This window comes from Patella vulgata, chromosome 3 (genome assembly GCF_932274485.2).
Source record: "Patella vulgata chromosome 3, xgPatVulg1.2, whole genome shotgun sequence".
NCBI classification, from domain to species: domain Eukaryota; kingdom Metazoa; phylum Mollusca; class Gastropoda; family Patellidae; genus Patella; species Patella vulgata.
The window spans coordinates 80,949,119-81,080,018 of NC_065881.2; the positions used below are offsets into that span (position 1 = coordinate 80,949,119).

At 36.7% G+C, this 130,900-nt stretch overlaps 4 protein-coding genes across 5 annotated transcripts; 3 read left to right on the top strand and 1 right to left on the bottom strand.

Moving 5' to 3' along the window:
• Positions 1 to 22,240: 22,240 nt before the first annotated feature.
• Positions 22,241 to 81,296, top strand: LOC126815091 (G-protein coupled receptor 183-A-like). The gene is made up of 4 exons (XM_056099329.1): positions 22,241 to 22,256; positions 61,012 to 61,119; positions 61,285 to 61,625; positions 81,282 to 81,296. The coding sequence occupies exons 1-4, from the start codon at positions 22,241 to 22,243 to the stop codon at positions 81,294 to 81,296; spliced, it is 480 nt and encodes a 159-aa protein (XP_055955304.1).
• Positions 78,294 to 86,574, bottom strand: LOC126816115 (elongation of very long chain fatty acids protein 4). 2 transcript variants are annotated; one of them, XM_050542323.1, is made up of 2 exons: positions 86,374 to 86,574; positions 78,294 to 83,749 (listed from the first exon to the last, which is right to left on the bottom strand). In XM_050542323.1, the coding sequence occupies exon 2, from the start codon at positions 83,660 to 83,662 to the stop codon at positions 82,796 to 82,798; it is 867 nt and encodes a 288-aa protein (XP_050398280.1). In that variant the 5' UTR covers positions 83,663 to 83,749; positions 86,374 to 86,574; the 3' UTR covers positions 78,294 to 82,795. The 2 variants fall into 2 exon arrangements, with proteins under 2 accessions (XP_050398280.1, XP_050398278.1); XM_050542321.1 differs by lacking the exon at positions 86,374 to 86,574 and adding an exon at positions 85,193 to 85,298.
• A 12,184-nt stretch (positions 86,575 to 98,758) lies between these two features.
• Positions 98,759 to 101,664, top strand: LOC130010491 (tripartite motif-containing protein 45-like). Its single transcript, XM_056099977.1, has one exon. The coding sequence runs from the start codon at positions 98,839 to 98,841 to the stop codon at positions 100,213 to 100,215; it is 1,377 nt and encodes a 458-aa protein (XP_055955952.1). The 5' UTR covers positions 98,759 to 98,838; the 3' UTR covers positions 100,216 to 101,664.
• A 20,326-nt stretch (positions 101,665 to 121,990) lies between these two features.
• LOC130010522 (tripartite motif-containing protein 45-like) lies at positions 121,991 to 124,522 on the top strand. Its single transcript, XM_056099626.1, has one exon. It carries the CDS (start codon positions 121,998 to 122,000, stop codon positions 123,348 to 123,350), a length of 1,353 nt encoding a protein of 450 aa, XP_055955601.1. The 5' UTR covers positions 121,991 to 121,997; the 3' UTR covers positions 123,351 to 124,522.
• Positions 124,523 to 130,900: the final 6,378 nt, after the last annotated feature.

The window sequence follows — 130,900 nt, forward strand, 5'->3', positions numbered from 1 at the left end:
AAATTGTTCCTCTGCTGATGCTGAAGTTTTCCATCGTGCCTCCAGCCGAGGAGGGAAAGCAATTTGTTTCACTGAATGAAATGGGGTTTAACGTCCTACTGTTCTGCTCCTATCCCACATAACAATATGATGTTAAATTTACGTTACATTTACGTAAAAATGGTCAGTCAGTTTACCATCATTTTGCTCATCTTTTTAACGATAATTTTACGTCAGGAAATGACGTTAATCTGACGTAAAGTTTACGTCATTTTTACGTTACATTTACGTCATTTTCTGACGTAAATCCAACGTAAAGTTTACGTCATTTTCTGACGTAAATCTAACGTAAATTTTGCGTAAAGTTTACGTCACTTATGTTAGATTTACGCCAGAAAATGACGTAAACTTTACGTTACATTTACGTCTGAAAATGACGTAAATATGACGTAAAAATGACGTAAACTCTACATTAGATTAACGTCATTTCCTGACGTTAAATTTTCGTTAAAAGGATGAGCAAAATGATGGAAATCTAACCGACCATTTTAACGTAAATCTAACATTAAATAAACATCATTTTCGGATGCAATTCTAATGTCAAATGAGCAATTAAAACCTTTAATATAATCTATTATTGGTGGTTGTAATTGTAAAATTCAGTCAACCAATAACCAAATCTTCTTTAACCATATGAAGTGCTCCTGGCGCAAACAATTATTGAACTGAAACTGAATCGTAGGCCCCATTTCTCTCTATAGGTATGTATTTCGGTGGTCAAACGGTTAACGCATGTTCGTTGCATCATAAGTTCCGTCATTAAATTGAGAGAGAGAGAGAGAAATCGGGTTTAACGTCCACTCAACACAAACTAGGTCATTTTGGGACTAACTTATGGTTTAATTTTATTTCAATAATTCGCATGCGCTTAGGGGTCTTTAGCAGTGGGTGGAAACCGGAGGACCCGGAGAAAACCCACGAGGTTGGACAGGCGACCCTACTCCTTGTCACATACAACCGGGGATTCGAAACCACGCCAGTTGACTCAATGACAGACTTTATAATACAGCGCGCACACGCTAACCATTCAGCCCCCCCCCCCCCATTGAATTAAGTAGCGTGGTTTCGATTCCCCACTTGTACATGACAAGTACTAGTAGGGTAGCCTGTTCAATCTCATTGGTTTTCTCCAGGTCATCCGTTTTTCTCACACTGCTAAAGATCCCTACGTGCAAATGAATTATTGAAATAAAACTAAACCACATGTTAGTCTCAAAATGACCTAGTGTGATTCGAGTGGAAGTTAATCCCCATTTCTCTCTATACATGTATTTTTCAATAACCATTCAGAATTCTAAATTTAATTGCAACCAAACGCCAAAAAACCAGCACAACTTACATAATTATTCAACAAAATATACTACAAGTATCTATACTTTATTCAAAAAATACATATATAATGTAATAAAATACAAAAATAGACATTTAAATTGCAGTAACAGTTTATCCACAGCATTAAGTTGGTGACAATTTAGGAAACGGTCTTCGAGAAAAACTTTGAAAATGTGGAAATACGCCAACACATTCAGCAGTATATCAGAAAGGAAAACTGTGACGTTGACCAAATTTGATATAAAAAAAACAAAACCCAACGGCCTCTATCACGTTTGCTAAAGGTTTTCGAACTAGGTGGGATAATACTGGAAAGGAAATTTGTGGAATACTGAATATCTATGCTTCACACCAACTTTGAAAAGCGAATAAATTATAGGGCAGTGTTCACAGGTTTTGCAGCCAATCGGGGGGGGGGGGGCAAAATTTGAAAAAGATACATTAACGATACATTCTGTAAGATTTAGATAAAGAGCTGACCATTCTTGCTATGATAGTTCAAAAATAAATAATATATAATGAAAATTTCATTCAAATTACTTCATTCTGAGCCAAGTTATCACAGTTTGTAGTTTCGACATGATGTGTGCATTGTGGTAATGAGGGCACAGGTATATTCGAGACGTGGCCTCACTTTCCCATTTTTAATTAAATTTTTAAATGGCAGGCCGTTCTAATCTAGTTAAAATCTTGAGTATCCAATGCCTTCATATTGCATACTTTTACACAATTTGCGTACAAAGAGCGGGCATTTTGTCAGGCAGTTTCATTTCGATTTTCCCGAAATTCGAATTCAACCTTCATTATGCGATTTTTCAAACAATCAGGAGCCATAATCGAGGAAGTTACTTTGGATATGCGCGATTATGAAAAGGAACCAAGATCTTAGTGTGTAATGGTTATATATACACATGGTTTTTTTTTAAATCGGATAAAAATTGTGATCTCTACCTACAGGGACCACATGCTAAAAACGGATGGACGTCTGGACGGACAGGGGCTACGACAATATACGTCCACATGAAAATGTGGGCGTATAAAAATTGTGACCTCTATAGGGACCACAAGCTAAAAACGGATGGACGTCCAGACAGGGGCTACGACAATAAACGTCCACATGAAAATGTGGGCGTATTAAAATTGTGACCTCTATAGGGTCCACAAGCTAAAAACGTGATTTTTCATACCATCAGGGGCCATAATCCATGAAGTTTCGGTTCTATACATGCCAATATCAAAAGCACAACCGTGATATACCAGATGTTATACACTATTTGCATACGAGGGTCGGCCATTTTGTCCGACAATTTTGGCAATAAACATTACGGTGTAACGGTGATATATTCGAATGTTGTTTTTAAATCGGATAATAATTGTGACCTCTAGTTTGGGTTATAAACATGCATTCAAGTTTCATCAAATTCAGATCAAAATTGTGACCTCGACAGGATATACCAGATGTTTAGACTAATTGTGTATGAGATTCGGCCATTTTGTCCGGCAATTTTCGTCCAATTTTCTCAAAAATCCAAATTAAAAACTATTACGCTGTAACGGTGATATATTTGAACTTTTTTCTTTAAATCAGATAATAATTGTGACCTCTCGAGGGACCTCAAGCTAAATACGTGATTTTTCATACAATCAGGGGCCATAAATCAGGAAATTACGATCCGATATGTGAAAATATTGACAGGAACCAAGATCTTTGGGCTATAAACTTACATTTCAAGTTTCATCAAAATCAGAAGAAAATATTTTGACCTCTAGATATACCTTGATATACCATATTTTTACACTATTTGAGTACGAGTGGTGGCCAAATTCGATCTCAACCATCCTTAGGGTGTAACGGTGATATATTCACAAGTTTATTTAATTCAGATAAAATTATAACCCCTATAGTGTCCACAAGCTAAAAACGCAATTTTTCGTACAATCAAGGGCCATAATTCAGGAAGTTACGGTCCGATATGCGAGAATATCGACAGGAACTGAGATCTTTGGGTTATAAACTTACATTTCAAGTTCAACAAAATTAGATCAAAATTGTGACCTCTATAGGGTCCACAAGCTAAAAACACGATTTTTCGTACAGTCAGGGACCATGCCAATATCGAAAGATGGGCTAATGAAGACGGGCGCCATACGCCATACTAAGTCTTGTGCTATGAGGGAAATTTTGCCCGGGCAGCGACACTATCGCCTACTCTTATATCGAATTCCAACTGTTAGGGGATCTAGTACAAGCATTCCAATATTTACACGGGACCTCGGTTTTTCGTCTAACCCAAAGGACTAGACAGCTGAATTTGTTTCACAGAGGATTGCGAAAGTCTTATAATACCTTATATAGATGCCCGCTCTCAACACGTAACTTCACATCACGCGGTGTCAGTTATCGGCTCAATGGCGCGTGCCTCTTACTCATTGTATATACCCATATACCCATTTACACTAAATAGGACATATTTTTTACCTACATACAGGACCGTAACTAGCTCAGAGCAACGTGTAGGGCGGGAATTGTTCTCGGGGGTGCTGTAAAATTGACGGACAATGTATATCTATGGTCGACAATTTTTTCACGGGGTGGGGGGGGGGGCCTTTGCATGGGGGGGGGGGGCTTTGCTAATGAGGCAGATGCTTAATGCGCTTAATATTTTGATGGGTACGCGGGTGTATGTCCTATCAGGGGACCCTGTGGCAAAATAGCTCCCTTAAAGGGCCAATCCCGATAATATTTTGGAGAATAACACTGCTTAATTTTGTGTTAAAATCCTCTACATTAGGGCCGAGCAACTAACTCAATATAATATGTGATACGTTTTCAAACAGAAAACCGGTGTCCCAAGCTGTATTATGTGGTGTCTGGATAAAACTAGACTTTTATTTTATAAATATAATGCTGTCCAACCTCGTGGGTTTTCTCCGGGTCCTCCGGTTTCCTCCCACTGCTAAAGACCTCTACGCGCAAGCTAATTATGTAAATAAAATTAAACCATATGTTAGTCCCGAAATGACCGAGTTTGTGTCGAGTGGACGTTAAACCCCATTTTTCTCTCTCTCTCTCTATAAATATAATGTGTCGGTGAAATTTACCTTTCGTTATCAAGTATAGCACATGGGTCGTTCACTTGATAAACTTCAAAAGGAACGGGAATCGATTATAAGGTCACCCATCGAAAAAATTGACCCAAAATCTTAAAAGGGTTACGTGCCCGGATAAGCAGTTTTGATGTTCATGTCCAAACGACTCAATGTTTTGATCTAAAATTTTGAGACGGGGTAAATACATCATTCCTCTATATTTTCGCGTTTAAATTTCATACGTACTCGGACTTTTATTTTTGAGACTCTGTTCAAATCGGGATAGTCCTTACTAATGAGACAGATGCTTAATGTGCTTATTGTTTTGACGGATACGCGGGTGTATGCTCTATCAGGGGACCCTGTGGCAAAATAGACCTCTGAAGGTTTTCGGTAAGGCTCACGACTTGCTAATGAGACGGATGCTTAATCTTTTGATGGATACGCGGGTGCATGCCCTAAATGTTGTGGGGGTGTAAATTGTAGGCCGGTTGGGGAGGTTCAGAAATTTCCGTAGTGCACAATGGCGGCTTTATATAAATGAGTATTTTGGGGAATAATAACCTTAACCCTAGCCGTTTTTAGGAGACTGAACTTGGTTCCAATTTACCCTTTACCCCTCTACCGGCCTACACTTACCCACACTGATCAGCAGTGAATATTGGCTAGGCCGCTACAATCACTGATAAGGACATCGATGAGACTTAATGAGTCACAAATATTAACTTTTTTCCTCCGACAAATTAAATTCTAAAATATTTTTTTTTTTATATATATATTAGAAAAATTAAAATGAGTAAAAGACTTCATTCTGCCCGAACCAGTCAGGTGTCTTATGTGAATAATGCACGCGCCATTGGGCCAATGATTGGCGCCGCGTGATGAGACGTCACATGTAGAAGGTTGTCATCTTTTACAGAGATTTCAGTAGACTTTCATAATCCTATGTGAAACAGATTAATTGGCTACCATTTAGTGCAAGTAGTCCACATATGTGCAGATACAATACCCCCCCCCCCCCCCATGGCACAGTATCGACCACCATCATAAAAGATTGGGCTAACATTTTTGGATATTGACAGGTGACTGGTTTGTATTGGAGGCATTGGAGGGTCATATATTATGAGAACCTAGCCCTCGCAGAGTTTTGTTTGACTAGAGCTAATCCCACTATTTCTCGGGCCATTGCTTCAGGAATATGAGCCCACTTGTATCAGCATATTATAGAACGAGATTAGTATAAGGCTTGGGAAGAAATACCACTTGATCTCTGTTCAGCGTTGATATATATTCTTATCTGGATAACTTCACATAGTTGACGTGTCTTTTTGTTACTGATATTCCTCTAAAATTGAAATAATGAGAATATTGCCTTTAAGGCTGATCAAAATTACCCCATAGCAAGATAAATTTTTATTTCCTGTATCAAAATGCAATTTTGTATATATAATTTGGATTACCAACATTTCCACAAAATTTCATAGACGTATTTCTCTAATAACATATTTTTTCTATAATTTACTATAAATCAAATTTCTTCATAATGGCTGTTCAGAAATGCTTTTTTACAGGTATTTCTACATGTTACCATGGTAACCGTTTTAATATGGGAAACTGAGACTAAACCGATTAGTCAAGAATAATTAAAGGGGAATTATGGGAGATCAGATAAAGAGCTGACAGTAATAGTTAAAATGTAGATAATGTAAAGGGAATTTGATGAAACTTTCAGGTTAAATTGATTAACTCTGAACATAATTTTTTTTTTTTAAACCATATTATTATTCAGGTTGACTGAATGGGATTGGGGAACAGGCTTAGCCTATGTAAAACCCCTCTCCCTAAATAATTTGTATATACATATGTATTATTAATACAAAAAGGGTGTATATACATAGTTAAAATGGCAAACACATACATATTATATAGATATAATAAAATGGGTGAAAATGTACAGTATATATAGTAGTTGATAATTATACATATGCAAGCACAGTAAGAATCTTTTAATAATAATCAGCATTAGAGAGACTATACCTACATAAAAGAGAAGATAAAATATTATTTGATCAGATGAGATTAGAATCTGTTTGATATATCTATATATTTATGGACCTGATTAAAAATATTAGAATTAACATCAAGACTGTAGGCTGTGGAGCCGAATAAATTTTATATTTTTAAAATCATGTTGTAATTTGTCTATGGTTTCTGTTCGTGCAATGGAATGTAAGGAACATCGCAAGAGGTAATGGACGGGATCTTCAAATATATGACCGCAGAGGCATGCGGGGCTGTCGGCAATATGTCGTAGGAATTTGTGACCCTGCAGGTCAGAGCATTGAAGTCGTAATTTACAATGGATTATTTGAGGTTTCCGATGACCGTTATAATAAAACAAAGGAACTTTGATATCAGATTTCGATAGATGATCGGAGAAAATTTTCAGAGATCTAGAATTCCTCGCAGGGGTACTGAGTTTATTCCACTCCCTTATACTGGCTTAAATGATTTAGCAAAAATTTCAGTACGACAGCGAATTTCTTTTAATTTGTCTTCGTTACGAAGGGAATATTTGTTTGCAGGTTCTAGATTTATGAGATTCTTAAGATAAGGAGGGGTTAGGTTATTGATGATTTTGTAAAGTAGTTTTAATTTATGTCGATTTTGTCTTTCTTTGAGTGGAATAAACCCAGTTTCTGCGTAGAGGGAAGCATGGCTAGTGCGTAGTGCGTCACGCTGAAGGTATCCAAGATTATTACATAAGTAGTCAGTGCACCCGTCCCAGATAACATCGGCATAGTCAAAGTGCGGCAGAATGAAGGAAGACTATAGGGTGTGTAGCGATTTTCTATTTAGACGATATTTCAAGGAGCGAAGACTGTTTTCTAATTTTGATACTTTGCTAATTATGCTATCAATGTGGCTGTTCCATTTACAATTGGGGAGGGGGGGTGGATGGCTGAATGGTTAGCGTGCGCGCGCTGTATCATACAGTCTGTCATTGAGTTGACTGGCGTGGTTTCGAATCCCCGGTTGTACGTGGCAAGGAGTTGGGTCGCCTGTCCAACCTCGTGGGTTTTCTCCGGGTCCCCCGATTTCCCCCCACTGCTAAAGACCCCTACGCGCAAGCGAATTATTGAAATAAAATTAAACCATATGTTAGTCCCGAAATGACCTAGTTTGTGTCGAGTGGACGTTAAACCCCATTTCTCTCTCGCTCTCTCTCCATTTACAATTGCTTTGAAAGATAAATCCGAGGTGTTTATGTTTAGTTACTTCCTTTATTCCTATTGAGTTCATTAGAAGGGGTGGTTTTACAATTCTGCGTTTAGTTGTGAAGGTCAAAGTTTCTGTCTTGAGGGGGTTATGTGTTAGTCCCAAAATGGCCAAGTTTGTGTCATGTGGACGTTAGACCCCCCTCCCGCTCTCTCTCTCTCTAGTCGTTCGGATGGGACGTGCACGTAAAAGATCCCCTGGCAGTTGGAATTTGATATAAGAGTAGGCCTTAGTGCCGCTGTCCGTGCAAAATTTCCCTCAAAGCACACTGTATGGCGTATGCCCGTCTTCATTAGCCCAGTTCGCAGCAGAATAGTAGGACGTTAAACCCCATTTCATTTCATTTGATAAATGGCTATATTTTAGTTAAAATAATAAACGAAGACAAGACTGTTGATGGTTGTTAATATTTCTCTATATTCTTTTGGTAAACAATAATCAACAAAAATCACAGCTGACAATTAATATAACAATTATTGGATTAATGCTTAATAGTAAATAAGCTCGAATGTGGATATGGGTATGGACATAAACTTATGTCCCCAAATATCCAAATACAGGTAAATAAGGTCTGTCGTTAGGCTTGCTACATACGTAATGTAATATGAATGTAAATAAACTGATTTACATCCAATCGTTTCCGTTTTTACTCTAATTTCAAAGCAGTTATGTTCAGCGAAATACGCCAGAAGTCTCAATCTCTCAATCGAAGGACAATCTCTAGCGTCTGGTTATTCCAGTCTACACCGATAGTATTTATTGCGTATGCTCTCAAGATAAGAATATGGGGTCACCGTTTGACATGACGTGGAATATGTCTAACCTCGTTCTTTGAGTCGCTTGTTACAAATTGTGCTGAAACGCATTATGGTACACGATTCGTGTACCAGTCGTAAAATGTTTATTTTGTCTTAAATATTGGATATCAGAAGCCCATCTTTTCCCAGTAAGATCACAACCCCAATGTTGATTAAAATTGACAAATAATTCTCGTTTTCATTGTCGAAGATTTTGGATGATACTGAGTTAGAGACTTAGCTACTTTAAGTCTGAGAATGCTTTGCGAACTCGGGGCCCTGTCATATTAGTTAATATATTATACGTTAAAAGTTTCCAAATATAAGTGGTCCGCATTACATTGCATGCTATTGATAGCATTTCTTCAATTATTACTGAAGTAGGTATTACCGTAAACAACCTTACATTGCATGCTATTGTTAGCATTTCCCCAATTACGATAGAGAGTTGGTATTACCGTAAACAACCTTAATCAATTTTTATAACTAGTTTACAGTAGTGGCTTGTCTCTGATTGTTTAAAATTTCCCTCATAGCACACTGTATGGCGTATGCCCGTCTTCGTTAGTTCAGTTCGGAGCAGAACAGTAGGACGTTAAAACCCATTTCATTTCATTTTGGTTATTATTAACCAAAAGAGAGAGAGAGAAATGGGGTTTAACGTCCACTCGACACAAACTAGGTCATTTCGGGACTAACATATGGTTTAATTTTATTTCAATAATTCGCTTGCGCGTATAGGGGTCTTTAGCAGTGGGAGGAAACCGGATATCATGTACTGATTGTCCAATTATATTCCAGATCTTATTATAGTCTTAATAAAGCCTTGAGTAGCCTATGAACTACCTTTGATGACTTTTTTACCACATATTGAAAGTGTTTATAAGATGACAGAATGTTCTGAATGTAATGAGATGTCTAACACATATCCTGGGGAGCAAATAAAACGACCCTGTTAATGATATAAAGAATATAAAGAATATAATAATACAAACAGCAACAAGGGCTTCATTTGGCACATAAAAAGTCTATTGCAGGAAGTAGTTGTAAGACAATGGTATTGGCAGATGTATCACACATCCGATAATTATGTTAGTTAGTAAGAGGTCACGTCAATATTATTAGATAATTATAACTTGTGAATCGCTGTTAATTACTAATAGCCGTCTTCATTATCCGGGTCGGAGCAGAACAGTAGAACGCTAAACCCAATTTCATTTCATTTAAATACTAATGAGGTTGTTGATTACATCTTGACCTGACAGGCTTACCAAAAGCCAAGCTTACAGAGAGAAGCGAGAGAGAGAGAGAGAGAGAGAGAGAGAGAGAGAGATGGGGTTTAACGTCCACTCGACACAAACTAGGTCATTTCGGGACTAACATATGGTTTAATTTTATTTCAATAATTCGCTTGCGCGTAGGGGTCTTTAGCAGGGGGAGGAAACCGGAGGACCCGGAGAAAACCCACGAGACGAGGTTGGACAGGCTACCCTACTCCTTGTCACGTACAACCGAGGATTCTAAACCACGCCAGTTGACTCAATGACAGGCTTTATGATACAGCGCGCACCTGCTAACCATTCGGCATTCACCACCACCCCACCCCTCCCAAAACAGAAGCAGGGTATCACAATGGAAGCAGACATGAATTAAGACGATGGCCGTAATGACTACAATCTACTATTGGTTCTTAGAATTTGAGATGTAATAACTTTTAATGTGTGATCCGACATTGTTAAAATAAAGAAGTCAAAATCGCAGCCATCTTTATCATTGGATCCTTTTATCCTGTGTTACATAGATGAAATGCCATTCTAATTGAGACGCAAAACAAACTGACAATGAAATACTGGGCTAAGATACAATATCTTGGGGACAGTTGTCCAACATTTAAGTGCACAAAATCACTAAGGAAAAACTTTAAAAGAAATGTTAAATCGGAGACTCAACCTTGTGGGCACAGAGCAAATGAGTTATTAAAAGATCTGTGATTCGATCACTTTCATATTACTGACAGGGTATTTTATTATTAAGTTCTATGGGTTTTACAGAATCCTAATTATGATAAGAAGACAGAAAATACGCAATTAGCTCAGATACTATTAAAGGAAGTTTTGAGCGGAAAATGGTCGTCTCATCAAAAACTATGCGCTAGGTGTCAGAATTTAATGTTAATACATCAAAAAGGTTACCAAATCGATGTTCCATCTTTTCAGCTGAATTAAAGACAGTATCCATAGCCCGTCATTTATCAAGAGATGTCATATTTGACTCTCTTAGCAGCATTGAGTCAATAATACATGCAAAAAAAATATCTAGACCAGAAATTGTTAGGAATAAACTATTGATTCCCCCCGAAATAAAAATAAAACCGAAGATTTCACATAGATATTATCCCATTTAGGTAGATCTAGTTGGAAATTAATTAATTACATCTGTCCTTAATACCATAGCCAGAGTGTAATGAGTTTTAAAACTGTCATAATAATACATTCTATAGCGCCAGAACTCCACGAAAATTGGGCTTGACAAAACGAAATGAAAATGAAATGAAGTGGGGTTTAATGTTCTGCCCCGACTGGGCTTGACAAAATATATCTACATAAATATTATTTAGTTCTCAGTTATAGTGCTGGAGCCCAGGGGGTCAACCTAGCTGAAAAGTGTACCAATGTTCTCCTATCTGATATCAATGCATGCATATCTTTTATCATCAGAATGTAAGCAAGCCGGGTATCTGGTGGTGGGCGTGGTACCCAAAATGCCATGTCCCCAACTAGGCTAGATTAGTTCAAAAGTGTACCAAATGAAAATCGTACACAGTGTACCGTACATCTTTAGGTATTACAAAAACACTATGACAGACATTTCTAGTGGTGGGGTACCCCTGACAGAACTATGTAATTACCAGACATTTGTAGTGGTGGAGTATCGCTGACAAGATTTATCTAATTTCCAGATCACAACTAGGCCAGATTAGCTGAAATCTATACCTCCTAAAACAGCTATGAAGTTGTTCAGTACCACAATAGGCATCATGAATGACCACTGCCAGACAGTTTGTGCGGTGGGTTACCCCTAAGCAGACACGCCCCAAAATGCCACGCACCCCAACTAGGGTAGATTTGCAGGCAATGTTCCCGTGTTCTAAAAATTTACATTTTTTGCAAGGATGTGTAGAATGAAATGAAATGAAATGGGGTTTAACGTCCTACTGTTCTGCTCCTATACTGGGCTAATGAAGACGGGCATACGCCATACAGTGTGCTATGAGGGAAATTTTGCCCGGGCAGCGGCACTATCGCCTACTCTTATATCGAATTCCAACTGCCAAGGGATCTTTTACGTGCATTCTAAATACACGGGACCTCGGTTTTTCGTATCATCCGAAAGACTAGACAGCTGTCCTTGTCAGGCCCTCCGTTCTGCATCACTGACAAGGGGAAACCACGTTGGAAAATCCAGATGAACTTTCTCGGCCAATGCAGGGATCGAACACCCGACCTCCAGGCTAGTAAGCCAGCGTCTTAACCACCTAGCCACCGTGGCTCCGTGTAGAATACTAATACCTATAACGTATGGAAGATGCAATAAACTGCCGTTGCAAGAAATTGATTTTTGGCAAAAAACGTTTTATGGGGCTAAAAATGCGTTTTTGAAAAAAAAAATTGTTCCTGCAACCGCAGTTTATAATCTCTTCCATGCGTGCTAGGTATTCGTATTCTACACATCCTGGAGAAAATTGGTACACGTTTCAGCTAGGTTGGCCCCATTGGGTATGCCATAAGTTAGAAATTCGTGCTTTTTGGCGATTGCGGATATTCCATAATTTAAGTGTACGGTTAAGTTTTTCACATAGCCAAGGAGATGTAACACAACTTTAAGAAAACCTTTGAATACGGACCCAGGTCTTTAACTTTGTGATTGCGCACTGGCAGTTAGCTGATATTAAGCCCAACGAACACTGTCAACTCAGATCATGCCATCATGGGTGGTAAACGAAAAACTCAAGATGAACTTTCTTCCACGTCTTGGTCTTGTATCACCATGGGCCTTCTGTCAGACGTGGAGAGCGGGCCATTGATTCCGGTCGCCACATCCTACGTACGACCCATGAATCTTTTCTTACTTCATATCTTAGTAGCCGTGTGATCGTCTAGAATTTGTCTCTAGCTGTCTTTACTTCTGCTTCACGTTGTGTATTTACTTCTTACTGTTTTCTTAAGATGTCTGTCTTCTCAGTAGTTATAACAATGCAACTGTTCGTTTTTACATTTTATATATCAAGCTGGATACATACAAGCATACAATAGATTACAATACTAAAGTCATTCTCAGACCCTAGTCAGACAGTCTGCCTTGAAAGTTTACTATGATTTCTTTTATAGGACTCATGGATATCATGCACAGAAAAGCCTGTTCATAGCCTTGAACCTGTGCAGTTTCTGATATGATTGGTTAACTTAAGCCAAATGACGAATTTAGTACATTTCCACTCACGTGTAATCTGGTAACATGTTGTTGACACACACAACCAGCTATGTTTTGGTTCTGTAACTCTTTTTATGTGTCAACCCGTCAATTATTCACCAAGTTGATTTAAGTACAATCAATTTGCGCCCTAAATAGACTCACACCATAGCTAATATACCGACAATAGAGAACAATTTGAAAAGAAACAAATATTGTTCAGACCATCTTATATCTATATTCCTTGTCTATAAATTTTAAAAAAATGTCACAACGACGATATTACTACAGTCTGATAATAGCAGATGATGTGTTTATAAGTGTTTTGTAATTTAAAATGTAATGATAATAAGTAAAATTTACAAAATGACTTTTTTTCTTCTTTTTTTTATACCTAATAAAATATGATATATAGAATGAAATTGAAAAATTGGCGGAAGAGACCGGAACCCTGCGTAAGCACTTTAAATTATGATATTTGCTTTTATTTTCTGCATTAAATGTCAAATATTCAATGTTGCTATGTTTTTAACGCGGATTAAGCCGTGAAATGAAATGAAATGGGGTTTTTAGCATCCTACTATTCTGATCCTGTGCTAATGAAGACGGGCATACGCCACGCAGTGTGCTATGAGGGATTAAGCCGTTAACATATTGTCAGAAAACTGGCTAAAGGATATATCACTGATCGACATTATGTCGAAACGTCACATTAACAGAATTAAGTCCATTATAGAAGGGAATAGAACATTTTATTCCTAAATTTCACGGAAATTTCCTGTTTAATGCTTAATATTCCATAGAAATGCATAAAACACGAAATTTGATGAAATAATTCACACTTTTAACATAATTTCTCAAAAAAAAGTCCATCGATTAACAGAAAAAAGGTGTTAAACTACGGAATTCGGTCATATTTACAGTGTACTCATATTACGGGTTGTATTAGAAATTTATTACTCATATGTCCACGGGCGTTATTAAAGCCGTTACACTGCCAGATGTGGCTTCATGTCAGTTGATGAAATCAGAGATAATCTCTATTTTCCATCAGTTTTGAGGGGGGTGTTTTTGGTTTTTTTTAATTAACTTATTCATTTTATATGTCACAATAAGTATACGTCCTATACAATTCCTCTACGTATATTTGTTATAAAAAAAAGAAAGCGGTTGAACATTAAAGATACATTATGTAAGATTTAGATAAAGGGCTAGCCATTCTTGCTATAATAGTTCGAAAATAAATAATATAAAATGAATAATTTGAAAATTTCATTCAAATTACCATATTGCGAGCGAAGATATTAGCCTTTGAAAGTTTGACAAGACGTGTGCTATATTAGTTCGAAAATAAATAATATAAAATGAATAATTTGAAAATTTCATTCAAATTACCATATTTCGAGCGAAGATATTAGCCTTTGAAGGTTGGACAAGACGTGTGCAAAAATATCAACCACCGCCCTGGTTATTCGAAGCTATGTCTCTCTCTTCTATTTTTAGCTTAAATCAAAATATGGCTGAACTGTTCTACTCTATTTAATATCGGAGAAATCCGATGCCATTGAGAGTTGATTATGGCCTTGATAAGTGAATTAATGTCTAATTAATAATTTAGAAAACATTTTTAGGCCTAAAGAAAGACCTGCAATAGGCAGATTTAGCTCTTGCATAATGTATGTTTAAATTATCTATTTCCCATCCGCTTGATTTGTTTTTAAGATAATTATCTTTTTTTTTTGTAAATCGCAATGTTGGAAATTTGTTTCACTCTTTTGGAGCAGCATAGGCGAATGCTCTTTTTAACTAGTTACAGTGCAAACCAACTCCTGTTCCAGGCCATATTTTATGGCATCTTAAGGCCGTCCCGGGACATATTGTATTGCATCTTAAGATTGTCCCAGGACATATTTTATGGTAATTTAAGGCTGTCCCAGGATGTATTTAGTGGCATCTTAGGATGATATCTGTTTATAATTGGAGGTCGTACAGTGTCATTCTTTAGGACCTTAAAATAGTAGAAAAGTATATACAATGACGACAATGTGATATATATTCAATTTTTAAAACATATATTGTAATCTCTAATCAATATGTTCTGTGAAATACGCGAACAGTCTAAGTTGAACAGCAGTCGCTTGCGTCTCCTAAGTCCACTCTAGACGTGTTTTTTTTTATTTTGTCGTTGGTGAATCGGCTATTTCTAATTGCTGTCGCATCGCCTTCATGTTTTTCTTTCGAATATTTCATTTCGAATAATTGATTTCTAATATTGTAAAAACTATAGAATCAGAGGGTTAGCCCCTTTATGTCCTATAGATAAGACATCTGTTTATAATTAAGGTTTACATCGAAGTTTATGTTCTTATATTACGTCATTTCAAACCAAAGCAGTTAATGAGTCTTTCTCTTATTTCTTTTTATTACTTCAGGGAATTGTAGGTTGGGTTATCTTGAAATATGTAAGGAAACCCCGTTCATATGAACAAACCTAACTTTAAATATGGACTTGATGTCATCCTTTACGTGAAATATTAAAGAAATATCTTAATTAAAGAGACTGAGGATTAAACTATGTCGTTGGACCACCTTAAGTCGTTAGCCCTTCAGAGCAGACTTTCACTCATATATAGAACATGGCGTATATCTGTCTTCATTAGCCACCGGAGAGCACAACAGTGATACATTAAACTTCGTCTCTTTCATTCTTAAGACAACTTCATTAACACGACCCTTTGGTACGGTAACTCGAGGTTTCACGGTTATTACCTTCATGTGACCACCTGTGAACAGGTAACTTAGTATCTACATGTGACCACCTGTCAACAGGTTACTTAGTATTATAAGGAAGGTGGAGTGCTCTAATTGAAATTAATGCTATAATACCCAGGTGAATGCTAATTAGGTGAGGACAATCTATTGATTCGTGCAGCACATAATTACATGTGTAGAGAGAGAGAAATGGGCTTTAACGTCCATTCGACACAAACTAGGTCATTTCGGGACTAACACATGGTTCAATTTTTTATTTCAATAATTGGCTTGCGCGTAGGGTCTTTATCAGTGAGAGGAAACCCTACTCCTTGTCACGTACAACCGTGACTCAATGACAGACCGTATGATACAGCGCGCACGTGCTCGTGCTAACCATTCAGCTATCTAATCCCCCAATTACATTTGTAATTCAGCTAATAGAACTGAATAGAACATGCCAGAATAAAGAACAGATAAGAATAGGTAAAGAAAGAAAGGGGTTTAATATAGGCTATTCAGATATAAGTCTGAATAAAAATATTGTTTATAGAAAATAATAAAACGAAAGAATGGAATTTTAAAATGTATTTAACTTGGATAATCTATGTATGTCGTGGGTTCGTTCTAAGGGGTTGTATGTAACCAGTTATTGGGTAGCCTTGATGGATTTCACCGGGTACTCTGCAAAATAACACAGTTACATATTAAACACTTCAAAACAGGAAGTCACGGTGGCTCAGTAAGACGTTGGCTCGCTAACCTACAGATTCGGTGTTCGATCCCAGCGTCTTACTCACTTAGCCATCGTGGCTACCATTTTTACAAAAAAACCTTGATAATGAAGATGCATTATGTAAGATTTGGATAAAGAGTTTGCCGTTCCTACTATAGTAGTTCAAATGATAGATAATGAAACATGAATATATTTCATTTAAATTACTTACTCAGTGAGTAAGACGTTGGCTCGTTAATCTAGTGGTTCTGTGTTCGTTCTCAGAATGAAAATGATGATTTTCAACCCAACACGGTTCGAGAAGCATCATGCAAGATTTAGATGAAAAGCTGATCGTTCCTGCTGTAGTAGTTCAAATGATAGATAATGAAAAAGTTTTCAGTGTTTGAACGTGTAGGGTAGATTATTTATTATCGTAGCAACGGCACTTGACCATCGAGACTAAATCTGGATTATCAATTTTAAATTAAATTATTATATTATGGCGATCGTGTTTCAATACATTTAAATCGTGGCCATTTAATGATCTAGAGAGTTGAGTATAGTCACGTCATGTTAATAAATGTCTAAATAATAGTTTATATAACATTTGGAACCAAAATAAAGTATTACATAATGCATCTTTAATGACAATCGTGATTTTCACACTTACCTCTTGACGAGGTCTTGATTACCTCGACAAAAACAAAATTTAGTAGAATTATTGAAGCATTCGACGAGATACGCTCGTATGACATGTCCTCCAGTTTCCTGAGAGATAAAAATATTTATTTGAAGACCAGAATTCCGTTGTTCAACAACTCGAATGTCATTGTCAAGTTCGTATTACTTCATAAATGGGAGAGATGAACGTAAATGGAATACACTGAATGCAAATGACAGATATTCATCAACAATTTTCTCGCACGGATTCTGTCTTTAACATTATCAAATAGCATCTCAAAATAAGACCAAAAGCAGAAAAACAAAGAACGCGATGGCTCTAGATTACATGTCGGACAGTAGTGGAACCTAGAAAGTAAGTGGAAGAAATGAGTCCGGTGATGACCCACAAATTAAAAACTGGTTTCATAATTAAAGAACACTTTTAAAGATAATCTGTATGGTTTCATGAATTGTTGTTATAGTTTTTCTGTATATATTGATCTTATAATTCTTGTATTACTGTATTAGCTTGATAACGTTGAAAGAATATTCTTCGAAACGTCGCCCAAATAAATAAGTAGCTTTTTTTCCATAAGTATGTGTTTTTGTGTATTACTTTTAAAGATGCATGATGTAAGAGCTAAATCTACCTATTGCAGATCTTTATTTTGGCAACTATTAATTTTACACAATAAACTCTCTAGACCATGAGATCGCAGAGATTTAAATGGATTAAAACGCCTAGGAGATTTTCAAAAATTAACGATTAAATGGATAATCGAGACTTACTCCCGTTTGTCCAGTACCATTTCCACGATAATACACAATCTTCGCTGCATCTTCGGACACTCATAACTTCGGTTAGGATAATGTAATATGAATGAAATTTTCAATATTTTCATTTTTTATTATCTATTTTGGAACTTTTTGTAGCTCGAACGGCCAGTCCTTTATCTTAATGTGACATAATGCATCTTTAATGACACTCTTTTATTGGACCCATATTGATATCACGCACAGATCAGGCCTTCATGACCCTGAATCAGTACAATTACTGATATGATTGGTTACTTAAGCCAAATGATGCAATTAATAAATTTCCAATCGCGTGTTAAACATGATATTCTGATTCCCACAGACACAAATTATAATTCCTTTTATGTGCAAATTCGTCACTCATTGTTTGAGTGCATTAGATACGACTTCTATAGAATGTGTTAACTAAATTATTTAATAAAGATATAATATAATGATATCATTACTTTAAAGAGAACAAATTCTACCAATAGTTTTACACTACATGCAGGAAGTCGCTGCTGCCCACCTTCATGTGTATGACATTACTTTCGAATAATATTTTTTCTTAAATTTAATTAGATTATATTGAAAGTCGCTATTGCAAAGCTTAATCTGTATCACATTATTTTGTAGATAATTGTCATAAATAATTTGTTTTAATGATATAAAAAAATTATCAGCACCTGTTGCTAAGTTTGTAACTCAATATCATCCAAAGTCTTCCACATTGAAAACACGAATTATTTGTCAATTTAAATCAACGTTGATTTGTGGTCTTACTCGAAGAGCGGGGCTTCTGATATCCAATATTCAAGACAAAATTATAAACATTTCGTGTACCATTCCACAAGTCATTTGAAACGGTGACGACATATTATTATCTGGAGACCATGCGCAATACATACTATCGATGTAGACTGGAATAATCACACGCTAGAGATTGCCATTCGATTGAGTCGAGAATTCTGGCGTATTTCGCTAGATTGAATATAAATCAGTTTATATACCTCCATATTAGATTATTATATGCGTTACGATCGATTTGTGTCAATTTCTAGGTCCCAAATATTAGCGACTAACCTTCTTTAACAATTCCCCATTCTATGTGCGTAAAGCCGCGTTCCGCAGCGGAAGCTCTGACCTTATGATTGGAAAACTAAGATATAGCCATTGAGACAGAATCCCACGTAAAATGTATGCCTACTTCTGTTATTGACGTTTTAAAGAAATGCACACGATAGATGTAAATTTCTATATGTCTACAAAAAAGGAAGTCATTAGTATTTTTTCTAGTGACATCAACGCCGGTATAATATGCAATTTTATAGTTGACATGTTTCAAATGAGTTCCCGGTTTTTAAAAGATATTGGGTGGGGGTGGGGATGGCCGAATTGTTAGCGCGTTCATTGAGTCACAACTGGCGTGGTTTCGATTCCCCGGTTGTTCGTGGATTTCCTGCGGGTTCCCACGATTCTATCCAACTGCTTAAGCGAATTATTGAAATAAAATTATAAAATTGAACCATATTGCCGAAATTACCTTGCTTTTGTCGAGTGAACGTTATACCCCTCTCTCTCTCTCTCTTTAAAAGATATATGATATTATTTTATGATATGATTTTTTATTTAATATTAAAGATACATTATGGGAGATTAGATAAAGAGCTGACAGTTCTCATTATAATAGTTAAAAACTAGATAATGTAAAGGGAATTTGCTGAAAATGTCAGTCAAATTTATCTACTCTGAACCGAGCATTTAGCGATTGAATTTTCGGCCTAGCCTCAATCATCATTACTAAAGTCGGTACGATATAAAACATAGTCTCGATTATCCAATACATGATTTAATCATGAATGAAAGTTGAGCAGCAAATCGGATCCTAATCAAGTAAATATCGCAGGCTAGCTATGACATCGAGAGTTGATTATGGTCTGGATATGTTAATTAATGTCTAATTAATAATTAAGCAAACATTTCAGCCTAAAGAAAGACGTGCAATAAGCAGAATTAGCTCTTGCATAATGTATGTTTAATCTAGCGTCCCATAGACCACTATGATCGGACGATGTTCATTTAAATTAAGTTTTTAACTGAATAATGATGTGTAAATGTACATCGAGTGACAGTTCTTCTTCTTCTTCTTCTACTTCTTCTCACTTAAGCTGTCTAATGTCAGCTTACTTACAGGTACTTACAGGTCCTCTTCTGAGTGCTGGCCTTTGGCCACTATACTCAGTTCTTCATTTTCATTTATTTGAAAGTCTCTTCCGATATCGAGGTTGGATTCATAATTATACAATAATTCTTGTTCATTCCAGAATTTATCCAGTCTATGTTCAAATATTTTCGTGTTTTTTGCCTTTATCACATTCTCTGGTAGACTATTCCAGATGTTGATTATACGGTTTGTAAAGTAGTGTTTACGAATATCTTTGTTTGACCTATGTTGGTAAAGTTTTTTACTGTGTCCTCTTGTTACTTTGTCATTTACTGGTACAAGTAGTGGGGGTGAGCTGTGTCATACTTCGTGGCGGTAGAGCTGTGTCATACTACTACATGATGTTTCTTTCTGAAGTGTATAGATAAGCAATGTGACTACATTTTTCCGACAAATACAAATGACGCTAATTAACACCAAATGACTTTAAATAACTTTCCACCACAATATACTAATATAGAGTGTAAATTATTATTGAAAGTTATAGGCAATTCAAATTATTATTGAAAGTTAAAGGCAATTCAAATTATTATTGAAATTGAAAGTTTTTGGCATTTCAGATTATTATTGAAAGTTACAGGCAATTCAAATTTACATAGTTTCTAATACATTTTTTTCCGTTAATACTTTTTAAATTATTTTAGTTTCTAATACTTTTTTTTCCGTTAATACTTTTTTAAATTATTTTAGTTTCTAATACATTTTTTTTCCGTTAATACTTTTTAAATTATTTTAGTTTCTAATACATTTTTTTCCGTTAATACTTTTTAAATTATTTTAGTTTCTAATACATTTTTTTCCGCTATTACTTGTTTAAATTATTGCGTTAATACTTTCTAAATTTACATTAGTTTCTAATATATTTTTTCAGTTAGAATTTTTTTATATTATTATCTCCTCGACAATTTTCCTAAGAAATAATGGATTTGTAGCATACTGATATTTTAAACTTTAAGGTTTTTGTTAAGTAATTATTTCAGTAGAGACAGTGTCATATTTATTACCAATGTAAATGCATTAAAAACAAATATTGCTAGTTTTTTTTAGTTTATGAAATCGATTGAAATGAGAGATTTAACGTCATACATTTTGCACGAAGCTGGGGTAATGAGGTTTAACGTCGTGCTGTTTTGTTCCGACTGGGCTTATGAAGATGGGTATACGTCATACAGTGTGCTATTAGGGAAATTTTTCCCGGACAGCGGCGCAACCGCTTACTCTTATATCGAATTCCAACTGCCCCTCGTTTACGTGCAAGCCATTGTGAGGCTAAAGTATGTGCACGTCATTATGAGGCTAATGTAGACCGTCAAAAGTAACGCAGTGTGCTATGAAGGAAATTTTACCCGGACTTTGGCGTATCCGACCTCCCCACTACTGTTAAAAACTTTGTTACACAAAGAGGCCCAACCGGACACCTAGACTTCGACATTAAGCTGGGCATAGTTGTTCTTTGGACAATTGCGCATCGAATGACGGGCTTGGATTTTTGATACTTCACAATTCCAAGTTGACGTCGCTGACGTCGGAGAATATTTAGGAGCTGACATTTTCAATAATTCGTGTTATCTACAAGAACATGCCACACGATAATATCAGCCTCACAGATGAGGCCAGTGACAAGTTATATAGGATGAGACAAGTGACAAGTGATATAGGATGAGACCAGTGACGAGTGATATAGGATGAGACAAGTGACAAGTGATATAGGATGAGACAAGTGACAAGTTATATAGGATGAGACAAGTGACAAGTGATATAGGATGAGACCAGTGACAAGTGATATAGGATGAGACCAGTGACAAGTGATATAGAATGAGACCACTGACAAGTGATATAGGATGAGACCAGTGACAAGTGACAAGTGATATAGGATGAGACCACTGACAAGTGATATAGAATGAGACCAGTGACAAGTGATATAGGATGAGACCAGTGACAAGTGATATAGGATGAGACCAGTGACAAGTGATATAGAATGAGACCAGTGACAAGTGATATAGGATGAGACCAGTGACAAGTGATATAGGATGAGACCTGCAACAAGTTATATAGGATGAGACCAGCAACAAGTTATATAGGATGAGACCAGTGACAAGTAATATTAATATAGTGTACACGAGACCTCCGTTTTTCGTGCCCATTCGAACTACAATACATTATACCGAGAACTGTCAACTCTATCTTTTGTGAAATTCAAAGGATTCTTTTAATGCCAACATTTTAGAATCCCAAATGCCTGGCATTACGAGTAGTAAATAAGGACGAAAGATGCCAGGGGCGTTATTATTATTATTATTATTATTATTATAGGATAGGCGTACCTGAATAAATGCTACCGATTAAAACGCAACTGTAACACAGTAAATTATTTGTAAAACATTGGTGTCACGCTTTGGTCAGCAGTCATAATCTTATAAATTTGATACTTAAAGTAGCTAAATCTCGAACTCAATATCATCCAAAGTCTTTGACATTGAAAACACGAATTATTTGTCAATTGAATCAACATTGATGTTGTGATCTTACCGGGAAAAGATGGGCATCTGATATCCAATATTTTAGACAAAATAAACATTTTACCATTGGTACACGAATCGTATACCATAATGGCATAATGCGTTTCGTTCGGCGCGATTTGTAACAAGGGACTCGAAGAACGAGGCTAGGCATATTCCACAAGTCATGTCAAACGATTACGCCGCCATATGCACAATAAACGAGGCTAGATATATTCCATAAGTCATGTCAAACGGTGAACTCATGTTCTTATCTGGAGAGCATGCGCAATAAATACCATCGGTGTAAACTAGGATAACCAGAGATTTCGCTGAACATAACTGTATAGAAATTATAGTAAGAACAGAAACGATTGGATGTAAATCAGTTGATATACATTCATCTTGCATTGTTATATGCGTTGTGATCCATTCGTTTAACATTGCCTTGGAATACCATTAACTTACAGGAAGTTACGTATATTCACGTGAAATCTAGTAGAGAAGTGACTAATTTAGACGTTCGATTTGAATATGGAAGCTGGTGTACAGGGGTTTAAGTCAATGAACTTAAGCAGCCCTGATCTGTTTATGTAGGTATATGACCTTGGTCCTTTGCCTACTGATTGTGTGAAATGTGTATAATTTCAGTGACAGAACATACACGATTGTATTGTATTCCTGCTAGCTAATGTTACAGTTTGATCACGACACACGGGATCGGATGTCTATGAGATTTTCTGAAAGCATGTCGTTAGATATTTTGTGATTCTAAGCAAATTATATCATCGATTATGCACCATTGAATTGTTTGCCAGCTAGCTGATGTAACATTTAAAGTAGCTAAGTCTCTAACTCAATATCATCCAAAATCTTCAACATTTAAAACGCGAATTATTTGTCAATTTAAATCAACATTGATGTTGTGATCTTACCGGTAAAAGATGGGCTTCTGATATCTAATATTTAAGACAAAATAAACATTTTACCATTGGTACATGAATCGTGTACCATAATACGTTTCAGCGCCATTTGTAACAAGGAACTCGGAAAACCAGGCTAAGCATATTCAACAAGTCATGTCAAACGATGACAACATATTCTTATCTGGAGAGCATGCGCAATAAATACTATCGGTGTAGACTGGAATAACCAGACACTAGAGATTTCAATTCGATTGAGACTTCTGGCGTATTTCGCCGAACATAACTGATTAGCAATTAGAGTAAAAACAGAAACTATTGAATGTAAATCAGTTTATAGACATTCATATTACATTATTATATGCGTTGCGACCCATTTGTATCAATTTCTAGATCCCAAATATTAGCGATTTAGCTCCTTTAAATCACAACATGACATATATTTTTTTTTTAAAAAAAGATCTGCTTGTATTTATGATTATGTGGGTTATATTTGTGAATAACAATTACAGAACTACAAGTCTTGTATGGCCGACAAGGACATACGCTCGTATCAAACCTATCAAATTGTCAACTGCGCTTAATAAAACGGTGATAAGCCTAGCTAATGCTATGTAACGACCTTTAGGGGAGAGGTCATATAGGTATAGTCTGTTCCTCAATCGTTTTTCAGAGAATAAAATATTCTTTATAAAAAGGGGGTCGCGGTGGCTAAGTGGGTAAGACGCTGGCTCGCTAGCCTGGAGTTGGGGTGTTCGATGATCCCTGCATTGGCCGAGAAAGTTCATCCAGATTTCCCGGCGTGATTCTCCCTTGTCAGTGATGCAGGACGGGGAGGGCCTGACAAGGACAGCTGTCTAGTCGTTCGGATGGGACGAAAAGAAAAACCGAGGTCCCGTATACACATTGGCTTGCACGTAGAAGATCCCTTGACGGTTGGAATTCGATATAAGAGTAGGCCGTAGTGCCGCTGTCCGGGCAAAATTTACCTCATAGCACACTGTATGGCTTATGCCCGTCTTCATTAGCCCAGTTCGGAGCAGAACAGTAGAACGTTAAAACCCCATTTCATTTCATTTCTTTATAAAAAAAATCCCTTTAAATTTTATTCAATGGTACATTTCCTATTTCTGTTAATTTTCAATCTCACAAAAATCCGTATTTTTAAAAATAATCAATAAAGAAGTCTCCGTGAAATGTTAAAACTGTCAGCAGTGTGGAATAAACTTGTTTATCAGTACAGATTGGCAGTTAAATTTCTACGACATATCTCCGAGGATCCATCATGCAGCTGTGGTCATCGCTTTGAAGATTCTGAACATTTTCTCCACTGGTGCCCACTGTATTCAGATGTACGAAAAAATACAATACATCTTTTACCATCACACCAGCAATCAGTTTAACCATTTCTTTTTGGCATAGAAAATCAGGCTGCATCTAATAACATCTTAAAAATAGTTCATGAATACTTCGATGTTACCAGACGCTTCAATATCTGATTCTATTTATAGAACCCTTTTATCATGTTATAAAACAGCACTTCCTCTTTTTTTCATTTCTTTTAAAATAGTATGTATACAAATTTTTTAATTTATATGATTTTCACCATTATGTTATAATATGTACATAGGAGATCTGTATATTATATGTTTTATATTCCTTGTATGAGGAGAGGGGTGATATAGGCTTTGCCTGTTCCCTGATCCCTTTTCATAAATTTCTGAAATAAAATATTGTTTACACAAAAAAAAATTGTCAGTTAAAGATGCATTATGTAAGAGATAAAGAGTTGACAGGTCTTGCTATACTAGTTACAAAATAGATAATGGAAAGGGAATATGTTGAAAATTCCAGTCAAACTACTTCATTCTGCGTGAGGTTAAAGCCGTTTAAAGAACAGTGTAGTCTCGATTATCATTGCTAACATTGTTACGATACTAGGCAAAGTCTCGATTATCCATTTTTAAATTAAATTATTAACTGGCAATGATTCATATAACATCTGGGGCCAAACGAAAGGTCTGCATTCGGGGGCTACGTGAGAGGGGTGCAATAACGAGCTTTGCGTCATGGTTTTGAGTTTTTGCGTCCCTTTGAGTTTTTGCGCCCCCTCGCAAATGGCAAAAATCACGCGGTTTCAACATCTAAACATAATGATCAACCCGTGTCAAACATATACCGTGGGTCAGATATGCTACAAATCGACTTTAACATGTTCCACACAGCCCGATATTACTAGACGGCACTGGGAGGTACCCCCCCCCCCCTTCCCTGCACACATATTTTGTTTTTGTTCGGTTGTTTTTTTGTTGGTTTTTTTTTTTGGGGGGGGGGGGGCAGATGGAATCTTGTTCCTCATGTAAAATCATATGTCACCATGCCCATGTCTGCATTAATCATATTTAGCTCTTAGACAATCTGTTTTCACTGATAATACTGATAACACATTGGCATGGTACAGCGCACAGAAATAGCCGTAAGCGATAACCGTCTATCATGAGTACGGATGACAATATAAGCTGTATATATGTATATATATATATATTTGACAATGATAATAATGTTACTATGACAATATGGCTTATTGTTTTAGCTTAATAATGCATTATGCAAGTTCTTCATCTGCCTATTGGGGGTCTTTGTGTTGGCCTGAAATGTTATGTGAATTATTAATTAGACATCTATTCAGATGACAAGTACATTACCAAATCCCTAGACTATCGAGTGGTTTTGATTTTAATAGATTGAACCACCATCGTCATTTAATAATTTAATTTAAAAATGGATAATGGAGATTCTGTTTATTATCATAACAATGGTAGCATGGGAAATCGAGGCTACGCTATTCTTATCAAAATTTCCAACATTCATAATGTTACATAATCACAGATTATCTGATGTTATAGACGCTTCCTGCCAACTTGACACCTGTTCGCTATCGACATCCTTGGAGTTCTTGGTCTATGTGATTATGTAAGGATTAGTTAACCTTACCTTGGTGGCATGTCTTATTTAAATTTAAACTTTCTTTGATGATAAGCAAATGTTAAACCTGATATGATACATGATACATCAGCCAGATGTCTAATAATATTCCTTTGTCTGGAAGGATTTATAAGCCCAGAGAAGAAACGAATCGAGAGAGAGGTCCGGACAGGACACGAGAGCGCAAGCCATGTGCGCCTAGGCACGGGACGAGACGGAATGAGGGAGAGCGTATTGGACTTGGCACATTTGTGCCAAGCTTGGGCATGGCTCCCTCAACACAGGCTAATTACGGAGTCTTAAGTATTGTACATTATATGTTAGAACAAGCAGAGAATAAAAACATTATAAGATGTTAAACTAGTCTTGTCATCCAGAACTTGATATAAATACCCATTACTGTCACAATAACTTATTCGCTCAGTAATGACTGAGAGTTTAAATATATTTCATTATCATTTTGCATTTGTAAACTATTATGGTGAAAACTTTCAACTCTTTATCTAAGTCTTACTTATAGGCGGGGCAAGTTAATCTCAAAAGTGGTGTGAAACCCAATCTGGTTAAAACACAGATCCTATTTCGTTTCGTTTTTATAGTTCAAAATTTCGTTTTACTTGTCTTTACTACACTTGGATCTAGAAGAGTTGTTATTTAACTCGTGTTCTGAATGGTGTCAGAGATAAGCAAATGAAACGGTCTGTCACGGAGAGCTTTAGACGTGTTTTGCACGGAACTGTGGGTAATCCACTAGCAACATCAATGCTGATTGGTTAATCAAATATCTGACATCATAGGGTCATAAGTCGGTCTTTTGCCCCTGACGTGACCTATCGCTGTCAGATCTTCATGTGGCCACAGATCACTAATTATTTCCCCATTAACTTTAATGTTAATTCTCGTCTCTAAGACCGGCTCTAACTTTTTCCCAAATTTTCGTTGGGTAGAACGTGCCCAAAAGCATGTATGAGGTTCACCATGAAAAACTTGAGATACACAAGTTGGAAGTAGAGACAAGTAAACATGCAATTTCCAGCCCTACATTTCAGCGCAACCAACCTCACAACTCTTGTATCCTTCCGCCTCAAAATCATGAATATTCACCAAAACCTGGCAGAAAATGTATTTTCAAACCCTTTTTTTCGATTCTACACCAAAAAGCCAACAAAAATCGCCATGCAAAAGGGGGAAAAAGGGAAAGGGAGAGAGAGACTAAAAATAACTTTGGCCCTTGTTTCGTAAGTATAAAAAAACGAAACGAAATATAGATCTGTATTTTAATCAGATTGTGTGAAACAAAACACAAATTACAAAAGAAACCAGTGCAATCATACTTATATTAGACAACATCATACCCAAATTCGCCAGAAGTCTGACAAGACGAAATGACGTAATTAACAGGAAGTTTATGAGAGTGATATCTCTAACTAGTGCGATTTAGTGGTGGGACAATAAAAAGATTAAAATCTTACAATACAAAGAGGTAATCGAGGCGAACGTTCCGAAAATAACAATTGTGACGCCACTCTGTTGTGGTTTTCTCCTCCCCTTCGCGAAATTTCTTTTGAAAAACTGACCGCAAAATTAAGTTGTCTATAGTATGTCCAGGACCGTAACTAGCCTCCCCCCCCCCCCCCGCCCCTGTGAAAAAATTGTCAACCATAGATATACATTGTCCGTTAATTTTACAGCATCCTTGAGAACACTTCCCGTCCCCTCGTTGCTCTGGGCTAGTTACGGCCCTGAGTTTGTCCTGATGTTTCTAGCTGATGCACAAATTTGATGTGTGACAATCTGATCGAAAAATAATTTTTGAACCCAATATTGAATTCAGTAACCCTGATAACGTTATTTTACAAGCAATATTCACAGCAAATTAAATGCAATTTTGGATTCTATTTTGATTGTCGTTTTAAATTTAGACCATCTTGACTAGGTCTTTGGAAGAAACGGAACTCAGGAACCTCAAAACCCTTACATAAGACATATTACAAGCCATATCCAAAGGAAACAAATGACGGTAAAATAAAATTCAGGCGTTTTGAATTTCTGCCGTCATGGATTTTCGAAATTGATTTTTGAGATCAGAATCGAACCCAGTGACATTGACAACCACATAAAAGACATGCTACATGTCATACCAATCAGGAAAAAATGACAGTAACTTAAAATCCGCCATGTTTTAGTCCATTTTGAATTGCTACCATGTTGGCTTTTCGGAATTTATCTTTAAATTCAAAGACATCCAAAACCATATAAAAGACGTAGTAAAGGTCATATCTTACGAGGTTTCAGCTGGTTATATTGAGAAAGTACTACTTTATTACGATAAATTAAAATTCCGCCATTTTGGATTTCATTTTCCTGGATTCTCTAAAACAATAGAAGACGATCAACTTAAAATCCGTCTTTTTGGATTCCAGTTTGGCTGCCATATTGAATTGCTTCCATGTTGGATTTTTGAAATTATCTTTAAATTAAGAGACATCGAAAACCATATAAAAGACACACAGTAAAAGTCACATCTTCCGAGATTCTTGCTGGTTATATCGGGAAAACAATTTTTCGGCACAGTTCGCCTACTTTATTAGTTACTAGCAGGATACCCGGCTTCGCTCGGGGGTCATAACTCCGAAACCGGAAGTGGTAGATTAACGCCACCTGGCCTATGTTACTCCCCGGTCCGAGCTACCCCTATACCCCAAATTTCAGACTCGGGGCAGACCAAGTGTAGCTGCCAACCCCGAACAGACAGACAGACAGACAAACGACAGTCACAAATATATAGATAGATTCTCCCAACTACTAAAACACACTGGTTACGTGATATCGCTCTCCGAAAGCTCCTGAAAGGGAGAGAGAGAAATGGGGTTTAACGTCCACTCGACACAAACTAGGTCATTTCGGGACTTACATATGGTTTAATTTTATTTCAATAATTCACTTGCGCATAGGTATCTTTAGCAGTGGGAGGAAACCGGAGGACCCGGAGAAAACCCACTAGGTTGGACAGGCGACCCTACTCCTTGTCACGTACAACCGGGGATTCGAAACCACGCCAGTCGACTCAATGACAGACTTTATGATACAGCGCACGCTAACCATTCAGCCATCCAACCCCCCGAAAGCTCCTGCAGATCGCCATACTGATCGAGTTATTATAATCACGTTATTTCGCCTCTGCCGAACTTGAGTATGATGTTGTCTGACATATGTATAATTGAATCAGAGACTGTATTGGTTTCTTTTGCAATTAGTTTTGGGTAAAATGTTATCCCCCCCCCCTCTCCGGTAAGCAGTATAATACCCGTATCATCACGGTTCGTAGAACTATCGAGAACTTTCAGCTCTTTATCTAAATCTTACTTAATTCACCTGTAATGTGAGGAGTTATACCCGTATCAACACAGTTCGCGTTACAACTAGTGGAATCACATCAATACCGATGGTAATATTGGCTATATATACTAAGCAGCAAAAGAAACGTCAGGGTGGTATGTTACTCTGAATAGACGCATTGCATAAAACTTTGTCTGAGCAATAAGGCTCCTTCCCAAACATAGAATTGAACCCAGGAAATGTTCTCAAAAACGCAACCTGACTTCTGAGATGATTATGTGTTCTCCATGATTATCGTGTAACTTATCATGCTGCACGTGCTGTTCACCGGGACCAGCCCTATAAAATGCACCCCCATACCTGGTTAAATCATTCACACTGCAGCGTCAGCAGCATGCCACGACTCACGACAGCTCAGAGGAACCAGGCGCTTGGCAGACTCATGGGGAGGTCCAAGCATAATGGTTTGGGGAGGAATCGGCCTGAACCAGAGAGTGGGTCCTGTGGTGTTCCAAAATCTTGGTCCAGGGAGAGGATGCGGCATCATAGCAGTGCGCTACATCGATCAAGCTCTCAGACCCCACGTCATACCACATTTCGCACGTCATCGAAACAACGTTTTCCAGCATGACAACGCCCGTGCCCACACTCGGGACTTTCTACACCAGAACGATGCCAACGTTATGCACTGGCAGCCCTTCGTCCGGATTTAAACCCGATTGAACATCTTTGGGATGAAATTCAGAGGAGACTTAATAACGTCGTACCGAGACCAAACACAGCCGATGGATTGCGCCAGGCTATCTGAGAGTGTGGTAACAGGTGCCACTGGTGTTCATCAATCGTCTGGTCCACTCCATGTACATACGCTGAGCTGCTGTTATTGGCACTCGCGGTGGACACATTAGATACTGTTGTATACACTGTGTACAGACTCTAAACCTTCTTATAATATCTTGGAATTGTAATGAATTAATCACTAATGTGTCAACATACTGTTAACAAAAAATTGCTTTGATCCATTTAGTAAAGATATTGGTTTTAGAGTAGAGTTAGAATCGATACCCGTATCATAATAGACCGTACTCAGCGCCACAATTTGTAGCAGTATACCAGCACTGATCGATGTATATTACAATCTTAAAGTTGTATACATTATAGATAATCAGTACCGGTGGGAAATAATTCTTTTCTGCACCCCTTACCATGCAAACACTGTCGATGGTGGTTTCCTGTGATGCTGAACTGGACAAATATAAGCATAATAATACCAAGGTTGTGAACACTCTACACTGTTAAAAATGGATGTAATTAAAAACTATAAGCAGTGTTAATTAAGTGTAAACTTTACACCACAGCTAGCGTTTTTTTAAATGTAATACCTTTCCAAGGGTATAACCAACTAGGAGAACTACGCCTAACAAATGTGGCCGATATTTATGACTACTGAACACCTGAATAGGTGTAATTGTGGGGTGTTTTTTGATAAGCTACACCACTACCAGTGTTATCAGGATAGGCGTACTTGTAGCCGCTAAAGGGTATTTGGGATGAGCTACCCCTCTACAAGCGTTTTATTGCATTTACACCAACAGGTATAATTATTTTAGGGAAACATTCCTCCGAATAAGGTGTCAATGTTACACCGTATCTTGCGTTACAAAAGTATTTGTGTACTCCAATTTCAGTGTTTTTTGTAAAAACTATATCTGTAACACTTTTGTAGAATGTTTGCTCTTGAAATTACTGATGGCATTATATTGTATTAATTATTATCCTTGGAGAGTTATTAGATTCACAAATATGTACTTAAATCAAGTTAGCCAATGAGTAGCATATTGTTACATAAAAAAGAGTCATAATGTGGTAAACATTCAATTCTAGGTTGATAACAGATATCTCATGGGAAGTTTCTCCGGTAAATTTCCACTTACCATATAAGGATGGGTTTCGACGTCATTTGACTCAATTAACCAATCTCTCTAATTATTTACATCATATTTGACCAATTAGATAATTGAAGGTCCAAAACCCAAAGCTACAAAACTATCATACTTGTGGAAATTCGTCAGACAGCAAACAGATTCTGGAATGGAAAGGATATAACAATTTCTAAAAGCTGCCTCGCCCATCGAGTTTGGCTGGCTAGTGTTTGAGAATGACTTTAGTATTGTAATTTATACTATGCTTGTATCTATGTATCCGTCTATGATATAAAAAATGTAAAAAAGAACTGTTGCATTGTTATTCCTGGTAAGACAAACGTCTTAACTGCGATAGACAAGAAGAAGTAAATACACAACATGAAGGGGAAGCAAAGCTGACAAGTGAAAATACTAGACGATCACAGGGCTACTAAGATATGTAGTAAGAAAAGATGCATGGGTCGTACGTAGGATGAGGCGACCGGATTTGATGGCCCGCTCTCCACGTCTGGCGGAAGACCTATGGTGCTACATAGAGTGTTTACTCATAACGAGTAAAGTATAGATTGTTTTAGCTTATATACACTAAAAGACGTGTAACTGTTCCAAACTATTACCGAGTACAATACCTTAATTAATAATTCTTAATTCAGACGAGTTGCTTAAATGAATTAACCACATTATTCAGCTATGTTGTAAGGATATGTGTATTGATTTTTCCTCATTATCGGGCCTTTTTCAGTTACGTCATTGTATAGTTATTGCATGCAATAACCTGTTAAGATAGGTTGACAGGCAATGAAATATACGCCCACAGCAGCTAAATCGTACGCGCAGTCGACAATGTTTGTCACATATTAATTTTTTGTAGGTCATAGGAAGATTTACCAGACACCGATATCAATTCCATACATATTGAACAAAGTCAAACAAGGGCCATAACTGTAGAAGTTATCAACAGAAATTGCTTAAATTCAATTGGCTTCTTCGTTTATTTACTAATCTCAAAAATGCACATAGTTCTAATATAGATCGGATAATGACTTTTGTCATTAGAGCGTTCACAGGGGGTTCAAGGGCTATAAGTCCAGACGTAAAGTAAACTGTTGAAATTCAATAGGTTTATTCGTTTTATTAATTTAAATAATGCATGTAAATTTAATATAGATCGGATGATAACTCAAGTCGTTAGAGCGTTCACTAGGCTCAATAAAGTGAAACAGGGAACATTAATCGCGAAGTTATTAACGGAAATTTCTGAAATTAAATAGTCTTCTTTGTCTCACTAATGTAAACAATATATATAAATTTCAAACTGGTCAGATATTAAATAATGTCTGTAGGGTGTTCACAAGAATTTGTGGACGACGGACGGCGGACAGAGGCGACGTCAAAATACGACCACACTTCCATGCCGGCGTGCGGCCAAATTATAAGAGGGGCAGGAGGGGGGGGGGGTGTAAACCCCCACCTCCTTACCCACTTAGCCTCACACTATGCTGGACCTGTATAATATTATAAACATTTTTATTTAACTTCAAAACGAAGGAGGAGTCAACAATGTAAAAAATAGTTCTTGTATGTGATAATGTCACATTAAGACATGCTCAGTACTGATTATAATATATCCTACGTACATATATATATTGGCGAATGATAATTATTAACCATTAGTATTGAGCAGCACACAGGAATGATCATAAAGATCGCTGTTTCAGCTTAATATTAGCAGTTACAATTGTAGTAGAGCCGCAGTACATCGGAGTTTTATTTCAGATGCTCTATCAGTTAATTGTTACATATGTATTATTGATAACCGGATCAGCGACAGGATATTAAATTGATCCGCGGCTTTTTAAAGATAAGATTGGAAGGCGGATACTTCTATATTAGACAATCGGCACATAAACCACAAACACGTGGTTGAAATTACAGGTTTCAAGTTACCGTTGTGCGACATCACAGATTCGTGTAGGGAATAGAAGTAGGGTGGTTGAAATTAACACGACGCGATCTGATATTCTTTGTATTTGTAGAGATTATATCTTGAGCTATCCGCACGCCATGGAGAGGAATTCTACTAGATGGTTGACTAATATGACTCAACCGGTCGTACCCCAGCCACCATTTTACCTACTCAGTATCACCACCATTTTCTATATTTTAATATTTTCTGTCGGAGTTTTTGGTAACTTTACCGTTATAACAGTGGTGTATAGATGTCGGACTATGAGGACGTTTTTTAATATTTTATTTCTCAACTTGTGCCTTGCTGATTTACTGGTACTCTTGATCACCGGGCCCACAGCGGTTATTGATATATACGCCAGAGAAGTTTGGTATTTGGGGAAAGTCATGTGTAAGTATTTATTTTAATTTTAAAAAAAATGTCAATTTACTTTCTGGGCGTGGTGGAAGCAGGTGGGTAGGGACGCCCACCCCCCACCCACTACATGGCAGTATATAAAAAAAATCCCGGTTCTATGAAACGTGTAAAATTTGCGCTTTTTGTTGGTTTGGGTGATGTAGTTTGTGATATTGAATGTCATAATCGGAATCCAAATAGGCGTCAGCGTATAGTCTTTTGGATGGGATGAAAACAAAGGTCCCGTGTACACATTGGCGTACACATAAAGAATCCTTGACCACTGTCTGGGCACAATTTCCCTCATAAAACACTATATAGCGTATGTCTATCCTCACTAACCCAGTCGCGCTCCCCCCATGGCGTTAAACCCCATTTCATTGTATTTCATTTTTTTCAAACTTTCGAGGAGGAGATCATAGACGCGACTGCTCCCCCCCCCCCCCACCCCCACCCCCCACCCCCCACACACACACACCAAACCAATCCTTTCAGACGGTTTTATTTGAAGTAGTTAAACGATAATCATTTGAATAGAAGTCGTATTTAAAACTAGATCTAGTAGAGGTTTTCTGGAAATGTAGTAAGCCGCCGGTCCGTTTTCAAAATTGAAAAGAAAAGTGATTCGTGACAATATTAACAGTTTTTCACATATAAATTAGATTCTAAAACAAATTTACATTTTTCGGATTGTTTAGCTCTTAACTGCCGATATTTCCTCAATTCTTTGTCCGTTAAAAATTATACCGGATTTGGTGGCTTTATTATTCCGGTGGTTCATAAGAATAGGGCGTTAAACTCTATTCCATTTCGTCACGAATGCCACAGCTCTGTGCTGGGTATGGCCGTCATCAGGGTCGACTTGATAACAAAATGGAAGAATGATAAACCCAGCTTTATTTAATTTAAAAAGAACAATGTAATTTATTAGTATACCATGAAATAGGTTTAACGTCCTACTGTTCTGCTCCGATGAACCACTCGGCCAACACCGGGTTCGAACCTGCGACCTCCAGACTAGCGAGCCTGCGTCTTACTCACTTAGCCGTCGTGGCTCCCATTAGTAAAACAAAGTTATATAACGAAATGAAATGAAATGGAGTTTAACGCCCTACTGTTCTGCTCCGAACTGGGCTAATGAAGACCCATACAGTGTGCTATGAGGGAAATTTTGCCCGGACAGCGGCACTACGGCTTACTCTTACATCGAATTCCAACTGTCAAGGGAAGTTTTACGTGTACGCCCCCGTCCTGCATTACTGACAAGGGGGTACCACGCCGGAAAATCTGGGTGAACTTTCTCGGCCAATGCAGGGATCGAACACCCGACCTCCATCCAAGCTAACCCACTTAGCCACCGTCCGTGACCCCATGTGATATATCAGTCATTGGCATATAACAGTGTGATTTATCATCATTATCTTTAAAGCGATATACAATAACAAACAGCTTTATGGATAATTTTCACTAGGTGTATTAACTGCAACGTTTCAATGAGGGTACTCTCACCGTTATTAAGCACCGTTGCTTGATAATGGTGAGAGTAACCTCATTGAAACGTTGCAATTAATAAACCTATTGAATGTTATCCATAAAGCTGTCTGTGATTTATCGAACCCGTACGAGAACTGTGGGTTAGTGCGTCACACTGTGAGAGGCGGGGGAGGGGGCGAATGGTTTAAAGCCTGGTTTCAGTCCTCCGCTTGTACGTGACAAGGAATAAGGTCTCCTGTCTAATCTCGTGGGCTTTTTCCCTCATCCTCCGGTTACCTCACACTGCTAAATACCCCTACGCGCAATTTAACCGTATGTTTGTACCGAAATGACCTAGTTAGTGCCGAGTGGACGTTAAGCTCTCTCTCTCTCCCTCTCTCTCTCTCTCTCGCATTATGGAACTGCGTAAAACTAATAGCTTTTATAAGTGAACTGTTCATCTATATCATTCAGTCATATAATATCACTGATAAATCAATAGAAACATTTTAATATTTTATTAAGTGTGTGTTCGTATTATTAGATTTACATTGTTTTAAAAAAAAAATAGAAAATAATATAATCAATGCTTTATTTCATCTTTTGGTCCACATTGTAACAATATCAAGATATGTAAGCCTCGCTCCACACTTTAATATTTTATGAGGTCTGTGTTCGTATTATCAAATTTACAGATTTACATTTCTTTTAAAAAAAAAATAGAATCTAATATAGTCAATGCTTTATGGACATCAATGAAAAAAATAAAAATGAAATCGGATTTAGCGTACTACTTTTCTGGTACGTGACAAGGACTAGGGTCGCCTGTTCAACCTTGTGGGTTTTCTCCGGGTCCTCCGGTTTCCTCCCACTGCTAAAGACCCCTACGCGCAAGCAAATTTTTGAAATAAAATTAAACAACATGTTAGTCCCGAAATGACCTAGTTTATGTCGAGTGGACGTTAAACCTCTCTCTCTCTCTCTCTCTCTCTCTCTCTCTCTCTCTCTCTCTCCTTTTCTGCACCCACCGGGATAATCTAGATGGACATACGCCAAATATCGGGGAAATTTTGCCCGGACAGCAATGTTTCCATCTACTCTTTGTCGAATTCCCAGTGGCAAGGGTTCTTTAATACCCAATGCGATGGACTAGATACGTGTCCTTGTCGGGCCCTCCATCCAGCACCGCCGACAAGAGAAACCCAAGAGAATATCACGAGAAATCTGATCAACCAAGAAATGGATCTAACCCGGGACCTCCTCGTTAGGATCTTGTTTTAGAGGGCACTCGAAAGTGAACAATTTTGGTTTTGGTCGTATTAAGGTATATTCTCCATTCGTCACACCTGTTTGAAAGCACCTTTAAAGGAGCTAAATCGCTAATATTTTGGACCCAGAAATTAGCACAAATGAGTCGCAACACATATATTAATGTAATATGAATTTATATGAACTGTTTTACATTCAATCGTGTCCGTTTTACTGTGAATTGTCATCAGTTATGTTCGGCGAAATACGCCAGAAGTCTCAACCGCAAGTCAGTTTCTAACGTCTGGTTATTCCAGTCAACACCGATATTATTTGTGCATGCTCTCCAAATAAGAATATGATATCACCGTTTGACATGACTTGTGGGATATGTCTAGCCTCATTTATTGGGCACTTTCTTACAAATGGCGCTGAAACGCACGATGGTACACGATTCGTGTACCAATGGTAAAATGTTTATTTTGTCTTAAATATTGGATATCAGAAGTTCATCTTTTCCAGGTAAGATCACAACACCAATGCTGATTTAAATTGCATAAAAATTCGTGTTTTCAATGTCGAAGATTTTGGATGATATTGAGTTGCGGACTTAGCTACTTTAAGTTAAAAGCTTTTCCATTGATTTTTGGTCTAGGGCTATCAAGGCTATATCATCGGCATATAACAACATTGACATATCATTGTCTCACTCCTATTTGAATACCACATTTTATTTTGTAACATCCCTTGACAAATCATTAATGTATACAGAAAATAAAGTTGGTGACATCAAGGGGGTGGGGGGTGGATGGCCGAATGGTTAGCACGTGTGCGCTGTATCATAAGGTCTGTCATTGAGTCAACTGGCGTGGTTTCGATTCCCCGGTTGTATGTGACAAGGAGTAAAGATGCCTAAAACATACGTTCGGATGATAAATCGCACAGATATCAATGATATACCTCTATAATTTGATACCTGTTTGGGTGACTGGATGGCCGAATAGTTAGCGCGTGCGTGTTTTATCATAAGGTGTGTCAATGAGTCAACTGGCGGGGTTTCGAATTACCGGTTGTGTGAAAAGGAGTAGGATCGCCTATCCAACTTCGTGGTTTTTCTCCGGGTCCTCCGACTTCCTCCCACTGCTAAAGACCCCTACGCGCAAGCGAATTATTCAAATAAAATTGAACCATGTGTTAGTCCCGAAATGACCTAGTTTGTGTGTGTGTGTGTGTGTGTGTGTGTGTGTGTCTCTCTCTCTCTCTCTCTCTCTCTCTCTCTCCTTTAGACATTAATAAACTTATCCAGGCCATAATCAACTCTCGATGTCATTGCTAACCTGCAATATTTACTGGATTTCAATTCAATCTGCTGCTCAACACTCATTGATGATTAAATCCAAAAATGGGTAATCGAGAACATGTTTTTTATCGTTCCGACTTTTGTAATGAAAAACGAGGCTAGGCCCAAAATTCAAAAGCAAATATCTCGGATAAGAGTCGATCAATTTGACTGAAATTTTCAGTAAATTTCCTTTATATTATCTAGTTTTAACTATTATAGTGAAAACTACCAGCTCTTTATCTAATCTCCCATCGTGCACCTTTAATATGATTTCATTTATTTTCGTAAGAACATAAAGAAGTTCGGCGACTGTTCGAGTTAATGTTGTGAACTGGTAGGAAAGTATCATGAGGATGTATTAGTTAATTAATGGTTCATGATTTATTCGGACATCCGTGTATGTCCTCATTAGCCATAAAATAGATCGCATGCTGAGTTTAAGAAGACTATAGGGATTGTGCATTCATTCGTTAAAAGATATTTCTGAAATAAAATGAAATGAAATAGGGTTTAACGTCCTACTGTTCTGCTCGAAACTGGACTAATGAAGAAGGGCATACGCCAAACATTGTGCTACGAGGGAAATTGTGCGCGGACAGCGGCACTAAGGCCTACTCTTATATCCAATTCCAACTGTCAAGGGATCTTTTACATGCACGCCAATGTGTACACGAGACCTCGGTTTTTCGTCTCCTGCATCACTGACAAGGGGAAACCACGCCGGAAAATCTGGATGAACTTTCTCGGCCAATGCAGAGATCGAACACCCGACCTCCAGGCTAGCGAGCCAACGTCTTACCCACTTAGCCACCGTGATCCCAAAAGATGTTTCTAGATTGTGTTATGTTTTTCAGTATATCGACTATATATTCATAAACCCCGGAGGTGAAAGATGGGGTTTTACGATTAAATCTATTTCTCAAGGCCACCTCAAAATTTGGTCAAAGGTTATGAGATGTAAACAAGGCTAGCACTAACCCCAACCCTAACATTGAACCTAGCCCTAACCCATACCCAAACCCTAACCCACAATCTTGTCAACAATCACGTGCCTTAACCTTATTTACATCTCAGCGACCTTGACGAAATCTTTAGGTGGCCTCAACAAATAGATCTAGGCGGGTTTAACTTCCAATCGACAAAACCAATGTCATTTCGGGACTAACAGATGGTCCAGATTTATTTCAATAATTCACTTGCGCGTAGGGATCATTACTAGTGGGGGGAACCGCAGAACCCGACAAAATTCCACGTACAAGGTTATAGGATCGAAACCAGGCCACATGATTCAAAACCTCACCCACCATTACACAGGGATAATATTTTAGAATTATTTGTGAAATGTTAGAACCGAGACTTTTTTGTTTTTGTTTTAGGTGCTATTTCTTCAACCATTAGGTTATTATTATTATTATTATTATTATTATCTGTAAGTCTTTGCTATAATATCTGGAAATCACTGCTATAATATCTGCTATAATATTTCTTCAAACCTTAGGTTATTATTATTATCTGGAAGGTGTTGCTATAATACCTGAAAGTCTCTGCTATTTTTAATATCTGCTATAATATTACTTCAAACCTTAGGTTATTATTATTATCTGGAAGTCTTTGCTATAAAACCTGTAAGTGTTTTGTTGGTTTTTCTGTTGTTTTTTGTTTTGTTTTGTTTTGGGTTTTTGTGTTGTTGTTTAAAATGGCGTTTGTTTACAGTAGATGTTATTATCAAAAGACAAATAATGGGCATTATTCAAAATTATTGCCAGCTCTAAAGTTTTTAAAAACTGTAGGAATTTGATCCCTTGACGGGCGGTTGGGATGGCCTAGTGGTCTAGAGTGCCGCCCATCGACCTCTTGATGGCTGGTCACCTCTGGCTTGCGGCTGTGGTTTCGATCCCTGGTGTGAGCGTATGTGGCTTGGAGATGGGGCGTCCTCTCAACCTCGTGGGTTTACTCCGGGTACTTCGGTTTTCTCCCACAGGAAAGACCCCTGGGCGTGCGCTTAGATTATAAAAAAAATAAGATTTGTCTGCGATATCACCTTCGGTGGAAGCGGACGTTACTAACTAAGAACAACGACCCCTTTGCAATTGGAATTCGGTGTAAGGGTAGGTCGTAGTGCCGCTGTCTGGGTAAAATTTACCACCATACCAACAGCCCTACTTTGAGTACTCCCTTTCGCAGAAGCCGGGAGGAATATTGGATACGTACATTAGGTACTGCCACCCCTTACGGATGCAATGACAATGAAGCTAGTATTGGAAATTTGTCTAGCCCTGCGTGTAGCAATGTTAATGTCATGACGTTATTCCCAAAGTTTCTTCGTCGAAAACGCAGTCATGGACATCGTCACTACACACCACCCAAGCTCAGCACGATTTCACTTGATGCCCTTTTGGAAACTATCCAAGAACCACTAGGGCCACACCATATACGTACTAAATTATATTCGTTTCCACTTACTATTTTGAAATTACTTAAATCTGAATGTTTGGATTCAAATTGCACTGATCATGCATCCACTGAATATAGGGTTGTATCCATTGTTCTTGACATTGCCCACCGTCGTTTGGACATTGCGACTGAGCCTGATGTGTCTAACAGCACCAACAGTTCATTTCTAAAACTGAAATTTGCTAATAAAGGCATTGATGCTATCGGGTTAAGCCAAATATTACACCATAAGCAAGTCACAGCACACATCCCTCCTTACTTCAAAACTGTTACTGTTCCTAGGATTTCTTATACGTATACTAAACCCATTGCATCCAAAATATTTAATTACAGAAACGCATTATCTAACATCAATGCAAAAGAATTATATGATGACCCTCTACCCTGTTCTTGCTCTACGTCGTCCTTCATTTACCAACCAGCTGGACATGTAGTCACTGGTGATTTAAACATAGTCCAGAATAATAAGTTACGTGAGATTTTGTCCAAAGGACCCAAATACCGGGAACCGCAACCATTTTCATGGGATCAAAATTTCAAACTTATTATGGATGCCGTAGAGGACTACGCCAGATCATGGGCCAAGAGGGAAGATGTTATCTCTGATACTCTCTCAGATTGGACTAAATCTATCAGTCGTTTACTTAAACGAAAAATTTATATGCAACGTTTGTTAGTTGATGATACTAGGCCTACTGTCTGATTCATCGTAAATTTTAAACGGATTTCTTCGATTATGAACAAACTACTTAACGTTGGTTATTATAAACTTACCTGTGTGTTTGTAATGAACTCCCGTTCGATAAAATCCATTGCACAACTAATTATCACAACGATGAAAACAAGTTCTCTCTTGAAAAATTGAAATATCACAAACTTTTCCCAGAGAAAAATACCAATATGGAAGATGGTTACGTCACTCTGCGGAAGATATCATTTCGTATTAGGGGTGACAGCATAGGAAATTCAAGTACAATTACGACAAGAATCCATGACCACTCGGACCAAAGATCACTCGGTTTAAGACCAGTCGGACCAAGTGATAGACCACTCAGCCCAAACAAATAGACTACTCGGACCATACAAAAAGACTATTCGGACCCAACAGAAAGACGACTCGGACCAATAATAAAATGTTGTTTTAATAAATTGATAATTGCGTTTGTTTTAATATAATTACTCGAACCAATAATAAAGTGTTATTTTAATAAATTGATAATTGTGTTTATTTTAATATGACTACTCGAACCAATAATAAAGTGTTATTTGAATAAATTGATAATTGTGTGTGTTTTAATATGACTACTCGAACTAATAATAACGTGTTGTTTGAATAAATTGATAATTGTATTCCAAATCGCAAAATATCGAGAACCACACTTGTAGTCACGTTTAAAAAGGGGCATATAAACGTCCGGTCTTCGTATTATTATGTGCTGTTTATATTAACGCATCAAGGGCGGATAACTTGAAAACGTGTCTCCACCCCCCCCCCCCCATATATAGTAACCCAGGGGTTAGTGGGGTAGAACGGAATGAAACCACTGGGGATACCGCGAATGTGGAAAAAGTAAAATTAGGCTATCAGACAAGAACAGTATACCCGTATATGTAGAAACTGTCAAAAGTCTGGACATACCGAGTCTCATTGCGAGAGTAAAGAAAAATTTGATTGATATTTTTTTTTGGCACCATTATTAATTAATTTTAAAACTAATCGTTGATTTATTTACGTACACAAAATTGAACCAAACAACTCTAAATATAAGAATTCCGTATAAGAATTTTTTGCTTCTTTGTATTGTGATTTAATAATAAATAAATAGCATATTGTCTAGCCTTATAATATAATTTAATTGGTCCGACTGGTCTTGTTTTGGTCCGACTGGTCTTAGTCCGAGTGGTCTGGATACCTACGACAATTGGCATTGAGTTTGAGCGTTCGCACACATAACTACCCGCATTCCTGTATTTAGTTACCGTCTTTTACATTCTAGTAAAATCTCTGCAAATTTTATAGCTTTACTTTTTGAAATATTTTGTTCTAATTATTTGATTAGCGACTCAGATGGGATTATTTACTTTTGAACACGCATGCCGCACAAACACAACTATACATTCGTTTTACGGGCTTTATCACACTTCGGTCAAAACTGTCGAATCGAGAATTAATGTTCCGCTTCTTACGGGGTCATACGGGCTTAGTAGCATTATATACCCACCCGGGCACCCAATACGGCAATAGACACGCTGAGGGCTGCCGCAACACGCTTAAAGATGTTACTGAAGCGGTTATTATTCGATCGAAAGAATGCGTATAAAATTAAAAATACACTCAGAGAATTCGGAGGTAAGCTTCATGATCCTTGTTAAATTATTTATAACATAAAGAAGATAGGATATTTATAGTTTATTCATGACTTTATTTTTACGAGTATCCGTGCAATCAGTGATATTTTAATTGTGAAGAAAATTTGATAGACTGGCGATCAGTGGTTTCCATATAAATCTCCTATGTAATTGCCTTCAATTGATATTTTTCGTCGCCCAAACCCATATACGATCAAAATGATCGCGCTGTCAAACTATCTTTCAATGTTAACCAACCCCCGCAACAGGTATATTGGATTCGACCAATACGAAACGAAGACATTGTTGACATCGACTCTGTCGAAATTACAAGTAAATTTTCAAATTTTTCAACAGAGAAATTGTTCTCATCGTTGTGATAATTAGTTGTGCAATGGATTTTATCGAACGGGAGTTCATTACAAACACACAGGTAAGTTTATAATAACCAAAGTTAAGTAGTTTGTTCATAATCGAAGAAATCCGTTTAAAATTTACGATGAATCAGACAGTAAATCTATTTTCAATAATGTTAGCATTGTTGAAAATCTCAACGCCTTACATGACAATTATGTCATTGTACCGGCTGACAAAGCGTCCAATAACTTAGTGTTTATATGTAAACGATATTATTATGACTGCCTATTCAAAGAACTTAATTTCGGGAAATCAATCGACAGTGCTACGTAGAAACGCTCTACGCTTAGTAAGGATGAAATTATATCCAATCACAGATCTGCACTCACTTCATTTGGTACTCCATGTGGAGATACCTATACAGATCTGCCCTTGTTATATTGGATACCTAAACTACATAAAAATCCCTACAAGCAACGTTTTATAGCAGGTTCATCCCGTTGTTCCACAAAACCACTTTCAAAAGTATTGACATCCATACTAACGGCAGTGAAAGAGGGTATTCAAAAATACTGCGACAAAATATACTCTCGTAGTGGTTTTAATCAAATGTGGATATTAAAAAATTCCAAAGAATTACTTGATGGTTTACAATCTAGATTACTTGCTTTAATCTCATCTATACAAACGTTTGACTTTTCTACTTTGTACACTAAAATTCCCCATAGTAAATTAAAAGCTCGGTTAAAAGACATTATTCACAGTGTCTTTTCATCTAAATCAGGAAATGTCAGATATCAATATTTAGTTGTTAATTACAATTCATCATATTTTGTCAAGAACCATAGTGATTCCAAAAATAAATTCACCGCCAACAAGATAATTCAGATTTTGGATTTTTTAATTGATAATATCTTTGTTGAATTTGGAGGGGAAATTTATCATCAAGTTGTAGGTATCCCCATGGGCACCAACTGTGCACCTTTGCTTGCTGATTTGTTTCTCTATTCCTACGAAGCCGATTACATACAGGCACTTGTAAAATAAACGATTAGTCAGGCATTTTAATTTCACTTATCGATATATCGATGATGTTCTATCACTGAATAATCCAAAATTTAGTGATTATGTAGAATTCATATATCCTGATGAGCTCGAAATAAAAAAGACTACTGACGGTGACAATTACGCTTCCTACTTGGATCTGCGTCTCGATTTTGACAATTGCCATAAACTGAGTGTTAAATTGTACGATAAACGTGATGACTTTGACTTTCCGATTGTTAACTTTCCATTTATTAGTAGTAACATTCCAATATCACCAGCTTCTAGAGTGTTTGTGTCTCAACTAATTCGTTACGCGAGAGCTTGTTCATTTTATTCTGATTTTTTAAGTAGATCGAGGCATTTGTCATCTAAGCTTCAACTACAGGGATACTTGCCAACTAAACTTATTAAAACCTTTAAAAAGTTTTATGGCCGTCATATTGATTTGATTGGTAAATATAACATGTCTCTCTCGGCTGTCATTCTAGATATATTTAATTGACGCGAATACTATCTCCCTGATAATGTCTGTCTCCTACATCGTTAACACTGTTCATCACGTGCATTTTGCATACCAATAGTTCATTGGCCAATCACGCTATTTTACCGAGATTTCGCCTAATAGTTTGGATGCAGCTATGGCGGGTGTGGCGCCAGGCAGGGTAAGCTTACTCTTCCGGACACCTGTTACCACTCTTAGTCGTGTATTTTGTACACGGTGAACAGTCCATATGCTGATTACACTATTTTGCCTTATTACACTATTTTGCCTGTACCGTTTTTTTAGGACTTCGAATTTTGTCTAATGGTTTGGATTGTTCGTACTTGGTTTTATTTTATTCCCACAAAGCACACTGCATGGCGTATGCCCGTCTTCATTAGCCCAGTCGGAGCAGAACAGTAGATGGTTAAACTCCATTTCATTTCTATTAGAATTTCTAAATTCATCTGCAAGTTCAACTCTTAGCATGATTAAAAGCTCATTAAATATGTGGTCAAGGAGCCAGTCGTTCTTGCTACAATTAGTTTAAAAATAGATAACAATAAAGAAACGAAATCTCGAATTTCCATTTTAACATTTAACGAAGGCATGACCTGGAGAGTTGATTATACGCATGTGGATAATGTTTAAAATAATAAATTATATAACAAATCCCTAAACCGTTCAATATCCCAGTCATCCGAGTTCGGGACTTGGCGTGTGAATATATGGCTAAATAATGATTCATATAACATTTGAAGCCAGAACAAGAGAAAGAGAGAAATGGGGTTTAATCTCCAGTCGACACAAACTAGGTCATTTCGAGACCAACATATGGTTCAATTTTATTTCAATAATTCGCTTGTGCGTAGGGGTCTTTAGCAGTGGGAGAAAACCCGGGGACCCGGAGAAAACCCACGAGGTTGGACAGGCGACCCTATTCCTTGTCATGTACAATCGGGAAATCGAAACCACTTCAGTTGACTCAATGACAGACCGTATGATACCGCGCGCACGTGCTAACCATTCGGCTATCCAACCCTCGTCTTACAATTGTCAGATCTAACTCTTACATAATGCGTCTTTAATGAAGACAAATTATTCTGGTTTGCCTTTACTTTATGTCGCTTTAATATTATTGATCCAGGTAAATCATGTCCGTGCCTTACTTAACCCCATTTGTAGTCAAAGTACAATGGAATTCAACCATTATACTGCTTCAGACATTATTATCAATATGGCTACCTTTTTGATATTTCCTGTCAACTAATCTCAGGGTATTGTATGGTTTATATCATATTTGTACCTAAGATGACTTACAATACCGGGGTGGCGTCCTTACTATGCTGATTCGGCGACGGAAAATGGTCTCAGAGCGCGTCAAGATCGCCATAAGCGTGGTAAAAGCGTTGTGGAAACGCCAGATATCGTGCTTTGGTCTCCATGATCGCCGAGTCGAAATAAACGCCAAAGTTCTGCGATCTGACCTGGAAAGCTGTGAGAAGACTTTGTAATGTTTTGGGGACATTTTCGCGCGTTGTGTTCACGTTTGCCCACGACCTTGTGCATTTTCTAGTCGCTTACGGTCGCTGCCCCTATCTGACGGTGGCTTAAATATACATTATGAGAGATTCGATAAAGAGTTGGCAGTTCTCACTATAATAGTTAAAAACTAGATAATGTAAAGGCAATTTGCTGAAAATATCATTCAAATTGATCCACTATGAACCGAGAACTAAGCGTTTGAAATTTCCGCCTAGCCTCGATCATCATTACTAAAGTCAATACGATAAATAGTATAGTCTCGATTATCCATTTAATCGTTAAATCGTGTAGGAAAGTTATGCAGTAAATCGGCTAGCGATGCCATCTAGAGTTGATTATGGTCTGGATAGGTTAACTTATGTCTAATTAATAATTTAGATAACATTTCAGGCCTAAAAAAAGAAAGATTTAGCTCTTGCTAAACATTATGTATGTTTAAGATGACTTACCATTTTGAGCCAAGTCATACGAGTAGAATTAATTGTATCGAACCCCTGTCTAGAAGTTATACTAACACCAGTAACCTAATTACTGATTAATGCCAACAGACAGAAACAATCATGATGTGTCTAGTTGATGGAATTCTAATTAACAGAAATACGAAGACGACCTAAATTAGATCTAAAAAAAATCAAAAGCCGTCTTTTCCAGCTTTAGGCTAAAGAACTCGAGTTGGTGTTTAGTTTTTTAAAGTCTGTAGATGTCATTTTACATTTTACGGTCAAAAGGCGTAGAGTGTGTGTGTGTGGGGGGGGGGGGGTGCGAACTGCAGCATCTATTTGAAGATTGGGTGGCTATTTCAAGGGGAGGGGGAATTAAATCAAAGAGAAGGGGCGGAGGGGCGACGACCCCCGGCATCTTATATCGAATTCCAACTGTCAAGGGATCTTTTTACGTGCACGTCAATGGCCAAAGGACTAGGGAAACCATGCCGTAAAATCCCGATGAACCTTCTCGGCAAACACCGGAGGCGAACCTGCGACCTCTAGTCTAGCGAGCCAACGTCTTACTCACTTAGCCACCGTGACTCCCCTATTTGAAGGGGGTGAGAGGCATTAAATCAAAGAGTGAAATTAAGAATACGTTTTTGGAATTTGAATTAATTTGTACAATCTGTCCTATTTAATTGTATATATTAATTGTATATTCAAGATGGTTTCTGTTGTCATATTTCTCACTACTGAGCCCTATATTTGAATAAAACCAAGGGGTTGGTCCCGTCCATCTACAGATCAATGCACGCCACTTCTAAGATGTACTCAGAGAGAGAGAGAGAGGAGAGAGAGGAGAGAGAGAGAGAGAAATGGGGTTTAACGTCCACCCAACACAAACTAGGTCATTTCGGGACTAACACATGGTTTAATTTTATTTCAATAATTCGCTTGCGCGTAGGGGTCTTTAGCCGTGGGGGGAAACCGGAGGACCCGGAGAAAACCCACGAGGTTGGACAGGCGACCCTATCCCTTGCCACGTACAACCGGGGATTCGAAACCACGCCAGTTGACTCAATGACAGACTTTATGATACAGCGCGCACGTGCTAACCATTCAACCACCCAACCCCCCGGATGTACTCAGATTGGTTATTTAATATTTAATTGAGAAGACAATATCAAAATACCAATTCATCGTATCTTTGCAGATACTGAATGGAATTGGACCATTTTAAACCGATATTCCTTTTAGAATTTCAACTTTCACAGTACGAATCGGGTACCATAATGCGTTCCAGTGCTGTTTGTAACAAGGGACTCGAAGAAAGGGGCTGACATATTCCACAAGTCATGTCAAACGGTGACGCCATATTTTTCTCTGGAGAGCTTGCGCAATAAATACTATCAGTGTTGACTGAGATAACCAGACGCTAGAGATTGCCATTCCATTAAGACTTCTGACGTATTTCGCCGAACATAACTGATTAGAAATTACAGTAAAAACAGACACGATTGAATGTAAATCAGTTTATATACATTATTATATGCGTTGCGACCCATTTGTGTCAATTTCTAGATCCCAGATAATTGCGATTTAGCTTCTTTAACATTGATGGCCAAGCTTAGTACAAATACATGTCTAGAAAATCTTAATACTCATATAATAAATATTAAAACAGCACGGAGATTAATGTAGTGACGTAGGGCTGTCCTCGGAGGAAGCCGTGCATGGATACAATAAAACTTCCTGCTTCAGCGGATGACAAGTCTTTGAATGAAATTAGTTAATTCAATGTGGAATGTAAATTCTCGGGCGGTAGATCTTTTCTTATAGACTGTAAATGAAAAGATAAATTCAATTAGTTAATTGAATATGGGATGTTTTCGGTATTGGGCTTCCTGATTCGAAATATCAGGGGTGTTTTTAACGACGCCAAACGACTACACATGGCACGATGTTATGGAATACAATTATCATTTATTACTAGACAGTTCCCCCTTGTCAGTGATGCAGGACGGAGGGCCTGACAAAAACGGCTGTCCAGTTGTTCGGTCTAGTCCCGTGTACACATTAGCGTGAACGTAAAAGATCCCTTGACAGTTGGAATTCGATATAGGAATAGGCCGTAGTGCCGCTGTCCGGGCAAAATTTCTCTTATAGCACACTGTATGGCGTATGCCCGTCTTCATTAGCCCAGTTCGAAGCAGAACAGTAGGGCGTTAAACCCCATTTCTCTTCATGTATTACTAGACAACGTTTACACTGGGATTAGATTATCCACAGGCGCCTGTGACGTGGAAAATATTTCGATTATAACACTAGGCCTAAGTTATATAACTTAATGTAATGTCTACAGTCTGTTGGGACTATGCGGTCTGAATCCGATTTCTAATTGAAGGGCAAATAACTCGTCTCAAACCAATTCTCTTCTAGTCGATATAATAATACCAATGTGAAAAAAGATTGGAATTAAATAATTGAGGTCAAAGTTCACTACTCTAGATTTCGTCAACCCGTGTTAATATTCACTACATTTCGCTAGGTTAATCGAATCTACGATGAGGTTTTGAAATTATCCACGTGACCCTGCGCCTTTGGGATTATCCAGTGATTATCAAGCAAATGACACTAGATAACGGTAAAGTCCTACGGGTGCCGGCTCTTTCAAATGAGAACTGAATTTGAAAAATGAGTTTTTTCTCGGTCCAATCTTTTATTTATGTATTGAAATTATAGGCATATTGTCGTCATTTTAGTCGCAACGTCACGCGCTATGCATATTGACAGTTATCAGGTATCTCCCATCAAATGACATACTGTAACACTACGGTCAGTTATGAATTAACTTTGACCTCTACGTTTTGTATAAAACTATTTCCACTGATCAGTTGAACTTGTTGGTTTAACTATGTTGTTATATCTTTATAACACCCATAAAACAATGGCTATTATACAGGGAACTACACACACAGCTATGACATTAAATATAAGCTAAATATTAGTTCTCTATCCCTTAGCCTGCGTTTAGTGACGAAAGTTACGCTCTTGTTTCCAAGTCTACATGATGATCCCTCCGGGTCCCTAAGCCGAGGCGACTAATTGGTATGTCCCTCTAGGAACATTGCATGTCTGATTCCTCTTCATATAGTAAACAATACACAGGCAGACTAGACCTTCAACAAGAGAAGGAAATTGTTTCAATGGCACTTAGTAACTGAACTGGAATATACAGGTTACAAATACTGCTTATTACTGAGCGACTATTGAAGGGAGGAGAGAGATAGAGACATAAGGTCTCTCGCTGAGTCATGTGTGGTTTCAATTCTCCCCGGGTCCCTCCACTTTCCTCCATTAACTAAAGACTACTACGCGCAAGCGAATTACTGAAATAAAGTTGAACCAAATGTTAGTCCGGAAATGACCTAGTTTGTGTCGAGTGCACTTGTTAAAACCACAGGTAGATCCCCTACCATTTGTTAGTCCGGAAATGACTTGATTTGAGTCAAGTCTCTCTCTCTCTCTCTCTCTCTCTCTCTCTCTCTCTCAGTATAATTGAGACTTTGTTTATTATCGTAACAACGGTAGCAATGACAATCGGTTATTGTATCGCCGATTTCTCGGCCCATAGTGAAGTAATTTGACTGAATTTTTCAACATATTCCCTTTTTACCTATTATAGCGAGAACTGTCAGCTCTAATTTTACCTAATGTCCCTTTAAATTCCCTTTACATTATCTAGTTTTTAACTATTATAGTGTGAACCGCCAACTCGTTATCGAATCTCCCATAATGTATCTTTAAGCCACCGTCAGATAGGGGCGGCATACTTACTGTGCTGCTGCCACCGAGGCGACTAGAAAATGCACAAGGTCGTGGGCAAACGTGAACACAACGCGCGGAAATGTCCCCAAAAAATTACAAACTTGAAAAAAGTGGCCTTCTCACAGCTTTCCAGGTCAGATCGCAGTACCTTGGCGTTTGCTTTGACTCGGTGACCAAAGCACGATATCTGGCGTTACCACGCTTATGGCGATCTTGACGCGCTCTGAGACCATAATGTATCTTTACGAAAGCAAAATCAAAATATCCACGCTAAAATAGACTCAATTTTATTTTGTAAAATTTAGTTTAGAAAACAAAATAAATATATTAACGGTAAATAATCTCCCGGCTTGCAGTCAATCAGATTTTATCGAAGATTATAGGTGACGCTAGTTTGTTTAGTAGGGGGCCACGATGGTTCAGTGAGTAAGACGTTGACTAGGTAACCTGGATGGCCCATGTTCCATCCCTGTGTTAGCCGAGAAAGTTCATTGGGATTTTTCCGGCGTGTTCCCCCTTGTCAGTGGTGCAGGATCGAGGGCCTGGAATTCGAAATAAGAGTAGGCAAGGGAAAACACATAGTCGTTCGGATGGGAAAAATCGAGGTCCGGTGTACATATTGACGTGCACGTAAAAGAACCCTAGGCAGTCAAATTCGAAATAAGAGTAGGCCGTAGCGCCGCTGTCCGGGCAAAATTTCTATACTGCACACTGTGTCGAATTTGTTATCCCTGAACACGGAAATAGTATAACTCCAAATCCGGAAGTGGCAATGCAGTGCCACCAATATACTCCACGGTACAGACTACCCTTATAGCTTGATAAATCTAACATTACTGGCATTGTTTCCCACTTTCAAGAATTAATTATCGATGCATTAATGCGTCTTACTTCATTCTTCCCGTTGGTGCCGATAGATGGACACAAGTTACCAAATATTTCTACGCCGTCTCCCAGGGCGAAAGTTATTTTTGGTCTTTCTCTCCCTTTCCCTCCCCCCCCCCCTTTTGCATGGCGATTTTTGTTGATTTTTGGTGTAGAATCGAAGAAAAGGGTTTGAAAATACATTTTCTGTCAGGTTTTGGTGAATATTCAGGATTTTGAGGCGGAAGGATACAAGAGTTGAGAGGTTGGTTAGGTTGAAATGTAGGCCCGAAAATTGCATGTAAATTTACTTGTCTCAACTTCCAGCTTGTGTATCTCAAGTTTTTAATGGTGAACCTCATCATCCCTTTGGGCAAGAGTTTACCACATGTTGCCCATCTGTGGCATAAGGTGTTCTACCCAACGAAAATTTAGGAAAAAGTTAGAGCCGATCTAAGAGACAAGAATTAACATTAAAGTCATGACGCTTCATGTCCGTCTATCCGCCAACAATGGTTGATTTTATGTTATAATTGGATGTGATATTTAATAGACTTCGATTCAGGGAAACGTCAACCTGGATAAAAGTTTAAACACATCTCTATGATTATGTGTCCAGGTGATCAAAATAGACTAAATACTCTGATTACGTGTCCACATGATTAAATTTGATTAATTACTCTGATTATATAGCGGGGGTTGTCACGCCTTCATATCGACCTTCACCCTTTCTCCTCCAATAGTTCGCCGGTTTCTAGGGACAAATTCGACGGACGTTTTAGAGCCCTCTCCTACTATCAGGTCATCGAATCGGATTATTTAAATCAAAATTTTGATTGTATTATTGTTAAGCCTGTCTCATGCAAGTGCGTCACTATCTTTCGTAACCCCTTGAGCCCCCTTTAACCAACCCTATTGTAGATATTTGTGTTGGTCATTGTGCACTGTTTGAGACCAAGGCAGCGCAAACTGTGTGTCAGTACTTGACCTAAATGTACTACACAGAGCGTTGTCGCAATTTACGGAAATAAATTAGATCACACTGAAAGCGTCTGCATATCAATTAAAGTGCGGGAATGAAATGAAAAGGGGCTCGGCGTCGTAGGGCTATACTATATACCGGAAAACTGCCGGAAAACACCATGTTATACTGAATACCGGAAAACACCGGAAAAACACTAAATACCGGAAAACACACTAAATACCGGAAAACAAATAGGTAACCTATACTATACTATAAACCGGAAACTAACCCTAACCCTGACCCAGGCAAACAGAGGACCAAGCTCCGGGTTACCTATTTAGGGTGCCAGTCTCCGGGTTACCTATTTAGGGTATTTTCCGGTATTTAGTGTGTTTTCCGGTATTTAGTGTTTTCCGGTATTTGGTATAAAAATGGTGTTTTCCGGTAGTTTTCCGGTGTTTTCCGGTATATAGTATTGCTGCCGTCGTACTGTTCTGCTGCGACCGGGCTATTGAAGACGGGCATTCACTATACACAGTGTATTATGAGGGAAATTTTACCTGGACAGCGGTACTACGGACTAAATAGGGTTTAACGCCCTGCTTTTCTTCTTTATCCAGATCTACGTCATACGGTGTGCTATGAGGGACATTTTGCCCGGACGGCAAGAAACCTTACGTTAATAGGTAAAATCCAGGTTATTAAAACTTTTTGTCTATCAAAAATATTATACCCAGCATCAGCCCTAGCTTTTCCTGATTATATTATCAAAAAATTTAATGCAATCGTTTACAAGTTCTTATGGAATGGTCCGGATAAAATTAAAAGGGATGCGATTTGTCAAAATATAGAATATGGAGGTTTAAACATGGTTAGTCTTCAAGAAATGATGACAGCCAGGGGCATATTTTGGTTTAAAAAGATATATACGCCCTGGCCACAAACTTGGAAAACTACCTTTGAATTTATAACAAATAAGTTTGGGGGTGATATTCTACCAGCATGTAATTACAAACCTAAATTAAAATTTTTATCGCCGTTTTATCAGAAACTATTTAGTAACTGGCACAAGATTTATACACAAAAGATCGAACTTTCAGTATCTTTAAAATAATCAACTAGTTTGTAACAATAAAAATATAGAAAATAGTATCTATAACCATAAGTATGAGAAAACATTTGGTAAAGGAAAAATAATCTACTTACATGAATTTATCGGAAATAAAGCGAACTTACATATAAAAGATGGGAATGACCAGTTTTATGTAAATAATACAGCGTTAGTAATTAAACAAATGCCCAAAACCCAAGTGAATCTAAATGACACGTCGATCCCTGCGTTGGCCGAGAAAGTTCATCCAGATTTTCCGGCGTGGTTCCCCCTTGTCAGTGATGCAGGACGGAGGGCCTGACAAGGACAGCTGTCTAGTCATTCGGATGAGACGAAAAACCGAGGTCCCGTGTACACATTGGCGTGCACGTAAAAGATCCCTTGACAGTTGGAATTCGATATAAAAGTAGGCCGTAGTGCCGCTGTCCGGGCAAAATTACCCTCATAGCACACTGTATGGCGTATGCCCGTCTTCATTAGCCCAGTTCGGAGCAAAACAGTAGGACGTTAAACCCCATTTCATTTCATTTCTAAATGACACGCCTAATCGAACGTATAACAAAGCTTTAGATGATATCAACAGAAATTTGGAAGCATGGTATAAAAAAAGATCTAATAAATATAACTGCTAAAGACATTTATAACCACATGGTATTAGCTAAATACGAAAAAGCAAAATCAATTACTAAATGGGAGGAATAACTAAATATACACCAATTTGAAGAAAATGATGTTCAAATTAGCTCACCATGTAAATATTAACTCTAAATTACAGAACTTCCAATATAAGTACATCCATAGAATAATTTATACAAATAAATTACTTTGTAAATTAAGACTGACGGAATCAACCCTGTGTTCTTTCTGTCTTTCAGATATTGAAACTGTAAATCATTTGTTTATACACTGTAGTTACACGCAACGAATATGGAACGAAATGCATGAAATTCTTACAAAAGCAAATATAAACGTAAATATAACACAAAGGGAAATTCACCTTGGTTGCCTAGATAAATCAGTTTTTGACAATATTAACAAATGGACTTTTGTAAATCAAATAATATTTTTAACTAAGTATTACATATATAAATCAAAAATAGAAGCAAATATTCCTACCCGCGAAAGATACAGAGCATTTTTACAAAGTAAAAAATCCTTAGAACTGGAAATTTTTAAAACTAATAAGAAGATACTTAATAAATGGACATTTTTACCGCATACCCAAATAAAACAGAAATAAACAAAAATTATTGTTATTAAATTAATGAACAACACGGTAGCTAAACGTACTTAAGTCCTTTCAACTTTCGACTTTCATTTCGTGGAAAGGATCTGTACTTTAATCTACCGCTTAACAGCTTAAAATTTTCCCTTAAAATGTACAAAAAAGGTCGCTAATAACGTCAAGACTCTGGCCTCCTTAAGGGGAGATAACACATCTTGGGGGGAAAACCAAGCCAAATATAATTACACATAATAAAACAGTACCCTTTGAGACTAATAGAAGTAACGTATTCCCTACAAACAATACTAAAGATAACCATCTACTGGCAATAATAAATGAATGTTAAATAAATGATTTTGATATTGTATGATATAATTATATGTACATATGATGTAATGATAAACCCTATAATGTAATAATACTGTATGATGTATCTGTTATGTAATATTTTTTTGAATAAAAAAAAAAAAAAAAAAAAAAAATTCCAGTCGGTAAAAGAAATTCCATTTGAGAAAATATTTCGTCGTTTTATAATTAACAAAGCTGATTCTTCACTGGAAGAAAAAATAAGTTTAGTATGTTCCATGATTTTTTTTCTTTTTCTGTTTGTCTCCTGGGAGTATATGGCTATCACATTTCTGCCTTTTCCATACGCTCAATTGAAAGTTTGGTATTCCCAAGAACAATTTTGTCTTCTGATTTCGGAAGAAGTAATTATTCATCATTATTTTTTTTAGAAATATGTCATTTGGGTATTATAATATGAAACAAACGAGAGCCACTTTCTTTACTCCGTTTCATCATATTTTATTTAATGTGTTGCTGTTCCTCACTTGGGAACTGAAACCCATTACGTTATGTAAGAGCTAAATCTGCCTATTGCAGACCTTTCGTGTGGCCTCAAATGTTATATAAATTATTGAGATAGGGGTAATTTTAAAGGTTCGGGCTCAATGTTTGCGGATTTCAACACCCCATCTTTGAAAAGTTGGGTAATTTGCCATAATTATTCCGTATGGATAATGCACGTTTTTAAATGTTCATTACAACGTCATTTGTCAAATAAGTGACATTTTCTATTAAAACCCTATAATCAAATCTCTAGACCATCGGATGGTTTTGATTTCGAACGGACTGAAGGACAATCGCCATTTAATAATTCAATATAACGTTATTCTGGGCGACGTTAAAGGGACAATAACACTCTTGCTGACTTGACAGCTCCAGAAAATAAAAAAATAGCTTTATTCTAAGTACTAGATGTGTTAGTGTCCTACCTGTTGAGTAAATTATCCATTGAATCCTATTTTACTTATCCAGAGGGTTCAAAAATATTTTTAAATCCAAGTCACATTTGAAAAGCTTTACGTCAGGCTTTTCAAATCATTTAGTTGAATTTTTCCAATTTTTTAAATACGGTGTGTTAAGATGAAATTTGTATCATCAATTAATTGGAATATTGTAAAATAGTACAATTTGTTGACCAGAATAAAGATTGGGACATATTATTCAGTTACAACAAGAGTGGTATTGAGCCTTTAAACATGCATTATGCAAGAGCAAAATCTGCTTATTACAAGTCTTTCTTTAGGCCTGAAATTATTATTATTATTATTATTATTATTATTACAGCATATTTATAGTGCACCCTTTCATATAACATGTTCAGGGGCACTTTACAAAGTGACAATGTAAATCACACATAAACAACAAGATTATGGGCATGTTAACGATTGTATACAGAGTCAGTTAAAAGCCTGATTAAATAAATGTGTTTTAAGTTGTTTTTTAAAAGAATACAGAGATGTACAACATCTTAAACTAAATGGTAGATTATTCCATAAAACAGGTGCTTGATAACTAAAAGAGCGCTGACCATAGGAGACTAGTTGAACAGTTTTGGGCTTTAAAAGTAGTTTATCTGATGTACGTAAATGTTATTTAAATTATCAATTAGACATTAATTAACTTATCCAGACCATAATCAACCCTCGGTGTCAAGGCTAGCCTTCGATGTTGACTGGATTAGATTCCTATATGCCGCTAACGACCATTGATAATTAAATCAAAAAAGTGGATAATCGAGACTATGCTGTTTATATTAATGATTTTAGTAATGATGACCGAGACTATGCAAAAATTTCACCCGCTTCTTTCTCGGCTCATAGTGGATCAATTTGACTGAAATTTTCAGCAAATTACCTTTACACTATCTAGTTTTTAACTATTATAGCGAGAACTGCCATCTCTTTATCTTATCTCCCATAATGTATCTTTAAGTGTGTTTGAAGTTTTAAGAAGACAGTCCCAATTGTCCAGTACCATTGCTACGATAATAAACATTTCATCGTTATTTCTTTTTTAAATGACGACGTTGTTCTAATCCATTCAGTATATAAGCCATCATATGGTCGCTTTTCTGGCGAACCAACGAATCTGAAATATTTAAGTATTGAGAATTATGCGTTTGAAATTTACACTCTGTTGTTATCTCTATGTCCATCAAATAATAACGTTTATGTAAATGGCGTTCCGTGTCCTGATGTATATGTATGAAATATTAAATCATAAATAAATGTTAATATTTGATGGCTACAGAGATAAAAACAGAACGCAAATTTCAAACGCATAATTCTCAATACTTAAGATTCGTCGATTCGCCAGAAAAACGACATTTATATAACATTTAAAAGATGATAGTTTTTAATCCTCTTAATTGATCTTCAGCCTGTTCATAAACCGAAAATAAGCCTCTCAAGAGATTTAATGCCTTCAACAATCAAGTCAACATGGAGATAATTATAATCCGAGTTCCACTTTCGCTTTAATGTGTGAGAGAGAGAGAGAGAGAGAGAGAGGGGGGGGGGGAGTAACGCACAGTCGACACAAACTATGTCATTTCGGGACTAACATATGGTTCAATTTTATTTCAATAATTCCCTTGTGCGTAGGTATCTTAGCAGTGGGAGGAAACCGGAGGACCCAGAGAGAACCAACGATGTTGGCCAAGAGACCCTACTCCTTGTCACGTACAATCATGGAATCCAAACCACCGCTTTAATGAGGGCAAGCTGATGACATTGGGGCGAGTTAATTAACTCTCAATGTTGACTTTTTCTCTTCTGCAAATTAAATTTTAACACAATTTTTTTAAATTATTAAGAAGAAAAACAAAGGTATTTGAAGTATATCTGGACACAAAGTATTTTCTATCTCTTGTGAATGAGTACATAAAATGGTAGTCCTACACGGGAGCGTAAAATGTGTAAAAGGTGCCAATTTGTATTACTACGCCCCATGTAAACAACACGCGTGTTTTATCGACGCCATATGATGTGACGTCACATTTTGCCAGCTTGGTGCTGGAAAGTAGGACGTTAAAACCCCCATTTCATTCACTGGTAACAAACAGCAAGCGGTTGGAAAACTTAGTACGGGTATATTCTAGCCGGTACGACTCCTCTTTTAAACATACATTATGCAAGAGCTAAATCTGCTTATTGCAAGTCTTTATTTAGATAATTAGACCTTTATTTACACGAAAAGCTAAAAATCAACTCTGTATACCCAATCAAACGATCGCCAATTCTCATAGACGGTGCAGACACAATTGATGCCTATTTTTAGTCCAAACTTCCAGCGGTGACAATTCCGTTCAGAACAAAGTAATTTGACTGAAATTTTCAATTTTTTTTTAATTTTTTTTTTTTTATCATCTATTTTTGAATTATTATGGCAAGAATGGCCAACTCTTTATAAAACACTTAACTTATGTATCTTTAATAGACGGTAATATATTTAGATAATTTGCATCACAAATGTTGCCTCAAGGGCAAAACAGAATTTTATCAAACGCAAATAATCTTTATGCGTCTTTTGAAACCGAAAGACTGAAATTATATTGTCAAAAGAAACATGGTCTGTGTCTACTAGATATATCACTGCAGGACTATTTTGAAAATAGCGAGAAAATTACATGGATTCTTTTATATCGCTGCCTTTTAAGTCTTCAATTATAGGCGAGAATATTTCGCCTGGGTAATTTTGTAATTGGAAGTGGGTAAGACACTGGCTCGCTAGCCTGGAGGTCGGTGTTCGATCCCCGCTTTGGCCCAGAAAGTTCACCCAGATTTTCGGGCGTGGTTCCGCCTTGTCAGTGATACGGGACGAAGAGCCTGACAAGGACAGCTGTCTAGTCATTCGGATGAGACCAAAAACCGAGGTCCCGTGTACACATTGGCGTGCATGTAAAAGATCCTTTGACAGTTGGAATTCGATATAAGATTAGGCCGTAGTGCCGCTGTCTGGGCAAAATTTCCCTCATAGCACACTGTATGGTGTATGCCCGTCTTCATTAACCCAGTTCGGAGCAAAACAGTAGGACGTTAAACCCCATTTCATTTCATTTTATTTCAAAAGAGCACAAACTTTGTAGTTAGATCTGTAGCGATATGCCATGCTATGCTATGCGTCGCTGGTTGGATGTGAAAAGGCATTCTAACAAAAACTCCCCAGATCCAACGTGTGACGCATACTCTCTTCACTGCTACATATTATAACAACCTTGTGATCGTCTAGTATTGTCTATGGTTATTTTTGTAATTCTTTACTCTAGGACTCCACTTTAAACATTGTGTATAATATATCTTTATCGCAGCCGCTAAAACATTAACTCTGGAACACTTTGTTGGTTATATATCGTTTATATATCGAATACAACATCCATAATACAAAGGTTACATAGAGGAAACCACACACACAGCCATGACATTTAAAAAAAGCTAAATACAAGTTCCCTATTCCCTAGCTTGTGTTTTGCGGCGGTGTTTCCTAACCTCTCAGCCGAGGAGCCTGTGGGGACGTCCTTCTGAGAATACGAGATGATGACCAAAGAAACTTAAACCCCGCACGTTCTTTATAAAGAGGATACATGCATCCGTCCGTCATGTATTCACTCCCGGGAAACTGGACCAGGTACTTCCTTTAGCTGATTGGTCAGCTGCACAGAAGCTACGCTGAATTTCAACACAGTGTATTTATGTGGACACCCAGGAGGACGGGTGTCCACGTTTCTAACGAATGGGATTGCCATATTTGGATTTCCAGACGATGATGTCATTGCCCGATTTTAATCTCCCAGACATATCCTTGTTAGCCTAGGTCTCGTTGTCACTGGTACCAGCTAACGACTTCAATACAGTAACCAGAGCATCTTTTAAGAGAACTTAAATACTATATAGGCCCTCTAGTATTACAGATTAAAACGTAGCTTTTATAGGCATACAGTAATTGTTATCCATGGAACTGTTGTGTTTTTTTTTTAATGTGTTCAATTACTAAATGCCATTCAAACAGTATTACAGATCATCCAAATATGACGTACAGTCTGGCAATGTGAAAAAAACTGAAGTTTAATATCTTATATCTCATGGGGGAAATGAAATGAAATGAAATGGGGTTTAACGTCCTACTGTTCTGTCCCGACTGGGCTAATGACGACGGGCATACGACATGCAGTGTGGCCTACTCTTATATCGAATTCCAACTGCCAAGAGATATTTTACGTGCACGCCAATGTATACACGAGACCTCGGTTTTTCATCCCACCCGAATGAATAGACATCTTTCCATGTCAGGCCCTCTGCCCTGCACCGCTGACAAGGGGAAACCACATCGGAAAATCCCTATGAACCTGTGGAGGAAATTTTGAACTGAAAGAGGCACTACAGCACTATTTCGATTTTCAAGCGTCAAGGGGATCTTTAAAGTGCTGTAAATTATAAATAGTGGTCGTCATTACTAACTGAAATAACATATCCGATCAAACCAGTGACAAGAAGTTAAGTCGCCTATACAACCTCGCGGGTTTTCTCCGAGTCCTCCGGTTTCCTCCCACTGCTAAAAGACCCCTACGCGCAAGCGAATTATTGAAATAAAATTGAACCTTATGTTAGTCCCGAAATGACCTAGTTTATGTCGAGTGGACGTTAAACCTATATCTACCTCTCTCTCTCTCAAACCAATTAATTATACTTTATTTTAATCTAAATCAGAGAACGTTATCTCCCTTTATTGATTTTATATATTTTATATATATTTCAGGTAAATTGATCCCGTACGTTGAGAATGTTGTAGGAAATGCATCAGCGATGACTATATTAGCTATAAGTATAGAGAGATACAGATTAGCTCACAATACTAACCAACACAGCAAAACATGGCGCCTTATCATCACGTCTGCAGCCATCTGGACACCCGCCATCTTGTCGTCCATACCTTTTATGGTCATAACTCAATACGAAGCGAAACGATTATTGGATGGGACCCCGGTTATGGTGTGTAATACTCCAATCTATTTAACGTGGCATAAATTTTATATCGTGTTTATCACCAGTGTCTTCTTCTTTCTGCCCTTGATTGCCATCATAATTCTGTACGCAAGAGTTTGTCGTAAACTGGTCATACTTTATGAGAAGGAACGGGTAAAATTCGAAACCTCCCCGATAGAAATTATCAAGCTGAAACGACAGATGATTCAAATCATTGTAACGGTTGTGCTTGTCTTCTTTGTCTGTCACACACCATACAGAGCCATTGTCTTATGGGCGCTATTCGAAAAGAAGGAAAATTTGCGAAATTTCGGGTTTGAGGCTTATCTGACAGTCTTGTACCTAACTCGAATATTACTCTATGCAAATCACGCCATTAATCCTTTTGTTTATAATTTCGTTTCGAGAAAATTTCGCCGAGCTCTAATTTGGATATGTTGCCATAGACAGCGAAGAATGAAGAAATTCGATGAACAAGATCATTCAGCCAATCATCTGCCGCTACGACGATTATCAAAACAACCAGATTTAATCCAATCAGGACGTTTTTTAGTCAATCAAAATAATCATCACAAAACCCGAACAAGAAGTCAAAATTTAGAACACAGGAATCAACGGAATGACTTTCTAGCCTTATACAAGAATTTAGTATTACTAGAATGATATTTTTAAAAAGTACAACAAAAAGATTGCTACCCCTCCATTTGTCAACTGTGAAGTGGTACCAGTTGTTCCAGAAGATTTAATTCTAGAATATAAAGTACAACGAACATAAAATATGTTTGATAGGACTGTGAAATATACAAAAGAAAAATGACACAAGACGGTCGGTTGTATCAAATCCCTTTAAAACGTAGGCCTAATCTGATTTAAATACAGGGCCCTGTTTCACGAAATTTTAACTAAAGATAAAATCCAAATTTTAGTAGATACTTCAATTTTGATTGGCTAGGCACTAAAATCAATCTAATATTATCGAATCAAATTACAAAAATTTGAATTTTATCTTAGTTAAAATTTCGTGAAACAGGCCCCAGATCTATATTGCGTTTCGTTTTAATACTTTCGATGGCCTCCACATGAAGATGTGGGAGGATGTGACCCATTGTAGTGGTAGGCAGCGTCACGAGTCATAAGAGCTGTTTTTGACTCTATAAGTCATTCGATTAACCAATCAGCTTCGGTGTTTTAAGTGGGTATTCGGAAATACATGCTGCGAACGTCAACTCACATAAAACAGACTGAGCTAATGAAGTTCTTTTACGTGCACGCCAATGTGTACATGGGACGTCGTTCATTATGTAAGATGTCGATAAAGAGCTGTCAGGCATGTAATGAAAATTTCTGTCAAATTACTTTAATCTGAGCAAAGTTATGGCTGAAGTATTGATGAGAATAGCGTAGACTCGATTTTAATTGCTACCATTGTTACGATAACAAAGTCTCGGTTATCCATTTATAAATTAAATTATTAAACATACATTATGCAAGATCTAAATCTACGTATTACATGTCTTTCTTTAGGCCTAAAATGCTATCTAAATTATTAATTAGACATTAATTAACTTATCTAGACCATAATCAACTCTCCATGCCATCGCTAGCCTGTGATATTTAGCGGACTGGAATACATTTTCTCAAGGGTGATTAAACGTAAAAATGGATAATCGAGACTTTGGTTTTTATCGTACCGACTTTAGTAATGGGGATTAAACCTAGTCTAAAAATCAAAAGCTAATATCTCGATTCAGAGTGGAGCAATTTGACTGAAATTTTCAGCAATATTCTACATTGTCTGTTTTTTAACTATTGATAGCGAGAACTGTCAACTCTTTATCTAATCTCCCATAATGCCCCATTAAATGTCGATCGTGTTTCAATCCGTTAAGAAATCACGACCATTCGATAGTTTAGATAATTGATTATAGGCTTGTCATGCGAATAAATGTCTAATTAATAATTTATATAATTATTAAGGCCTAATAAAGACCTGCAACAGGCAGCTTTAGGTCTTACATAATGCATTTTTTATAGAGTAATATGTTTTGTTATTCTTTTTTATATGGAATTAATTTTTAGCGGTATGAAGTTTTAGAATTTTTCAATCCGTTAGAAATCACGACCATTCAATAGTTAAGATAATTGATTATAGGCTTGTCATGCGAATAAATGTCTAATTTATATAATTATTAAGGCCAAATAAAGACCTGCAATAGGCAGATTTAGCTCTTGCATAATGGACCTGTAATACACTATTATGTTTTGTTATTCTTTTTTTATATGGAATTAATTTTTAGTGGTATGAAGTTTTAGACGTTTTCAATCCGTTAGAAATCACGACCCTCCAATATTTTAGAGAATTGATTATAGATTTGTCATGTGAATTAATTTTTAGCGGTATGAAGTTGAGAAAAAAAATAAAACAACAAAAAAAATAATTCCATCTTAGCTAGCGCTTTCACCCACGTGGATCTTCGGACATATATCGTATATGACCTCCTATACGTAAAGTGCATATAAAGTTCTTTTATGTCTGAGATAGAAATATGTACAAAAAGAGATAAAATCACGTCCAATTAAAACCACTGATATAAATCAAGCCATAGGCTGTTTTTCTTACGATAGATACATCATCATACATACTTTAAAATATAAAAACTCGTCCGATTTGAAAAAATCCACTCCTACTCACATACATCAAATCGAGCGCCTACGTAATCTGCACATGTCATATTATACATATAAACATAATTTATTTCACCTTTGTATATCAGATTTGTCAGAAAAAACAATCAAAGCTTCAAAATTTGATCCATTATAAAAAAAAAATAGGCAGTGTTAAGTTAGCTCGATTTTCGATTTTCGTTTTTTGATATTGGCGAATATCGAATGACGAGCTATGGGCTATTGGGTGTCGCAGTGTCTCAGTAGGACTCGGGCTCACTAACCAAAGTGTCGCGGGTTTTATCTCGGTATTGACCTAGACAGTTTCCCTGGATTTTCAACGTGGGTTTTCCTTGTCAGTGGTGTAGGGCTGGTGTTGTAGCAAGGAACAATCTCTAGTCTTTCGGGTGGTACGAAAAACAACCGAGGTCCCGAGTGCATGTTGGTGCGTACCTAAAAGACCGATTGACGTTGGAATTCTATGACACCATTAACACCATTTTATTTGCATACAGGTATGATTTCATTTGCATACAAGTACGGTTTGATTTGCATACAAGTGTGGTTTGATTTGCATATAAGTATGGTTTCATTTGCATACAGGTAGGGTTTCATTTGTATACGAGTATGGTATCATTTGCATACGAGTATGGTATCATTTGCATACATGTATGGTTTCATTTGCATACAGGTATGGTTTTATTTACATATAGGTATGGTTTTATTTGCATACATGTATGGTTTTATTTCCATACAAGTATGGTTTCATTTACATATAGGCATGGTTTTATTTGCATACATGTATGGTTTTATTTCCATACAAGTATGGTTTCATTTTCATATAGGTATGGTTTCATACGAGTATGGTATCATTTGCATACGAGTATGGTATCATTTGCATACATGTATGGTTTCATTTGCATACAGGTATGGTTTCACTTACATACAGGTATGGCTTCATTTACATACAGGTATGGCTTCATTTGCACATAGGTATGGTTTCATTTACATATAAGTATGGTTTCATTTACATACAGGCATAGTTTCATTTGCATACATGTATGGTTTCATTTGCACAAAAGTATGGTTTCATTTACATATAAGTATGGTTTTATTTACATACATGTATGTTTTTCATTTGCACACACAAGTATGGTTTCATTTACATATAGGCATGGTTTTATTTGCACATATGTATGGTTTCATTTGCATACGAGTATGGTATCATTTGCATACGAGTATGGTATCATTTGCATACATGTATGGTTTCATTTGCATACAGGTATGGTTTCACTAACATACAGGTATGGCTTCATTTACATGCATGTAGAATTTCATTTGCACATAGGTATAGTTTCATTTACATATAAGTATGGTTTCATTTACATACAGACATAGTTTCATTTGCATACATGTATGGTTTCATTTGCACAAAAGTATGGTTTCATTTACATATAAGTATGGTTTTATTTACATACATGTATGGTTTCATTTGCACACACAAGTATGGTTTTATTTACATATAAGTATGGTTTTATTTACATATAAGTATGGTTTTATTGTCATGTGAGTATGGTTTCATTTGTATACAGGTATAGTTTCATTTGCTTGCATGTAGGGTTTCATTTGCATGCAGGTAGGGTTTCATTTGCATACAGGTATGGTTTCAATTGTAAAGTGGGGTACATAAAAGTGCAGACAGTATTGGCGATTTCGGTAGGGGGATAGAACAGGTTTTCGCTAAAAATGTAATAGGAGAGAGTATTTGGGGGCTTGTTCCGGATATATTTGTCTCTTAAAGATACATTATGAATTAGCTAAATCTGTCTATTGCAGATCTTTATTTTGGCCTCAACTGTTATATAAATCATTAATAAGACATTTATTTACATGCGATGCCCATAATCAACTCTTTAGATCATCGGATAGTTTTGATTTTCAACAGATTTAAATACGATTGCCAGTTAATAACTTAATTTAATGTGGTTAATCGAGGCTTTTTTATTATCGTAACAATGGTAGTAATGACAATTTTTTTTTTTTTTTGAACTATTATAGCGACTCTTTATCTAAATCTTATACAATACATCCTTAAAGCGGGAAGCTATTTCTAAATCCACACATCGTCGATCAGAAAAATATTAGACCATTCTAGGTGATTAAATGGCAATTACTATTGTGTCTACCACATTCTCCCAAGAGGTATTCGCGTCACTTACAATCCACGCTCATCTCAGCTATTGCACAGCAAGAAATTTAAAGGGTCAATCCCGATAATATTTTGAAGAATAAAACTGCTTAATATTGCGTTAAAATCCCTTAAAATCCTCTAGGGTCGAGCAACTAACTCAATATATGTGATACGTTTTCAAACAACTTAAACTCGCCAGTCTTCATCTGGAAATGGAGACCGGTGTCCCAAGCTGTATTATGCGGTGTCTGGATAAAACCAGACCTTTATTTTATAAAACAAAGAATGTGTAGGTTAAATTTACATTTCGTTCTGAAGTACAGCACATGGGTCATTCATTTTATAGACCTCCAAGGAACGAAAATCAATTATCAGGTCACCCAACGGAAAAACTGACTCGAAATCTTAAAAGGGTTACGTGTCCGGATAAGCAGTTTTGACGTTCACGTCCAAACGACTCAATATTTTGAGCTGAAATTTTGAGACAATGTAAATACACCATTCCTCTATATTTTGGCGCTTAAATTTCATACGTACTCATCCTTTTTTGAGACTATGCTCAAATCGGGAAAGTCCCTTTAATTTGATAAAATCGATAAAAACCAAAGAAAACATATATTTCTTTTATATTCCTATATGTTCCTATTTCACGATCGTAAGTGATATCTCAGAAATGGCATTATATACGGAGCTTCAATTTCTTTGATGTGTAAATTTCAAATAGCAAACATTCGTCTAGCGCGGTCCGAAACAGCTAAAAATTCAATCCCCATTAAAGATGTGTGTTTTATATAGTTCAAAATTCATTTACAAAATTCATTTTAAGAATAAGTTTACCAACTCGCAATTTAAAAAAAAAAAAAATGAAATTATGATCTGTATTTTAATCTAATTATTCGCATCTTATTAAGAAATATACCTTTACCACTTTAACCAGTGGCTTCGCCATTATGATTCAGAATATATTAAAAGCTAATGGAAAACCACACGTACCGCCCCCCCCCCCTCAAACTTCCTGCTAAAAACCCACCCCAACCCCCCGCCCAATCCAAAGGATGTATATATGAAATAGCTTGCTCTTGCAACGAAAAATATGTAGCTGAAACGAATTTGATATTTTGTAAGTCTAGTGTTGACGGTTGTAAGTCTGATGTTTATGGATTTATAAGGACATGGTGGTTGTAAGTCTGGTGTTAATGGATTTATAAGGATATCGGTGGTTGTAAGTCTGGTGTTGGTTGTTGTAAGTCTGGTGTCAGTGGTCGTAAGTCTGGTGTTAATGGATTTATAAAGATATGATGGTTTTAAGTCTGGTGTTAATGGATTTATAAGGATACGCGGGTTGTAAGTCTGGTGTTGGTAGTTGTACGTCTGGTGTTAATGGATTGTATGTCAGGTGCTAATGGATTTATAAAGATATCTTTCTTAAAGCGGCAAGTGTTCCTACTAAGTAAACTGGTTACTGCATCGCAGTTGTATAGGTGTAGGTACATATCACCCACCGTCATACAGCCGAGGCCAGATGTAGAGTACCGGAATCTGCCCAGGTTTACCGAGTGCCATTACCTCGTTATAGACCAATTAAAAATGCATCATGTAAGAGCTAAATCTACCTATTGCATATTTTTCTTTGGTCTAAAATGTTATACAAATTATTAAACATACATTATGCAAGAGCTAAATCTGCCTATTGCAGGTCTTTCTTTAGGCCTGAAATGTTATCTAAATTACTAATTAGACATTAATTAACTTATCCAGACCATATCATCGCTAGCCTACGATATTTACTGGATTAGAATCAAATGCCCATTGATGATTAAATCTAAAAAGGGATAATCGAGACTATGTTTTTTTTATCGTACCGACGTTAGTAACGTTAGTAAAATTGCTTCGTTCGAACAGTGTGTAAAAATTTCATTGCAAAGTTGTCATTGTCTAAAGACAATCGAATAAACTTTAAAAATACAACAACTTCAGACTTTGAAAGCTTTGTATGATAAAATTTTCTTCAAAAGCGTCGTCATGTGCGACGCCGTTGGTAATCCGGGAACTTGAAAGTATAGTTCCAATGGCGGACTTCGTCATACAGCCGAGGCTAGATGTAGGGCAAACTGCACACAGCGATCCATCTACGTCATACGTCATTATGATCACTGCCCCAATTAGCCGCCATTTAAAACGCTCACGTGATCATTTTGGGGCGGGGCTTATCGACGGGACAACAGCTTTGTGTACACAACAGAGTAATAATAACCCAAGAACGCACGTGTTTTATGTAAACACGTGTCTTTAGCAAAATGGCAACTTCTGCCAATCCGGTAAAAGCGATATATTGCAATAAATTCTTTGCCATTGTAAACTGTCTGTAGAGTTTCAATCTGTTTATCTTTCAAAACAAGGTTAGATTCTCCTAAATTTGTCTTCGCAAACAAAACCGCCTCTGTGAAATTACCTTTTATGGGCGCTGCCATATTGAATAATTAGAGGACTATTTTGTGATTCGGCTTTGATTAGTTTGACATCTTTCATACACACAGCGGCTAAATAAACATATTTAATTTCATTCAATATGACAATAGAAGAGAAATAAATACTTCTAAAAATTACTAAAAGCATACTCAGTGTTTTCGACTAAAATCGTCGATGTAGGAATTAAAATGTCGTGTAATTAGCTTAGGGCCTGTTCTCAGGCGGAGCCAGCTGTAGACAGGCAGCCTAAGTTTGGGATGGATGTAGGGAACTGGAGCCTGTCGAGGTTTGCCGAGTGGAGGTGATGGTTGTCTTTTATATTTATTTATATTTATAAACATATCAAGATATCTTTAAAGATTTGACGGGTTTTTCTTTATTTATATTTATATCTATAAACATATCAATGTATTTTTATTGATTGAATAGTTGTCTATCTGCTTTTCATTGGTTATTACTAAGATATAAGCTGTCGCCCATTTGACTGTCATTTTGCTCAACTGTGTTTATTGTATCTACTTGAATAAATATATCATCAATATTAGTTTTTATTGAGTGTATAATTTGACAAATGAATGAATTGATATTTATTGCACAGGTAAGCACAGTAATCAATATTGTGTTGACGAAGCAGTAAACCCAGTTTCACAGGGTGCAATGTGATTGTGCCTGGACTGCGGCGCTGCGGTGCAGTATTATTTCGAATTCCAAGTGCCAAGGATTTTGGTCCCACCGAACGACTAGGCACTGTCCTTGCCAGACCCTCCGTTCTGCATCATTATTTTGATTTTGGTTTTTTAATCAATGTTAAAGTAGCTAAGCCTCTAACTCAGTATCATCCAAAATCTTTGACATTGAAAACACGAATTATTTGTCAATTTAAATCAACATTGATGCTGTGATCTTAACGGGAAAAGATGGGCGTCTGATATCCAATATTTAAGACAAAATAAACATTTTACCATTGGTACGTGGATCGTGTACCATAATACGTATCATCACCAGTTGTAATAAGTGACTCGAAGAACGAGGCTAGACATTTCCACATGTCATGTCAAACGATGACGCCATATGCACAAAAAATACTATCGATGTAGACTGGAATAACAAGACGCTAGAGATTGCCATTCGATTGAGACTTCTGGCGTATGTCGCCAAACATATTTGGGGGTTGGATGGCCAAATGTTAAGCACGTGCGCGCTGTATCATAAGGTCTACCATTGAGTCAACTGGCGTGGTTTTGAATCCCCGGTTGTACGTGACAGGAAGGGCCTGTCTAACCTCATGGGTTTTCTCCGGGTTATCGGGTTTCCTCCCACTGCTAAAAAGGTTAGACCCCTACGCCCAAGTGAATTATTGAAATAAAATTGGACCATGTGTTAATCCCGAAATGACCTAGTTTGTGTCGAGTGGACGTTAAACCCCATCTCTCTCTCTCTCTCTCCCTCTCTCTCTCTCTCGATCTCTCTTTCTCTCTCGCCAAACATACGTAACTGATTTGAAATTAGGGTAAAAACGGAAACGACTGAATGTTATCAGTTTATATACATTCATATTACATTATTATATGTGTTGTGGCTAACTTGTGTCAATTTCTAGGTCCCAAATATTAGCGATTTAGCTCCTTTAAACTGTAAACCATTTTCCCTGTCGTAAAACTCATGACCATGTGCAGATATAACTCTTTTTGCTTATCTATATCTTTTTAATATTAACGGAAAGGGAAAACGCGAAAAGTTGATTATAAAGTTCACTCTGACATTCTTATTTCTGTTTTGCACAGATCCCAGTTCGTCAAACATCGTACGGTTGGTGTCAGTGGTGTAGGTTTTCTCGTCAAGTATTCTCCTTCTTGGCAATTTATTTAAAGTTCGGCCGCCACCCCCACCCATGTAATGCACGAGAACCCAAATGGTGGATAAGTGAACGAGGAAGAATTGGGATATAAACAACACTGTTCCGACAGACAGGCATGCGGGGGTGGGGTGAATGGTTAACGCGTGTGCGTTGAATCAGTAGGTCTGTCATTGAGTCAAGTAGCGTGGTTTCGATTCCTGGTTTGTACGTGACAAGGAGTAGGGTCGCCTGTCCAACCTCGTGCGTTTTCTCCGGGTACTCCAGTTTCCTTCCACTGCTAAAGACCTCTACGCGCAATGGCGTTCTTATAGTAACGGCTTAACGCCCCGATTTTAAATACGATGATTTATACCCGTTTCGGGTAGGATAAATTAATGCTTAATTGTAGTTGAATGTGGCCGAAATATTAAAAATAACAATAATCAATCGTTGTTTTGATGAAAAATATTGTCAATTTTCCTTACTGATGCCCGATGCGATTCGCGTTGGGATTTGCTACACGGAACTATATAGGGCCATCTCTTATCTCGAAACACGGAGGGTTGAGAGATGAGGTTTGTTATCTATAATCTATCGTGAACGGTGTTAACCTACGAGAGGTCGTTCAGAACACTATGTAATTATTCTTGTAAATTCTACATTGTTTTCCATGTCTATTTGTCTTTCATTCGTAAAGGATCTATGTGATGCCTTATGCCATTTCTGATTTCATATCATTTTCATTATCACCGGAAATAATGTAATTTTGTCAGGATCACTTACATGTAACAAATGCTGGATTTTGTTGATTCTGCGTACATTTTATTTTATTTTCCACTTGAGCATATCTTAGCAAAACGCCACGTGTGTCAGGATAAAACAAAGATGCCAAGTAGATAATTAAAAGCTAATAAGCAGTCGGAGTTGTAATGGAAGTTGTCTGTCTTTGTTAATAAGCAGTGACATTCGCGACGGGACAGAATGCACGTCGTCTTATTATATAGTGTTTACCACGGCTTTGTGGTATCTGCATTAGTTAACTCATTAAAGGGACAATCCCGATAATATCTTGGGGAATAAAACTTTCACAGTCCCATACAACAACTTTTGGTCATCGAAGGAATTATTAGTGAGCGGAAATTCGCCCATGTATCTGTTATCACCCGTCACTTCATTCAGTTATATAATGGGATAACTCGTGTTTTCCTTTTGCGTTCGTCACTTCCTATTGTTGAAACATTGATTACTCATCTATCGTAGCAATGATCTCTGCCTCTGTGATAAAATAATATTTGGAACGTGTTTAATCAGTTCTATCACATATGTGATAATGACTGGCACCAATATTGTCCTTTAAAAGGGTTACGTGTCCGGATAAGCAGTTTTGTTGTTCATGTCCAAACGACTCAATATTTTGGGCTGATATTTTGAGACAAGGTAAATACATCATTCCTCTATATTTTGGAGCTTGAATTTCATACATACTCGGACTTTTTGACACTCTGTTAAAATCGGGATAGTCCCTTTACGATCTATCGGGATTTTCTGAATACACCTTCGTGCAATCTAAATGGATTATGGAATGGACTTACCACAGCGCTAAATTGTTCGGAAACGATTGATGAATTTCAATGTAGTCTTTAGAGGCGGGGTGTTCACAACGTATTATCAACAGTGCCTAGCGAGATGTTAACTCAGACAGCAGGGGGTGGGGGTAATGTCCGGTACGATTCCTGTCATCTGATAGATGCAAGGTAATGGCATCGTATATTATAGTAGGCGAAATGATTAACTCAGAAAGCAGAAAGGGTTAATGTTCGGTGAGATTCCAAACGAGATAGCCATATAGGTCATCAGACATTTTTTCACACCGAATCACTAAACAGTCTACGAGCATGGAATAAATAGTTTCATTAAATAGTTATTCCCTAAGGGTTTCAACTTCAATGAAAAGACAAACGAGGCGATATGTTATCAATGCACATGTTTTAATATATACTCTTCAAAACAAAAGTAGGGCGTATTCAGAAACACTACAAAACTGCGGAAATGCATTGCTGTTTTTATTAGAGGTAACCAGCGTGTGTTAATAACAGGCCAATTGCCTGCACATGAACATAAACAGTTCATATGGGCGGCTTATCTGACGGTCCCATTTCACTCACAAAGAGATACTGTCAAAAGTGAATAATGGACGTTTTTTATTTTTGTCTTAATAATGAGTAATTGCTCCAGCAATCCTCAGACATTCAGCAATTCGTCGTGGCATGCTCCTAATCAACCGTCCAATCACGATTTGAGGCAATCTGACCCACTCCTCTTGCAGTGCCACGGCCAATTCTTGCCGTGTTGTTGGTTGACGTTGACGTCGACGAACACGTCTCCCGATCAAATTAAACGTAACACACTAAAGCAAAGATCCGCTAAACAGTAAATCTTATGCAAGAACCGATAGAAAAACATGGATAGGATGAACCAGCAACCGGCAGTTTTCATCAACCCTTCCTTGAAATGTCAAATTTGACAAAGAGACATTCCCACGTGTATGGTGCTATTGCGTGTCGCACATGCAGCTCAGTGGTTCTGTTGTTCTTCATCTGTGAACATACTCACAAAGCATGTCAAGTGGCCATGACTATTTATCATATCACAACCTGCATAGGTATTTGCATTCCAATATCCCCAACTCAACAGTGGAATGGATGCTTTACATGGAAAGGCATTAGACAGACAGCGACGTTTCTGTCTTCTCTTTTTCGAACTTATACCGTCAAGGGTTCTTTTGACATGGGACATCTCTTTTTCGTAATAGTTCGTATTCTCAATTCCTTGGGCTCAAAGGGGATAACTGGCGAAAATTTCCAGAAGACATCTTGCAGAGAGAGAGAGAGAGGGGGCGGATGGGGTTTAACAAGTCCACTAGACACAAACTAGGTCATTTCGGAACTAACAGATGGTTTAACTTTATTTCAATAATTCGCTTTAGAAGTGGGTGGGAGTAAACCGGGGGACACGGAGAAAACCCACGAGGTTGAACAGGCGACCCTACTCCTTGTCACGTATAGCCGGGGAATCGAAACCATGTCAGTTGAATCAATGATAACCTTATGATACAGCGAGGACGACGTGCAAACCCTTCGCCCCCATCCCCTCATAATATCAGACACTAATGACAACATACTAGTGGCTACAGTCAGTTGATGTGTCGATGACATTATAAATAAATTGAAAATGGAAAATATGTTCGAATATTATCGCAAAATGGCCACGCTTCATTCTGAGTGGAGTTATGGCCCTTTGAAGAACAATGTAGTCTTGATTATCCACGTTTTAATTGAATTTTTAAATGCGATCGTGTTTAAATCCGTAAAATATCTCAACCCTCCGATATCCTAGAGCGTTGATTATGGACTTGTGCTGCGAAAAAAATGACTCAATAAATATAACATTTAAGGCCAAAAGAAAAATCTGCAATGGGCCGATTTAGCTCTTACATATTGCATTTTTAATGGATCTATAAAGACTTGATTATCGTCCTTTATATTTATTTATATTTATAAACATATCAATGCATCTTTAAAGATATCACTACTCCTGACAAACGTGAAACACAAGCCAGTAGAGCGTATTAATATTTTGCCACGGGATATCGACCAAAGCAATTTAAAGAGAAAGAGAGAGAGAGAGAGAGAGAGAGAGAGAGGGGGGGGGTAACGTCCACTCGACACAAACTAGGTCATTTCGGGACTAACACATGTTTCAATTTTATTTCAATAATGCACTTGCGCGTAGGGGTCTTCAGCAGTGGGAGGAAACAGGAGGACCCGGAGAAAACCCACGTACAGCCGGGGAATCGAAACCCCGCCAGTTGACTCAACGACAGCCCGTATGATACAGCGCGCGCGTGCTAACCATTCGCCCCCCCACCCCCACCCCCAAACCCAAATTGAATATTTTGATCTGGTTTAAAACATGGGCCACAAAAAGAAGGACCAGAATGCCAACTGTACTCTCAACAACACGACTTGCACGGGATGTGGGAGTTGAAAATACGCTGGACTCTTGTCACCCCATGAAGGCTGCAGGGCTTCATCATCGAAGTTCGCAATGGGAAGGCTTCATCTCCAACCAAGACGTAGGGCATGTCCCTGACATCCCCGGACAATGGTTCTGGAGGAGGAAGACCAAGCTTATCATTTTCCAATGCAGAACAAAGGCTTGATCTGTTGAAGACCCCACAGTTTGACGCAGACCCTTTGGCATCAACATTCGTCCACAGAAACTTGTACATGGGCATCTACAATGCCCAAGAGTATTATCAAAACAAAAATCCTTTGTAATTGTAGTGCTCTGGACCACTCATGTCGGGCTTCTCACAGATGTGTTGTCCGGCAACGTCGTGGGAAACTTTGCTGCCACCTCGAGCCATATGTCGATGGTCTCCGTGCATACTAAATTGTCCGTACTATATTCCTCGTAAATAGCACGACACACCTATATAGCCAGTTTCAGTTCGGGCTGAAGTGGACGGCCGTTTCTTGTACCCTTGGCAATGTGGGGTGTCACACGCACCAAGAGCTCTGCAAACATGTGTTTGTATGTGTAGGGCCAAGGGTCTCTAAGGCCAGCAGACCCGTAACTGGGGGGGGGGGGCGCAGGGTGCAAAGCCCCCCCCCCTCCCTGCAAAAAGTTTCTCCCCCCTGAGAAAACTTTTTCGACCATAAAAAAATAGATATACATTGTCCGTCAATATTACAGCACCCCCGAGAACACTTCCCGCCCCCCTCGTTGCTCTGAGTCAGTTTCGGCCCTGGAGGCCAGTTTGCGACCTTCTACATACCCAAGTAACGCTTAAGTCTCACGCACGAGTTTACTAAAAAATTTCTCTTGTAGACTGCCCGTAGTAGCACGTACAACGGGTTGTAAACTAGGCTTAAAGGGCCAATCCCGATAATATGTTGCTTAATTTTGTGTTAAAATCCCTTAAAATCCTCTACCAAAGGGCCGAGCAACTAACTCAATATTTGTGATACGTTTTCAAACAACTTGAACCTGTCGGTCTTCATCTGGAAATGGACAGTACAGCACATGGGTCATTCATTGTATAGACCTCTAAAGGAGTGGGAATCGATTATCAGGTCACCCAACCTCAAAAGGGTTACGTGTCCGGATAAGCATTTATGACGTTCACGTCCAAACGACTAAATATTGTGAGCTGAATTTTTGAGACAAGGTAAACACACCATTCCTCTATATTTTGGCGCTTAAATTTCAAACGTACTCGGACTTTTATTTTTGAGACTCTGTTCATACCCTAAGGATGATCCATATTGTTTTTGGTTCATGCCCGACCTACAGGGGCAGAGCCACGCCCATTTTTGTATTTGTTTGTCGTTTGCCGGCCGCATTTCTTAACACATCATCTTGAAACTTTGCATACTTATTCTTTGTACCCTAAGGAACATCCCTGTCGTTTGGGTTGCATGCCCAACACCCAGGAACGGAGCCATGTCCATTATCTTTTTGTGTGTCTGTGTGTCGCCTACAGGTCACAATTCTTAATCGATCGTCTTGAAAAAATTTCATATTGATCCCTTTTGTTTTTGGTGCATGCCCGACCCCCAGTGGCAGAGCCACGCCCATTTCTTGGATTTATATTTTGCCATCTACAGACTGCATTTCTTAACGTATCATCTTGAAACATTGCATACTTATTACTTCTATCCTACGGAACATCCCTATTGTTTGTGGTGAAAGCCCCGCCCTAGGGGCAGAGCCACGCCTACTTTCATTTTGTGTGTCACTGACATCCCGCAATTCTTAATCGATCGACTTGAAAACTTTTTTATACTTATTCCTTATACCAGGCCCGTAACTAGGGGGCGCAGGGGTGGGGGGGTGATTGATATACATTGTCCGTCAATTCTACGGCACCCCTGAGAACACTTCTCGCCCCCCTGGTTGCTCTGAGCTAGTTACGGCCCTGCCTTATACCCTAATGCTGACCTCTATTATTTTTGGTTCATGTCAGACCCCCTGGGACAGATCCACACCCAATGCTTGTGTGTCTTGTCTTTCATCTACAGGTCGCAATTCTTAACAGATCCTTTTGAAATGTTACATACCTATTCCTTATACCCTAAGGATGACCCCTATTTTTTTGGTGATTGCCCAAACCCTAGGGGCAGAACCAAGGCCATTTTTTCTCTGTGTCTCTGTGTGTTGCCTACAGGCCACGATTCTTAATAGGTCGTCCTTGAACTTGGAATATATTCCTTATAGCCAAAGGACGACAACTGCATGTCCCAACCACCAGGGCAGAACCACGCCTAATTTTTGTGTTTATCGTTTACAGGCCGCAATTCTGAATGGATCAACTCTAAACTTGGCATATGTCTTCCTTATAGCCTAAGGGCATCAACTATTGATTTTGGTGAATGTCCCGACCACCCAGGGGCAGAGCCACCCCCCAATTTTTGCCTTTAGCGCCCAAAGGTCACAATTCTGAACGGATTATCTTGGAACTTGGTATACTTATTCCTTATACACTAAGGACATCAACTATTGATGTTAGTGCACGACTCCCTCTTCCACCCCCTGCTCTTTTGGCGGTGCCACACCTACTTTTTGTTGATATTTTGTCTGTAAATGATATACAGAATGTAATTATAACAGATTTGGATCCAATTCGGAATGATCCAGCATAGGGTTGTACCTATATATATTGCTCCATGTCCACCCCCCCACCCCCCCCAGGGGCAGAGCCACGCCCAATTTGTGTGTGTTTTGTCTTCAGGCTGGAATTCTAATTGGATAATCTTGGAACTTGGCATATTTATTCCTTAAACTGTAAGGATAGCAACAGTTTATTTTGGTGAATGTCCCGACCCCCAGGGCACGGGGCATGGTACAACGGCCACTTTTTTGTTAGTTTTTATCGGTAAATACTCTACAGGTTGCTATAATTAACAGATTTTGTTCAAACTCAGCATATCATAGGGTGGTACCTATTTAAATGTATACTGTTTCAAATCACGCCCAATTTTTGTATTTATCATCTACAGGCTGCAATTCTGAATGGATCATCTTGGAACTTTGCTTATTTATTCCTTATACCGTAAAGACAGCAACTATTTATTTTGGTGCATGCCCCGACACCCTGGGGCAGTGTCACATCCCATTTTTTTTTAATATTTAGTCTGTAAATTTGCAAACAAACCCCAACGCCCTACCTTCTTTGCCTCTTGTCATATAACAGCCATTTCATATTTCATTCTCTTCATTTTAAAAAGTACCATATCAGTCAAAGCAGGAATGTGAACCTATATTGCAGCATTAGGGATGCTCTTCTTCTAATTTTTACTCCCATTTACATTAATGTTTTATTTTAAAATTGATGTCGTGTTTGCTACACTGTACTGATGAATTTGTATTGCAAACCTAACTGGGGGGGGGGGTTGCCAAATGGTTAGCATGTGCGCGTTGTATCATAAGGTCTGTCATTGGGTCAACTGACATGGTTTTGATTAAACAGCTGTACAGGGTTGCCTTCCAACCTCTCTGGTTCTCTCTCCGGGTCCTTAGGTTTCCTCCCACTGCTAAAGACCCCTACGTGCAAGCAAAATATTGAAATAAAATTGAACCATATGTTAGGCCCGAAATAATTTTTAGTTAAACCCCATCTCTCTCTCTCACACACACACACAAACCTAGCTGTAAGGATTCACTCTTATTAACAGAGTTCTCAATGCATGCACATACATTTTGACACTTTTTAACAGAAAATTTGACATGAATTGTTAGAACCGACATGTTTTCTATTCAGAATGAAAATGTGGCATTACATAGGAAAGTGGGATCAAATTTCGCAATTTCGACATATACAATATTAAAATGATGTTGTAAAAAGTTTATTCAAAAAGTTGTGATATAGAGCTAAAGATTTACACATAGAACACAAAACCAATAAATAATATAAATACAAAGACATCAACAAAATCTACATAAACACATATTAATCATTAGCATGAACAGAGAAAAGAGGAAGATCTCAATGTAATAGCTCTCAATAGAATTGTGTAAAAGTTGGTTGGATAAAGTAAAACCTTTTTAAAATTAAGAATGTATTAATCCTAAATCCCAAAGTTATGCCCCCCCCCCTCCATCACCCCATTAAGTTTCAAACCAAGCTTTTTCAATTAACTTTAAAGCTCCTAAATGCTGTACAGTTCTCCATCTGGAACAACCCTGGCTAAATTTATTAGAATTTTTTGTCATTTATATAAAGATACAGCCTGTTTAATTTGGTTTTCTGTTCTATCCGGACAACTAGACAGTATTTGTTCCTTAGTAGACACTCTGCCCTGCATTACTTACAAGGGGAAACCCGTCTGGAAAGTCCTGAGGAATTTCGCAACTAACACAAGGATCAAACTGAAGACCTCTGGGGGTTAGCGAGCCAGTGCCATACCCACTGAACCACTGTGGCTCCCTCATGTGACCAATTCTCCAATGACAAATATATGTCAAATCGGTTACTTTGGGGTTACCTTTGGATTATTTTATAAGGAGTATTTCCTTTTATCCCAAACTTCAAACTGTATCACACTGAGATACGATCTTGTCTGCACGCATTTACAGCACTTTTAGTGATGGGTAAATTCTTGGCAGTCGAGAAGTTTTGGAGTAATGATGTGTCAATATATCAAATTTCCCACAGCTAAATACACACTAATAAATACGCAAATTGATTATTTAATTAAGAAAACAAAATGCTAAATAATATCCTAATTAAGAAAACAAAATGCCAGATACTGTAATGTCCCTGCTTGGATTCATTTAGATTTAAAACAGGACTATCATTGATCATTAAGTTTTGTGTCCAACAAAATGGCAACAAGGCTTGCATAACAAGCAACATAGATTGATGAAATGTCAATTCAACATATCTTTATAAATACAGAGTGAAAACGAACCATTCCTGGACTGATATTCCTTTTAAAGATTTAATTTTAACAATATTGCAGTTTGCAAGGGATTCTATATCCACGGTTCCCGCAACTTCGTCAAAATTTTTTTCAAGGATAAATATACGTCAAATTCAAGGATTTTCAAGGACATTTTTTAGCCTAAAATTACAATTTTTCATCTTAAAAATAACCAAAACATTACCAACTGTCGTTATAATCTCATATTTAAAAGGAATTGTAGACATTTGAAACAAAATTAAGGATCTCAACTGAAATTCAAGGATATTTTCCTATTTCCGCGAAATTCAAGGATATTCAAGACCTTGAAAATGAAATTTTAAATTTAAGGATATTCAAGGATTTTCAAGGACCGCGGGAACCCTGATATCGCTAAAATGAAACATCAGGACTTGACACCTATTTAAGATTGATCACAGTCAGTGTCCTAGTATAATTGTTGAGAAAATATTTATTAATACAAATTCTAATAAGTGTAAATCTTTAACAAATAAATATTAAAATAATCATACATGTACATCAAATACTGAATATGCAATTAAGCAATTATGCAATTACCATTAATTAAAATTGGATAATTATGCAATTTATAATAAGTGACATTGAATGACGATATAACATATTTGTATAAATGAAATATATGTAAAGCTTACACACGAACATTGATAATAAAAAATTATGAAAACAAAGAGACATAATGTCAATAAAGATAGAATATCATGGTGAAGACTAAAGCCGACCTCACACACTGTGATTTTCATGTTGGTACATGTATGTTACAATTACACACAATATCTGTACATTGTACATTGTAGCCTGCGATAATATTAGTACAAACATTGTTCCATTTTAGGAAATATGTGATATAATGTACGATTTAGCTAAGATGTAATAATTTAGCATACCATAGAGTTTCGAATATGTTCAAAAATTTTAATCCTATCTTAGGCAATTGTGGCGTATTATGGCTAGCCACAAAGGGTTGATTTTTACTTCCCAGACTGAAGTCCACAGATATGATTGCTGTGTGAGGAGAAGCTCATGTCTATAATTGTCTGCTAACGCCACAATTTACTGTGAAATGCCAAAATTAGCCTAGTTATGAAATGATTAGCCAAGACAGAATGACATACGACAGGGAGAATTTCAGAATGGAGGCCGGCTTAAGCTAAATAGAAAATTCAATTGCAAAATAAAAATTTCTTTTGTAAAAAGATGCTGAAGGATGACTGTGCATTGCTTAGCTTACCTTTTAACTTGTAAATTAAAAAAAAAATTATAATTCCAATATATACTGAAATCAGTATTTATGTACAATTAATACAAGTAGCATCATGTTAAAATGTTTATTAGGTTTTTGATTTGAAGATCTAAAAATTTGACTAGTTTCTCTTGAAATAACAATGTATAAAAATGTATGACAACAGTGCATTTTAAAGCTGAAGAGAAAAACCAAACAGGAGTAATCTCCCTTGTGACTATGTCAAGATAAAAATTTAGTTTGTGAATTTGAAAAAAGGGATAAGCTTATTTTCAGACCAACCCCTACAACATTGGGTGATGCATAGTTAACTGTTTCACACCTGTGCGTAATTATATTTAAATCTTATACATATACCGGTATTCAAAATTGAAAGTGCCCAGGAAATTTCAAGTGTAGAATCTAAATGCCTATAAATGATAGGAATAATATAATTTCCTATTTAATCAATATTTATATGCAAAGTTGTAAAAATTTGAAAATGTATATCATAATAAATTTCTGAATACTATTTAATCTGATAGAAACCAATATTATAATAGCAATACAAGCCTTCCATCAGTTCAATTTGCATGATAATAACAGTCTGATAATGTACAGTATATATCTTAAAAGATTTTCATTTGAATTTAAGGTTAATAATGATTAAAGATGCATTATGTAAGATTTCTATAATAAATAAGAGTTAAAAAATAGATAAAGAAGAGGGAATATGTTAAATTACTTCATTCTGAATGGAGTTATGTCTGTTTTATAAAAAATGTAGACTCAATTGTCGTTGCTACCGTTGTTACGATAATAAACAAAGTCATGATTATCTATTTTTAAATTAAATCATTAACTGTCAAATCAAAACCATGTGAAGTACAAGAGAGTTGATTGTGGGCCTACTTTGTAAATAAATGTCTAATTAATGATTTAGCTCTTACATAATGCATCTTTAAATAACCAGGGTCTCATTCACAAAAACTTAAAACTAAAATAATTTAAGAACTCGGCCCTTTCAATGGCCAAAGGCTTAAGTTCGGGGAGCAGTAACATTAGTGCTAGAATATTAACCCCCCACCCAATGAAATGGTTACATTCTTAAATAATAATAGTTTAAGTTTTGTTTTTGTGGATTAAGACTTTGGAATACTACAGGTGTTCAATCTGATAGAAGCTAATATACCAGCCTGGCCAGGATATAATAGGTTTAGTTGTACATGTACCTGACAAAATGTCAGACTCTTATGAACTAATTCCTGCCATTTTCAACTTAATGCCAAAGATTGAATAAAAACACAGAAAATAGATAAATTTGTACCAGACATAATGACAGGCGCCAGTGGGATTGTGCCTGACGTTTGTGCCTGATGTTGTCTGTGACAGGTGCCCCTTTAATCCAGGCTTGCGATATTACATAATAACAGCCATACAAGAAACAGAACTTACAATGTATATACGGTATAGGGAGAACGGTAGATCGGAGACAGTCTTGCATATTTTAGCACATGACGTCATATGGTTAGGCTTAGGACCTACTTATTTCTCGAGATGTAAACAGGACTAGTGGCTAGTGCTAACCCTAACCCTGGACCAAGCCTAACCTTTACCCTAACACACAATCCACATATGACGTCATATGAACAGGACCGTCTCTGATCTAGCATTCTCCTGTATCACTCGGCAAACCTCAACAGATTCTAGTACCCTACATCTAATCTCGGCTGTATGACAAAGTCCGCCATTAGAACTACTTTCAAGTTCCCAGATTACAATGGCGTTGTCCCTGACGACCACTGACGTCATTGATGACGACGTATTTGAAGAATGTTTCATCTTACAAAATTTTCAAAGTTTGAAGCTGTTTTTCTTTCAAGTTTATCCGATTTGCACTGACAAATTTGCACTGAAAATTCTACACACTCTTCGAACGACGCAATTTTGAGAACTTCTTTGTAAACGCGGGCAAGTTTCCCTTATAAGTAAACCGGTGCCGCATCGCAAATGTATAGGCGTAGGTACATATCACTTACTGTCATACAGCCGAGGATAGATGTAGGGTACCGGAATCTGCCGAGGTTTGCCGAGTGTCTCCTGTATAATAAAGTTAGTCATGCTTATTAAATATCAATGAAAATGAAAAGTAGATAACGAAAAAAACTCCTATAATTTTTTCTTTGATTCAACATGACCATTAGTTTGTGGTTTTCCATTTTTAACATGTTTTTGTTTTTTGTCCTTTTGAGCCTTGATATAAGCGTGGAAATAAAAGTTCAGGAAGAGAAAGAGGATGCTAAAACCGTAAAAGATGAGAGCCCAGTGCATCCAGGCCGGGAAATCACATCCAAATACTAGTGACTGAACAGCATGGGTGATTCCGATGACAAATTGGATCAGTTGAATTCTGGTAAGGTAACGCTTCCACCATAGGAATTTCTGGAACTGTGGTCCGAGAGCTGAAACTCCGTAGTATGTGTACATCAATACGTGAATGAAGGAATTCATCATGGCTCCAAAGAATGATTGTCCTCCAGCGACCCACTTTATTCCGATCCACCAGATGGGGAACATGGTGGCGTGATGATAAACGTGGAGAAAACTAACCTGATTGTTCTTCTTACGTAAAATAAAAAACACAGTATCCAGCATTTCCAACACTTTCGAAAAATAGAACCACCACAAGGCCTTCGCGATGCGTATCTCGCGGGGGTTATTACTATAAGACACGGGTTGACATATGTAACTATAACCTAGATGGTATGAATTAATCAACAACTCTGTACATGTATGTAAGTTTAAAATAATTAAACTAAAATTATAAACCATTAAGGCTCGTTTACAGTCGATGGCTTCTCGTTTGGCCATTAATTTTGGTACAACCAACACGAACACTAAGTAAAGAGCTGTTAGCATCAACGTAGGCATGTAGCTTCCCATGAGCAACCAGTTTGCAACACGATCATCAGATAATTTAAGGGCGCCATCATAAAATTCCTGAAGTTCTGTGATTTTATCCGTGATTAAATCCATGATGGCAGTCGTTGATGTTTTTGCTAAATTAGTAAAATACTGGTATGGTTATCAGCTTTCAGATTTTATCATTCCACAATACCGTACCTGAAAAAATGAAAGAAAAATTGATTAAAGATACATTATGTAAGATTAAGAGGAGGGTTGGATGGCCGAATGGTAATCACGTGCACGCTGTACATGTATCATAAGATCTGTCATTGAGTCAACTGGCGTGGTTTCAATTCTCCGATTGTACATGTACATGTCAAGGAGTAGGGTTGTCTGTCCAACCACGTGGGTTTTCTCCGGGTCCTCTGGTTTCCCCCACTGCTAAAGACTCTTACGCTGAAATTGAAACATATGTTAGTCCCAAAATGACCTAGATTGTGTCAGTGAACATTAAACCCTGTTTCTCTCTCTTTCTCTGTAAGATTAAGATAAAAGGCTATCCATTTTTGCTATAATAGTTCAAAAATAGATAAATGCAAAATAAAGATATTGAAAATTTCATATAAATTACTCTGTTCTGAGTGAAGATATTAGCACTTTTGAAGGTTTGACAAGATGTGTGCATTATTTGCAACCACCATATTGGTTGTTCTAAGCTAAGCCTCATTTCTCCAGGTACATGCATATGGCTGAACAGTTCTAATGTCATTGATTATGAACTGATTATGGTCTTGTCATGTTAATGTCTAATTAATTAATAGTTTACAATGTATATAACATTTAAGGCCTAAAGAAAGACCTGCAGTAGACCGATTTAGCTCTCACATAGTAATTTGACATTAAAACAGCAGAAACCAGCACTCTGCATTTCCAGTGTTACCTGGGGCTAAAACTGTTGTACCGAGGCAGAGGATATTTGCCAATGCAACAATGGCACTAGTATTCATCATTTTCTAAATCTAACCCAATAAATAAACCTACATAATTATGTAACCTTAACTCTAACCCTGTAATACAGAACTTTTCATGTGTATTCTTCGGTGGTTTGTCCATAAACCTTATAAAATATATACTATACTACACATAATTACTATACTATCTTATAATAAGTTGTCAATAATTTGCTTTGCTGAAAGAAATTATTTGCCACCCCGGTGGAGAATATCATATATTGACCAATAGGTTTATTGATTAAATGGAGTGGCGAATAACCACTCCCTCCTACCAACTAATTGTAGATTAAGGCCTGTGAGTCTGATTAATATTTAATCCTCACTGACCCCAGTCAGTACACAAAATTGACAAAACATGTCAGTACAGATTCATATGCAGAGCAACGTAGATTACAAACATTTCTATCCAAGCTATTCCCTTTTCATAAAAAGGACTTTGAACAGACAGAATATGGTTGATAAGCGATTGAGATGTGGGTTGATATTGAATAAGAACACACGGTGCATGATATATTCGTGGGTGCGATAATTGATTTTTGAAAGTAAAATTAGAATCACTAAAAATAGAAATGCCGACTAATCATTCATCATAATGTCAGTAAAATCAAAGAATTTGGCCCTATCTATTGATCTAGATTGTAGTTACCTGGCCTACTTAATCTGAAATTCGACCGATTGCGTCCCTAATAATCGCACATGTCCAAACAAACCGGCTTCTCATAATCTTGACAGGACCGTACCCGCCATTAATTAGGTAGACTTAGTTATCTAGTCACTTTGATACTGAAATCGCGAAATCGTCCATTATGAAAAGTACCTGATCAATCCTGACTATAAGATCAACTTCCGACAAGCTACCGGCAGCTAAAGATTATAGCACGCGCGATAGTATGCGATGTGATGGTTCACTGCAATAATAGGCCAAGCCATAATTATTGATAATTTTCAGCAAAAAAGATTCCAACATGGCGCAACTTTAATATATCTGATTTAAACAAATCTGAAAGCTTTGGGCTGATCAAATTGAACATAATTATGGAAAGTTTTAATTATTCATTTGGCCGACGTTTCGAAGAGTAATCTCCCACTACACTTTACAGTAATTTTGAGAAATTATACTAAAATGTAAGGCAAATATATAGGCCTACAGTAAAACTATAACAACAATTCATGAAACCATGCAGGACCAGTATGTGTTATAGTTTATTGCTCTATCCAGTTATTAAATGCTTCCAAAAGATTAAATTATATATATTATTAGAAATATTTTGACCCCGAGGGAATTTCCCTAAAATACATGTTTTATTATACCGTGAACACCCACAAAAAAATTCGCGTCGTTGTGCTGGGGGTCATAACTTTTAAGTTAAATTTGTACTTTGAATAATATAGCTTATTTAAGAGCTAAAATACAAGTTTCTACATTTTTTATTGCTGGGATGATGGGCAATAACCTACACAACAAAACAAAACTATCTTGCAAAACATGGGTGGTTATATCCTTGGTGAAGTTTACTTAAATTTTAAAAATAATATAACACGCTATGCCATGATATACTGGCATTACTGATTTGCAAAACACGTGTTCATTGGGTTATGCCACCATTCCGGTTTCGAGGGGCGTTAAGAACAATCTGCATTTACGAGAGGGTCTCATTTTTGCACGTCAAAGATTAACGGAAGAAGAATACTATTTTCATTTCGAGTTTTAGTATTTTCAAAGAATCAAAATATTTTTGAATCATTCATTGTATAGCAAAATAAAAAGTGTTTCCGTTATTTAAACTTATGAATAGTATATTAATTAATTCAAAACATTTTACATACCTTGAGGTCTGGAGTGTGGTATATTGACTGTCTCTCGTGCAGCTATTGCCAATAATACACAGTTATTTCACAATCAGCTCTATTCACAAAACCATGGTATGTAACCAGACTGTTGTATATCACTTATTTAATACTAATAAAGTGTGATATATAGACTGGGAATATATGGTATATATAATAATATACTAGGGGACATGTGTGTGTAAATATATTATTGTACCTATAGTTACCGTAAACATTGTTTACACTATTATAACTGTTGCCCTGGACAGCGTCGTCAATATAGACTCAATTGACAGGTGTTTGGCCTAATTAACCATGGTAGAGACGTTGTGGATAAATCCTATACCAGTCACCTATAAGAGCCATATAGTCTGTGCCACACGCTAAGTCGATTGAGTGAGATAGGATTTGATAATAAGAAGACTGCCGTTCGTTGGATTGAATAGGGCTGTACGGTACAAAGCTAATTGTTAACAGTCAGCGCGTCAATTGATTACTTATCTAGATGACCGAAGCAGATTAACCATAGAAAACGGACGATATTCCATGAATTGATTTAATTAAGATGAATTGATATAATTATTCATCTTAATTAAAAGATGAATAATGATCATGATAACACCATTAAACACATATTGACCATGGAAAACGGATTATATGTTAAACTGTGTTTTATAATGACATTTCTAATTCTAAATAAAAGAATTGTTTTATATTTTTATCTTTTTTAAAATTAACGACTGCAGGTAGCAAACCCATTTCTAAATAAAATTGAAAAGATTCCCACTAAATCAATCCATTGCCACAAATGGAGAGATTTCAAATTAAACATACATTAAGCAAGAGCTAAAACAATCTATTGCAGGTCTTTCTTTGGTTTGGACATGAAATGTTTTATAAACTATTTATTAATATGAAAAGACCTTAATCAACTCTCGATGCCATCTTATGTGTTCCATTTTCACTGGATTTGAATCCGATCTGCTGTTCAACGCTCATTGTTTCGGGTTCTCCCGGTATTGACAGAGGTAGTTCCTCGGATTTTCCGGCGTGGTTTCCCCTTGTCAGCGGTCCAGGACAGAGGTTCCGTGCACGTAAAACCCCATTTCATAATTTGGCTAGGAAATGTTCAAATTTGGTGGAAATTGTATCCAAACCCATGTTTTCGTGGCCAGGGACACAAATAAACACATTTAGAATATAATCACATAATTACCTGATGCACAATATGCAAATTAACAACCGCCATTAGTGAAAAACTTATTTTTCCCCCTAAATCTGAAACTCTTTGACTTAGCACCATAAAACCAGTATCTACCCTCATAATTTCAGGGTCAAGGGTGCCAAAAAAAAAACACTAGGAAAACAGCACAGTGGTATTGCATAATATAGAATATGCAAATTAGACGCCTCGGCCATGACTGAAAAATACACTTTTAGTCCAAACTCAAAGCATTTGCAATAACCTGAAAAATCAAGTTCCCACACCCATTTTATTACTTTCAAAGAAAGTAATAAAAGTATCTGTACCTCATTATGGAGAACAATTGACTGATTGCATTAGTACCAGAGCACTGTTGTCATGGGGGTGGGGGTTGGGTGGAGTTGGTCACATAGCCCCGATGAAAACAAACAAGTTATCAAAATTTTATCATCAGAATTGTCTACAACTAGTTCGGAGGTCCTACAGCTATGTCCTTTGAAGTCTCCACAAGTATGTCAGTGCAGTCCAGTCGATGTTTTTTTTAAAAGTGCACCAATCAGTGCTACACCTAGTTTAACAGTTAAACCTGAACAGTCACGGGAACTCTTTAAGTATTAAGAAACCCTTGACGTTTATCATCACCATTATATGTAATCATTATATAAACGTAACTGTTAATCTTATTGCCAGTGATTTTATTTGTTTTAATATAGTTTATTAATTGATGAATGCACACCATAATGTATCTATACATCATCATTATCAAAACATTATAACATAGCTGTTAATTTTATTTCAAAGTTAATCACATAAATAACCACAATTGAAAATTGAGCACAATGTTTATAATAAAATGAACAGTAAATTTGCAAAAGTCCTTGCTAATGGTGCCGTTGTCTGGGAATGCGAGAAACGCAGACATGGTAAATGCAAAACCAAGGTAAAGATCCAGAGAGAAGAGGTCAGCCAGTCCGGAAAAGTGATCAAGCTCATGCTGGTGACCCAGTACGTGAAATGATTCTTGGGGATGAAAAATACCATAAAGAGACAATCCACTGGAACCCAAGAGATTGCAGAACCAATTGTCACTGCTGCAGTCTCAAAACTACCAGAAGGAACCATTTCCCGTCTTCCACCTATTAGACACCTCAAACGTAGTATAAGATGTTTCAAGACTACTACCAGGGAAGCTGGTACCTCTACCAACAACTCAACAGGCCATGAAAATACCAGACCAATACAAAGAAAATTTTAATGGGGAACATTTCCTTCTGTCTGCAGCCAGGTGGAATTTTACTATATTCAACAGTGACCAACCTGAGGTTCCGACCTCAACCGATCATCGGTTGGCTGATGAAACCGCTAAAGTTGCACCTGAAATATTTTACCAGATTTACGCCATACATGCCCCTACACTGTAAAAAATATCCATTTTTTATGTGGCCGAATTCCGTAATTTAACACCTTTTTTCTGTTAATCGATGGATTTTTTGGAGAAATTGTGTTAATTGTCTGAATTATTTCTTCAAATTACGTGTTTTATGTATTTCTGTGGAATATTCAGTATTAAACAGGAAATTTCCGTGAAATTTAGGGATAAAATGTTTGAGGAGCACATAAAATGGCCGCCAGTACCAGCCAGGAATAAAATAGCTCTGGAGAAATTGTGCTGTACTTCAAAAATACTAACCAACAAAGTGCCATTCCTTCTTGTAATGTTAAGATAAGATTATTATACATGTTTATTTGGATTTTCGTGAAATTCTGTGGATTACCTTAATCTTAATTTTAGAATTTTGGATTCAAAAATATAGTGACAATTCTTAAATAGAGCCGTGAATACTTAATACTATATGGATAATAAAATACGGTAAGCTATTGCTTCGTTTATATGGATATTACAATCTGCTAATTTATGTGAATAATATACAAAATATACTTAAAATATACGAAGATGGAAGTAAATTCATTTGAAAACCAATCCTCTCAAGTAAGTTCAAATTGTGAACCAACACCAATTGATGTCAATAACAATGAGTATTTCACACTTAGTGACTACACAGATAAATGCTGCAGTGTTACAGTACAATTTATTCAACACTCATATTTTAACATAATGGAAAAACTGTTGCATTTACACTATTCGAAAGACAGTTTTCCAAAATCGCATCATGGTTTTGTTCTAACTACTGAAATGGGTGGCAAAAAACTCAAGATTTATCTATACCCAACAACGGATATGGTACATATTCAAGGAGGGGCCTGCATAGCATGGATTACATCTGTTTTTCCAAATCTTCTGGATAAATTCGCAGGAGATGTGAACAGTATTGAAAATACCTCAAAGGAAGATATATTTGATGTTAATTCTGAATACAGCCATAGTACATCTAGAAATGTAATCATACCACTCCCTGTGGAAAATAGTTCACTTGATTTCATTCCTCCAATTTATTCTACACCTTATCAATCACAAAATGTACATGTAACGAACTCTGACATAGACTGCCTGTTTGAGAAAATAAGAGATCTTGATAGCCAAGTGTTTCAACTTCAAGAGGCCCTCAACCATAAAATCAGTTACGTTGACAGTGCAACTCAAACAGACCCGGTAATGCTAACCAGTCAGGAAATCAACACAGACACTATCAAAATCATATCAAATGAGACACCAGCAGTAAATCAACAACAAAATACTAGTGAAGACAAACCGGTTAGTACAAGAGATAATACTTCAGACAACAATGTATCCATTATAAATCTCCATTCCCACGATGATAAGAATGTTACAACAGAAACTACCACCCACACTACCCCATCAACATCAAAGACACGTGCCAGTACAGATACGCCACTAACAACTAGAACCTTAACTGAAGAGAGACAGGATGGACTAAAGGTCATTGACACCAGTAAACCCAAAGAACCACCGATTGTAATTGGAGCTAAATTGTCAAATGAAACCCAATCCCCAAAAAACATTCTTCTTATCGGCAGTTCCATTTTACAAAGAGTTAAATTAAATGGGCTAAAATCAAATGTTAAAGTGCTGTCAATTAATGGTGCCAAGATTTTCAACATTGTCAAAAATCTACAGCGCATGGATCTCAGCATGTATGACAAAATTATCATTCAGGCTGGAGGGAATGACGTATCAGAGCTACGGTCCTTATCTGATATTACATATGACCTGAAAAGAACAGTGGACACTATTAGAAAGAAAAGGCCAAATGCACATATTTTCATCTGTGAGGCTACACCAAGACATGACCAGGCAGGACAAAATATCGATCATAACATTCAATTTTATAACAATGTCCTTCGTGAGTTTTGTGTTCAAAAGGCAGTAAATCTAATTCGAGTGTTTGATTCAATAAAATCTGACTACAGACATATTTGGAAAGACAATATTCACTTGTCTGACAGAGGTACATCTGCACTACTACATATTTATGAAGAATATGTAGACATTATCAAGGAAAGACTAGACATTAACAATAGTTTCATTAAACCCTGTTTCTTCTGTGGTATTTCGGGTCATACAAAAGACACGTGTAAAATTGGTACCAAGGTTACATGTTACCGGTGTAATATTGAGGGTCATAAAGCGAATCATTGTAAAGCATTTCATAGGCAATATTGTACAGATAGGTACTAGGATAAAGGCAATGTTTTTGAAGCCGGAAAATCTACGTATGATTCTGATTTAATTGATTATAATAATTTTATGCAATATATGACCAACACCACTAATATTTTTGATTATTCTATTGAACCATTGATTGATAACTTCCACTGTTTCACTAATGTAACTCTTTCAAGTAATAGCACAACTAATGATACTGAAACTTCCTTCGATAATCCTGTTGGTACTGATAATAATAGTCTGATTTTTGAAGATCATAAAAGTAATGATCCAACGATGCATAAAGGCGACCTCAGCAGTCAGTTTATTGACTCTGATGTAACCCTCGATTCATTACAATCCATCAATTATCCCTCTGTTTCCACTTTATTTTCAACCAAACGTAAAGGTTTTAAAATAGGTCATTTAAATATAAATAGACTTTTCGGTAAAATTGATGAAGTAAGGGATTTAATTTTGCAAGATAATGAAAATTTTAATGTCATGGGCTTTTCTGAAACGTTTTTACATTCTGAAATTGACGATAAATTTATTAATATCTTTGGTTATGATCTGATCAGAAAAGATCGACTGAGCAAAAGTGGCGGAGGCCTTATCTTATATGTAAATTCAGATCTAAAATATTCAAGAAAACTTGATTATGAACATCAAAATATCGAAACCATTTGGATTGAACTCCATCCAGAATATGAAAAATCATTTTTATTATGTCTTGTATATAGACCACCTTCTTCGTGTACAGGTTGGTTTGGTGATTTTGAAACTAGTTTAAATTCCATAAATACTGGTCAATCTATTTATGTAATAGGAGATTTTAATATAGATTATTCAACTACTGTTCCAAAACGATGGGAAAACATAATCAATATGCAGGGATTACATCAATTAATTACTGCCCCTACACGCTGTTTTAAAAATTCTTCTACTGTCATTGACCATCTATGTACAAATACACCGGATAATATTGTTGAAATTAAAGTTCCTCAATATGGTATTAGTGACCATTTTCCGATTATTTTTATCATTGGAAACTGCAAGAGAAAAATCACAAAACACAACCACTTGGAAATTCTATACAGAAATTACAAAAACTTTGATGATTCTAATTTTATTAATGATCTTGCTAAAATTCCATTTGAACTAGTCGAGTCAATTGATGACCCAAATTCTGCCCTTGATACTTGGTATAACCTTTTTATAGGTGTTTTAGACTGCCATGCTCCGCAAAAGCGAAAAAGAGTAAAAAGATACTATCAACCGAAGTGGTTTAATGAGGAAATAAATAAAGCCCGAAAGTTCAGGGACTTCTTTAAAGCCTCCAAGAGGTGTGACGACTATAGAATATGGAGAAATAAAACCAAAAATCTCATTAATAAAGCCAAAAAAAACTTTATCAAGGACTCTATCGAAAATGAAGAGCAATCTAAAAACATATGGAGATATTTTAGTGACATACAAAATAAACCCAATAATTGCCCTTATCCCAATAGTATTAAATATGGAAAAACAACAGTTAATGATCTAAATGCTATTGCTAATGTGATGAATGATTACTTCACTAATTTAACTGATGACATTAAGCCCCCCTATACACCACTTTCTCAAGAGTGCAAACGAAAGATATCAGATTACGTAAATGATAAGATTCCCCCAAATAACAACTTTTCTATTAATTGTATTACTACCACAGAGGTATTAAAACATTTATTGAGTTTAAATAGTAACAAAGCCATTGGGTGTGATGGTATTGGACCCAAAATTTTAAAATTGTCTGCGTATACAATTTGTAGCAGTTTGACATATATCATTAATCTTTGTATTTCTCAAAACATGTTCCCCAGTGCCCTTAAACTGGCTAAAATTATTCCTATACATAAGAAGGGAGCTAAAGATGATCCGAACAATTATAGGCCAATCTCAATTCTCCCCACAATTTCAAAAATATTCGAAAGGCACTTGAGCACTCAAATTCAAACTTATTTGGAAACCTTCAATGTTCTTTATGCTTACCAATCTGGATTTAGATCAAATCATTCATGTGCTACTGCACTGATCCGAATGACAGATAATTGGCTTGATGCTATCGATAATGGTGCGATGAGTGGTATAGTGTATCTTGATTTTAGCAAAGCATTTGATCTCATTGATCATAAGCTTATTATTGAAAAACTACATCTTTATCGATTTGATAATAATTCACAAATTTTGATTGAATCATATCTTGACTCACGGAAGCAAAAAGTATGTTTAGGATCAATTACCTCCTCAATTACTACAGTCAAATGCGGGGTTCCACAAGGTTCGATCCTGGGTCCTCTCCTATTCCTAATTTTTATAAATGATCTCCCACTCAATATTGAATCAAGTCAGATAGATTTGTTTGCTGATGACAGTACCCTGCATTGTTCACACAAAGATATTTTATCCATCGCCAAAAATCTCCAAAATGATCTCTATTTGGTTGCTGAATGGTGTGAAAACAATGGGATGGTAATCAATCCTTCGAAAACAAAATCAATGCTGATTTCAACAAAACACAAAAGAAATCAGAAAAACCTAACTTTATCACTCCATGGTGAGAAAATTGAGACGGTTACTACCGCAAAATTACTTGGAATTCAAATTGACCAAGACCTTAATTGGGAAGCACAGATAGCAGATATGTCTAAAAAACTCGCATCAAAAATATTTCTCCTAAATAAGATAAAAGATCATTTACCTTACGAGACAAGAATTTTGTTTTATAACAGTTACATACTACCAATATTTGATTATTGCTCTATTATTTGGGGAAATGCTACCAAAAGTAGATTAGACATTCTTTTAAAATTACAAAAGAGGGCAGCAAGAGCTATTCTTGATGCACCGATTGAAACTCCGTCCACCTCTTTATTTACTAAACTCGGTTGGCTTACCCTTACACAGAGGATTCTTTACAATAAAATTGTCTTATCATTCAAAATTATTACATTTAATACTCCACTTTATCTAAATTTCCATTTTATTGAAAAATCTCTTGTTTCCAAAACGGATATCTTGCTCCGTTCACAGACCAGTAAATCTCTTTTTCTTCAAAAATGCAAAACGGAATCCATGAAACGTACTTTTCATTATTCTGCATGTCTTTTATGGAACAATCTGCCTTTTGATATAAAGATGTGTAAAAATGTTGAAAATTTTAAGATTAAACTGAAAACTCATTTATTTTGCACACTGAAGGAACCATAATATTCAACTGATGACATACTTATTATTTTTAACTTGCAACTGCATTCTATTTTATTTTGTGTGTAATTATAGTGTTCTTCCTATATTCTACTTGTATAATGTATATGTTTTGTAGTTTGGGAGTGACTTATCAAACTTCCCACTTTAAAATGCTATTGCATTTCTAATGATTTTAAATTTATCCTGATATTACATGTATATATGTCTTTGTAGTTTAGGAGGGACCTATGGAAGATTAGGTTTTTTTTGCAAACTAAATACGTTGCCTCATTAAATAAAGTTTTTATTATTATTATTATTATTATTATTATTATTATAACGGACTTAATTCTGTTATTTTACGGAATAAACGGTGGAATGACAAGGAAGTTCCGTGAAATTTAGGGATAAAATGTTTTATTCCGTTCTGTAATGGACTTAATTCTGTTGTTTTACGGGATAAACGGTGCAACGATAAGTAATCGTATACATATATAATCATTCCTAATAATCATCATGTTATAGTATTCATTTCAATTTATTAACCATAATATGAAGAATCATATTTTGTAACGTTTGATATATTAATTGACATGTATATCTAATTTCCATTATTTATAAGATCTATAAAGTGTATTGTTATTCATCATACGGTAATCAGATTGTAAGTATTTTCATAAATATGTAAAAGTATGTTTTAATGCTGCGGGTGTTAAGGTTGTAATATCTGGTAATCAAGCACGCTAAAGTCCGGATAGTACAACCGGTTGGCCAGTGTAAGTCGGTTTGTCTCTGTGGCAGAGTCTGCATACCCGCGAATTGATAATACCGCAAACTTACATCTGAAAGCCTCCAACCACTGACGAGTAGCGGTTTGTGATACCTTGCTCTCGATTCTTATAATAGCGAAAAGAGGTTACGTTTAAAAATTATTTGCGGTATCACTTCGGTGGAAGCGGACGTTAAATAAAGCTATTTCACGCACGCGTATAAAGTCAATGGTTAATTCAATGAAATTTTTATCACCTTCATGGTCAGGAAACAAAATTTACCAGGATTTTTTTTTTCTGTATTTGAAAATGGAATTTATGTTAATTGAAGGAATTTCTGTAAATTACAGGAAAAACAAATACGGATAAAATTTTCCTGGTAATTTTTGTTTCCGGAATTTTTTACGTTTTTTCACGGAAATTTTTGTTACAGTGTATCGACAATCACATAGTTCCACGTGTTGGTGCTCTACTTAAAAACAAGACTGGGGATACCAATTTGCGGGTGTATTCCCAGTTGCTAGTATTAAAGTCAGATTTTCGTCTGTTGTCTGCCATTAATGACCTTGAGATTACTAAAAAAAAAGGTCTATCCAGAGAGTTTTTCCTGAAACTGAGATATACCGTAAATTGCAGACGTAGGGACCTCATCAACGTTACCAAACAGACAATGAATCCAATCTTGACTTCAGAATGATACCAGCCCTTACTCTTTGAAACACTAACTGAACACATGGAAGAGAATGGCGCAAATGCAATCATCAACTACTTAAAGGATACCGACATTTGGAGACCTGATAGTCGTAACATGTAGAAAAAAATATATATATATTGTTGCATTGATCATCAAAACAAGAATTTTTATCATTTCTGTCTCATTCAGACCCTCTTTTGTAAAGCTATTTGGAGAAGAAGAAAAAATGCTTTCAGGGATTTTGGAGAGAGTTAACATATTATATAATTCTACCTGTTTACCCTAATTTAAACGAAATGTATAACAATAAAGTTTTAGTAATACACCGAGGATACTCTCTTGCAGTAAAATATTGGTCTTAGTACTCAAAGAAAGTCATTTGGGGTGGGGTGGGGGTCTAAAGACCATAATTTCTGTAACGCAAACGCCTAAATGAACTATAATAGTTTTCACTGGATTCCTAATCCCCATAAAAATCGGTAATGATACAATTGTAAACAAATTAGTGCACTGATTGAAGTTATTGAGTAAAGCATGCTTTTCAAACAAGTCATACTTATTGCAAATGTTTTTGGAGATTGGACTAAAAGTTTGTTTTTCAGTCATGGCCCAGGTGTCTAATTTGCATATTCTATATTATGCAATATAACTGTGCTGTTCTTCTAGTGCTTGTCAGTACCCTTGACCCTGTAATTATGGGCATAGGTACTGGTTTCATGGAGCTAAGTTAAACAGTTTCAGATTTAGGGGGAAAAATAAGTTTTTCACTAATTGCGGATGTTAATTTGCATATTGTGCATCAGCTAATTATGTGATTATATTCTATATGTGTTTATTTGTGTCCCTGACCACGAAAACATGGGTTTGGATACAATTTCCACCAAATTTGAACATTTGATAGCCAAATTATGGCATTAAATCAATTTTTGAAATATGAAATTATGCTAATTAGCATATTACGCAATTTGACCCATTTCCACCAAAAATATTTTGGAACATTTTTAGTATGATGTGCAGGAGACCATACAGAAATGCATACCACCAAAAGAAATTCTGTTGCAATTTGTTTTGGGTTGGGCCCTTTTTTCAGCTAGATTGACTGGACTATATTAGTGTGCGACATTTTAATGTGTGTACAGTATGACTTAATGTGGTTATTTTTGGTCTAGTACTTATATTATGTATTAATGTGTTTAAAAACGTTATTTTCTAATACAAAGGTAATAATTATTATCGGTTTTTATTGACGTTCGAAATGAAAATGAAATGACGGGGGCTGGGTGAATGGGGTTGAACGTCCACTCGACAAATCAAGCAATTAACAGGGTTTTTTTTAGGGTGGGGGGGAGGACCTGAAGAAAACCCACAAGGTTGGACAGACGACCCTACTCCATGTCACATATAAGCGGGGGATCGAAACAGAGTCCCCCCCCCCCCACACACACACACACACCACCACCACCACGCCAATGTTTACACGGAACCTCGGTTTTTCATGCCATCCGAACGACATGCTGTCCCTATGCCTTCCGTCTTACACCAGCCCCTACTTCATTTCGAATCCGCACACAGAACTTAGGTCTTTTTTATCCCATTCTTCCTTCACAACTGTCATGGGTAAACCCAGCCAGAAAATGTCCGATGAACTTTGATGAAATGAAATGAAATAGGGTTTAACGTCCTACTGTTCTGCTCCGATTGGGCTAATGAAGACGGACATACGCCATACAGTGTGCTATGAGGGAAATTTGCCCGGGCCGCGGCACTATCGCCTACTCTTATATCGAATTCCAACTGCAAAGGGATCTTTTACGAGCATTCCAATGTATACACGGGACCTCGGTTTTTCGTCTCATCCGAAGGACTAGACAACTGTCCTTGTCAGGCCCTCCGTTCTGCACCACTGACAAGGGGAAACCACGTCGGAAAACCCCGATGAACTTTCTCGGCCAATATCCCTGCATCCTACAGCACTGACAAGTCCACGCATCAAAAAACCCGATGAAGGTTATTGAAGTTAGAGAGCAAAGAAAGATTCGACTGAAGACTTAAAATCGATTACAGAATACAATACTATCTGTGCAAGAGGAGATTAAAATTGTTTATGACTATTAAATTTTCTAGAACCTCAAATATTTCCGTTTATTATAATCCGTGTCCAAATATAAATGCCGACACGGTAGTCAGTGGACATGCGTATAAACTGCACTTCAGAGGCGATAAGACGAGAAGTCGAGATTGTGACGAAGCGAGGGAGCGAGAACACGAGAGAAGGAGATTAACTCAAAGGCGAGGGAGCGAGAAGTCGAGCTTTTTCAAAGGCGAGAACACGAGTGAGCGAGAAGTCGAGTGCGAGAACACGAGGTTTTTCAAAGGCGAGAACACGAGGGAGCGAGAAGTCGAGGGACGAGGGAGCGAGAAGTCGAGGTGAAAGTAATCTCGTGTTCTCGGGGCGAGATCCTCGTATTCTCGCCCTGTTTCCTCGTGTTCTCGCCCTCGACTTCTCGCGGCCGCAATAGGCTTCCATAATATTGTCTATACGCCGTGTCTACATAACTTGATATCGTGTCAAGCTGACATGCTATCTTGTCAACTACATAACGTATTATTTTGTCCAACTGTCATGCAACCCTAAACCTAACACGAAAGGTCTCAACTAAGACATAGCTAGCACGTTCCAACATTTAGAAGAGGTTTTGGGACAGATTTTCAAATCGCTACGTATTTACTGTATACACTGAATAGAACTACAGATTAACATACATTATCTTTATATTGAAATCACGTGACACATATTTACAAGGCGACTATACATGTATATACTGAACAGAGCCACAGTCAATAAATAACACATACATTGAAATCACGTGACACATATATCACTGGGAGAATGGTGACATAATAACATCCTTGTTAAAGACGAGCAGACGGTGAAAGCAATATGGCGGAGAAAAATGATCGTCTGAACTGTAGCATTTGTTTAAACGACTTCAAGAAGCCTAAAATCTTGGACTGTTTTCATTCATTTTGCGAGAGTTGCCTAAGTGATTATGTCAGTAAATTTGAAGAAAATGGCGAATTTATGTGTCCGTTGTGTAGACGTACTATTCCAATCCCCACTGGTGGGGTGAAGGACTTGGCTTCTAATGTTTACATTGAAGAAAGACAAAGCGTCAATCAACCTGAAAGCAACCCACCATGTAATATTTGTGATAAGGATAACCAATCACAATTCCGCTGTAAAGATTGTGACAAATTCCTGTGTGACTCATGTAAAAATACTCACGATTTGTTAGTCAGCGGCTTGAATCATTACGTCATATCACTTGACGAAGACGATCCAGATGACGTCAAACCTGTGCGCCATGTCATTTGTCAACATCACCAGAAGAAGTTTGCAGTTTATTGTTCAGACTGTTCCAAAGTAATTTGTTCTAAATGTTCAAAGAAAAAACACGAACATCATACAGTAATAAGCACTGATGTCACTAATGTAACTAGAGCCAGTCTATGGAAACTAATGAAGGACATAGACCGTAAGATACAACGACTGTGTGATTGCCGAGATGTGGTAAAAACGTCATCGTCTGAACTCCACCAATCTATCACAACCGCCTGTAAGTTGGTGGATCAGCAAGTTACGATTATTTGTGAAATAGTAAAATCTTATGGCGAAAAGTTCAAACTAGACATCAAGAAATCCCAGATTGATGAAGCGAATCTCAACCAGATGCACGAAGAACTCATCACCTTAATCGATGAATTAAAAACAGGTATTGCCGAATTATCTGACGATTTGTCAACCGGTGATTCTGTGGATTTATTAGATGGGTTTTCTGATCTGAGAAAAAAATTAACGGTTATAGAAAAGAAACCGTTTTATATTCCAGATTTTAAGATACCAAGTCTGAAGTTGGGGGAGGAATACTGTCAGTCGTTACGTAATGCAATAGGACAGGTAGAATATACTCAATCAATACAACATACTTTTAGTTTAATTGCTAATGCTACCGAAAAGACTTTGTCAAGTCCATGTTATATTGTGCAGGGTACTCCTCTGTGTATTGAATTAGAGTATGAAACATGCGGCTATTTTTACGTCGACCTTAAAATGATGGAAGGTGCTTTTGAATCTAGGGTCACGCTCGAAACAAGTCTGGATACTCGAACTTGGCAAAGACCAAACCAAAAACGCCAATACTTCTGGAAAATAAATCCATTTTTTCCTTCTTATCGAATTATGCAGACCCTCGAAACCGTAACAATTAAAGCAATATTTACAACCCCGAATCAGGATATGGCAATTGCTATTATTTAACAACATAAAATATATACTGTTTTTGTTAGTTTGGAAATAAATGTAAATAAATAACACACGTTTGGAACCTTCGTAACAATGGGACATCATATCGCAAACTAGAAATTTCAGATGATCGGTTGAAATATTGAATAGACACGGAGAAACGATATAGAAAAAACCGTATCCAGTATTGAGTTGTTAAAGTCCTGATGCGCCATTTTAAGCAATAAGAAAAAATTACAAACAACATGATTGTGACAGACAAATCTCTAATAGAAATATCAGTCTAAAAATGGTTCAGTTCCGTTCAGTATTTACAAAGATATGTGGAATTGAAATTTCATCATCTATGATGTTCGAGCGTAACAAGAGGTCGCTGTATATTATCGGTAGAAACCCGATAGGCCTAGTTTACATCTGATTTTATTGTCTTAATCAATCTGAGTATATACTAACGTGTATTGAGCCGTGAGAAATTTGATATTTTTGCTAACATCCAAATGGCGCATCGAGACTTTAAAGGTGGGAACTTGATTAAACCATATCTTCATCTAAGAAAATGTTTATAAGTTCTTTCTGTTATTTATTTAAAGATGCATTATGTAAGAGATAACTCGGCCTATCACATGTCTTTGTTTTGGCTTCAAATGTTATAAAAACTATTTTTCTAGATATCTATTCACATGACAAGTCCATAATTAACTCTTCGATGGATGAGATTTAAATGGATTGAAAACACGATCGCCATTTAATAATTTAATGTAAAAATGGATAATCTAGACTTAGTCTCGATTGTCAAGTAAAGTTGCTATACCTAAGCTACATCTCTAAACACTGAGGTGATATATTCACTCAGAATAAAGTAATTTGAATGAAATTTTCAATATATTCATTTTTCATTATCTATATTGGAACTATTATAATAGCAGGAAGGTCCAACTCTATCTAAATCTTTCATAATGCATCTGTAAGCATATATGTACTGATATTGATAGACAAGAATGAAAGTATAAAATACAAACCTTTTATAAGATGGACTTTTATAGAATCTTATTTAAATACTAATGTTAGAATATAAAGTATTACATTGTGTATATTTAGATGTTTGAATCACCATGTAGTAACTCAAGTCCATCTTTTATTGTAAGATCTGTTGAATCAGGGTTTTTCTTCTCTCTTGACGGTACTTATTATGGAAGTATTAGAGTACAACTAATACCACCATTGTATGTATTATAAATTTCCTTCTGTAGAGAAATACACCATCTTAATCAGAAGTAAAAATATGACTTTATAATTAACCCGCTAAATTTATAGTTTTTTATTCATTCGGTGTATAATAATTATACATGTAATTATTTATGTATATAATTATTTCTGCAATGGGTCTTTACGAAAATAAAGATTATTAGATTCAGTATTTGTTGGGTTTCTTTTAGTATCGAGAATAAAGATTGTTAGATTCAGTATTTGTTGTTCCCTGTTTTTCGAAGACTATTAAAATATGGGTCTGTCCGTCTGTCTGTCGGGCGGTTTAGATGGATGTTAGGTGCGGGGGACAGAACCTGGAATGGCCTACAAGCGGCGGTGCCGGCCGTCTGTGAGGGGCGAAAGAGCGGAACTTACAGTGTAGACCCCCCCCCCCCCCCATTGATAATTTGGAAAATTTGATGGCCGCAAACGCGCTTTCTTGGCGCGAATCGTGATAGTGGTAACCTAGCGTTATTACGGTTGTATTAACATCTATTTCTATGTAACACCTCACTAAAATCATTAGTCAGACCTTTATGCTTCTTAACGCCCTCACACGTGTTAAAATAAAAATAGATATTTGAGTAACTTCCTTGTTGAATAAGTATGTCAATAATAATATTTAAATAAAGACGGTGTGTGAAATTGAATACGTATGTATAACATCAACGATAAAGGTATGGTTGGTGTAATTTATTATACATTTGGATCATGGTCATTCAATATGTCGCCATTATTTTTCGCCGGGAAGAATATAAATGAAATGGGGTTTGACGTCCTACCTTTCTGCACCAACCGAGATAATGAAGACGGACATACTCTATACAGTGTGATATGAGGGAAGTTTTATCTGGCTACAATTTAATATTATTTTCATTTCCAGCTGTGTGTGTGAAATAGCTTTATTTAACGTCCGCTTCCACCTAAATGATATCACAGACAATATTCCCAGCTGTCAAGAGTTCTTTTAAATACACGCCAACATGGACGCGGAACCTCGATTTCACGTCCCATCTGAATTACTCAATGCTGTTCCCTGTCAGGCCTCCATCCCGCACCATTGACAATGGGAAAGTGCGCCGGAAATTACTGGGGAACTTTCTCGGTCAACACCGTGATCGAACACGGGAGAAGAGAATAAGCAAAAACAACCTAGTCCGGGCAAATATTCCCCCACACACTGCATGACGTATGTCCATTAATTAGTTCAATTGGTGTAGAAATGCAGGAAGGTAATAAACCCATTTAAATTTATTTTTCGTCGTTTCAAGTTTGTATCTCAACTAACAGAAAAGTGCTATAAATCTCATCTACGGTGCGGAATTTTTTTTTTTATTTCCTGATGGAGGGCCGCGTACCCACCACTGCTTCTGAGGATACAGAATCTTCACATATATTTTCAAAATCATTATATCTTTTTTAGCACTACATGAAATCGAGCAATTTTCGGACTAATATTCATCTATGGCAAGGTTTGGGAGCATTTGTGTGAAACATTTCACCACAAGAGTTCCACATGATATTGGGTTTCTGAAAATAAATACATTCCACAAAATGTTCGAATAATATTCATAGAGTGTTTTGGGAACAAGAGTTCCACAAGATATTGGACTTAGAAAAAAAAAATCATTTTTTTCAAAAAATTCTCCTCAGGCCTCCCTAGTATTCACGTTTCTTCATAAATGGAAGACGTTTGTTGTTATGAAGTTTATTTGGGGATAATTTCCACATTTTATTTAACTGTTCTGGACTGTTCGTTTGACAACAATTAGATTATGTTTGTAATATTTCGTATTTTGTTCGTCTGATCAATGTATTATTTGTTATAACAATTAGTCCCTGGGCTATGTTAAAACAATTGAATTATTCTCCATTGGTTGGTCTATATATTTACACCCATGGTTTTCACGATCGTTGTCAGTTTGCCAGGAATAAATCGCTTACATGCGAATTTTAGACTTAGACTCCGATCCCACTAAACTGTAGAAACGAGAACCTCCAGTACGGTAATAGATAAACAATGGAATTATTCTTGAAAATATTTAACACTGGAAACGATATAAAACCTAGAATGGCCAATGATAACGATTAATGGCATTAATAGTTAAAATGATTAATGGAATTTATATATCTATCAAGTTTACTATACAGTTAAAATCATTAATGTCTGAACTGTCATAATGCTATCGCCTCCAGGTAAAATAAAACGATTGAAAGTTTAAAAAGTTATTAAAACATGAAACATTAGATGGGTGAAATAATAAAGGGGGTTAAGTTCTATTGTATTTACAAACCCGAGGTCACGTGTTCGATCCCTGCATTGGCCGAGAAAGTTCATCGGGACTTTCCGACTTGGTTTCCCCCTTGTCAGTGGTGCAGGACGGAGGGCGTATGCCTGTCTTCATTAGCCCAGTCGGAACAGAACAGTAGGACGTTAAACCCCATTTCATTTCACACGCCATCTCGGTCGTTCTTCTTGCACTATATAAATATATCCCTATTATTATCCCCATCCCCATCACGATAGATAATAGCCGTATATTTAGCCATTCGTCAATGGGGTGGTTGGGTGGCCAGTTCGATGCCTGCCTGTACGTGACAACAAGGAGTAGGGATTTCTCAGCCCCCCACCCCCCCCTGCACACATACACTGCTACATACCCGTAGGCGCAAGCGAATCATTGAAATAAAACTGAACCATATGTTAGACGAGTGGACGTTAAAACCTCTCTCCAATGGGTTAATTATGAGCAATTCAGAATATGTCCACCTCTTATTTAGGCCTATCCATTACACAATACAGTAAGCGAAGTGTAAAGAGCTAGCATTATGTACACATGTAAAACCTATTATACTTGACGATTTAATCAGGTATAACTTAAAGGTACGTTCCCAGAAAAGTATTTATCAGGTGGTTATTTCCAATAAAAGCATGGCGATGGCGATTTGGGTATATATGGAAAGTAGAAATATCCAATCTTACGTGACGTGACGTCAAAGGTTGCACGCGGAGATTGAGTGCTTGATGTGCATGTTGATAAACTTTATGAAGAGTTAGACGTACAACAGTTTCTGAGATAAAAATCACGGAATTTAATTAGTCTTCGATATTTATGATAACTGGATAACGATTAAAGACAACATCGTCCTGTGTGTGCAATGAATTCTCCTCAGACTTCGCAATGGTTGCTAGGTTGTTCGTCAGCGAAGTCACATGACACAAACATGACCTCTTTTAATAGATTTGTTATAGTAGGGGTATTCCCTTGCGTAAACAGTGTTTTGAGAAGGATTTGAAGCAAAATTTTGATAGATTAATTAGTTTGAATATGTTTTTAGTCCAAATACATAATCAAATCACCCAGTTTGTACACGGGGATGTATCTTTAATTAATTAATTAACAAGTTATTCGAAGGTTATGCACTTATATATATCCGTGGGATAGTCTATTGTATAGCCTGTAATAAGGTGTAGTATACTATAGCGTAGCCTGTAGTCATTGGTATGTGGGGTTATTTTGGTGGATCAGCAAGTTACGACTATTTGTGAAATAGTAAAATCTTACAGGTGTAAAAATTAAGCTCGATATCACGAAATCTGAAGTCGATGAACATAATCTTGACCAGATGCACGAAGAACTCATCACCTTAATCGATGAATTAAAAACAGGTAATGCCGAATTATCTGACGATCTGACAACCGGTGATTCCGTAGATTTATCAGATGGGTTCGCTGATCTGAGAAACAGATTAACGGTTATAGAAAATAAATCGTTTTATATTCCAGATTTTAAGATACCAAGTCTGAATTTTGGTGATGTTGATGACGAGGAGTTACGTAATACAATAGGACAGGTAGAATATACTCAGAGACAACCAATACAACATACTTTTAGCTTAATTGATGCTGTTTCTGGAAACATTTTGTCAATTCCATGTTATATTGTGCAGGGTACACCGTTGTATCTTGAATTAAAGTATTACACAGGCAGCTGTTTATACATCTACCTTAAAATGATGAAATGTGCTTTCAAATCTCAGGTCACGTTCCAGATACTGAATACAAAATCTGGACAAACACCACAAACAGATCTATAAACACCACACGATACAAGTCGATGCGTCTGGTCAATACAACGATTTGGTAAAGATGGTTTTAATGGAGATAGTAAAACCCTCGATACCGTAACAATTAAAGCAACGTTTAAAATCCCGTAGACAATTTCTGACAATTCTATGGAATACAATCACGGCTTATTCTATAGAATTATCACCTGTATATTCCATTATACAATTACCATTATGTTATACTTTGTGTTGTACAATTGCTATTTTAGCTAAATTTGACATCATGTTTCGTAACAAAGGGACATTGTTATATATCACAAACATGAACGGCATGTTTCAAAATAAAAAAAGATTCTTCTTCTTAAATGACTAGAAATTTCAGATCAACAACTGGAGATTATTGACAGGGGCACATGTTATAAGAAATACGGTATTGGGGTTATTTGACCCAGATGAAAAAAAACTTATTATAATATGTACATCATGGTCAATATGAAACGAACATTAATTGTTGGACATACAAGGTCATAACCTAATTAAACCAATACGGCTTTGTTTATATTTGGATCCAACAAAATATTTATAAGTTATTTCTATCGTCTATTTTAAGATGCATTATGTAAGAGAAAAATATTTTGATTTAACAAAATGTTTATAAGTTATTTCTATAATTTATTTATAGATGTATTATGTACGAGGTAAATCTACTTTTATAACAAATCTTTGTTTTGGCTTGAAATTTTATATTAACAATTATTAATTAGTCATGTATTCACATGACAATCTTATAATCAACTCTCTAGACTATTGGAGGGTCGTGATTTTGAATGGATTAAAACAAAATCGACATTCAATAATTTAATTTGAAACTGGGTAATCTAGACTTGTCAAGTATCGCTAGTACGATAATGATCAATCTACGCTACATCTTCGAACACTGATAACTTCTCTCAGAATGAAGTGATTTGAGTGAAATTTTCAATATATTCATTTTTCATTATCTATATTGGAACTATTATAATAGCAGGAAGGTTCAACTCTATCCAAATCTTACATAATGCATCTGTAAACATATATGTACTGATATTGATAGACAAGAATGAAAGTATAAAATACAAACCTTTTATAAGATGGACTTTTATAGAATCTTATTTAAATATTAATGTTAGAATATAAAGTATTAAATTGTGTATATTTAGATGCTTGAATCACCATGTAGTAACTCAAGAATGTAGAAAACTTTATTTAATTATAACATCAAGATTATGTCCATCTTTTATTGTAAGATCTATTGAATCAGCGTTTTTCTTCTCTCATGCCGGGGGATGGGGGTGGGGGTGGGTGACCTAATGGTTAACACATGCGAGCTATATCATTAGGTCTGTCTTGGAGTCAACTGGCGTGGTTTCGATTCTCTGGTTGTACGTGACAAAGAGTAAGGTCGCCTGTCAAACCTCATGGGGTTTTTTTCTGGTCTTACGGTTTCCTCCCACCAATACGTGCAATAGAAAAATTGAAATAAAATGTGTCGAAATGACCTAGTTTGTGTCGAGTGGGCTTTAAACCCCCATGTATCTCTCCCCTCTCCTTTGACTGTCCTTATTATAAAAGTACAATTAATACAATATATATAGTATATAAACTAAGTTAGAGAAGCAAGAATCAGGGTTTTACTTGACTGTCCTTATCATAAAAGTATTAGAGTACAATTAATGCCATCATTGTATTATAAAAGTATTAGAGTACAACTAACACCACCATTGTATTATACATTTCCTTCTGTAGAGAAATAAATCATCTTAATCAGAAGTGAAAATATGACTATTTATAAATTATCTCGCTAAATTTATATTCATATCTCTAAAAAAAAAAAAAAAAAAAAACACGCAATACTCTTTTATAATAGTTGACACACTCCACATTCAGTGTATAATAATTATAATGTAATTATTTATGTATATAATTATTTCTGCAATGGGTCTTAACGAGAATAAAGATTATTAGATTCAGTATTTGTTTTTCTAGTATCAAGGTCGTTTGTCTTATTTAATTTTACATTATAATAATACATTGATTCATTCTACATTAATGTGATACGGGTGGAGGCGTGGTGACTCAGTGGGTAAGACGTTAATTGGGTTTTTACGAGAATAAAGATTATTAGATTCAGTATTTGTTGTTCCCTGATTTTCGAAGAAAGCAGGGGACTATTAAAATGGGTCTGTTCGTCTGTCTGTCGGACGGGTTATATGAATATTAGGGAGGGCAGGGCCTGGAATGTCCGAAAATATCGAAAATATTTCGGCCTACAGAGGGCGGTGCCGGTCGTCTGTGAGAGGTGAAAGAGCGGGCCTTACAGTGTAGGACCCCCCCCCCCCTCCCCCCATGATAATTTGGAAAATTTGAAGGTCGCAAACGCGCTTTCCTGGCGCGAATCGTGATAGTGGGAACCTAGTAGCGTTAAGACGGTTGTATTAACATCTTTTTCTATGTAACACCTCACTGGTTTTCACGAGTAAAATGAATAGTCAGACTTTTATGCTGCTTAACGCCGTGACAAGTGTAAAAATAAAAATAGATATTTGAGTAACTTCCTTGTTGAATAAGTATGATGTCAATAATAATATATAATATAAAGTAGACGGCGAGTGAAATTGAATACGTATGTATAATATCAACGATAAAAATATGGTTGGTGTAATTCATTTTATACATTTGGATTATGACGTGACTTTTAAATTCTTTAATAACCAGAAGCCTTTTATGAAGGCTGTTTCACCGGTTACCTCTTACCAAGAAAAATCTAGAAATATCAGATCAATTTATACATAAAATGGCCCCGTGATACAAACAACGAATCAATCATTGCGGGGTATGGTAGCCTTGCGCTCCACGGGATAATTTTGAAAATTTAACCACCGCAAATCGGTTTTTCTGCAATTCTAGCCCGTGAATTAAGCAACTTCAAAGTTGCCAATCGGTTTGCAACCGAAATCCCACTCTATGCCGGCCAAAGTGTCCCTCATAGTACAATGTACTTAGCGTATGCCCGTCTTCATTACCACAGCCGGAGCAGAACAGTAGGACTTAAACCCCATTTCATTTCATAATGTCGCGTAAAAAATCATATTATCGGGTTAAAATGTCGTGATGTCAGGTTGTCACCACAAGAAGGTCGACATCACGACATGATACCAATCAGCCAGCATAGTATACACTTTTGTCACGGCGAAATGGCCAGATGCTTTACGTACAGTCATGGATCGCGGCACAGAATTCTGAGGGCTACGTAGGCGTTGTCTTATAGGGTCCATATCAATATGTCACCCTTATTTTTCGCTGTGAAGAATATAAATGAAATGGGGTTTGACGTCCTACTGTTCAGCACGAACTGAGATAATGAAGACGGACATACTCTATACAGTGTGAAATGAGGGAAGTTTTATCTGGCTATAATTTACGGTTATTTCGATTTCCAGCTGTGTGTGTGTGAAATAGCTTTATTTAAAGTCAGCTTCCACCTTAGTGATATCGCAGACAAGATATCCAGCTGTCAAGAGTTCTTTTAATTACACACCAACGTGTATACGGCACATTGGTTACTCGTCCAATCTGAATTACTCAGTGTTGTTCCCTGTCCGTCCTCCATCCTGTACCATCCTGTACAACGGTAAACTACACCAGAAATTACTGAGGAACATTCAACACTGGAATAGAACACGGGATCCCGGAGAAGAATAAGCAAAAACAACGCAGTCCGGGTATAAGTTCCCTCAAATACTACAACGTATGTCCATCTTCATTAGTCCAGTTGGCGCAGAAATGCAGGACGTTAAACCCACGCCTCCAAACTTATAGATTAGCTGAAATCTGTACCACCTAAAACTGATTGTAAATTGTTCAGCAGCGCCCCACGAATGGTGAATGAATGCTGCATGCTTTCACTTTTTGTCAAGGAGAGAGAGAGAGAGAGAGAGAAATGGAATTTAACGTCCACTCGACACAAACTAGGCCATCTCGGGACCAACATATGGTTTTTAATTTTATTTCAATAATTCGCTTGCGCGTAGGGGTCTTTAGCAGTGGGAGGAAACCGGAGGACCCGGAGAAAACCCACGAGGTTGGACAGGCGACCCTACTCCTTGTCACGTACAACCGGGGATTCGAAACCACGCCAGTTGACTCAATGACAGACTTTATGATACGGCGTGCACACGCTAACCATTCAGTCATCCAACCCCCTTTTGTCAAGGAAGGAAACACATTATATGTATACAGTTATGATCTGTCCTAGTATATGAATCTTTATTCATATCATCAAGGTATGCAGTAAGGGGGCAAATTATCAGCATATCAGGTGTTGTCACACTGGTTAACGTAGGCGGCTTACTCACTGCATTAGATCAAGTATAACAAACAATTTAATGTCCAAGGGCTACTCCATCTTATCAAAATCAGAGTCTTCACCCCATGTTTCATCATCTGAAATGTCTGACAGGTCTTGATCGCTAAGTTCATCAAAATCAGTTTCATCAGTTCCCAACCATTGTCTACTAACTGATCCAGAATATTTGTCTCGTCCCTGTTACTGCTTTGGGGTCATCAACGCTGCCTTTGTTCACATCGCTATCAATAGGATGGCTCGATACCAAAGATTCTGGAGCATATAATATTATGTTTCATCCCTGTTCAAAAAGTGAAAGCATGCTTGCTATCATCCTGTAACTTCTTGGTGCTTTTCTGCTAATCTAGCCTAGTTGGGCGGCGTTTCATTTTAGGCGTGGAATACCTTACCCACCACGAGATACACGGTAGACTTACATTTTGGTGATACCAGATATGCATGCATGGATACCATATAGGAGAAAAAATTGGTACATTTTTCAGCTAGGCTGATCCCATTTGGATCCTGCTCTGATTATATAGCCATTCGTCAATGGGCGGTTGGGTGGATTTCCAATTCTTATGTACCTGACAAGGAGTACGGTCGCCTGTCAAACAGTTTTGGATTTTTCCGCTTTCCTCTCACTGCTAAACCGCCTTCAAGCAAGTGAATGATTGAAATAAAAGTGACCCATATGCTGGTCTCCATTCGCCAATAAGGTAATTATGAGCAATTTATAATGCAGGTCTATTCATTAAACAATACAGTAAACGACGGTTAGAGCAAGCATTATGTACACTCGTGTAGCCTATAATACGTGACGGTGAAATCAGATATCACTTATGATAACAATATCACCTATTATGGTGTAATGTACTAGGCTATGCATTTATATATATCTTTGGGTTAGTCTACTTTATAGTCTGCAGTAACATACCGCTTGGTGGTAGTATACAACATAGGGCGGAAACTGTAAGCCATTTGTTAATGGAGTAATTTTGAGTAATGCATCTTGGTCAAAAATCTATATGTCTACCCCTTGTTTATTAAGATTAGCATTAGGCTATAGTTACAACAGTTTGTAGGACATATTCTCGAATCTGTATTTATTGAATAGCACCACAGTCTATACATAACATAATTACATCAGCAAGGTTTTTGACCATGTCTGGCACACTGGCCTCTGTTGGAAGCCGAGTGGCACAGGAATCAGGTAAGCCAAAGTCGCCCCTGCTGGTGTCCCTTAATAATAATCTCCAAGCTATTAACGACTGGGCTCAAACCTGGCTGGTTACCTTTGGCCCCCATAAACCTGAAACTTTGACAATCAGCACTACAAGAGAAATTACAAAGACACCACAAACATTGGGCCTTACGTTTCACTTCAACTGCATGGATATTGTTTGGGATAGGTTTCGGAACTACTAACAAATCAACTTGAACACCTGCAACTGGACGCACTACGCACAATCTGCGGAGCGGTTAATGGTACAAGTCACGATTCTCTTTATAAGGAGACTGGTTTCATTCCTAAAAGATGTCCCGTGTACACATTGGCATGCACGTAAAACTTCCATTGACAGTTGGAATTCGATATACGAGAAGACCGTAGCGCCACTTTCCCGTCAACATCTCCATCATAGTACACTGTCTTCCTTAGCCCTGTCGGAGTAGAACAGTAGGACGTTAAACTCCATTTCATTTCATTTCTCTCCTCTTTTAAACAAACTGGACAAGACGTCAAAGTTCAAACCGACTAAACACTATTATATTGGTAATAGAAAAAATGAAATTATTCACAGCAAACCTACGACTTTAAAGGCTCAATACCACTCTTGTTGTAACTGAATAATATGTCCCAATCTTTTTTCTGGTCAACAAATTGTACTATTTTACAATATTCCAATTAATTGATGATACAAATTTCATCTTAACACACCTAATTTAAAAAATTGGAAAAATTCAACTAAATGATTTGAAAAGCCTGACGTAAAGCTTTTCAAATGTGACTTGGATTTAAAAATATTTTTGAACCCTCTGGACAAGTAAAATAGGATTTAATGGATAATTAACACATCTAGTACTTAGAATAAGGCTATCTTTTTATTTTCTGGAGCCGTCAAGCCAGCAAGAGTGTTATTGTCCCTTTAATGCAGCAACTTACACATTTAAATAGATACATCTCTGAAAATATTAGATGCATCTCTGAAAATATTAGATGCATCTCTGACAATCCAGCTTGAAATTGTGGCCACCCACCATTACCCGTTGAGTATAAGAATAGCTAAAGTCTACTCTAATCTTATATTTACCACAGTTCAGTCATATTTCAATTTCACTAAACGAATATAAATCATGATAATTATTATAACAAACTCTAATACTTCCAAGCATTCAGCCATGAACTTTATAATCCATGATTCAGCTTAGTATCGTACATGCATAAATACACACCACGAGTGATAAAATGAAATCTGTGTTAAAGACGGGCAGACGGTGAAAGCAATATGGCGGAGAAAAATGATAGTCTGAACTGTATCATTTGTTTAAACGACTTCAAGAAGCCTAAAATCTTAGACTGTTTTCATTCATTTTGCGAAAGTTGTCTTAGTGATTATGTCAGTAAATATGAAGAAAATGGCGAATTTATGTGTCCGTTGTGTAGACGTACTATTCCAATCCCCTCTGGTGGGGCGAAGGACTTGGCTTCTAATGTTTACATTGAAGAAAGACAAGGCGTCCATCAACCTGAAAGTAACCCACCATGTAATATTTGTGATGAGGATATCCAATCACAATTCCGCTGTAAAGATTGTGACAAATTCCTGTGTGGTTCGTGTAAAACTAGTCATGATTTGTTTGTTGGAGATTCGAACCATTACGTCATATCACTTGACGAAGACGACACGAATGACGTCAAACCTGTGCGCCATGTCATTTGTCAACATCACCAGAAGAAGTTTGCAGTTTATTGTTCAGACTGTTCCAAAGTAATCTGTTCTAAATGTTCAAAGAAAGAACACGAACATCATATAATAATAAACAGTGATGACACTGATCAAGTTATTAAAGCGGCTAAAGCAAGTCTCGAGAAACTAAAAAATGACATAGACCGCCAGATACAACGACTATGTGATTGCCGAGATGTGGTGAAAACGTCATCGTCAAACCTCCAAGAATCAATAACAACAGCTTGTAATATGGTGGATCAGCAAGTTACGACTATTTGTGAAATAGTAAAATCTTATGGTGAAAAAATCAAGCTCGATATCACGAAATCTGAAGTCGATGAACATAATCTTGACCAGATGCACAAAGAACTAGTCACCATAATCGATGAATCAAAAACAGGAAATGCCGAATTATCTGACGATCTGACAACCGGTGATTCTGTGGATTTATTAGATGGATTCCCTGATCTTAGAAACAGATTAACGGTTATAGAAAATAAACCGTTTTATATTCCAGATTTTAAGATACCAAGTCTGAAGTTGGGGGAGGAATACAGTCAGGTGTTACGTAATGCAATAGGACAGGTAGAATATACTCAATCAATACAACATACTTTTAGTTTAATTGCTAATGCCAAACTTGGCGAACACAACAAACGGTTTTGAAAACACAACACGAACAAAGACAATACTTATGGAAAATATCTCCTGTTCATATTTTTAATGGAGTTAGTAATACTCTGGAAACCGTAACAATTAAAGCAACATTTACAACCCCGTAGAATCACAATTAGACAGTTGCTATTATTTATCAACATAAAATATATACTTTAGTTTGGAATTAAAGCTAAATAAATAATACACGCTTGGAACCTTCGTAACAAAGGGACGCTATTAAACGGCATGTTTCAAAATAAAAAAAGATTCTCTTTTTACATGACTAGAAATTTCAGATCATCAGGTGTAAAATGTGGACAGGGGAGCATGGTATAAGAAATACGGTATTCAGTATTGTGTTATTTATTAAAACCCAGATAAAAAATAACTTATTATAATATGTACATCATTCATGATCAATATGAAACGAACATTAATTGTTGGACATACAAGTCAAAACCTGATTAAACCAATACAGATTTGTTCATATTTGGATCCAGCTATAATTTAATTAAAGATGCATTATGTAAGAGATAAATCGGCCTATCGCATGTCTTTGTTTTGGCTTCAAATGTTATAAAAACTATTTTTTGTCCCCCGCCTTTCGAAGGAAGCAGGGAACTATTAAAATGGGTTCGTCCGTCTGTCCGTCACACTTTTTGGGGCACAATAACTCTCTTTCTAATAAAGCAAAAATGTTCAAACTTGGTGAAGGTGTCTATTAGGTCGATGCCTTGATGGAGTTCGAAGATGAGCATATTCTGCTTAGGGTAAGCAGAGATAAGCAATTTGATTGGTTGATGCTTTGGGACGCGATAACTTTAGTTCGAATTAAGTGAGAGTGATGAAACTTGGTGTAAAGTTTCATTACATCAATACCTTGACTAAGTTCGATAATTAGCATTTTCTGCTCAGGGTAAGCAGAGCGATAAGCAATTTGATTCGCCGAGACTTTAGAACGGAATAACTCCCCGTCTAATTGAGCTAGAATGTTCAAACTTGGTGTACGTGTTTGTTAGGCCAATGTCTTGATGGAGTTCGAAGATGGGCATTTTCTGCTTTAGTTAAGCAGAGATAAGCAATTTGATTGGTTGATGATTTGGGACAAGATAACTTTAGTTCTAATTAAGTGAGAGTGAGGACACTTGGTGTATAGCTTTATTACATCAATACCTTGACTAAGTTCGATTATGAATATTTTCTGCTCAGGGTAAGCAGAGCTATAGGCAATTTGATTGGTTGAGACTTTAGAACACCATAACTCTCCTAATTGAGTTTAGAACACCATAACTCTCCTAATTGAGTTAGAATGTTTAAACTTGATGTAGGCGTTCATTAGGTGTATGCCTTGATGGAGTTCGATGATAAACATTGTCTGCTTACGGTAAGCAGAGATAGGCAATCTAATTGGTTCATGCTTTTGGGCATTAGTCATAATGAAGTTAGAGCGATGAAACTCCGAATATAGATTCATTATATCATTACTTTGACTAAGTTCGAAGGTGCGAATTTTCTGCTTAGGCTAAGGAGCGATAAGCAATTTGATTGGTCAAGACTTTGGAACATGAAAACTCTGCTTTTAATTAAGGTAGAATCTTTAAACTTGATGTAGATGTTCATTAGGCGAATGTCTTGACTGAGTTCAATGATTAACATTTCTAGCTAAAGCTAAGCAGAGCTAATCAATTTCATTGGTCAATGCTTTGGGACAAGATAATCTTGATTCTATCTGATAGAGAGTGATAAACCTTAATGTATAGTTTGATTGCTTGATGCTTTTGAAAAAAGTAAATGTACGATTAATTAATATGTGACATCTATTTATTTTGGGATTTCGGCGGGGGACATCAGCTTCACTGTTGGCTTGTTAGATATCTATTCACATGACAAGTCCTTAATCAACTCTTCTATGGATAAGATTTAAATGGATTGAAACAAGATCGGCATTTAATAATTTAATGTAAAAATGGATAATCTAGACTTAGTCTCGATTGACAAGTAGAATTTCTACACCTAAGTTACATCTCTAAACACTGATGTGATATATTCACTCAGAATAAAGTAATTTGAATGAAATTTTCAATATATTCATTTTTTATTATCTATATTAGAACTATTATAATAGCACGAAGGTTCAACTCTATCCAAATCTTTCATAATGCATCTTTAAGCATATATGTACTGATATTGATAGACAAGAATGAAAGTATAAAATACAAGACTTTAATATAAACTTTTATAGAATCTTATTTAAAGTAGCTAAGTCTCTAACTCAATATCATCCAAAATCTTACACGTTGAAAATACGAATTATTTGTCAATTCAAATCAACATTGATGTTGTGATCTTACAAGGAAAAGGCAGGCTTCTGATATGCAATATTTAAGACAAAATAAACATTTTACCATTGGTACACGAATCGTGTACCATAGTGCGTTTTAGCGTCATTTGCTACAAGTGACCAGAAAGAACGAGGCTAGACATATTCAACTGGAGAGCCTGCTTAATAGACTGGAATAACCAGACGCTAGAAATTGCTATAGGGTTGAGACACATGCTGTATTTCACTGGACATAACTGCTTTGAAATTAGAGTCAAAAAGAAAACAATTGAATGTAAATCAGTTTATATACAATCAGATTACATTATTATATGCGTTTCGACCCATTTGGGTCAATTTCTAGGTCCCAAATATTAGTGATTTAGCTCCTTTAAATATTAATGTTAGAATATAAAGTATTACATTGTGTATATTTAGATGCTTGAATCACCATGTAGTAACTCAAGAGTGTAGAAAACTTCATTTAATTATAGCAGCAAGATTATGTCCATCTTTTATTGTAAGATCTGTTGAATCGGTGTTTTACTTATCTCTTGACTGTCCTTATTATAAAAGTACAAATAATACCATTATATTATAGCAGCAAGATCTATTGGGTCTTGACTGTCCTTATTATAAAAGTACAATTAAAAGCATCATATTAAAACTAAGTTGGCGCATCAGGGTTTTACTTATCTCTTGTATGTCCATTCACTGCCCTTATTATGAAAGTATTAGAGTACAATAATTAATATCACTATACTATTATAAAATGTAGCGCTGAATTAAAAATGTAAGAATTATTCATTAGTTGACACACCCAGTGTATAATTATAGATGTAATTATTTATGTATGTATTTATTTACGAAAATAAAGATTATTAGATTCGGTATGTTCTATCTTTAGTATCAAAGCTTTTTGCGTTATTTCATTTTACATTAGCATTATACCTTTATTCATTATATATTGCCCTAAAACAGAGGAAGCCGCGGTGGCTCAGTGAATAAGGCGTTGGCTCGTTAACCGGGGGGTCTATCCTGGTGTTGACCAAGAACGTGGTTCCCAGTTGACAGTTGGAATTCGATATAAGAATAGGCCACAGTGCCGCTGTCCGGGTATTCCCCTCATATAGAACACTTTATGACGTATGTCCATATTCAGTACCCAAATCGGAGTAGAACAGTGGGACGTTAAACCCATTTGATTTGGGGTTTAACATTCTACAGTTTGATAACAGAGAAAAAAATCACAGCAATTCTTCTAGTCTGGACTTTTGAGTGTGGTCACGAACAATATTATAGCCACATTCTTACAACAAGCGGTTGCCATTCAAGATACGCGCATATTTTGCAAGAGATGGACAGAGAACAAGCTCAAAAAAAGAACTGATTTTTCGTACAATCAAGGACCATAATTCAGGAAGTTACGATCTGATATGCATGAATATTGAACGGAACCAAGATCTTTGGGTTATAAACATGTATTTCAAGTTTCATCAAAATCGGATCAAAAATGTGTCCTCTCTCTAAAGGGTCCAAAACCTTGATATACCATATATTTACAATATTTGCGTACGAAGGGCAGCCATTTTGTCCGGCAGTTTTGGTCCGATTTGTACGAAATTCAGACTCAACCATCATGAGGGTGTAACATTGATATATTCAACCGTTTTTTTAAATCCAATAAAAATTGTGACATCTAGAGGGATCACATCCTAAAAACGCGACTTTTCGTACAATCAAGGGCAATAATCCCGGAAGTTACGATCCAATATGCGCGAATATCAAATGGAACCAAGATCTTTTGGTTATAAATATGTTTTTCAAGTTTCATCAAAATCGGATCAAAATTGTGCCCTCTAGAGGATCCACAACCTTGATATGCCATATATTTACACTGTTTGCGTACAAGAGACGGCCATTTTGTCCGGCAGATTTGGTCCGATTTCCACGAAATTCGAACTCAGCCATCATAATGGTGTAACGGTGATATATTCGAATGTTTTTTTAAATCGGTTAATAACCGTGCCCTCTAGAGGGACCACAAGCTAAAACACGATTTTTCGTACAATCAGGGTCATAATTCAGGCAGTTGCGATCCGATATGCGCGAATATCGAAAGCAACCACGATCGTTGGGTTATAAACATGCATTTCAAGTTTCATCAAAATCGGCACAAAATTGTGACATCCAAAAGGTCCACAACCTTAATATACCAGATGTTTACACTATTTGCGTACAAGGGGCGGCCATTTTGTCTGGCAGTTTTGATCCGATTGTCACGAAATTCGAACTCAACCTTTATTACGGTGTAACGGTGATATATTCAAACGGTGTTTTAAATCGGATGATAATTGTGACCTCTAGAGCGACCCCAAGCTAAAAACGCCATTTTTCGTACAATCAGGGACCATAATTCAGGCAGTTACGATCCGATATGCACGAATATCGAAAGAAACCAAGATCTTTGGGTTAAAAAAAATGCATTTCAAGTTTCATCAAAATCGGATTAAAATTGTGACCTCTACAGGGTCCACAACATTGATATACCATATTTTTACGCTATTTGACTACGAGGCGTGGCCATTTTGTCTGTCAGTTTTGGTTTGATTTTTACGAAATTCGAACTCAACCATCCTTAGGGTATAACGGTGATATATTCAAACGTTTTTTTTTAAATCGGATAAGAATTATGACCGCTATAGGGTCCACAAGCTAAAAACGCGATTTTTCGTACAATCAGGGGCCACAATTCAGGAAGTTACCATTCGATATGCACGAATATCGACAGGAACCGAGATCTTTGGGTTATAAACCTCCATTTTAAGTTCCATCAAAATCAGAAGACAATTGTGACCTCTAGAGGGTCCACAACCTTGGTATACAATATTTTTACCTATTTGAGAACGAGAAGCGACCATTTTGTCTGTCAGTTTTGGGCCGATTTTCAATAAAAATTATGACCTCAATAGGGTCCACAAGCTAAAAACGTGATTTTTCGTAAAATCAGGGCCATAATTCAGGAAGTTACGGCTCGATATGCGCAAATATCAAAAGGAACTGAGATCTTTGGGTTATACACTTGCATTTCAAGTTTCCACAAAATCGGATACAAATTGTGAACTCTACAGGATCCACAACCTTGATATACCATATTTTTACGCTATTTGAGAACGATGGGCGGCCATTTTGTCAGTCAGTTTTGGTCCGATTTTCACGAAATTCGAACTCAGCCATCCTTACGGTGTAACGGTGATATACTAAAACGTTTTTTTTTTTAAATCTGATAAAAATTATGACCTCTATAGGGTCCACAAGCTAAAACCGCGATTTTTCGTACAGAGGCCATAATTCATGAAGTTACAGTCCGATATGCGTGAATATCGAAAAGCTCTGAGATCTTTGGGTTATAAACTTACATTTTAAGTTTGAACAAAATCGGATAAAAATTGTGACTTCTATAGGGCCCACAAGCTAAAAACGCAATTTTTCGTACAATCGGGGGTCATAATTCAGGAAGTCATGGTCCGATATGGGCGAATATCGAAAGGAACTGCGATCTTTGGGTTATAAACATATATTTCAAGTTTAAACCAAATCGGATAAAAATTGTGACCTCTACAGTGTTCACAATCTAAAAACGTGATTTTTCGTGCAATTAAGGGCCATAAGCCATGAAGTTATAGTCCGATTCATGCCAATATCGAACGGAACCGAGATCTTAGGGTGATAAACCTATATTTCAAGTTTCGTTGAAATCGGATAACAATTGTGACCTCTAGAGTGTTCACAAACAATTGTGGAAGGACGGACGGACGGACAGGGGTGACGACAATATACGTCCACATGAAAATGTGGGCGTATGAAAATCATTAAAAGAGGGTAAGTGGCCACACCTCATTTGATATACAGAGATTAAACACCAGGACCAGTTGTGTGATTCCATATTATTGGTCAAAGCCACCAGAGTTTCAAAACTGTCCATTCTGAGGGTGGTGTGAACTTAACAGGCATTAAACTTAAACATACATTATGCAAGAGCTAAATCTGATTATTGCAAGTCTTAATTTAGGCTTCAAATGTTATAGAAATTATAAATTAGATCTTTATTTAAACAACAAGCCCAAAATCAACTCTGTAGACCCACGGATGGCTCGGCTATAGCTCGGATTTAAATAGGATTTCACTAATTGATTAAATCAAATAATGGCGCAACCTGATGAAAATACGTCAGTTAGAGCGAGGCTAAATGATAGAGTGTACTTAGCGAGGCCGCTGTAAAGCGTTTCCGTATGCCATTGAAAACTTTACTTGATAATCGAGATATGTAGGTGGAGTTAACGCCTGTCAATCAAACGATCAGCGAAGGTGAAGACACAATTCGCTACCATTTCTAGGCAAATATTACAACGATGATAACTATGTTCAGAATAAAGTAATTTGACTGACATTTTCAATATATTCTTCTTTCATCATTTACTTTTGAACTGTTATAGCAAGAATGGCCAACTCTCTATAAAAATCTCCCATAATGTATCTTTAATGACCGTGTTCACCGAGTGAAGATATATTTAACAAAAGTGGACTCCTCGGGTTTCTGTAAACGTTATATTTCTGAAATATTAAAGTTCTGTTATTCCAAGGCTTAGCTGTTTACTAAAATCTCCTCCACGACGCCATCATACGGCGGCCTCAGATGACAGATTTGAGTTGTGGGAAGCGGGAGAAGTCAGCAAAAGGAAGCTATGATAGGGGTGAGGATCTTGAAGTCACATTCCATTGCACTACTGACTGCTACTTGGGCGTTGTTAACTGGGGCATCGTCGTCCAGGAACAGCCAGATACCGGAGGAAGTCTACCTCGGCGTTATTATTTGATTTGATTCCATAACCTTAGCAATTCATCTGCATAATATGCACCATTTATGGCTGAACCCTTCTTTAGATAATCTATCATGATTACGCTCTCGGTATTCCAGAAAACGGAGTTCATGACTTTGTTACTGTAAGACGTTCTTGTGGGCATTTTTGGGGGATGCTAACGTCACATGCTTTCACTGCATACATTGACTTTTTGTTTCCGGATCAAAGAGGTGACCTCAAGTTATATCCTGAATCACAATATGACCCAAGATAGCACGCAGACCTCTCCGATGGTCCTCTTACCATGAATCTGGGAGTTTTTGTTCTTTAGTCAACATTCTGGGCACCATGTTTACCATCTTCAGTAGACGCCTAGCTAGATATTATAAACCTTACAGTCGTTGCTTCGGGAACATGCCTATAAATTCATGTGCAAATTTCCATGGATTATTCGTTTGACTGATGTTTGGCCAATGCTATGATTTGTAACATTGCACTAAATGAAGGACCTTGGCTTGTCCACTAATGTCATCACGAAATTGCTTTGGTGTAAACTTAATCACGGCTCTGTATTCGGTTTTTCTCCATTTTGAGAGCACGTGAGTGGATCATGCTGTTTGGCGCCTATATAATATAGGAAATTATAGCACGTCGAAATCATGAGATACTTTTGTAGAAACCGAGCTGATGCTGCTGATTGTGAGACCGGACACGTTTGGGATACCCCTCGTATTGTCCTTGGTTGATTGATTTTTATTCATTTCTTATTACTAAGTGCCATCTAAAGCACATCTTCATACCAAAATATAACCATATATAACCAGCCGATACAGGCATTCATCCCTCTAAACATTAATGCATTCACAGACAATATACCTTGTCGTGTATAATACTATATATTATAGCGTGTATACGCGTATAGCTACGAATCCCCGGTTGTACGTGAAAAGGGGTAGGTTCGCCTGTCCAACCTCGTGGGTTTTCTCCGGGTCCTCCGGTTTCCTCTCACTGCTAAAGACCCCTATGCGCAAGCGAATTATTGAAATAAAATTAAACCATATGTTAGTCCCGAAATGACATAGTTGTGTCGAGTGGACGTTAAACCCATTTCTCTCTCTCTCTCTCTCTCTCTCTCTCTCTCTCTCTCTCTGTATAGCTACGTTTCACTATATTTATTATTGAATAGGGCCACGGTCAATAAATGGCATACATATTCTTTATATTAAAATCATGTGACAGATATTTACACGGTGACTATGGTGACATAATAATATCATTGTTAAAGACGGGCAAACGGTGAAAGCAATATGGCGGAGAAAAATGATCGTCTGAACTGTAGCATTTGTTTAAACGAATTCGAGAAGCCTAAAATCTTAGACTGTTTTCATTCATTTTGCGAGAGTTGTCTTAGTGACTATGTTAGTAAGTTTGAAGAATATGGCGAATTTTTGTGTCCGTTGTGTAGACGTAATATTCAAATCCCCACTGGTGGGGTGAAGGACTTGGCTTCAAATGTTTACATTAAAGACAGACAAGGCACCCACCAACTTGAAAGTAACCCACTATGTAATATTTGTGATGAGGATATCCAATCAGAATTCCGGTGTAAAGACTGTGACAAATTCATGTGTGATTCATGTAAAACTACTCATGATTTGTTCGTTAGAGGTTTGAATCATTACGTCATATCACTTGAAGAAGACGACACCAATGACGCCCCGTCGCGCCATGTCATTTGTCAACATCACCAGAAGAAGTTTGCAGTTTATTGTTCAGACTGTTCCAAAGTAATTTGTTCTAAATGTTCAAAGAAAGAACACGAACATCATACAATAATAAACACTGATGACACAGATCAAGCTATTAAAGCGGCTAAAGCAAGTCTCGAGAAACTAAAGAAGGACATAGACCACCAGATACAACGGTTATGTGATTGTCGAGATGTGGTGAAAACGTCATCGTCAAACCTCCACGAATCAATAACAACACCCTGTAAGTTGGTAGATCAACAAGTTACGACTATTTGTGAAACAGTAAAATCTCATGGTGAAATAATTAAACACGACATCAAGAAATCGGAATTTGATGAACATAAACTTGACCAGATGCACCAAGAACTCGTTACCATAATCGATGAATTAAAAACAGGTAATGCCGAATTATCTGCGGATCTGACAACCGATGATTCTGTGGATTTATTAGATGGATTCCCTGATCTTAGAAACAGATTAACGGTTATAGAAAATAAACCGTTTTATATTCCAGAGTTTAAGATACCAGGTGTGAAGTTGGGTGATGTTGATGACGAGGTGTTACGTAATACAATAGGACAGGTAGAATATACTCAATCAATTCAACATACTTTTCGTTTAATTGGTTCTGTTTATGGAAATATTTTGTCAAGCCCCTATTTTGTTGTGCAGGGTACTCCACTGTATCTTGAATTACAGTATTACTTGGACGAGTTACATATCAACCTTAACAAGACAAAGGGTACTTTTAGATCTCCTGTCACGCTCCTACTACCGAAAGTAGGGACTTATAAAAAGGATTTCGATAAACCAGATCAATACGGCAAATACTTCTGGCCATTTTCTCTGGATAGAAAAAGTAAAACCCCAAACACTGTAACAATTAAAGCAATATGTAAAACTCCATGATTGACATGTTGTATTATTGATTTTAAACTATGAACTATATATGTAGTATAGTATAAGCCACTTACTAAAACCTTTAACCATTCACTTTTAATAGAACACCTACAAAATTATTAGGCACTTGTATTGATCACTGATTAGCCAAGGTGATTTATTGTCAATTAAGTGTTCATCAAAGAATGTATCGACACCGATTTTTGAAGCGATTACCAGAAATCGCCAAATCACCTCTGGGTGTGATATAATCGGGTGGTCACGTGTTTGATTTTCTTTTTCAAGTGAGTCCAGCCACAAGCATTGTTTACCGCTAATCGGCGCATTTAAAGGGCAATATTGGTGTCAGTCATTATTACATATGTGATAGAACTGGTTAAATACACTCCATATATAATTTTAACACAGAGATCATTGCTACGGGAGATGTGTAACAAACCCTTGAATAAACGGGAAGTGATGACAAACATGACAAACACGAGTTATCCTTCTATATAACTTCCCGTTTATTCAAGGGTGTGTTACACATCTCCCGTAGCAATGATCCCTGTGTTAAAATTATCACACATGTAATAATGACTGACACCATTATTGTACTTTAACGAACTCGCCAAAGTACTTTGAAATCAACTATACTGCCACATGACTAAATACTGTCACATTACTAACTCTGGCAAGTCGATAAAAAAGCCTATTGTAACTATTAGCCTATTGGGGTACACCTATTGGCTTGACACTGACAGATACAGTTGATACACTCAGGTCAAAACCCATGTGATAGGTGCATCTTTTCCCCAAAAATGGGTGATTATCATGATTGTTTTTTTATTGTCCATTTATCGAACCAGCTGGGTTTAGTAACTAGTTCACTACCGCTCAGTTTAAACAAGTTTGTTTTTTTGGTTTTTTGTTTTTATAATACTGAATCAATGGAGGGATATTTCTGACAGTAACTATTTACGATCAAATTTGTACTTTATTAATTAGTAATTCATTGTATAAAATTCCCTCCCGCCACACCCTGCTTTATTTCATTTTCATTTCGGATGGTGGAACCTTTTTTTACCCTACATTTGCTTTACGTTCTGTATTTTATTTAGTATAGAAGTTATTTTTTTAATTTTTACATAAATCATGATATTGTTCGTACGTTGTTACTGAATAAAATGACTGTTCAACAAAGAGAATCTGTTTTGTCAAATCTTTTGCAATGGACAACTGGTTTATACTCTGATTTTTGTGGGGTTATATAACGATACTAGCTGGTTGGGGTCGTTGTTGTCGCAATCCTGGCAATTATAAAGTGCATTTTTGAGTTTATTGTGTGCACTTTATAACATTCAAAACACATACCAAATTTTGCAACGGAAAGCTGTAAAATTCAATATATAGCCGACATTCAAGGTATTCTCTTTAAGATCATATGTATTAAGACCATATTAAGTTAATGTTATAGATGTCATTCTTATATACTCGGTGGTCTTCTGGTCCATTTGTAGGAATATCCCCGTCTTCATTAGCCCAGTATAGGAGCAGAACAGTAGGACGTTAAACCCCATTTCATTTCATTTCCTACCGTCAACCCGCGACCGACAATCCACAGTTACGAATAGGTATTCTCTGCACCGGCCGCTTGATCATATATTAACTCAGTGGTGTTAATTAGTCTTTTATCCAAATTTAAAAATATTCGTAACTCTGCACAGTTTCATCACATACTGGCATATTTGGAATACATGTATATTTGAGGCTTGCCTTATTTAATTTCACATATTCCTCTATGTTTTAACCCGGTTTCACATTAATACATTTTATATTGTCCAATTAGACTATCTCGGCCCTCACTTAGTTCCCTTTTCTCCGGGTTCCCCTCCTACAGCTAAAGACCTACATGCAAGGAAATTATTGAAATTAAACTGAACAATATATGTTAGTCCAGAAATGACCTAGTTTGTGTCGAATGGACATTAGAGAAAAATTATATATCAAAACTCTGTTCGTGAGGAGCCACAGCTGGAGACCTAGTTACTGTGCTAGAGGGTTAATGTATTTGTACGAGTATTTGTAGCCAGGAATTGGGCAGGCAATTTATCCAAATTTAAAAATACATTTGTCGTTCGGATGCTACAAAAAATCGAGGTCCCGTGTACACATTGGCGTGCACGTAATTGATCCCTTGACAGTTGGAATTCGATATAAGAGTAGGCCGTAGCGCCACTGTCCGGGCAAAATTTTCCTCATAGCACACTGCATGGCGTATGCCCGTTTTCATTACACTGTAAAAATTTCCAAGGTTTTTTTACCGGAAAATCCAGGCAGAAAAGTTGCCCGGAAAAGTCGGTAAAATTACTTTTTGTGTTATTTTACCAGGAGAGGTTTATTAAATTTTACCAGATGCTGTTAAAATACATTTAATGTTATTCTACCAGAAACAGGTTTTTAAAATTTACAAGTATACTGTTAAAATACATGTAAATGTTATTTTACCAGAGAGGAGAATTTTAAATTTACAAGTATACTGTTAGAATACATGAAAATGTTATTTTACCTAAAAGGAGTATTTTAAATTTTACCAGATACTGTTAAAACACATGAAAATGTTATTTCACCAGAAATGAGGTTTTTTAATTTTACAAGTATACAGTTAAAATAACTGTAAATGTTATTTTACCAGAAGGAGTATTTTAAACTTTACCAGATGCTGTTAAAATACATAAAAAATTTATTTTACCATGAATAAGGTTTTTTTTGATTTAGAAGATGTTAAAATACTGATATTTTGGTAGATTTACTGGAAGCGGTTAATTGCAACATTGGTAATTTTACAGTGTGTATGTAAATTTTCATATCAGTTTCACATTGTGGTAGTAATAATTACACAGTTACAGGTAATAACTTGGGTTACCATAAATGTACAGTGGGTTGAATACAACAACTTGTGGGTAGTTAAAATCCAGTTCTCATTTCAATTGTATAAGTAAAGAAGTTCAGAACTGATGGAATTTCACCTTTCATTGAAAGGAAAGTAGTCCCTTCCGATTATTCGCCACTCCCCAATTCTACAAATAGAACCCAAAATGGTTTGTCATTTGCTACAGAGTCTGCGCTGGAAAAAATGTGGTGAGATTGCTCCAATCAATAGATGGATTTCTTGTACATTTGTTAATTTCGTATTTCAATATTTCATTTTGCCTTTGTTTGCAGTTACAGGGACCTGTGACTTGAAAGTCATTTTAATTGTCAATTTAACTCCCATTCATGTGAATTGTGGAAGAAAACAAAACATGACTTTGTCGATAAAAATTGTTTAATTAATAATAAACTAACATAACTAAGTATCTTATACAAACAAATGAAACATTTATCAGAAGATTTTAATTTGAAAAATTAAATTCAGTGACCGATTTGCTTTTAATGTTAAAACAACCACAACTTTTACCACTAAATAACAATTATCATAATTAAAATATTCTAATAAATTGTATAAACAACTTCAAAAAAATAATATCGAAAGTATTTAACTTCAAAATATAAAAAGCTGTTTCTGTTAATTGTATGATCAGCAAAAAAAATGTTTATTCTCTAAAAAGACTGTCTTGTCTCAAATTTGTTTGTTCACCCAAATACTGGCAGAACTTGCAGACAAAATTATTAAACTAACTTAGATCTGTTCACATTAAAACAATGGAAAGCACTCCTGAAATAATTCCTCAAAATCTCACAATACTGCAAAGAATGTGGAAGATCACATAATATAATACAAGTATGTACCCCTTGATTGCATTTTTATACATTAACAATCACTTCATTCATTGTTTAGTTAATCAATTTAATTAATTAAGTGATTATGATGTACAACAAAAACACCAAAAGCACTTTGTTTTTGATTAAATAGTTTCTGAACAAGAAGATGATCAATTCAGAATCATAAAAATATATGCCAATATATTGAAACAACTTATTACAGTAAAATTATTAAACTACTGACTCAATAAAGGGGTGGATTCCTGCACAGATTATAGTCGAAAGGTAGAGGGTTGCTTGATGAATGTGTCATTATCACACAACATGTAGGTGGGACAGGTTGTTAATACATTGCATGTTATTTCATGGCTGTAATAATAGTTCTATTATTAGCAACATATCCTTGTAATTGTCAAATCATTCAATTCAAAAGTAACTACCATTCATGGATACAAAATCACAAATGTTCATCTTGTATTCAATATAAGAATGTTGTTGATAAATTAGACCTTCACATTGTAACATTCAAACTTCTACTGCAAATAAGCTGACAAGTTGTAACAACTACAGAGCCTCACCAATATTGAGATGTTTCAGATTGAAGTTTTACATTAAGAACATCACGTAATTCATTTACAGATTTTAAATTAGAACTGAATGTTATTCAGCTGCACACTGTGTGTCAAACTGATGAAAAATTTGTACTGACAATAAGAAATAATGAAAACATACTTGTTGAAACAAATGTTTTGTATCAATAATAATAATAATGCAGATATTAATTTCGAAACTCCTCCATATTAGAACAAATGCAATTGAGTATTCTCACAAACATTGTAAGTGCGAGTGCATTGTCTAACTCATTGCAGAGTAGATAATATTCTTACAAACATAAAATTCTGAATCTAAAACAAAATATTTGTAAATATTCTTAAACAACTGTTTGTTCAACTGAACTAGTAAAATAATTACAAATCACTTTAATTTAATAAACAAAACATAAATTTAAAAAGACATACTGTCGCTCAGAGAATAAAAAATATTCATGTTCGATTGGCAAATGTTTCAAATTTTGATAAACACCATTAAGTATCTCGAAATATCACAAAGTCACATAGTCAACATTGAAAACATTCCGTCAACATTTCACGATTTTAATTATTTACGCTACTTGCTCGATATACGGTAACAGTACTACAACTTTAACATAAACTAAATGTGTTGTCTTCATTATACATTCAGCAAAACATATATAGGCAGTATTCATGAATATTAGAGATTTCAATAAATAGTACATAGTACTAATAGTTTCCACTGGCGTTACAAGTTGTTATCTTTATTATTCAAACACAAATCATTAGATTGTTGTTTTCAGGCATTCTCAACAACATTGAATTTCAGACCATCTGGAAACTAGAAAAAGATTAACTCTATTCTTCAACTTGACTCTGGAAAACCCTTGTTGATAAAATTAACTTGAGATATCACCTAATGTACTTAAATTTAACTAGAACTTATAAGAAAGTATTATCCCGATAACATCATATGTACTGTACACTAAGTGACTAGATTATACAAATAATTATACATATAATGTTGGAAGCCAACACAATATACAATCAAGGTATGAGGGTGTGCACAATGAATTTCACTAAGTGTAAGACGTTAAACCCCATTTCATTTCATTTATTCATTCTATTTTATAGCATGTGGTAATATATTCATAGACTACACATATACTATCACACTGATCAGTAGTGAATATTCGCTATGCTGCTACAATCAATCACTAAGTGTGATAACATCGGTGCGAGTTAATTAACTCGCAATATTTAACTGTTTTCCTACTGTAAATTAAATTTTATAAAAATATTTTAAGTATTAGAAAAGTAAATAATGGTGTTTGAAATATATCTGGATAATAAATATTTAAAATTTAGTTTAAATGGGTATACTAAATAAGTAAACAATGCACGCGCCCTCAAGCCAATGAATGACGCCACGTGATATGTCACGTGTAGAATGCATTTAACTTTCAAAGTCAGTCATCTTATACAGGGGTAAATAAGCTACTTTCGCAATACCTCTGTGAAACATATCGATTGCGCAGCCTGTACACAGAAAGAGAGAGAGAGAGAGAAAGAGAGAGAGAGAGAGAGAGAGAGAGATGGGGTTTAACGTCCACTCGACACAAACTAGGTGTTTATTAGGTGATGAGTCCGGAGATGAGCATTTTCTAATCATGGTAAGCAGAGATAAGCAATTTGATTGGTTGATGCTTTGGGACACAATAACATTATAGTTCTAATTGATTGGTAATTATAGTATAGTTTCATTACATCAATACCTTGACTAAGTTCGATAATGTATGCCCGTCTTCATCACCACAGCCGGAGCAGAACAGTAGGACGTTAAACCTTTTTTCATTTCATAATATCGCGTAAAAAAAATCATATTGTTGGGTTAAAATGTCGGGTTGTCGCCTTATGAAGGTCGACATCACGACATGATACCAATCAGCTAGCATAGTATACACTTTTGTCACGGTGAAATGGCCAGATGCTTTACGTACTATCATGGACCGCGGAACAAAATTCTGAAGGCTACGTGGGCGTTGCCTGTCCATCTATATATATATATATATATATATATATATATATATATATATATATACGGTCCATGGTACAATCAATATGTCACCCTTATTATTCGCCGTGGCAAATATAAATGAAATGGGGTTTGACGTCCTACCTTTCTGTACCAGCTGGGATAACGAAGACGTACATACTCTATACAGTGTGATATGAGGGAAGTTTTATCTGGCTATAATTTAATATTATTTCCATTTCCAGCTGTGTGTGTGAAATAGCTTTAGTTAACGTCCGCTTCCACCTAAATGATATCACAGACAATATTCCCAGCTGTCAAGAGTTCTTTTAAGTACACACCAACGTGTATACGGCACATTGGTTACTCGTCCAATCTGAATTACTCAATGTTGTTCCCTGTCAGGCCTCCATCCCGCACCATTGACAATGGGAAAGTGCCCCGGAAATACCGAGAAATTTCTCGGTCAACACCGGAATAGAACACGAAGGAAGAATAAGCAAAAACAACCTAGTCCGGGCAAATATTCTCTCAAACACTGCATGGCGTATGTCCATTAATTAGTTCAATTGGTGTAGAAATGCAGGAAGGTAATAAACCCATATAAATTTATTTTTCGTCGTTTCAAGTTTGTATCTCAACTAACAGAAAAGTGCTATAAATCTCATCTACGGTGAGGTAATTTTTTTTTTCTGGGGGAGGGCCGCGTACCCACCCCTGCTTTTGTGGATACAGAATCTTGACATATATTTTCAAAATCATTATATCTTTTTAGTACTACATGAAATAAACCGATTGAAAGTTTAAAAAGTTATTAAAACATGAAACATTAGATGAATTAAATAATAAAGGGATGACGAAATGAATGAAAGGAGGAAGAACAAACACAGCGATATAAATTCAATAAAATAAAATGGTGGGTTAAGTTCTATTTTATGCACAAACCCGACTAATGATATAAAATGGGGTTTATGTTCTATTTTTCTCCACAGACCTGAACAATGTAAACGGGTGTAAGTCATACAGTGTACTGTGAGGAAGTGAGGAAGATTTTGCCCGGACAGTGGCATTCCCGCCCACACTATCTAATTAAACGCCATCTCGGGGTCACAGTGGCTAAGTGGGTAAGGCGCTGACTTGCTATCCTGGGGGTCGGGTGTTCGATCCCTGCATTGGCCGAGAAAGTTCATCGGGATTTTGTCAGTGGT

Excerpts from the sequence above, each read along its gene's own strand:
- LOC126815091 (XM_056099329.1), top strand. Across the intron at positions 61,120-61,284 it reads TCACAATACTAACCAACACA|ATATCGTGTTTATCACCAGT; the intron begins GCAAAACATGGC and ends GGCATAAATTTT.
- LOC126816115 (XM_050542323.1), bottom strand. The coding sequence starts at position 83,662 with ATGGATTTAATCACGGATAAAATCACAGAACTTCAGGAATTTTATGAT.
- LOC130010491 (XM_056099977.1), top strand. The coding sequence starts at position 98,839 with ATGGCGGAGAAAAATGATCGTCTGAACTGTAGCATTTGTTTAAACGAC.
- LOC130010522 (XM_056099626.1), top strand. The coding sequence starts at position 121,998 with ATGGCGGAGAAAAATGATCGTCTGAACTGTAGCATTTGTTTAAACGAA.